The sequence below is a fragment of the Pleurodeles waltl genome, chromosome 5, assembly GCF_031143425.1.
Source record: "Pleurodeles waltl isolate 20211129_DDA chromosome 5, aPleWal1.hap1.20221129, whole genome shotgun sequence".
In the NCBI taxonomy this organism is placed as follows: Eukaryota; Metazoa; Chordata; class Amphibia; order Caudata; family Salamandridae; genus Pleurodeles; species Pleurodeles waltl.
In genome coordinates, this window is record NC_090444.1 from 1,409,242,302 (window position 1) to 1,409,386,480 (window position 144,179).

Below are 144,179 nucleotides of genomic sequence, written 5' to 3' on the forward strand. Positions count from 1 at the left end.
AAAGATGCACCTACGCCCACTTCCATAACAGAAGTTAGAAGCTTCCTAGGAACGGTGAATTACTGCGGGAGATTCATCAAAGACCTGTGAACCATCACACAGCCACTCAGGAATCTGACTAAATTGTCTGTACCCTAGACTTGGGGCTCGGCTGAACAAACCGCATTCGAAGCAATTAAAAATGCTTTGTCCAGTGACACCACCCTAAGGTATTTTGACCCCACGAAAGAGACCAAGGTTGCTGTAGACGCGGGTCCATAAGGACTAAGTGCTGTGCTGTTTCAATAGCAACTATGTGAAATTTGGTCCCCAGTAGCGTATGGCAGCAGGTCCTTGACTGAAAGTGAGCAAAGGTACTCTCAAATAGAAAAGGAAGCAATTGCTGTGCATTGGGGTTCTATCCAGACACCCACGAGCAGCTTCAGATAAGGGGGTGCATGATGCCCAGGAGACGGAAGAATATGTCAAGTACATCTCAGAACGATCAAGGCCACTGCCCATCTCTCTCAGTGAGATAGTCAAATCTACCACCAACGACGAATGTCTTCAAAAGGCACTTTCTTTCGAACCAACCAATGGTATGTACTAAAGAGACAACTGCTGATTCTTGGTGCTGAGTCCCAGCGGATTATTGGAAGTTTGTACAATGTCAGAAACAAACTTACAGTAGATGTAGATGGATGTCTGCTTCGAGGATGCAGGTTGGTTGTCCTGTTGTCTCTCACCGCCAGGGTGGTGCAGCTAGCCACTCATGGACACGAAGGCATGGTCAAGACAAGGAGCCAGTTTAGATCTAAAGTATGGTTTCCTCTCATTGATGAGCAGGTCGAAGACGTGGTGAGGTCTTGTGTGTGGTGTCAAGCCTCTGGTGAGTCGAGCCGCCCTGTCCCAGTTGAAACTGAGCCCAGTCCTGATGCACCGTGGGTGTCAGCCAGCCTTGATTTTGGGAGTCTCCCAGATGGTCGCCACACTATGCTGTCAGCGAGGCCGGATCCTCGGGGTTTGCACCTGTTCTCAATATGTCCACCTCTTGGAAGCTCCAAACTCTACTAGCTATCATAGCACAGAGTTAAAGAATGGCCAAGCGGGGGATGGGGTTTAGGTTGGGAACAGCGGGGAAGGAGACCTGTGGAAGCAAGAGTTAAGAACACAATAGCAAGATCATTCACATTCATCTTCATGAACTTTGTTTTAATTCTTTATGCTCTAATAACATGAGAGATCAATAACTTTTCAATAACGTGACCTTTTTATAATCATATACTATGAACATTGAACTCTCTCAAGTTAATCCTTAGAATAGCAATTACGTCACGACAAGAGTCAATGAGTACATTCGTTCCCAAAGAATTAACTCCTATAGGATTCATGAATGATACTGTAGAATAGGCAAAATGACTAAACTTGTTTTGTCTAGAAAGATCACACTCTGTTTGATCTAATTTCAAGATTCAATTACCCAGAAATTATTGCGCACCTTATTGCCAGACTGCGCATCAAGACTCAAGTGCCTAGAATGATTGTGCGCTCTGCCGATCTGAACTGCAAGGGTTAATTGCCAAGAATGAATCATGCACACTGTTGCCGATTCAACCATCAAGATTCAAATGCCTCGAAATGATCGCGCAATATGCCGATCCGAACTACAAGGTTTAATTGCCAAAAATGAATTGCGCACAATGTTGCCGATTCAACCATCAAGATTCAAATGCCTTGAAATGATCGTGCACTCTGCCGATCTGAACTGCAAGGGTTAATTTCCAAGAATCAATCGCGCACACTGTTGCCGATTCAACCATCAAGATTGAAATGCCTCGAAATGATCACGCACTCTGCCAATCCGAACTGCAAGGGTTAAGTGCCAAGTATAAATCACGCACACTGTAAATCACGAAGCCAAAAACCCAAATGTTTCTAGAAACGGAGTCGGGCGGCCTACCCCAACTTCCATCTTACAGCCCTGCTTGAAGATCAGCAAGATAATGAGGACAGGGCCAGGAAATGTCCAAGTAGGCCTCCGGACCAGGAGCCCAGGAAAATGCTGCTGCTCTGCACCGGGACCTCTGAATAGTGAGCACGTGGAGCTGGGCTGGGTTCCTCAACTAGACCCAAGACCCGCCCACATGTCACACCCAGCCAGGCTGCATGAAAGGCTTGAAAATGAACAATACATTACAAACAGCATTAATGACATTTCAAGGTAAATACCTGCAATGCAAAATTTAATATGCAATATCAACACATAATGCATGAATTATTACATTGCATAAGGTTTGTCATTTTGCATTATGTTGCCCATAGAGCGCGCACTGTCCTGGTGTTGACATATGGTTGTGATTGATGACTTCTCCAAGTACCCTGTGGTAGAAATTATACCTTCTCACACTGCAAAAAATTGTAGCCACTCACGGTCTTATAGCTGAAATAAACACCGACAACAGCCCACCGTTTCATAGTCGGGAAATGGCTGAGTATTTCAAGAACACTGGCGTTCAACATCGTCGGATCACGCCCCGTTGGCCTCAAGCCAATGGAGAAGTAAAGCGTTTTATGAGGTCTCTTAACAAAGTAATCCGTATTGCTCATTCGAGTGGTCAGTCCAGCGACTATGCCATTTATTCTTTTTTACTTAATTATCGCCAGATCCCTCACTCAACTACAAACCGAGCTCCTGGACATGTAGTTTTTGGACGAGCAATACTTGGCTCCATTCCCCATCACAGGTCCTGTGTCCCGCTGACTTTAAACAACGATCAGGTTTTTGAACAACGTTTGGCCACCAACCGTGATGCCAGCTACAAAAGACGTGCTAAACGCTCTGGCCTTCAGGCAGTTGACAAAGTATTGCTGAAAGACACTTCGTCAGGCAGTAAGTTCCGAATACTTTTTGACACAGTTCCGTGGATTGTCGTTCATCAGAATGGATCCTCAGTTGTGGCACAACAGGGGCCTTTTGTTGTTACCCGTAATGTGTCCCTGTTTAAGAAATTGAGTCCTCCGACCATCGGCATGCAAAGTCCAGATTTCTCGATTCTTCATGACGATGATGGGTCCATACAGAGTAATGATGCTCCTGGTGACCCCTGTGTGCCTCACTCAATTGATCCAGGGCTGGTCCCTGCTCTGAATGATGTCACCTGCAGAGATTCAAGTCAAAGCTCTGTCCCGGGGAGGTCAACTGCTACCAGATTTGCACAGCAACCCGACTGCGTAATCATCTTGTAGATGTGTGATATATATATTATTGTGTTATTTGTTTTTCATTTGATTTTTGGAGGAATGTAGTGTTGCGGACCAGTGACGAAACTGGTGCCCGGACACAACCATTAGTGGGGGTTAATGGTGTAGAGGTTTTCCTTCACACCACGTCTTTTTCCCCCTACATTTTTCACATCCACAGTGTGGTTTTGCCCTGCTGTCGTCAGGGCTGGTATAATATAAATGGGCGTGGCTGTGGGGGTTGGGGCTGGCGACGCGGAGCTGTCCAGAGGGTCGTCTCCATATTGTAAGGTGCTGCTACACCCATGCGCGGTTACGGCCCAGAAACAGCAAGCAGTTGTGGCTGTGAGTTATTTATAAGGCATTTATAATGTCGGGAGGTGCCGACATTACAACAGAAAAGACTGACAAGAACAAGATAATCACTGGCGGCATCTTGCAGCTGTCTGTATGTATCCCATGTGCAGATGCCGAAGCTCTTTGTGTGCCAAATAATGCTCCCAAATATTGTGTTCTGTCCACATTTCTTCAATTTTGGAAGGCAGCGTTGAGTCAAATGGAGATGCTTAGTGTGAACAAGTGTAGGAATGTGTGCTAAACGTAACTGGCCTGAAATATCACACTTTAAACTGGATGGACGAATTATGATAAATGCAGAGCTCCACTGCGCCATTTTACTGTTAACCTTGGAGAGGCTGAGACCAGTATGCCTGTCTTCTGAACTGGGCTCCATAGCTCCAGACCTCCAAGGGTTTGCATGTTTAACAGAATGGCCAGTCCAGCCATGCTTTTTCAACTTAAGTATACATGGCCTGACCATGAAACCGAAAGCAGCCCTGGCAAATTGATCAAACCAGCCCCACTCCCCTCGCATTCTTAGGTAATGTCTCTCTTTCCATCCATTCTCACGCTCTCTCTCTTCTCCCTCTTTGATTGCCTTTTCTTTACCTTTCCCCTCTGCCTCCCCCGATCTCTCTTTTGGACCCTCTCTCACCTGCTGCAATTAAACTCGGGAAGCTGAGGAAAGTGTTAGAGGCACCAGGAGGGACCCAGGTTTCAAAACCAGCATCCAAGGTCTCCAGCCTGCAGGGGAAATGCCAGATAAAATAGTAAACCTCTCTGGTCCTGCCAGTGCAAGGACTGCACAAGTGATTGAGCTGAAAGCAGAGAGATTTCCTCACTCCCTCCACCAGAGTGCTGCTAGGTTACCTACCAGTGTCTAAGGGACTCAATCTCTCTTTGTATCCTAGGTGGCTTTTGCCTTTAGTTTAACGAAGTGTAAGGAGCACCATTGAAATGCATGTGCTGGATTGGACACTATGGGGGCTTTCAGTGTATGCAGACATTTTACACTCCAAGTAAGGCCATTGCCATCCTTGATTTTACTGAGAAGGGCTTGGTGAGATGTTTCTACAATACGGCAGCTTAACACAGCAGGAAAGACATCACACTGGTGGGAATAGTCATACCAGAACTCTTTGGAAATGGCCAGTGAATGACTTAGATATAACTATGAATGATATGCTAGCCTAAAATTTGTATGAGACAATGCTAGGTCCACTGTTCCTCTGATCAAACATAGAAAAGGTGAGAGGAAGGAATAACCTCTACTTTAATTGACGAAGACGTTTTCCTCTGTTATCTGTTGGAAGTAGTACATGGAAAGGTGTCATGCTCACTGAACCTGAAGCTCTGCTAAATCTTGCTTCAAGTAATTGCAAGACAACCATCTCTGCAGATCCCCAAGGCTGGGGTTTCTGATACAGTATTCCTGAGGTGCTTGGAGCACAGGGTTTCTGGAGCTATGGATGACTGATGTCCAGGAGGATTACCCCTGGGTAAATGGGCATGCAGTAGGTTACATTTTGAAGACCTTCTATGTGTTGTGCGGTTAATCCCACAACTCTCACAAAAGTGACTCAGTTCTCTGGAATCAGATAAAAAAAACTGAAGCATGCAAATTGGAAAATCTGCAAACGCATCTGAGAGAGACAGTGTGCACCGACCAAAATAAGTGGTGTAACCTCATCTGCACTGGCCTTCAGGAAAGTTGATGCTCTCTTGTGAATAGTCCCATTATCCTGCTGTTATCTAGTGAGCCCTTTGATAAATGTCTATTGGTTGATGTGTGTAGGAAGCTTGTTATCCATGCAGTGACCCAATAAACGGAGTCACTAGGCAGATAGTCCATGGCAATCCATATTGGTATACAGGGGTAAAAATGACAATCCCTAAGGCTCTCTTGTGTGGTAGTGTGGAGAGAAGTTAGGCTTATCAGAGGGTAGGGCTAAGCATTTGCTGAACAAGCAGAGTCAATAACTGAGACACACACTCAAGAAGCAACTCAAGACCAATTGTTAAGAAAACTAGTTACTTTGTTCTATTATTTATAAACACCGGAACATTTGCGGAAATATAAATACTGTTGCAGTTCTTGGAACGAATTGCAAATAAGTAACACATTTGTAGATAAATGCCTTTTTACCCAGTGAGTTCCAGAGAACAATGGCTGCATGGAAGTTCTTACACTCAGATCTCGTGGGTCTCCTGAAGGCAGATAGGTGTTATGGGTGCAAGGTTATTGACAAGACCAGCTCAGATTTACCTGCCCAGGAGCATCCAGGTGGAGTGATGTTGATTGTTTTGGGTTTCTGCGCACAAAACACTTTACATTGAGGGGACCACCTGGAAAACAAATGCAGTGAGGGACTCAGTCCAAAAGATCACAAGTGGGTCTAAGTTGGTGGGCATCCAGAGAGCAAGTGGAAACTGTTGGAAATCATGAACCCGGGTGCCCTGGTGCAGACGATCCTTAGCAGTGATGCTCCTGTGTCACAGCGCACACAAACCTTTGCAGGACATGCAGAAGGAGAGACAAAACAAGGCAACTGGATGACTGTTGTTGGACAATTTGTTATTGGTAAGAGCAGGTAAGTACCTACACTTAGCAATAGGCCACTAACCTCCACTTAGGTCCAGTTAGGTCTCAGTAAATTAAACCTACCTCAACCCTTGGTAGCTTGGCAACAAGCGACAAGGCGTAACTTAGGAGACAAAGCGTAAAGCATTAAAATATCACAAAACAGCATTTAAATAAAATACAGGAAACAGTTTAAAAACCCATAATCAATTTATAAAAATAGGAAATATTTAGCTTTAAAATGACACCAAAACGAATAAAATCGGATAAGGGGAACCGGAGATATGAATTTTTAAAGAATTAATGCTTTCTAGCGCATAGAAACAAAAAGCACCAATCTGGTCATCTGGTCGCACCTCGACCGGGGCAAAGTCAAAGTTTAAGGCCGACCGCGATGGAGCCTGTTCGGCTACAGCCTGTGGGAGGCCTTGGTCAAAAGTTTACCTTAAGACTTAGTCATTTTTCTGGATATTTTCTTCAGTGGAACGAACCTGCCAGTCCAATCCGACCTCCACAACTCTTCCTCGGATACGTGTCATGGGAGCCCTCAGTGGAGATTTTTACCTTTGACTTAGTCATTTTTTCGAGGTGAAAAGCCTTCGACCAGGACAAACCTGAATCTTGATACGACGTCCTTGGAGCCCTCTTCAGATACACTGCCTGGGTGGTCTTGGTCAACTTCCTACTTTCGGACTTAGTCACTTTTTTGGAGATTTTCTTCACCAGGACGAACCTGCAAGTCAGGCCGGGTCGCCGTTGAGGCAAGCCGGCTAGAGTTGCCGCGTGGGACGGTCTCTCTATGGAGCTTTTTTCCAAAAGTTCTCCAAACTTCTGGATCTTCTTCCAGATGTTCTTTTAAGGTTCTTTGAGGTCCACAGTTCACCCGAAGGTTCTAGAAACTCTGAGATGCTCCTGGGGGTTTGGGGGGCAGACTACAACTCCCAGAATGCACCTGGTACATACTCCTTTTTGGCCACTGGGCTGTGGTCAGCTGGTTGGTTTCTCCACGAGTTGGTACAGGGGACTCTGGTTAGCAGGTTTTTACCTGTAGCAAACATGGAGTCCCTCCTTGAACCAGTTGAAGCCAGCAAAAGTCCTTCTTGTGGTGAAGCCCAAGTGTGCAGCTGGTGCAGTCCTCCAGAGTGCAGTGTCCAGGTACAGGCCAGGGGTCCAACAGGGCAGTCCTTCTTCTTCTGTAGTTCTTCCTTGTTGGAATCTGATAGGGATATGGTAGGGAACTGAGGTGTGGGTGCAGGTCTGCCAGTTTTATCCTTGCTCCTGGGTGAAAAACAAGGGGGTCTGGTTCTCCAATCAGGGGTAGGGTCCACCCCCCTGTGATGACCACTTCCTGGGAAGTGTGGCAAAAATCAATCCCAGGAAGAAACATTCCTCAAAAATCCATCATGGCTGAAAGTGATTTTTGGAGGTTACATCTGGCTGAGCCTACCCTCTGGTGTGGCTAAAAATCCTAAACCCTCTCCTAATCTAATCAAGGGGGCACCTAATTGTCTGGGTTTGCAGGATGTGAGGGTGTTGCTGGGTTGCTCCAAATGTCCTTCCCTGCCTTTGAAGACTAGTTTGGCAGCCCTCCCCGTTCCTGCTTCCCCATCTGCTGAGGGGAGATCTCCTCCCCCAGGCACATCTCTTTGTGTTGAGCCAGGCCACTTCACACCTCATCAAGGCAGTCTAGCCAGGCTGCCAGAGGCTTGCTAATCAGAGCACAGCAGCAAAAACACTGCAGGGCTGAAGTTGGCAACTTTTCAGGTAAAGTTTAAAACTCTTTTACCTGAACAAGTTATATAAAATCCAACAACTGGAAGTTGTAGGATTTATTATAACAATTATTTTGATACCAAATTTATGGTAGCTGTAATTTAAGGGGATTTTTAAAATTAAAATAAAGTCTCCTCATTCTAGCCTGTGGAAGCCATTCACTACAATGAGGAAAAACAAATTTGGCTGTTTCTTCTCACCAGGGCAATAAAACTATTTTTATAAGGTCCCTGCTTATAGTTACATGGCACCCAACACTAGGGGCACACAGGGCACACCTTAGGGGTGACTTATAGGTAAAAATGAATTTGCATGTAACTTTAATTTAAAAGCAGCCAGCAAGACAGACCTGCCTTTAAAATGACACTGGGCACCTCGGCAGTGCACCTATTGGTGCACTACCTATGCTAGGGTCCCTAAACCTACATGGCCTACCATATACTAGGGACTTATAGGTAGGTTGACTTAGCCAATTATAATTAGCCTGTATTTTAGGGTAGTGTATCCATAGTAGCTAATGGGCTACTTACGCTTGGGGGTGTCTACACCCCAATATGACCACTTCCTGTGGGGAGTAGGCATTATCCTATCCCAGAAGGCCTCATTCCAACCAAAGCCAAGGTGGTGGAACCCTTCTTCGAGTGTCCACCTCGGGTAGCCCATTTTAGGGGTGTGGTTACACGCCTACTGACTAGCAATGTGGAATGTTTCTATCTTTTTATTTACTTGATAAGTAAATGGTTTGAAAATCACTACTCTTGTTATCATTGCTTTTGGAAATGTATTTTTTATATTCAAATAATTTTTTGCCAAATAGTTTACCCTTCCAGTGATCTTTTTTTTAATGATCTCCTTTAGTACATATTTCCAAGTGTTATCTTTTTAATCTATCTTGGCGCTGGAGTTTAGTTTGTTACATTCTCTGTAGGACTTTTCCCTTATTGCTTAGGTATTTTCAATGTTACTGAGTTACCAAAAGCAAAGTAAGGATAATATTAGGGACAATTATTTACTCTTCTGGGTCATTTTGCTTGGGCTGCATGGGAACAAAGTCAAAGTTCACTTCAAGCCTTTGACCTCTAAAACCATTTCAGGACCTTAATAAAACAAACACAGAACAATCAGTATGGCAGTTTACATGGAAGTTTTTACTCCATCAGGAGGAATTCAGACATGAAATGGTCTAAATAGAACAACATGGTATTTGTTGGTTCATGATAACATTGAATTTCTTAAATAAAGTTTGGATGAGGAGAGGGGATAGATTATGCAATTTGAACTCTACTAGAAAGCACATTTATCTTCAACAGTAAATTGTGTTGCACAAATCTTGTAAATTCCTGCATTCTAGAAAGTTAATGGTAATTATTGTTACTGGGTTTAAGCTCCCCTAATGCACAAGGTGAGAGGTATGTCTACTGATGCAGTTGAAGCCCATAGAGAACTTCATTTTTTAGAATGCCTATCTCCTGTCACTGGATCTGTTTCACTATTTGTAAAAAAATGATTCTTTGTGCCCTCGGGGTTTAAAGTTAGGGTGGTGTCTAGATTGTATCTGCTCCCCTATAGAAGCTAAAATACAAATCATATACCAGCTAGAGGTCAAAGTCAGTCCCACATTGAGCTAGATAGCCTGGTTCGCCATTCTGTACTGTTTTTGTTTTACACAAATTAAGTCTTGAATGTCCACAAAGTCCTGGCGTTACTTGTGGAGCGGACCACAGTAGTATCAGTGGATTGTAAATGCAGATGGCATGTAAAGGCAAGAATAGGCCATATTTGTGCCAAAAGTTGAGGATTTGCACTCCTTTTCTATTTTTTTCATTTCAGAAAAAAATTATCTCTGGTGTCCAGGTGTCCAGGGGCATTTAAGTGTGCATCCAATTTGATTCTGTATTCTACCCGAAAGTCAGTGAAGATGTGATTCCACATCAATAGGTCCATGCACAATCTAGCTGCCTGGTTCTGTAATTTTTATATCATGATTGTGAGAAAGTGCCTCTTTTTGTATGTGCTCCTTAATTTTTCATGAGCTAGTGCTGCTGATTTTCAAAGTCTGCACACTGGGGCACTGTGCCCAGTCTCCATTGTCTGTGCTCTATAATAAAAACATAATAAAATTGGCCAACTTCTAACTGACACATTTAATGTCGCATGAAGGCTGTTAGACTTTTCATCCTTGGCGTGGTCTCCCTTAACTTTTTGCCTCTGTTCCCCAGGTTGTTGATGTGTGCTGGACTCTGATTTTACTGTTTTTGTTACTCTGGGCACTTTACCACTGCTAACCAGTGCTAAAGTGCAAGTGCTCCTGTTTAAATTGTAGGTAAGTGGTTTATCCATGATTGGCATATTTGAATTACTAGTAAGTCCCTAGTAAGGTGCACTAGAGGTGCCAGGGCCTGTAAATCAAATGCTACTAGTGGGCCTGCAGCACTGGTTGTGCCACCCACATAAGTAGCTCTGTAATCATGTCTCAGACCTGCCACTGCAGTGTCTGTATGTGTAATTTTACACTGTAAATTCGACTTGGCAAGTGTACCCACTTGCCAGGCCTAAACCTTCCCTTTTCTTACATGTAAGGCACCCCTAAGGTAGGCCCTAGGTAGCCCCAAGGGCAGGGTGCAGTGTATGGATAAGGTAGGACATATAGTAATGTGGTTTATATGTCCTGACAGTGAAATACTGCCAATTTCGTTTTCACTGTTGCAAGGTCTGTCTCTCTCATAGGATAATATGGGGGCTACCTTTAAATATGATTAAAGTGTAGATTCCCCTAGAGAGTAGATGGACATGTGGAGTTTGGGATCCCTGAACTCACAATTTAAAAATACATCTTTTAGTAAAGTTGATTTTGAGATTGTGCGTTTGGAAATGCCACTTTTAGAAAGTGAGCATTTTCTTGCTTAAACCATTCTGTGACTCTGCCTTGTTTGTGGATTCCCTGTCTGGGTCAGTTTGACAGCTGGGTTGTTTTTCACCTCACACCAGACAGTGACACAAAGGGAGCTGGGGTGTGATCTGCATTTCCTGATTAGCCATCTCTGCTAGGAGGGAGGGGTGGAGTGGTCACTCTCATCTGAAAGGACTGTGCCTGCCTCTGACAATGCTGTCTCCAACCCCCTGGTGTGTGTCTGAGGCCTTGCCTGGGCAAGGCAGGATTTCCCAAGAAGGTGTGAGTCCCCTTTGAAGAAAGGTGACTTCAAAGACTAAAATGGGTATAAGAAGGGCACCCAAACTTACAAACTTTAGAAACACTTCTGGAACCAAGAGGAACCTCTGCCTGGAGAAGAGCTGATAGCTGAGGAAAACGTGCTGCCCTGCCTGTGACTGTGCTTTTTGGAGCTTTCCTGCAGTGCTGCTTCTGCCAGAGTAAGAGGGCAAAGACTGGACTTTGTGTGCCTTCCATCTTGAAGAAGAAATCTCCAAGGGCTTGATGTAGAGCTTGCCTCCTGTTGTTGAAGTCTCAGGGATAGCAAAGACTTCTTCCTGCCAGCACCTGGAGTCTCTGGAGAGACCCCTACTCTGCTCTGTGGTGCCCTTCCAGTTCCTGGGACCCTGAAAGGAGAGGCTGGCAGCCTAAGGACAAAAATACACGCACCGAGCGCCGTGCGGAGAAAAGATCGACGCGAATCCGATCGCGGCTGAGAAAACGACGCGACGCCGGTTCCGCAGCTGAGAAACGACGCCGCAGGAAACGCGACCGAAAAACCGACGCCCGGAGCAGGAGAAACGACGCGCAGCATCGCTGACGGAGGCTGAGAGATCGCACCCTGCGCCGCGGGACTTTCGGATCGTCGTGTGGCTGGCTTTTTCAACACGCACCGCCGTGCCGAGTTGTTTTCGACGCACACAGCCGTGCAGGGTTACTTTCGACGCACACCGCCCGTGCGGGGTTATTTTTGACGCAAACCAGGTACATTTACACGCTAGCAGCGCTAGTGTGTTGTTACAACTACCTAAAGACTCTTTTTATTTTAAACCTTTAAAAAATCATAACTTGACTTGTGTATGTTGGATTTTTGTCGTTTTGGTCTTGTTTTGTCTAGATAAATATTTCCTATTTTTCTAAACTGGTGTTGTGTCATTTTGTAGTGTTTTCATTGAGTTACTGTGTGTGTTGGTACAAATACTTTACGCCCAGCACTCTGAGGTTAAGCCTACTGCTCTGCCAAGCTACCAAGGGGGTAAGCAGGGGTTAGCTGAGGGTGATTCTCTTTTATCCTAACTAGAGTGAGGGTCCTTGCTTGAACAGGGGGTAACCTGACTGTCAACCAGAGACCCCATTTCTAACATTGGTGACCAGCGGTCGGGATTGGACTTGTGTTTGTACTTGACATACAGTAATTAAGTGTACACTACTGTTTTGATCTCAGACCACTACGTGACCACATACTACTAGTCTTGTGATTTTGTTTTGTTTTTGTTTTGTTTTTTACTTGGACTGTTTTTTCTCTGCATTCAGTTTCTTTTTTTCGCTGATCCCGTGATTGACTTTTCTGGAACTTCATTTGAGAACTTGCTTTTCTGTTTTTGGAACTGTGCATATCTTTTTAACCTCTCATCATGTCTCAGTCTGGAGATGCCCTAGCTGAAGCTGCTTTTGACTTGGAGAAATTGGAGAGCTACAAAGTGGCTCAGTTGAAGCAGTTTTGTAGTAATGTTGGCTGTCCCATTAAGAGCTCATCCAAGAAGGATGAGCTGCAAAAGGCGCTGAGGGCCTGGGTGACAGCCAAAGCAGCTGAGGGGCACACAGATGAGGAGCCAGAGGGGGAAGAGGAGTTGCAAGTCACTCACACTGATGTAGTGGGTGGGCCTGCTATGTCTCAGGGGAGAATCTCCAGGGCAGGTAGCAGTGTGTCCTCCAAGAGTCTGACACCTGGAGAGTTACAGGACAGACAGGCAGAGAGGGAGTACCAATTGGAGCTGAAAAAGCTCAGTCTAGAGGTGGAACAGAGGAAGCTGGCCCTTGAGGAAAGGAAGATGAACATGGCTCATGAGCTCAGTTTAAAAGAGATTGATCAGAGGAGTCAGTCCAGTAAGGATGGTGGCAGCAATTCTACAGTGCAGCCTGAGAGAAGGGTACACATCCCAAAAGACCTTGTAAGGGATTATAAGAGGGAGGATGATATCTACTTGTGGTTCAAAGGTTATGAGTCAGCTCTCCACATGAACCTGGTCCCTGAAGCTCATTGGGGGGCAGCCCTGTGGAAGCATTTTGAGGCAGAGGGGAGGGACACACTGACGGCCTTAGGGGATGCTCAGAGTCTCACCTACCCTGCCATGAAGGAGGCCTTACTTACCAGGTATGGTCTCACCCCTGAGCAGTACAAGGAGAAGTTTAGGTCCTACAAGAGAAAGGAATCCCAAACCTGGTTGGAATGTGTTGATTCTTGTTGCAGGTCACTGGATGGTTGGGTGAAGGGCAGTAAGGTAAACACATATGAGGGGCTTTACAATATAATTGCTTGGGAGCACTTGTACAGTTTATGTTTTCCAGAGCTGCGCCAGCACCTCATTGACAGCAAGCTGACTGACCCCAGGAAGCTTGCACAGGAAGCGGACCGCTGGGAGAGCACCAGGGTCCAGAAGAGGTATGGGGGAGACCACGCCAAGGGTGGGCAGGGTCCCTCTCAGAAGAAAGGGGGGGGTAAGGGCAAACAGGATGAGTTCTCTAAAGGGCCCCAAACTGATTCCCAGGGTAAGGATTCCCAACCCCCCAGTGAAAAGAAGTCATGGTTTTCCAAAGGGAAGCCAGTGACAGGTGGTCCCCTACGTAAGTGCTATTCATGTGACCAGGTGGGTCATGTGAGGGGGGACCCCAAATGCCCCAAAAGTACACCGGCACCCACTGGTGCACCGTCCCAGGGTTTGGCCAGTGTAGCGCTTGGGGAGGAGTTGGTTTCAGGTGGGTGGGAACCAGCAGAAATGACCCTTGTCTCACTAGGGGACAGTGAGATGGTCCAGAGAAACCTAGTGCCTGATAACACTAAGAAGTACAGGCAATGGGTGACCATCAATGGACAGAGGGTGGAGGCTCTAAGAGACACAGGAGCCAGTGTGACTACAGTGAGGAGTCACCTGGTGTCTGAAGAGCAGATTGATCCCCGGGTACTTCACCAAGTAGTTGCAGTAGACAATTCTGAGCGCCTCTGCAGAGTGGCGCAGGTTCCCTTTGAATGGGGGGGGGTCTCAGGTTCCTGGAAAGTAGCTGTGAGTCCAACCATGCCTGTTGATTGTTTGCTAGGCAACGACCTGGAAGATTCCCCTTGGAAGGAGGTGGAACACAGGTCTCACTTGGAGATGTTGGGTCTGCCTGGGTGGGTATGCGTATCCACCCGGTCTATGGCAGCCAATCAGGGTAGTCAAGAGCCCCTGGAGCCTGAAACAGTGGCCCAGGGGACCGCCAAGAAGAGGAAAGGCAGGAGGCGCGGGAAACCCGCCCCAGAAGTTCCCACGGTCCGGGAGGAGGCAGAGCCTGAGGGTGATGCCCCGGAACCTACAGGGGAACAGGTGGCTGAACTGGGGGAGGTCCCTGAGCTGTCGCAGTGGCAGCAGGAAGGGGGACCCACCAGGGACGTATTCTGCACAGCGCAGAAGGAGTGCCCTACTCTTGAGGGACTGCGGCAGCAGGCTGCAGCCCAGGCGGCTGGCAAGGCGCCAGGTACTCACCTGATTTATTGGGAGGATGGCCTCCTGTATAGTGAGCCTAAGGTTCCTGAGCCGGGGTCAGCTCGTATGCTGGTGGTACCCCAGGACTTCAGGACCTTCCTACTGGGTTTGGCTCATGATGTGCCTTTGGCAGGACATCTAGGGCAGGACAAGACCTATAAGAGGCTTGTCTCCCACTTTTACTGGCCCTTGATGAACAAGCAGTCGGCTGCTTATTGTAGATCTTGTCAGACTTGTCAGGCAAGTGGCAAGAGTGGGGGGAAATGCAAAGCTCCCCTCCAACCTTTACCGGTAGTCAGTACTCCCTTTGAAAGGGTAGGAATTGACATTGTGGGGCCTCTGGATCCCAAGACAGCCATGGGCAACAGGTTCATCCTGGTCTTGGTGGACCACGCCACACGGTACCCAGAAGCTATTCCTCTAAGGACGGTCACTGCCCCCGTGGTGGGACGTGCCTTGATGGGGGTTTTTACCCGCATGGGGTTCCCCAAGGAGGTCGTATCTGATAGAGGTACAAACTTCATATCCACTTATATGAAGTCTCTGTGGAAGGTGTGTGGGGTAACCTACAAGTTCACCACCCCTTACCACCCCCAAAGTAATGGTCTGGTTGAGAGATTCAACCGCACCTTGAAAGGCATGATTCAGGGCCTGTCAGAGCCCTTGAGGCGTAAGTGGGACGTCCTCTTGCCATGCCTTCTGTTCGCTTACAGGGAGGTGCCTCAAAAGGGACTTGGCTTTAGCCCCTTTGAGCTCATCTATGGCCACCCTGTGAGGGGACCGCTCAGTCTGGTGAAGGAGGCTTTGGAGGAAGCTCCTAGTAAACCACCCCAGGATGTATTTAGCTACATGCTGGCACTAAGAAACCAGACTGCCCGCTTCAGGAGTCTCGCTCAGGAGAACCTGGAAGCAAGCCAGGAGGATATGAAACGGTGGTACGACCAGAATGCCACTCTGGTTGAGTTTCAGCCTGGGCAAAAAGTGTGGGTCATGGCACCAGTGGAGCCTAGGGCTCTCCAAGATAAGTGGACTGGGCCTTTTGAGGTGGTGGAAAGAAAGAGTGAAGTCACCTATCTGGTAGACTTGCAATCCCCCAGGAACCCCTTAAGGGTCCTACATGTCAACCGCCTCAAACCACACTTTGAGCGAACTGAGCTATCCATGCTCCTAGCGACAGATGACGGGGTGGAGGAAGAGAGTGAGCCTCTTCCTGACCTCCTGTCTGCAGGAGAGAAAGATGGGTCTGTGGAGGGAGTGATCCTCTCCCCCTCCCTGACTGAGGAACAGCAGAGGGACTGTCGCCACGTGCTGGGACAGTTCGCATCGCTGTTTTCCCTGATCCCAGGAGTCACACACCTGTGCACACATGATGTGGACACTGGGGACAGTACACCTGTTAAACATAAGGTTTACAGGGTGACTGACAGGGTGAGGGCTTGCATTAAGGAGGAAGTCTCCAAAATGTTAAACCTAAGGGTTATTGAGCACTCCAGCAGTCCTTGGGCCAGCCCAGTGGTCTTGGTCCCAAAGGCTGCTGCTCCTGGTGCCACTCCAGAACTTAGGTTCTGTGTGGACTACCGGGGTCTCAATGCGGTCAGCAAGACTGACGCACACCCCATCCCCCGAGCTGATGAGCTCATTGATCGGTTAGGAGCTGCCAAGTACCTCAGTACGTTTGATTTAACATCTGGGTACTGGCAGATTGCCTTAACTGAAGGGGCAAAGGAGAGGTCAGCATTCTCTACCCCAGATGGGCACTTCCACTTCAATGTGATGCCCTTTGGGATGAAGAATGCCCCTGCCACCTTTCAGAGGTTGGTCAACCAGGTGTTGGCAGGACTGGATGAGTTCAGTGCCGCCTACCTGGATGACATTGCTGTGTTTAGTTCCACATGGGAGGAACACCTGCAACACCTCTGGAGAGTGTTAGAGGCCCTGCAGAAGGCAGGCCTCACTATTAAGGCGAGCAAGTGCCAAATAGGGCAGGGTTCTGTTGTGTACTTAGGACACCAGGTGGGGAGTGGCCAGATGGCACCCCTACAGCCTAAGATTGACACGATTCTGGCTTGGGAGCCTCCCAAGACCCAGACTGAAGTGAGAGCCTTTTTAGGTCTCACAGGATACTACCGGAGGTTTGTTAAGGGATATGGTACCATTGTTACCCCCTTAACTGAGTTGACTTCTAAGAAGCAACCCAAGAAAGTGATCTGGACAGAGGCTTGCCAGAACGCTTTTGATGCCCTGAAGGCTGCCATGTGCACAGCACCTGTGCTGAAGGCACCTGACTACTCCACGGAGTTTGTTGTGCAAACAGACGCCTCAGAGCATGGTATTGGAGCAGTACTCTCACAGCTGAATGAAGAGGGCCTAGATCAACCCGTAGCCTTCATTAGCAGGAGGTTACTACCCAGGGAACGTAGGTGGAGTGCCATAGAACGTGAAGCGTTTGCTGTGGTCTGGGCACTGAAGAAGCTAAGACCCTACTTGTTTGGGACTCACTTCCGAGTTCAGACCGACCACAGACCCCTCAGATGGTTAATGCAGATGAGGGGTGAGAATCCAAAACTGTTGAGGTGGTCCATTTCCCTACAGGGGATGGACTTTACGGTGGAACATCGACCCGGTACAGAGCACGCCAATGCTGATGGTCTGTCCAGGTTCTTCCGCCTTAGTGATGAGAACTCCCATGAGGTTGGGTAGTTGCTCCCCACTTTTAGCTGGGGGGGACACGTGTTAGACTTTTCATCCTTGGCGTGGTCTTCCTTAACTTTTTGCCTCTGTTCCCCAGGTTGTTGATGTGTGCTGGACTCTGATTTTACTGTTTTTGTTACTCTGGGCACTTTACCACTGCTAACCAGTGCTAAAGTGCAAGTGCTCCTGTTTAAATTGTAGGTAAGTGGTTTATCCATGATTGGCATATTTGAATTACTAGTAAGTCCCTAGTAAGGTGCACTAGAGGTGCCAGGGCCTGTAAATCAAATGCTACTAGTGGGCCTGCAGCACTGGTTGTGCCACCCACATAAGTAGCTCTGTAATCATGTCTCAGACCTGCCACTGCAGTGTCTGTATGTGTAATTTTACACTGTAAATTCGACTTGGCAAGTGTGCCCACTTGCCAGGCCTAAACCTTCCCTTTTCTTACATGTAAGGCACCCCTAAGGTAGGCCCTAGGTAGCCCCAAGGGCAGGGTGCAGTGTATGGATAAGGTAGGACATATAGTAATGTGGTTTATATGTCCTGACAGTGAAATACTGCCAATTTCGTTTTCACTGTTGCAAGGTCTGTCTCTCTCATAGGATAATATGGGGGCTACCTTTAAATATGATTAAAGTGTAGATTCCCCTAGAGAGTAGATGGACATGTGGAGTTTGGGATCCCTGAACTCACAATTTAAAAATACATCTTTTAGTAAAGTTGATTTTGAGATTGTGCGTTTGGAAATGCCACTTTTAGAAAGTGAGCATTTTCTTGCTTAAACCATTCTGTGACTCTGCCTTGTTTGTGGATTCCCTGTCTGGGTCAGTTTGACAGCTGGGTTGTTTTTCACCTCACACCAGACAGTGACACAAAGGGAGCTGGGGTGTGATCTGCATTTCCTGATTAGCCATCTCTGCTAGGAGGGAGGGGTGGAGTGGTCACTCTCATCTGAAAGGACTGTGCCTGCCTCTGACAATGCTGTCTCCAACCCCCTGGTGTGTGTCTGAGGCCTTGCCTGGGCAAGGCAGGATTTCCCAAGAAGGTGTGAGTCCCCTTTGAAGAAAGGTGACTTCAAAGACTAAAATGGGTATAAGAAGGGCACCCAAACTTACAAACTTTAGAAACACTTCTGGAACCAAGAGGAACCTCTGCCTGGAGAAGAGCTGATAGCTGAGGAAAACGTGCTGCCCTGCCTGTGACTGTGCTTTGTGGAGCTTTCCTGCAGTGCTGCTTCTGCCAGAGTAAGAGGGCAAAGACTGGACTTTGTGTGCCTTCCATCTTGAAGAAGAAATCTCCAAGGGCTTGATGTAGAGCTTGCCTCCTGTTGTTGAAGTCTCAGGGATAGCAAAGACTTCTTCCTGCCAGCACCTGGAGTCTCTGGAGAGACCCCTACTCTGCTCTGTGGTGCCCTTCCAGTTCCTGGGACCCTGAAAGGAGAGGCTGGCAGCCTAAGGACAAAAATACACGCACCGAGCGCCGTGCGGAGAAAAGATCGACGCGAATCCGATCGCGGCTGAGAAAACGACGCGACGCCGGTTCCGCAGCTGAGAAACGACGCCGCAGGAAACGCGACCGAAAAACCGACGCCCGGAGCAGGAGAAACGACGCGCAGCATCGCTGACGGAGGCTGAGAGATCGCACCCTGCGCCGCGGGACTTTCGGATCGTCGTGTGGCTGGCTTTTTCAACACGCACCGCCGTGCCGAGTTGTTTTCGACGCACACAGCCGTGCAGGGTTACTTTCGACGCACACCGCCCGTGCGGGGTTATTTTTGACGCAAACCAGGTACATTTACACGCTAGCAGCGCTAGTGTGTTGTTACAACTACCTAAAGACTCTTTTTATTTTAAACCTTTAAAAAATCATAACTTGACTTGTGTATGTTGGATTTTTGTCGTTTTGGTCTTGTTTTGTCTAGATAAATATTTCCTATTTTTCTAAACTGGTGTTGTGTCATTTTGTAGTGTTTTCATTGAGTTACTGTGTGTGTTGGTACAAATACTTTACGCCCAGCACTCTGAGGTTAAGCCTACTGCTCTGCCAAGCTACCAAGGGGGTAAGCAGGGGTTAGCTGAGGGTGATTCTCTTTTATCCTAACTAGAGTGAGGGTCCTTGCTTGAACAGGGGGTAACCTGACTGTCAACCAGAGACCCCATTTCTAACAAAGGCCATAATATATGATGCAGGAAATACACAAATGGCATGGTAAAGTTAAATATCACCTTTGGAGTGCAGCACCTGTTGTGAAATACATTAACAAATCACTTCAGGCCTACTTGGGTAGCTTGACTCCTGCAGCTGTTAAACCTGTTGGTAAACCTGTCAAGATAGATCTTTTAAGAGGAGATAACCCTACTTTTAAACATCAAATAAATCACCCCATGTAGGCCTTGGAACCCATAAGGTAAGGTGCCTAGTTATACATTCCAAGTTGGCATAACCATGCAGTGACTAGCTCACAAAATCTATTTTCACTTTTCGGGCTGCCAGCCTTATATGAAAAACGCTAAAGTTCAGATTAAATAATAAATCTTCTAATTTTGGATTGGGTTAATCTACATGGGTGATTGAACCACTCTTATTATTTTTTAAAAATCCAATTCATTGTTGAACTCAGATTGTCTGTAAATATTTAGCAGCTGGACCCTGTCAGTGATGCCCCTTAATGAGCTGTGAATACTGCTTAAAGTGCAGGAACAAATGTAGGCCTTTTGACAGGAAGGCCTATGGGTGAGGAATGTGACTTCCCTGCCATGAAAGGACAGCTGGGGAGGGTCCAGAAACTCTATTAACCTGAAAGTGTAAGGGGAGACCTAAAGACGGAGAGCCTTTTGGTCTGTAAGTCATCTGTCACCAGCTTGGCACCAGGCTAGTGGGAAGAGGAGGTGGTCCCAAACCAGTATGGTGTAGTTGAAGAGGAGGAGCCTGCTCATTTCCCTGAACATACTCCTGGCTGGCACACAAGCTCTCTATGTGGCAAAATGATTCTGCCATGTTAGGTTTGTCTCAGACTCATGCACTGTGGATTAATTTACAATTGGCAAAGTGGATGTGCTGTAAAAGTGAGAAGGCTTGCCAATAAGAACTGTTTTCTGAATGTTTAGGGAGTGTGCAGGAATCATCTCCATCACAGACTAACACAATCTATAGTGCTGTCACCTCACCCACAGCTCATCAGAACACTCTTTAGACAGTCAAATTAAAAGGTAAAATCTTTAACTGGGATAAACCTGCTTCCTTTACTACTAGTGCTCTGTCACAGTGGGCCTGAAATTGTGCCTAGGTCCCAGTCAACCAAAACAGTGACTACTGATTGGCCCTTTACATTTTCCTGGTGCTTTTTTCATTAAATGTTGTAAGAAACTCATCACCAGTTCCCTTTATTGAAAGTTTGTTATTTTGATGTTGTTTTACTCATGAAATGCCCCTCTATTTGTTAAATTGGTTGGCAGGGTTTAATTGTGTTGTTTTTGCTTCGTAAATGTATTATTACTGCTAAATTCTTTACACATTTTTCTATGTTAAGCATGTCGTCTCTGAGCCAGAGCTAGCAGGAGGTTGAACCTAGGTTTAAATTATTGAAACGGTTTTGCCTTAACACAGTTGTGGCCTTATTTCATGTAGTGGACTCTAATTACCACAACTTAGTACTCCATTTCCTTACATTGAAATTAAGATTTTTGAGAGGCCAGTGAATATCACATTTCAGTAGTCCAGGTGAGCCGTCTTGAGGCCTTGTCATCTGCATTCAAAGGTGTAATTAAGGAAAACGTTTTCTTCTAATATTGACAGGTATAGGGTGGCTCCCTTAACATTGACATTGATTTTCGGATGCAGTTGTAGCAATTTGACTTTTCTTGTGTGGTCTCCCATTTTTCCAATTTTATGGATTTGACTTTTGCATTTTTATTTACTGTGTTCACTGTGATACCACCATAGAGTGCCACACTGCATGTGGTTCTTCTAAACATCTTCCTTCATAGTGGCCACATCCAAATGGCTTATTTAACTGTCAAAAATGTCATGGTAAATTTGAGGAAGAAATCCAGTATGTGTTTGGCTCCAGATTATCCTATTCTTTGGATTTGATCTTGGTGTTCTAGTCACTTTCTTCACTGTGACACTGCCATACACTGCTGAGTGGTTATAGATACGATTGCCTTTCCATAGCCAATCCATTTTTGGTTTTGCTAGTAAATTTTGCACAATTTGCAAATCTTCACAACACTTTCCAAAATAAATGAAAATTCACTTCAGCTCCTTCCTGAAAGGTTTTGAATTGATCCAACAAGCAAGCGCTGAGAAAAAGTGGGGTCCCAAACTGCAAAATCTCCATGCATTTTCCATAGAAGTTTTTAAGAAGCACTACCGCAAAAACTGTGAATGGAATTTCACCCAATTTGGCCAGAAACTGGCTCTTGGTTTGCAGATTTTGCTTTTCGTAATTTGGTGTAGATTTGTTCAATAGTTTTTGGCCAACTAAGGCTTTAAAAATATTTGTATATCTGGATATCTGATTCAACGAGTTTCTCAGGATTCACACAGAAGCACCACTTTAAAAAGAGAGCATTCTTATTGACCTGAGAGCTTTATATCCCCTATGTCATCTTGCTCCAGCGATGGAGCTAGTGGCATTTTTGGCCAAACTCCGCAGTCCAAGTGGAGTGCAGAGTGCCAATAACTCTATTAACTCTGCCAGTGTAGCAGAGCTCACAGCCCATCCCTACTTAATATATATGTTTTAGCTGCCTGAAGGGATTTGAATGCAGCCCTGGCTGTAAGTTGTAAGCCAGGCCCTTCAGCCAACCTTATGCCATGCCATGCATGAGTGATGAAAGGCCTCACACAGCATGGGGATGACAGTCTCTGGGTGGGTCGGCAACAGTGCAGGGCCAAAGGTCGTGCACAACATGGGGTTGGCTTTACGCATAGTAATACATCACTGCTTTTTGGTAAAAAACTAACAAAAAAACCAAACTAGGAATTCACTGAAAAAAAACAAAGGTTAAAGCACTTTTTAGTATGTACAAGAAAAAGATATGTTTTTTTTTAAACTTAGCAATTCACTGAAAAAAAACAAAGGTTAAAGAAATGTTATAAATAGATGAATATGTCAGAGACAACATTAACTTTTTCAACAACAAAAAAACCACAGAAATTCACCAGTTAAAGTTAGCAGTGCTAACTATAATTTGTGCCCACACTATGGATGGCTTATGATCTCACATATTACATCACTCATGACATGAGAATATGAGAATTTATGACATCAATGATAGTATCCCAAATGACATCATTTATTACATCACTTTTAAGGCTGTAGGAGGTGGGCTACGTAACCCTCCTTCCCTTTTTTGCAACAATCTGTCCCGGGGGATGGGGTCTCAATGGCCCCTCTCTGCTTTCTAAGAGTTGGTCACAGGGATAGGATCCCGGGGTCCAAATTGACTCAGGGGTGGGGCCCCCACTCACGCTCCTTCCCCAGATATTTAAAAATACTGCAGGCATTCCAGGAGTCCTACATGATTGCAGAAAAAAGTCAGATTTTTTTTTTTTTAATGTTGGGTCCATGGGGACACTCAGAGGGACTAGGTGGGTGGGATATCTTCACCCTGCCCCATTATACATTTTGACATTTTTGAAGATCAGGACAGGATCTATGCCCCTCAGTCCTGTAATAGCTGTCAGCAATAGCTCTCTTCATGCTGCTGACAGCCAGTCAGAGTGCTTGCAAGGCTCCTGTGGGAACAAGACGGGCCAAGGGATAAAGAGCTCCAGGCGCCAAAAAGAACACTATCTTTAGTTTTTGGGGTTCTTGGAAAGATGGAAATAGATGATGTTGGTGGTAGTACATGACTCATAGGAAGTTGAATGGATGTGCTCTATACTACCTCTGCGAGGGAGAGACACAAGGAGGCGATGTCAGATGCAAGGACACAGGTCAGGGCTGGGCCGCAAAGTGAGAGCAGTGCTGAAGTGGCTTGCAAGGCCACACTACAAGCCTGCCGCAAGTCGTGCAAGGCCATAGCTGGCCATGGATCACCAAAGACGCGCCAAGATCCCCTGTGAATGGGCCACAGCCAGGTGGCTTCCCCGTTTCCAACATCGGGCCTCTTAACATCGGGCCTGCAAAAGTTCTGAAAACAACCAACAGAGCAGGAGAAGTGTAGCAGGAGAAGACCCGAGGTGAGGTGCAGGGTGGAGGGTGAGGTGTAGATCTCTGGTATATTGCAAGTTGCACTACACACCTCTTGAACTAACCTTCCCCACCCCTATCTTCCAGACCGTCAAGGCACATTTTTTCACTGTAACTGGGAACCTGTGAATGGTGACTATGACGTCTGAAATCTGGAACTGTAAATTATGGTCAACATCTAGCAGGGTGCTCTGGAGTTTCCAGCGACCTCAGCCCCTTCCGTGGACTTGGGTCAAGGTTCCCACAGTGAGACTAGGGTGGAATGTGGCGGCTGTATGCAGCAATCCCTATGGGTGTGCCCCAAAGCCCAGCAGAAGCAGCCTGACTAGTGCTGGGTGCGGCTTGCAGGGCTCTGGTGAGTCTCGCTCTGACCCTTCCAGACCCTCCCAGCCTGTGCCTTAGTGCTCAGCCTCCTTAAAACCACCAGTTTACTCCTGCTTCCCCCCTGTACCCACTAATAGTGGCCCACTGCCTTATCTTTGCCTCATGGATATACACAACATCATCTTCAATATCATTTCCATCCACCGGTGTCTGACCTGTGGTACTGGGGCCGACACAAGCAGCACCTAAAACACGCAAATCATTGAAAAATGGAGCAAGAAAGCAATCAGCCTCATTAAATACACTAAGCATGTATCCACCAGCTTGGAAAATATCCTGCCTATCTTTCAGTCATTGAAAGATAGGCAATAGCAAGGTGGAAAAGGCACTTCTCCAGCAGATGGACCTTAAGGCCAGTAATAATGAAAGCAGCCCGGGGGTGGCACGCACAGACCCTTCACAGCCCCAAGTGGTTTGGACCTCAAAGCAGCAAACACCCTGAGAATGCTCCAACGGGCCCCCGCTGGCGCAACTGGACAAAGGACTAATCAAAGGACCCATTTATGTGGCAGTTCCTAGCCTGGAACAGCGTTCCACCTTACCGTTAGACAGCAAGCCCAATGAAACTGGGAACAGTGCTAAAATAATAAAACAAAAAGGCACACCAGCACTAAGAACAGTCCTGGAATTCTAAAGGACAGCACCAACAGCACCCTTAGGGCAGACCCCCTCTGTGGTCACTTTAAGTATTAAGAAAACTACTAAGAAACCTTCTCTAACTTCGGCTGAGCAAAGACACAATGGTGTGGTACAGCAGAGAGACGAAACAATCGGAGAAAATTGTATTGACACCTTTCAAGTTCAGTCATACTCTGCCCACAATTTTAACCAGACGGGCTACTCAGGCCTTCAGCAGAGGGCAGCCTCATCAGTGCTTCAAATGGATGAAGATCAGAGCGAGCTGCAGGCATCGATCAATGTAACTCTGACAACTACAATAAATGCTCTGACCTGGCAGTCGGACAAGCTTGAGATGCAATTGGATCTCATATAAGCATTAGCTACATCCATCACTAAGATGGAAGCCAAACACACTGCTTTGGAACAGATGGCTCTGCACTAGCACCAACACAGACCTATCATCTGGGCTTGTCTCCCTATTATTGACAAACTATCCACTGTGCCGTAAGTACTGACTTCTGTGATCTCAGAATGGAAAACAGCTCTGTAAAGCTCAGGCACTGCTAGGCAGCATCTGCATGGCTCCACCAAATCCACCAAACCAGACTTTAGTGACTACATCTTATTCTACTACAGCCCAGGAAGACTGACAATCTCCAAAACTAACTACACATATGCTGTTTTTGCTCCAGCAGGACAAACCACTGAATAATTTTTATAACAGAGTGGATGCCCATATTGAGGCCCATATTAAAGTGCAACAAGCCCCCTTTTGCCTCAATATGGAGGGAAAGATAGAAGTCGAGTGCAGTCCCAAGGATCATGCAAGTAGTGTGGACTCACATTGGTCAAAGGCTTTATCAGAGAGAGCCAAAAAGAGGTTAAAAAAGGCAAAAATTAAATTTGCAAAGGAACAATTGCAAGCCCAGCATGTAAAGGCACATACCTGCGGACCTCAATGAAATTAGCATATATCCTATCTTTAAGAACAGGAAGACTGACAAAAAGCTCTTGGAAAGCCAGAAACTGACCCGGCTATCAGACTATCAGCTTGCACAGAGCACCCTAAACAATCAGCTGCTGGCCCACTCTAGTATACATAACACTGACAACACATGCCTGAAATCTAGTGAGTCTCCAGGACATCTGACTCTAGTAACATTCCCACCGGACCTTAAATGTTTGGACTCTCTTCATTCAGTGATATATGAGTTCCAGCCTGTGCCTCTGTCGGGCTTCAAGAGCCCAAACTCCAAACATTAGCAGTCTCTGCTCCCATTGGGTTGTGCCCTGACAGCACAGATGGGACCACGTTAGTGCAGCCAAAAGTCATTAATTTAAATAACTTGGTAGCTCCGAAAGACCTGGGAAGTAATACTGTACCCGTTAAACTGGCCCTTACACCCCAATATCAGATAGAAGACAGTCACAACTCCTTGAATTGCTCAAATCTTTTACAGCTCTTTGAGGCATTACAAAACGCCGTCAATATAAACTCTGATAACATTTTAGGTGTAGCATTTAAAGTGCTACATGACTACAGTAAACATTGCAAATCAACATTACTGTCTTTTAGCACTTCGGCACTGGCTGACCAGGTATTGGCAAATAAGTCAATCTTGGAGGAATAGGGCATAATGGTTAAGATAGGCCCACCCCAATATGATTTTCCCTTAAAAAACAAAATCCTAAGACCGAAAAGACTGCACCTACAGCATTTTAAAGGGGGTATGGCATCTTAAACCATCTTTGTCGAATAATAATGTGTCCACACATTATGTGTAACACAACAAACTGGGCATGGTTGCCTTCCACTGTCCCCGGCAACGCACAGAAGTATTCCTAGCAGTGGTACCTAGGAGCCGGAGATGAAATGCCAACTGCAAACCGTCTCATGGAATGTGGCTGGCTTAACGAGACTCCTTATAAATGATTCAGCACACCAGTTCCTGAGGGATGCTGACATGCTATGTCTCCAAGAACCTTGGCTAACAAATCCCCTGACAATTCCTTGATTCCATGAAGTGCATCAATCCGCAATAAAAAGAGACATCTTTGGGTGGCCTTTTGGTGGCCTCTCGATATACTTAAATATTGGCTTGGACCTTAAAGTTAAAGTTCCTATTCATGACGTCATGTTACAATCAATTACGATGGAAGGCCTAGTATTGAAATGATGTTGCCTAAAGTCCTTAATAGTTAACCTCTACTTTACTTCATTCGAGCATGGGAGGGCCGTGAGGATGTTGCAGTTAGTTGAAATTCTGAATGCTGTACTTTGCGACCATGCTGGATATAACATCATCATCTGCGGTGACTTTAATCCCATATATTTGGGAACAAGGACCACCAGCCTGTATCCCCAGTATCTCAGCTGCTTGAACAGCTGCTCACCAAACATGGCCTTTCTTTTATCCAACATATCCTTGAAATAAGTTATCCAGCACAAAAGTATTTAAAATCTTTCCGGGGCAAGAGCACGCTTGATTACCTCTTCACCTCAGATGAAGTTATTTAGTGTCTGAAGATCTTTGAAATTCTGCAAACCGATGCCAGTGACCATTTACCCCTCCTCGCAAAGTTGAATATGAATCTAAGCTGCTTGGATACCCAAAAGATACTAGGGGCTTCACTGGTAGACGAAAACTTACAGATAACTAAGCGAATAAAATGGGGGTCAATTGCCTTTAAGAAATGGAAAATCTGGAAAGTCTCTAAGGGTCTCTCTATGTTGTCCTTGAATGGTGAGAACCTACAGAATAAATGGCCAGAATTTATCCAGGAAGTGCGAAAGCCCCTTTTCCTCCTTTCATCGGACCCACGCAAATTGCCTCCCTCAGCGCCCCATAATGGAAAGCAAGCGGAATCTCCGCAGGTTGTGGATTTTAAGTGGCAAAAAAGAGAAACCCTTAAACTAAGTTGGAGCTCTCTTTAAAGTTGCAGGCCCATGCCAAACAACACAAGCAACTGATTTGGTCCTTAAAATGCAAACAGGCAGAAAGAGGGAGTTAAAATATCTCTTCCTTACTAAGTAAACACAATCACACGGACTTAAGGAGGTATATCAAAAACAAGATGAGCCAGGAAGGGCCACAAACTAATATGATCAATGAATACACTTCAAATCAAATCAAATCATTAACATTTATAAAGCGCTTGGATAAATCATATGAACAAATTATACGTAACTGATTCAGCCACCCTGTTGGACCCCTGGGTCAAAACCTACATCCAGGATACAAACTCGGACTTTGAACTAGCTCCTTCTTCCAGGGAAATTTCCACCATCTTGCACAGCATGAGGGCTACGAGTGCTCCAGGCACCAATGGTATTCCAGCACAAGTCTTTAGGGAACACATCGAGCTCTAGTCTTCAACTCTTTCTGTACTCTACTGTTCTTGTTTAGAGACTCAGGACATATGAACCAGCTGGAAAGGGGACAGGCAAGAACCAGCTAATTATCGACTCATTGCCCTGTTGGATATCGAAGCCAAGGGTTTCCACTTGGTTCTCCTAGAAGAGCTGGAAAATTGGGTGGGAGCCCGGAGGATCCTTTTTATTTTGTCAAACAGGGTTTAGGGTGAATTCTGCAACCACAGATAATATAGTGGCTCTTTCCTTTCTAAAACATCAGGCAGCCACTAAGAAGTTGTCCCCTCTTTATGCCTGTTTTGTGGAATATTACACCGCCTTCCACACTGTGGATAGGAACCAGCTATGGAGGAAGCTCCAAGGCTGGGGAATTCCAAACAAACTACTAAGGGCAATAGTCCTACTTTATACATCTACCTGGGTGAGGGTCAAGCTGTCAAGCACCGCTTATAAAGCTTATAAAAGAGTGTTCAAGCTAACACAACGTATAAGGGGGTGCCTGAGAAGGCTAGAACTCTGCCTGGAAGGCTAGAAGTGGAATAATATGTGTGATTACTTGAAATATTATCATAGGATTGATATGGTTCTATCCAATACTTTGAAATCAGCCCTTCGCCCTATTTTTGACACGAAAATGAACCCTTTGTCACAGTATTTATCCACAGCATTTCACTCTCTTCAAATAGATCAAACAGAACTAATCAAGCTGGCGCATTCTCGCAGTACCATTACATCTGTGTTGAAAAGGCAGATAAAAATGATCTCTAAGACATCTGACCTGGCAAAATTAAAATTGAGCAGTACACCTGTGATGAAGGCTGTGACATTATCTTACACCAACAGCTTGCATCACTTGTTAGCACAACCATCTTTGACATGTATGATTGGGAATGCCTACGTGACACAAATCATGGTTGCAAGGTTGTTAGCCCTCAAGATCAAGGAGACAAACCCAAAATGGCACTCCCGTTCCATGATTGTAAATTGCAGGCTTTGCGGATATAAATCTGAGACATTCAATCACCTCTTATTCTGCTCTCCCGGCACTGATGAACGCATGTCACACTTCATTAAAACGATATGGTACAAGAACCTGTAACAAGGCCAGATCACTTGTGTTTACTTAAAAGGAGCCATTTGATCTGGCCAAATTTGGGTAATTTATTTTTCAGCTACAAAAGGATTTAAACAAGAGCACCATGTCTGCCCAGACTTCCTCCCCTTAAAGCATACGAGATTGGTAATGTCTCTTTTGTAATTCTTGCACAGTTTTAAAGGCTTAATTATCACTAAGATGCTTTCTAATGCGTTATTGATATTACACGATTATTCTGGGACGGCTCCTTGTATATTATATCTGGAAATAATTATATTTTACTACAGTGATTTGCACTGCTAATCACTTCTTTTTAGGTATTTGGCCTTTGATCATTAATAATAACTAAATGTTGTATAGATGTTTTTAGAGTATTTTACCAAAAAAAGAGGATGAACAGTTCCAAAATGGAGGTGATTGATTTCAACCCGATTTAGGGAAAGTCAACCGTTCCCTGGGAGTATCCAAACTCAGAAACAAGAGCCCTCACTCACCATTCAAGGACATGCTTCATCATCGGGCTTCGCTCCTCGTCAGGCCGGCACTGCAATGCCTGATGGATTCCTCGAGGGAACTGTTTACCGGAGATCTTTTAAAGTTTATTGCCGGTGGTGAATGCAGTAATGTGGGATTGGTGAGGTAAAATGTTAAAATTGGCTAGAGGGACCATATAATAAAATATTCATTAAGAATAGAGTATTTTAACCTGTTTGTAAAGAAGTATCATGTTGAGCTCCTATTTAGTTGAATATTTGTCCTATGATATTAGGATATAGCCTCTGTAGATCCATTATGTTGGGCATGGGCCCAATCAGGAAAATGCATGTGTTTCACCATTTATATGGATTTGATTTTAATTGTAAAGATTTTTAATAACCATACAATCAACTTGTATTTCTGCTTTTCTACCTCTGTGTCACTCTCCACGTGAAATGTCAGTCATTCATATGCCTTCTTTGAGTAGCCTTAATTTTCCTTTGTCTCCTATGGTGGAGGTCTAGGTTTAATCCATGTCAAGATAATGTGATGGGGGTACTGCAGAAGATGAGGAAGTGTTCTTTCTTTTTCTTGGAGCAGATAGTGAAGTTGATGTGAAGTTGTCTGCATTCTCTCCTGCATCATCCTCCTTTTGAATTGTTACTTTTTAAATCACAATCAAGTATGTTCAATGCAGAACTTTGCAAAATATGGGCGCTGTTTCTATTTATTCTTTGTTTTAATTTTTATTTAATTTGCTGATTGCTAGATGGCCTTGAGTCTGTAGTGGGCTGTGATAGGAGAATGCAGGCAGGTCTACGTGAAATTAAGGGGTGATGGGTATTTTTGGATTGTGTAGCCCTTTTCCATGCATTGTGAATTGTGTCCACACTTGCCATAATACTATGGTATTTTTCTGCATGTGCCTGTTGTTGACTAGTGTCGGAGTGGTTTGGAGTCCTGGCCCAAGTAGCCAGTTTCCTTTGTTCTCAGCCACCTTTTTTCCTATGTCTTGCTCACCATTTTTTCTCTTTGTGGGAGATGATTGATTAATTATTTTTCTTGGATAATATTTGCCTAGTGGTGTATGTGTTTGAGACATTTTTAAAGTATATTTTAATCATTATTCATGGTTTCCATGTGGCTATGGTGTTTTTTAGTTTTAATTTGTTTGAATTGTGTTTACATTATTGTTGCTGCTTTACTATTGGTATATATAAGGAAGGGGCTCCAACATAGGTTGGGTAGCCATGTTCTGCTTTTTTTCCATGCATCCTTTTTTTCTAGCCCTGTGGACAATGACCATTTTATGGAGCCAAAGTATGTTTGATTTGGTGGCCATTTTGACTTTGTTCTCGATGCCTTCTTCTTTGATGGCCATGTGTCAACCACCACTGTGTAGAGCCAGGGTGTGTTTCTGATTAGTAATCATTTAACTCAAAATTCTAAAGCCGTTTACTAGAATTATTGATTGTAATGGCCCTTTTGAAGCCCATATTTTTGTTGTTTTTTCTAATATATTTTCTGTGCCTATTGGTGTGTATGGCTGGTTTTATTACAATTTAGCAAGTTTTTTTTAATTAATTTAATCTTTTTTTTTGTCTGCCTCTCAAAGGCCCTTCTAGAGGCACACAAATTATGTATTATGTATTAATTTATTAATTGCTTTCCCTCTCTCCCCCTGGCTCCCTAAGGGACCCCATAGTGCCTGAAAGACACCAGATATTTCTTTATTTATTCAATTTACATAATATTGTTATAAGCATGACTTTGATGGTGATGATGACATATTTAATGGACAATAATTACCAAGGCTCACTCTCTTGTATATAAATGAATATTGTGCAGGTGCTCGAGAGGCTACTGAGACAGAGAGAAGTCTGTGTATTGCCTAAACCCAGAGTCCATAGACTTCTTTTCTAAGTGCTTTTGTTCGTGCTGTTGACCAAGAGCAGAATTAGAAAATAAATAAGATGGCCTCAAAGAGGCAGCTCCTGCAAAGTAAGCAGCCAGTGAGAAGAAGAAGCCTCAATTTAAACCATCATAATTTTTCTGGCAATATAGCAAACCTGCTGCATTTTCTTTTGAGCAGGAAGGCACTGAAAGGGGGATGACCCCTTAATCAATAATGATGCCAACACCACTTAAACTGAACCAGATGTCTCTTAGTGCTGCAGTGACTGCAGTCACAGCTGAGAGCAATGAATTTAAAACTAAATGTTTCCAGCAGCAAACCAAATCTTGGCGGAAACTCAATACCATCTAGAGTCTGATCTGCCACAAGTAGGCACAGAGCAGGAAGTTGAGATTGCTACAAAGCAGAACGTTGTGGTTGGTCTACGATTGGACACATCAGCTTAGATCAGTACATAGTTAGATGGGTGATTATGTTGCTATACATGTATAGGTTCATTTCATTTATCTATTAAAAAAATGAAAACAATTCCCTTCAACCTTTATCCTATTACATCTCTCTCAGGCTCATCCCAAATCGTTCTACCTGCTATAAACTCCCTAACATCCTTTTCAAACTTCCCATTCTATTTTGTTCAATTCTCCCAACTAACACACACGCATATCCACTACTCTCAGTAACAACTCACATCTTCCTTTTCTAATCCACTTTCTTTGTTCTATCCCTACTCAAAACACTACTAAAAACAAAAGAACTCAAGAGCAGAAACATATTTAAAACAAGTATTTCCACAAGGAAAGAAATGAAGCATAGATTGCTAAACTACTAACTATTTAATTCTAAACTTGAGTTCTGGAGTAGCATGGTACTAGTCACAAAGTGCTTCAAAGGCCCTGTCAGCGGTAAGAAGAGCTATGTAAATGCAAGTTGCAGTTACAATTACAATAAAATTTGCTTAAAAAATAATTTTGCGTTAATTTGTTGTGCAGAGGACCATTTAGGTAAATTTTGAAATTTTGAGCATAAAATGTATCTTAAAATGCATAAAATGTATCTTATATAAAATGTATCTTATATATATATATATACATACATATATATTTATTTATTTATTTTTGGGTTAAGAAGGTAAGAGGTTCATAGAGTGAGGCTACTTCTACATATGGTGCCAACCTCCTTTTCCTGTCCTGAAGACTCTTGTCCCTGCTTTGTTCAGCTCTTGGTCATTCTGGATTTAATAAAGGGCAATACTGCTGGTCCTTTGTTTGCATTCTCTGCTGCATCACTATATGTAGGGTAGCCTTTGAAAAATAGTCTTTTCTTTATACTCAGCGATTTGGAGTCAGCGATTATACTCGTGACTGTCGTTTATACAGGGATTACAGAATCCCAACGATATATTAAAGGAATTAGAGACGGGTTTTTATGAGGGTTTTGCAGAAGCCAATGTATTATAGGGCTATAACTCCCTATGGTTGCGACCCACGCAGATGTTGTAATGGTTTAATCGATTACGCAATCCCATCGAGAAATGTGATACCGACGTAAATCGTGTTAATCGTCCTTAAGTGAAAAATGTTTCCATGTGTGGCACTGATGTACTTCACTCTGGCGAGAGACCGTGTTAAAACTCTGAAATATATGAACTACGTTAAAACATAGCCGGGCGATTTGCACCGAATCAGACAAACGTTTCCTAATTGTTCTTAAGTGGAGAAGCCAGAGGCAAAAGTCAGTCATTAAAATAAACAAAAATTAAAACCTTTAGCATGTTATAACTGATAAAAACTAGATTACTCAAGAGGACAGACATCTTAACTAACCATGCCAGAACCTTAGCGAAGTCCCACCAACCATATTGTATTTGACGTCATCAAAAGAAAGAAAACCTAGCTATATCAGAGCACGGAATTGTGGCTGTTTATCACTGTACGCAATTCTGCCATAATTGTTAAATTCCTGTGTACTTTTTCCATGCAATTTTTACTGCCAGGAAATGAAAACCATCTGCAGCCTTAAGTAGTGTTAGAACATTTTGGCAGTTTTCTCGTCAGAACAAAATATGGGATTGTGCAGGACGCTATTGTGGCAGAAACACTTTTGACAATGAAAGACATTTGAAGATAAACACATTATATACATTCCAAAACAAATGTATAGTGTTTTCCAAAGGCCTTGTCCACAACACAATTTTTGTCAGACATAATATGCCTATAAACGTTTTAAACATAACAAACCCATGAATGATCCCTGCCCAAACCTTTCAAAATGAGACAAACCCAACTATGCTTAAACACGCAATACTAGTCTGTATTGTATTGATGAGGTAACCATGGTCCTGCCAATTATTCCACAGCTTCTGATTGCACAGGGCCTCTCTGATAATTGCACAGCCTTGCAGCAATTGCTATCGTTGGCTCCACGTCCCTCTTGTGTTGTAGTTGCCATGTAAAATATTGTTTCTGTGTACACAACAATAATGAGAAATGCCCTTGGCAGCAGCCTAGAGTATAGATTTCACTACAGAAGTTGGCAATACTAACTGCAGCAATTGAGGTTGTCATAGACGTGTGTAGGTACAGCTTTATGTAATTGCATATCCAGGGAAATAATGAAGTTATGTGCATGCAAGAACGAAAACAGTCAGTATTCGGTTACAACCCAGGTGCACATCCTGGAGTTGTTGCCCAGCAGTAGATCTGTTTACCTAATCAGCCTGGGGTATGGAGCTTGTGAAAGTATATCTTATCTCAGTACGGAACCACTGAAAATAATGTACTGAACTGAAAGAATGAAGTAATCTTTCCCTGTTTCCTCTATGTCCTTACACTCTTCCCATTAGCAAACACATCTGTTTCTGCAGAGTTAATTGGAGCAAATTAAATTTCTTATTGTTGTGCTATTAATTTTCCCTATCACAAAATCCAGAGTAACCTCATGCCAGAAGCAGCTGTACTGTAGGCCGAGTGTCGACCTAGACGTTTCACAAAGATCAACCACTTCAGATCCGAAGGTGTCCAGGTGCATGTAACACTGCATGCCTCATTCAATTCCAGTATGATTCTGAATTGTGCTCACCTGCACTGTTACCCTCTGCGCAAAGCTCTACCAGGCTCTTAACACGTCACTTCTAATGCACAGGAAAAGTGACTCTACTTTTATCACTCTTTCAGCAGAAGGTGCAGAAATCAAGAATACATCATTCAAAGGATCCACCCCAGATCTGTTGAAATTAAGGCACACCATGTTCACATTCTGTTGTTGATCCCACCTTGTAGCATTGAGTGGACTGCATTAATATTCATGGTGGGATTTACATACGCTTCTGTTTTTCTCATGGCAGCTGAACAAATTCTTCAACAAAATTTCTCCTCTACCTTTTTCTACTTCACTGTGTCACTATACGTCTTCCCTCATGATCTGGCACAGGTTTGGCACTACATCTCTTCATCATACACTTCAAAGCACATGTACTATCCTGCAGACTACGTTCTGAAAACTTTGAAGGCACCAGAAGACACACTAATGGGATTGACCTATATTGATTGTGGAATCAAGCATTGTAGTTAAATGATGTCAATGTGCCTCTGTCAGTGATGGCTAGCTTTGTTACTGAGGTGCACACAGCCACTAAACATTTCCTTTACCTGGTGCTCCAGATTGTTTTCTGTTTATTGGACATACCATAAAAGATGCACAGGGTAGCAGAGCTCAATGTATATGATAATGATGCAGTATTAGGAAAGCAATAATGTAGTTTGCATGTTAGCCATTAAACCTTAACAGAATTACTAACCTATTTAAGTATTTCTCTTGATACACAGTATGCTAACAATATGTATGTATCTGTCTGAAACATGTGAGGACTCTTGCACTCTGATGCCTGCATGGACCGGTATCTCACATGCCTGACCAAACTGCAGGTTTTGTACGACCACACATCAGCAGTCTTTCCATACCTGGGTTGTAGGAAAAGTGCCTCTTTTTGTGTGGTCACACCCATTTTTTGTGCACTGATGAGGCTCGTTCTTTGACTCTGCACTAGGACACTACTAACCTGTCCCCAGTCCATGTGCTCTGACCCCTAAACATTTAAAAACATGTTTACACTTCTATTCAGCATACTTAATGAACACGTAAGTCCCTAGTACATGGTACAAAATGTACCTAGTGCTTGTAATTGAAATGTCCCATGTGAATTGCAGCACCTGTTTAACATCCACTTCAGTGACAGTTTAAACATGGCTTCAAGCTTATCATTGTAGCAGGGTGTGGTATTTCAAAAACTGCAATTCAACCTGTTATCCCCTTTTGACAGCTCTAAACCTTCCTTTAAATATTAATGTTAATATGTAACCCCTCAGTAGTCCTCACAGTCCATAACGAAGGGTACATGTTGTACATGTTATTTAAAAGTAGGAAATGTAAAACATTATTATTAAACATGTAATTACAGTTGCTAGCACCTAAAAGCCATTTTCATCATAGCAAGGGTGGCTATTCCATCTAGAAATACTGGGATGCACAATAAAATGTAATAATGCAATCTTAATCTAGAAAATACCAAGATATTTCATTCCTAGTCTCCTTGTTGTTATTAAATGCCCAATTCATTGGTGAAGTTGAATTTTTAATAAATATTAAGGAAAGGACCTTTAGAAATGTACCCTTTTCTTCCTAAAGTCTCTGGATGCTAATGTATATTAGCTTCCAGCTGCAGCTGTCTTTATATTCAAGCCCTAAATTAAGTTGAAACATTTCCCAGAGCAGGGACAAAGGCTTGTGTGTGGTGAGGTGTCAGTGACTAATAACTTAATTAATTTAAAAAATGCATCACCTGTCATAGGCAAACAGGGCCTTTTCTTTGTTTCCACAGTCAGGAAGGCTCTAATCCTAGTGGGGAGGGAGCTACCCCCAGAACTGGTTTGAAGTGATCACAGAGGCATCATTGTTCATTTCCCTGGCCACAACCCTGGGGTGGGCACACAGGCTCTGTACATGAGGCAAAGAATTTCACCATCTTGGTTTTAGGCATAGAGTTGCACTGTAGGATTGTTTTAAGTAGAGTGCACAGGAATTGCTGCAAAAGTGGGTAAATTTCCCATGGAAACCTTTCCCTTATAGGTTACGGAGGGGGCAGGATTCACCCCCACCCACAGGGAGCTAATTTTAAGCATACACATGTGAGCCCTGGGCACTTTTTTCAAAACACTCTGGACTTGTGGAAGAACTGAATGACTGCACCTGCTGTTTCAGACCTGTACTGAGACATGAAGGGCTTGACCTCTCAATTACACCCAAGACAAACAAGCGGGCACCAAGGGACAGTTGGCTGACCTCCTGTTAAGGAAAGAGGGCAAAACAAGCTACAAGAAGCCTTTTACTGAAACGCCCAGCTGACCAGGTCCACCTGGACCTGCACTGGACTTCCCTGGTGGCTGTTGCTGGAGTGAGTGGTGACCTCCAAGTGCTGTTCCCGAGGTCCTGGGACCCTTGACTTCTCCTATCATTTAGAAAAATCATTGTATTTTTGGTTCCAAAGACCTCAGAAAGACTGGTACAAACTTGCAAAGTCTATCCAAGGTGAATTGCCTTACGGAAAAAGTATTCTGCCTTGTGGAGCCCCTTGTCCCTCTAGAGGAATTTGAATTCCAAATAAGTGACTAAGTCAAAATGTAGAAAACGTGACCAGTTGTAGGCACCAAGAGTGTTCACCCATTGAGAAGAATTCCCTCGGTGTGAATTGTGAATTTTTCTGCTTGGATCTTTTCCCATCTAAACCAAGAGGTTCACAGGGGGCTCGTCCAATGCCAATCATACATTGTGGAGCCCTTCTCATATACAGCCTGCTGCCTAGCCTCACTAAAGGACTTTGACTTCTGTTTTATAGATTATGTCCAAAGGTAAAATCTCCAACCTGGATGAACTTTATTTGTGTATCAGACACAAGCAGCATCTCAGTAGGCTCTTAAATTGCACCTGGATCCTTGTCTAGCATGACCAGTTGGCCGCATTGTCAAATAAACCTTTTTGGCAATCTTTCAATTTAAAAGTTTAAAATTTCATAGCTCCTGTTCCCCTTATTGGATTTTTGTTATTTTGGTGTAATCTTTTTTATTAGGTTATTCTCTGTTTTTACAAATGGGAGAGGTACTTTTATCATGGTGGTTTTTTCTACCTTTTTAAATTTTGGGGAACTTCCCAGTGCTTCGCATATTTTCTTAAGTTAAGCCTATGTGCTCTGTGCCATAGTTACCAGGGGATGAGATCAGGTTTAAATTGCTGGAACATTTATTTGACCTAACAAAATCATGATGTTATTACTTTTAGTGGTCTCTCATACTCCAAAATAATAATCCACATTCTCACATCGATCCTATGACCATGTCAGATATACTTACAGTTCCTTACTTCTTATTGAACCTATGAGCATTGAGATTTTTATTAATAAATATTTCATGTAGTCTGTATTTTGAATTTGCATAGAAAATTCATTAACATAGAAAATAATGTGCAATTCGAAAAGGTGCCCACTTGAATGGCCACCACTTGCTATGTAATTTTCCACTAAAAACATATTAATGTTTATTCAGCGATTATATGAATGTGGAAAGTGTAGTAATATGTCATGCTTATGATTAAATGTTATGTATTTGTTTAAATTAAATGTAGGCCTCAAGTTAGCGATGTCTAACACTTAATAATGCACTGCCTCATATTAGAAATGTAATGTCAGAATGAAATATGATCTCATGCTTGCTGAATAATAAAGATGTATTGTGCTAACTGAAGGTTGACCGAATCGTAGTAGCAAAATGTTTTCTCATGAGGAAATGTGTATAGAAACCTGAATGTTCTCAAACTGTTACACATGTTAACTCTAAACATATGAGAAAGCAATGTTCCCAGGAACTAACAATGGATGTACTGATGGAAGGATATTAAAATAGATTCTTGACGAGTCGAACGATAGGCGCAAAAGAAGAGGAGCCAATCATCAACGTGTGAAAGACTGATTAGTTATATCTTATATTTGAAATATAAATTTTATTGGACTAATGGCTATCGCATGATTCTTTGACCAATGACAAGGTGGGACAACTTTAAATTAACCGCCCTGCACTAATGATTGGTGGTCACTGGTCTCTAGACACATGACACTCGTCACCACTCAACAGAGATTCACTCTTTCTATACTTAATTCTGATCTTTAACTTTAATTTTGCTTAGATTTCTGATGCTTTCCTGCCTACTTTAGATATTTCTTTCTAATGGTTCGGAGAGCTTAGAGTCCCCGGATCTGAATCATTACCCCTTTCATGTCCTGTTGCCGATGTTGATCGAACTGATGTCTGCCTCACGAAGATTATCACAGCTTGCTGATCCATAAGGAAAGGTATACAAAATTGCTAACGTCTTTGCTGTTGATTTGTCTTTTGTTTCTAAGTACCAACTGCTGCTTTTAATAGAGCCATAGATGTTTTTCTAAATTTATGTTGACTAAATCTTTTTGCATGAAGCCCAAACATGCTGATGCCAATCTGAAGCTAGTGAGGTTTCTTTCACCCAACTAAATTGCTATTTGATGTTATTCAATTGCTGAATTCAAATGTATGTTATTTCCATTGCACAATTACTCTTGCTGTTGATTTGTAGTTTGGCTTGAGAAGGATTATTTATTAATGCATTAGTTAAGTTGAGATTCTTTAGAAGATTTGATCAGCCAGTGTTGTTTTTCTAATTATATCATGTGGTTTTGAAACTAATTTACGTGATTCTAGCATTGTTAATCTAGGGAAATAAACTTTCGAATTGATACTAAAGGTGTGGTCATTCATGGCCAAATGGGTCATGGTGTGTGAAAATTACTGACTCCAAAGAATTATATTGCTGTTTGATGATATTTATGACATGTACTGACTTAGGGTGTGAACATCTTAAATGAGTCCAAAGGTCCATCAACCCTTTAACGCGTTCCCTTATAAATTAATAATAAAAATCCAAATAGGGTCAGAAGCTCTCACAAACCCTAGAGAAAAACTAAATTGTAATTAAAGAAGTCTGTAAGATCTGTAGTGAATCTGACGGAGGACATGAACTCATTTTAGACTGTGCAAAACAACTTGTTTTCTTACTGATATTTTATAATTCTTCTTCGGTTTACAAAGCCACTATTAAACAGATATTAAAATGAAACAATTTTCTGCTTCCGTTGCAGGCAAGGCAGGGCAGATTATTTCATAACTCCTAATGAAATGCTTTGGGGATGACTGGTCTAATTTGCATACCTGAATATTTGATTTTTATTCAATAACTGAATTGTTTAGCACAAGATGGAGGATTAGTATTAGCATTAGTATGTTTGTATAGTACAGCGTACTTCGGAGGTTGCTTAGCTCTGTCCTGGTTATTGCTTAAGGTCAAGAACAGGTACGAATTAAAAATTGAAGAGAAATGTTTCTAAAGCTTTACATGTTGAAAGAAGGTTTGAGAGGTTACACAGGGACATCAGTAGGGAACATCACAGTTTTGTTGCAGTAACAGAGAAATCACAGTGCCATAGCTTTGAAAAGGGGTCTTAAAAATAAGCAGAAATCTTTTATGTTCTGAGTGCAACACTCTAAGAGGCTTGTACCAGGCAAATATCTTAGTCATGAACTCAGATTTATTGGCATAAATTGTTTTGTGTACAATAGTGAGTGCCTTAAAGGAAATTCTCGTGTGAACTGATAGCTACTGAAGGCGCCTGAGAATTGGAAAACTGGGTTTCAACTGGCAGCAGTGTTTTAAATTAGCTCTTACCCAGGGTAGGAGTTTTGGGGTAGTAAGAAGGACAGCATTACCATAGTCCATTCTTGAGAGAATCAGTGCGTTGACAACCAGAACGTTTAAGTTGTCACAAATATAAGATAAAATTGAGCGTATAGGCTTGAGTTAAATAAAGCATGATTTGGTAACCTGAGACATGTGTGACTTCCATCCCAGGTTGGAGCCATTATGTATTTTCAGATTGTGGACACCAGTGATGGGAGAGTGAGGAGGGCCCATTTCAGAAGGCTATTCCAAGCAGGGTATTTCATGGTTTGGGGGAAGTGAGAAGAACCTCAGTTTTGTGTGAATTCAGCTTAAGGTTACTGAAATCTGCCATAAAAAAACTGAGCATTGTTGCAGGCAGTTTGAGATAGCATAAAGATCAACTGTATATTGTTGGCATACATAAAAACCTTAGGGTTTCTTTGGTGTAATATATGTGCAAACTGACAGATATACATTAAACAACAGGGAGATAAAGTGGATCCCTACGAAACACTGCAGGCAAAAATGTTGGGTTGAAAGTAGTGAATATACATTGTCAGGAATGAAAACACAATACTAATGAGTATTCATTATGTTAAAGCTAAAGCGCTATGGGCATATTTGCAAGGAACTGGCACAGCACGGTGCTGAGCCGAAATTGACAGTGCCACACTGCATAAGCTGTGAAATGCAGGGATGCTCTGTATTTACAAAAATATGGTGCACCCCTGTGTTTCCCCTACTGCTGGTGCTAAGTTTAGCTGCCAATGCATAGTGCAAGGGTGGCTGCGTTGAAGGTAATGCTTTTTTATGTGCAGGAAGGTCTTCCTTCCTGCACATAAACAATCTATAATGGCAATTTGGCACTTCTATGTGTGCTGCATTCTGCAGCACTCATAGAAGTAACAAATTGTCATTATTGAATGCTTGTTTCTATGCAGGAAGGGACCCCTACCTTCACATACATAATAATTGATGGTGGTTTTGCTCTTTATATGTGTGATGCAGACTGCAGCACACATAGAAAAAGCAAAAATGAGGAGATATAAAAGTATTTCTCCCCGTTGCACTATGCTAACGCCACATCAGCTATTCTTGGTACTGCCTGAGATTTTCGATTCCTTGTTAATCTGGGGAAGCATCAAAAGCAATGTCTGTTGCGGTGAAACACTCACAGCAAGACCCATTGCACACAGAAAACTGCTTTGGAGGAGCCCATATTTACAAGGCTGTGTTAAGCCACAAAAAGTGGCTTAGCGCTGCCTTGTATATAAGGCGCAATGTGCAGCACCACCGGAGCATCACAAAAAGTGATGCTCCAGTGGTGCTAGGGGCTTGTAAATATGCCCCTAAGTATACTGACAATTATTCAGATCACAAAAATGATTTCTAATATTCATCCTGGCCCCCTGATATACCTCTGTAAAAAAATTATTGTCTAGAAATTGTTATTTTTGATCTGTGTTTTTGGATCTTTAGAAAAGTAATTTAGCTTGGGTAGACATTGCTGATCTGGGCCAAATTTTTCTGGATGACATTTTTTAAAATGGCAGATGTAAACTTTCAGGAACCATGAGACCAATATTCATTTTATGTCAAAACATAGGTTTTCGGGTTCAAGTGGCAGGGCAACTCTTCCACCATTTTCAAAAATGGCAGCTATATTAGAGAAAGAAGAGATGTATATAGAAATAAAACAAATGTTTTTTAATCCTTTTAGGTATACACCAAACAATGTTTATGATCTGGGTATGAAAAAAACAATGTTTATAACTCCTGTTTTAGACCGATTTTCATAGTTCACTTTATTTGTTTCAACTATTGCTCCTGGTACATTTGCAGAATGTTGAACATTGGAGAATAGCATACCGACAGGGATATCTTTTAGTAGCGGAGGTTTTGCAAGTACATGTATGTGTAAGTTCTCTGGGTAGAGGCTTTAGAAATTTTGTAGGTTTTAGCACCCAATCAATATCGTCCCAACCAGATTCACACATATCTTTCTCTACATATGCATGATCCAAAACATTTACACATCTTTTGATCAATTGGAATGGTCTTTTATTGTGTCCTTGCACAGAATATGACGTCGGTGGAAGGTCATTTAGCAGGACTGATCTCTTGAACTCACTGTACCAAAGATCGTCAGATGTGGCAGTCAGAACTTGTTTTCCACACACACAAAATATTTTTCTTCATCTTTAAAGTCACACTGTTCTTCTGTCTCAGCAAATCCTTTCACAGGCTCAGCAGTTAAAGCTCCAAGCTTTGTTCTAATTTTGCTCATAGTGTCATCGTCTGTAGGAAAATGTGCCTTGATAAGAACACTGGGCATCTCTGGCTCAAGTTTCTTGTATAGAATATGAAGCAGGATTAAGGGGGTCATTTTGAATTTGGGGGTACCAGGACCACCACGTTGGCATAAGCAGTAGTACCGCTAATGAGCCAGAGCTCAAGACCCCAAATTATGACCATGGAGGTCTTCCAAACAGAAGACAGCCAAACCACCGCCAGCACTACCAGTGCAGTCATGCCGCCACGGATGATGGTAGCCACCTTCAGGCCAGTGGACACCATGTTTCCGCCGGACAGATTAAGAGGCTGCACAGTGCCAACATTTCTGCCACGGTCTCACCACTACAAAAACCCTGGCAGAAATCAACTCTAGAAAAGGAGACCCCACCTTCAGGAACACATACCTGTCTGGAGCCACCATGGAACCTGAATTGTACATCCTCGGAATGCCTGCAATGACTCCGGAACCGGCGATGACAACAACAACCGTGAGTACACACACCTACCTGATACTGTATGGAAAACACATAGTACACAAGCACACACAACATACACATCTGGGATGGCAGGTGACGGCGACACACACATGTAACCATACACACATACGCACACACACACACACTCACAGACACACACACACACCCATACTACACACATCACAGCCAACACACCAATACAATACACTCACCAACCCGTGCACTGGCACAGTCACACATAACAATACACAACACCACCGATTCACACAACTACACCAGAACCGTAACAACACTAATGCTTTGTAAAGCTAACACATGACACTAGATGCATACAACAACATGCAACCAACATACACAATTGCACAGCCATATAACGAAGCACACGTCATACCAAGCTAACACAACACACAATGCTTATGAAATACCCATCACCACACAGACACACACAACCACACAAAGGCACACAACGCCAGTACACATGCCAACACAAACAATACACAAATTAACAATATACATGCATGTTCCAAACACAAATATATTCTACACACAATACACAGACTTCACAGCAGGACAAATGGCAGGGCCGGCGACATGCTGCCGAGACACAACAACTAGCACACCCAACACACAAACACACATATCACTCACACACAAACCAAAGCAGGCAAGACCAAAATAGCCATTTGGAAAGAAAGGCAGGACAAGCATGTTATCATCAAACTAACAATTGCTTGGCCCAGATATTATAAATATAAATATGACAATAAATACATAACTATGTTACAAAGAGAAGGCCATTGGCCAGTCCAAAGTGCTCAAGACACAAATGGCACTTCTGTGTGCCCCTACATGACTCCTGACTGCTATATGACATCCACAGGGTAGGGTCATCAAGGGGGCAGGCAGACCGTCATTAACATTGGCCCTAGTCTGCCATAGGCAGCAATATTAACCAATAACAAGTTGCACAGTATTTGTGACTGCCTACCGCCATGACATTATACGTCGGCTGACTTAGGTCCCTTCTAACTGTCCAGTGCAGCAGGACAGGCAGCTGACTTTTTGTGCACATATAATGCATTGATGTGCCAAAATAAGTGCTCCATACACATATTTACCCAAATGGCAGTGTAAGCCTATGTTGTGCCATCATGGCAGTGCAAAGAAGTGTGACATGCATGACAGAGTGAAGTGATGTTGCAGTATATCTGATGATGGGCATGTGTAGATACTTTGAGGCACTATATTGGTATATCTCATAACAATTTTTTGATCAGTGCAGGACAGCTCAGTCTGCCACATATGGTACATGACACATGTTATATGTGTCCTATACGACTTAAATGTACAGCAATGTGCTGCAAGGATGGTATTCAAAGCACTTCAGCATGGCCATATTAGTATATGTCAGCAGTGCTATGCATGTCCTACAGTGTTAGGTGTGTGCTATTTTCACATGTTCTGCTTACATGTGTCGAATGCTTTTCTCAATGTACATTCTCTCCTCTCTACCCAGATATTGTACCATGAAGAGATTGAGACAGCCACCAGTGTACCGTCCACTAGTTGATCTTGCAACCATGGAGGACAGGCATGCCATACAGATCTATCCTCTGAATCGTCAGACCATCATCGATCTACGTACACAGTTGGAGCCTGATCTCTTACCAGCCATACACAATCCCTATTGCATCCCTCCCACAGTACAAGTCCTGTCAGTGCTACATTTTCTTGCCACAGGCTCCTTTCAGAATACAGTAGGCTTGACAGCAGAGATGTCTCAGCCCATGTTCGGTCCTGTGTTGAAGCATGTACTGCGTGCATTGTTGAAATACCTTGACAGCTACATCAGGTTCCCCCACCATGTGGATTTGGCCTATGTAAAGGTGGACTTTTATGATATGGGGAACATCCCTCATGTGAGAGAAGCCATTGATGCCACCCATATAGCCCTGGTTCACCCAGTGCCAATGAACATGTGTATAGGAACAGGAAAAACTACCACTTCATAAATGTTCAGGTGGTGTGTCTGGCAGACCTGTACAAATCACAAGTCACAGTCAAGTATCCAGGATCTGTGTAGGACTCCTGCATTCTGAGGAACAGCAGTGCCCCACACATGGTGACACAACTCCACACAGAAAGGGCCTGGCTCCTTGGTATGTATACATATGAAGGTGTTTCATTGTTATGGCACCTGTCATCACATTGTCCCCTGTCGGTGTATCTGTAATTTCACTGGTCCTACATTTTCTTAACACAGGCGACTTTGTCTATCCTAACCTTCCATGGTTGTTGACACCAGTGAGGTACCCAGGCACAGAAGGCGAACTCGGTTTCAATGAGGCCCAAGGGAGGACGAGGCATGTAATCAAAATACAATTTGGCCTCCTGAAGGCCAGATTCAGGTGCCTGGACCTATCTGGAGGTGCCCTCATCTACTCGCCCCAAAAGGTATGCCAGATAATAGTAGCCTGCTGCGTGCTCCACAATCTAGCCTTGAGATGTCATATCCCATTGCTTGCTGATGAGGGTGAGGCAGCTGGACCAGTGGATGGTAAAGCTGACATGGCAAGTGATGAGGAGGCAGAGGAGGAAGGTGCAGCTGACTCTAGGACTGAGCTCATCAATCAGTACTTCCAGTGACATACAGGTATGATGAGTGTGGGATTGCATGTGTTGTATATCCACATGAATTGCTGACAATAGGCCACCTGAGTTGATTCATCAGTGGGGGTGTAATGTGGTCCTATCCCTGTGTGTGTGTTGGGGGAGCTGAATGATTATATGTAAGGTGCACAGTAAAAGTGTCTCAACTCTAACTAGTGTACTCACTGCAGTGTCCTACATTCACATCTCCAATGTACAGACCAGTATTGAGCTATGTTTGCTGCATTCTCCTGTTCTCATGTCATTCCACCCACTAACTATGGTATTGAAATATGTGCCTCTACCACCTATGGCTTGAGGCATTCATAGTCATTTGCCATTCCTGATTGATTAGAGAATTGAGGGTTGTACATGACAGATGGCAGCTACAGTGATTTGTGAAGTTTAATCTGTGACTGGTGATGTATAGGTAATGTCTGGGGATACCTGCTTTGGAGGTATTCTACACTGGACACTACATTTATGAGCTGCATATGTGCTTTGTATGGCTCCATGCCATCCTGATGGTACTCTCTGTCATTGTCTTTTTGCAGGTTGGAATACTGATTTTACTCTTGTGTGGCCCTGGATTGTTGACTCTCTGACGTCTGTCCTGGGACATATCTGTTGCACAGTGTCTCCTGTTAAGGATGCCTCCCGCTGCCTTCCATTACACTGCCTGTTGGATGTAGGGGGCATAACCAGATCAGATTTAGCAATCATGACATTTGTTGATGTTTTAATGAAGACACATATACAGTAGCTGTGTTCCATAGTGTTTATTGTGCATGTAATGAAATTGTGACTAACAAAATATGGCACAAACAATGTCCAACAGGTGATGACTGAGGTCATGGTAGGTGGAATCATCAGAGTAGATACTACAGTGTCCATGTGCCAGTGGGAAGATGGAGTTATGTCATTAAACATTCAACAGAGTGTATCAGTATCACACAAGGGAGACAATTCAGGTGAGGTTTACTTCCTGGCAGTGGGTTGGTTCTTGGCATCCGCTCCAGACAGATGTATGGATGGGCATTCACGTTTGTGTGGGGCGGGGGTTCTTCAGCTACAGAGGGAGGGGTGTCTGAGGTCTGTGGTTTCCCTGGCAGGGCCTCCATTGCACTAACTGCTGCTGATGCCTCAATTATTAGGTTGCTAGCAGAAAGGGCCTTCTTGTGGGTGGAGGAAGCACATAGGGTGGTGTTGATGTCCCTCAGCACTCCTGCAATGGAGGCCATGGTGGTATTGTGTGCCTGCCACTTCTGTATGACCTCCTCATGGTATTCCCTCTGCAGCCTTTGGTTTTCCCCCAACATGATGATAATCTGGCCCATCCTGTCCTGGAATTGTTGGTATGTTCCCAACACTTGGGAGATGGTTTTCTGGTCAATAGAGTCCCTTTGGGGACCTATCCTCTGGGCCAGAGCTTCCCTCCCACAAACCCTGCCCATCTGCATGTGCCCCTGACATGGTGGTCCCACTCCCAGTGTTTGTGGGACCTTCATTGCCTGGGGTGTGAGGGGTCGACTCGGGTCCCTGTACTGTCAGGCACACAATAGTTTGAACAGTCCTTGGAACACAGATTTGGAGATGAAGAGTTGGCTGTGATGTAGAAACCAAAGGGTTGGTGGGGACTGATGTGGGTGGGGTGAGGCAGGGAATAATAGACTGACCAGGTATCTCAGATGGCCAGGTAGGTCTTCAGTGTCCAGACATCCAGGCGCATTGTCCTCATTGGGCCCTTCAACCTGAGGAGGGGCAGGAGTCTCTAGTATCCTCTTCATGGTGGCACTGGCAGGGGCTCCTGTGGATGGAGTGAGAGACAAAGTTACATATTGAAAGTGTGTTTGGTTATCTCTTTATCATATGCATACAGTGGCTTAGCATGATTCCCAGCAATGCCAAAGACAGATGCTGCACAGCATACCATTGGTGGTAGATAGTGGTCTGTGCATGTGTACCATACTCCATTTAGGTTGGTGTTATTCAGGTGTAGTTACTTTGGCTCTGTGGATGGGTTCTGGTACTCTCTGATAGTTCACAATACTGTTCTGCACTATTAGCTAGTGATTAGTCAGGCTTGCTATTTGTGAGAGGAAATGGCTGGACATTGTAGCATGGTGTCCCAGTGTGAAGATGTGAGCATGCAAGGTTAATTGTTCTGTCTATGCATGTTGTGCATATGCATGGAATCTGCCATCTTACATTCCATACCACGGTGGGTCAATTTCTGGGTTATGGATCATAATTGTAGGGCAATTGGATTAGTCACAGTGCTGTAGCTGTGTTTAGCCTTGTTTGGCATTGTGGTATGCCATTGTATTGCTGTCATTGCCATGTAGTGGTCCTCAGCCGTACGATCTAGTTGGTATGGCTAGTTCAATGGTCATTCATGCAAGAGATGTGATGTGCACATTCCAGGTTTTCATGAAGATGGGCTGGTGTATTGTGGGAGTCATAGTTATGGTATTAGCCAATGCTATATGTGCCTTTGCCAAGGGCTGTGTGGGCAATTGGGCTGGGTGGAAGTGTTGCATGCAGGAGAGGGGCATTAGGCGGAGAGGTCGGAAGTGTAGTGAGACGTACAGTAAATTGGCAAATATTTGGGTGGTGGCGAAGCATGCAGGACACAACAATTGTGTGACATGGAAGTTGTGGGTACTTACCAGAGTTCAGTCCCCCAGGTATTCCAGTCAGGCCCTCGGGATGCAGAATGTCCAAGACCTTCTCCTCCCAAGATGTGAACTGTGGGGTGGAGGGAGGGGCCCACCATCAGTCTTGTGCCCAGCGATTTGGTGCTATGATGCCATGGAACGCACCTTCCCCCTTAGGTCTTTCCCCTCTTCCTGATGTCCTCCGTTGTGCTTGGATGGTTGCCTACTGAGTTGACCCTGTCAACTATTCTCTGCCACAACTTAATTTTTCTGGCTATTGAGGTTTGCTGGACCTGTGCTCCAAACAGTTGCGGCTCTACCCTGATGATTTTATCCACCATGACCCTTAACTCCTCACCTGTGAACCGTGGGTGCTTTTGTGGGGACATGGTTGTGTTGAGGGTGGGGGGGTTGTGTCTGTAAGGGTGCAGTGTAGGGTGATTGATGGAGCATGGGTGGTGCATTGTGAGTGATGGATGCTTGTGGGGTATGTGTGTGTGCTCATTATGTGTGTTTTGTGTTGTTAGCGCAGTTGTGTGATGTGTGCTGAGTGAGATTTGTATATTTGCCTACGGTGCAATGGTGCTATATAAGTGTATTTACATGCTCTCCGTGTATGTGAAAATTGATTTTGTAGCAAAGGATTGTGGGTTATGTGGGGGTATGTTATATACTGCAGTGAGTAGGTGTGTCTGATATGTGTCAGGTTTGGGATATTCAAACTGTCCAATGTGATGTTGTGTTCTGACAGTAGTGGGTTATGTGCACAGCAATTCACACCGGCAATGGTTTTCCAATGTGAAAGAACCACTGTGGTGATTTGTGGCTCCTAATATGGTGGGTGGAATTATGTTGGGCTGGCGGTCCTGATGATGTAACCAACCTCTTACCTGCCCTTCTGTCTCCTGGTGGTGTCGGATTTGTGGCTGTTTTTTGGCAGTCTTCATGGTGTGAGTCTTAATAGAGTGGTCGGATTACGGCCAACACAGTGGTCTTTTGGCAGCCAACACCGCAGCGGTCTTCTGAAAAGACTGCCAAAGTCGTAATGAAACCCTAAAAATCCAGGTAGCATAATTGTTAGACCTGATAGCCTTAGGGTGGTCATCCCCCAACTTTTTGCCTGCCTCCTTCCACTTTTCTGACACTATTTCTGCTGGTTTTAGGACCCGTGGTCAGGACCCCTGACTACTCCACAGAGTTCATTGTGCAGGCAGATGCTTCAGAGCATGGCACAGCGGTGGTTCTAGCACAGCTAAATGAGGAGGGCCTAGACCAACCAGTAGTCTTTATTAGTAGACTATTACCACAGGAACCAAGGTGGAGTGCCATGGAAAGAGAAGCATTTGCTCTGGTCTGGGCACTAAAGAAGCTGAGACCCTACCTGTTCGGGACTCACTTATGGGTTCTGACAGACCACAGGGATGGCTCATGCAGATGAGTAGTGAAAATCCTATACTCTTAAGGTGGTCCATTTCCCTACAGGGGATGGACTTTACGGTGGAACATCGCCCGGGCACTGACCACGCCAATACTGATGGTCTCTCCAGATACTTCCGCCTTAGCGATGAGCGCTCCCAAGTGGTTGGGTAGCTCTCCCCACTTTCAGCTGGGGGGACTCATGTTAGAACTGACAACCTTTTTGCCTGCTTCCCTCCACTTTTCTGACACTGTTTTTGCTGGTTTTAGGACTCCGCACACTTTACCACTGCTTACCAATGATAAAGTGCATATGCTCTCTCCCTTAAACAAGGTAACATTGGTTCATACCCAATTGGCATATTTAATTTACTTGTAAGTCCCTAGTAAAGTGCACTACATGTGCCCATGGTCTGTAAATTAAATGCTGCTAGGGGGCCTGCAGCACTGGTTGTGTTACCCAGATAATTAGCACCTTAATGTCTCAGTCCTGCCATTGCAAGGTCTATATGTGCAGTTTCACTGCCACTTCGACTTGGCCTTGAAAAGTACTTGCCAAGCCTTAATCTCCCCTTTTTCTACATAGAAGTCACCCCCCAGGTAGGCCCTCGGTAACCCATTGGCAAGGTGCTCTGTTGTTAAAAGGCAGGACTTGTAAATGTGTGTTCTACATGTCCTGGTAGAGTAAAACTTCTAAATGTGTTTTTCACTACTGTGGGGCCTGCTCCTTTTCATAGGCTAGCGTTAGGGCTACCCTCATATACTGTTTGAGTGGTAGATTCTGATCAGAAAGGAGTAACCAGATCATATTTAGTATGGCCAGAATGGTAATACAAAGTTCTGCTTATTGGTAAAGTTGGTTATTATTATATTATTATTTTAGAATTGCCACTTTTGGAAAATTAGCATTTTCCTGCACTTAAAATCAATCTGTGCCTTACAGTCTGTCTCAAATCCGCGCTTGGGCTGGGCTGGTTGACAGCTCCATTGTGCATTCCACCCAGACAACCACGAACACAGGACACAGACACATCTGCATACTGAACGGGTCTTCCTGGACTGAGAGGGTGGAAGGTCTGACACTTACATTTCAAAGGGTAGTAGCCTGCCCTCACATAAGGGACTGCCTAACACCCTACTGGGACCCTGGCAGACAGACTTGTACTGAAAGGGGACTTTGTGCACTTCAAAACCACTCTTTGAAGTCTCACCCATTTCAAAGACATTTTTGCATATATAAACTGGGTCTCTGACCCCACCAAACCAGACACTTCTGGACCTGAACTTGCAACCTGTCAAGAGGAACTGCCTGGCTGCTCGAGGAACTCACCTGGACTGCTTTGTTGTGAAGGACTGCTGCCTTGCTGTTGAACTGCTGTCTTGCTGGCCTCTGACTTTGCTAAAAAGTGCCCTCCAAGGGCTTGGATTGAACTTGCCTCCTGTTTCTGAAGTCTCAGAGCCAAAAATACTTCCTCTCTGCAAGGGATCTCCTTGTGCGCTGAAAATCGACACACAGCCTGCCGGAAAAGACACATAGCCTGCACTATTGCAAGAAAATTGCCCCACAGCTGAACCGGAGCAATGCAGCCCAACTTCCCAAGTGAAGAATCGACGCAGCGCCTGCATTGCGACCAGAACTTCGACGCACAGCCCTATGGGATTGACACACAGCCAAGCTACAACTACGCAGCACGACTTCCTGAGTGAAGAATTGAAGCAGCACCTGCTGTGCGACAAACTCCAACGCATCGCCTACTGGATCGATGCAACATCTGTGACTTTGTCCTGCACGCCTGGGGTTTCCACACATTGTCTATGGGCATCAAAAATATCCCTGCATCGCAATGAGGACTCAAGCCTTCGTGCCGGAAATCGGCGCAAAGCCCCTTGCAGTGTGGAAAGAAATGACAAATCGTCTGTCCTCCTCTGTGGTCTCTGTGCGTGTAAGTTTTGATGCAAACCAGTTACTTTGTGCTAACAAGGGACAGTTAAACTTGCAAAAGTGATATTTCAAATTGTGCTTATTGAACCTTTATAATTTTTACCTTATTTTAACCATATAAATATCATATATTTTTCTCAACCTGTATGATCTATTTTTGTCGTCTTTTCACTGTGTTACTGATTGGTTTATTGCACAAATATTTTACACATTGCATTCTAAGTTCAGCCTGACTGCTCAGTGCAAAGCTACCAGAGGGTGGGCACAGGATAATTTGGATTGTGTGTGACTTACCCTGACTAGGATAGTGGTCCCCCTTTGGACAAAGGACCTCTGCCAACTAGAGACTCCATTTCTAACAACAATAATAAGATCTTTGTTATTTGACAGCACAATGACTCGATTGGGACCATTTCGAACAGCCTACTCAACATGTGGCACAACACGAAGGTCAGCTTCCTCCAATTTCCTGTTAAGTTCTTAAAGGATATGGCCCATACCTTTTGAATATATCTCTGCAGGCACCAACTCCTCATTGACAATCATTCCACTTGCAATAATTGGAATTTCAGTGTTCACTGAAGCAGCAGCAAAGTTTTGGCTAGTTAACATCTCCAAGTTAATTTTGTTCAATGTTGAAGACCAGAATGTATCAAGTTGCACAGATATAAGTGTTGAATTTTTGATGCAGGCAAGATTACTTGTTTCACTTGTAGACATTTGTCTGATTCTCTCATATTCTTTGACAGATAGTTCAAGATCACTGTCAAAGACAATGTGCAGTTCTTCCAAGGTGCATACTGGCTTTGCTATCTATAGAACAGTCTGAACAACCTCTCCAAAGTTTTGCATGGATGAAATATTGACCATTCATAATTGTGACATACAGTCTACAACAGTAACAGCAGTTTTCAATGAGGATACCTTTTTAAATTGCAATTCTTCAGCTGAAAGTTTTTTCAAGCTCTTGTACGAGTTTGTGCTTCACTGTTTGGTTGCAGCATCTCAATCAAATAACGTGTTTGTTGGAAGAGGAATATGCAACAGAATGTCCTTGATAAATTCTCCCCTTTCTTATGCTACATCCACCTCTCTATTTGCTTGTGAAAGTTGTTTTTTTGTAACCTGTTTTGTAGTGGCTGGTTGGACGAACTCTTACCATGGCAATTAAAGCTTGGAAGTTTAGCTTTAGTGATTATGTCAAACAGCTTTTTCTCTATCAATACAAATTTCTCCTGCTTCAGTTCTGTGTATAGTTTTGATCATGTTCCAGGACATCTAGTAGAATATCGTTATTCACATATTGTTTGGTCAGGACGTTGTGTAGTCACGCAGGCTCAGTCATTTCAAAGGGGCTTCCTTGCTGCTGCATGAAATGAAGAAGGCTGTTAACATGTTTATCAAACCATTCCCATCAGTTTTACAATGGTCAATTAATTTTGACTTTGTCATCTCTCTGAAAACATTCCAAATATAAAGGGATACATAGTAAACTAGCTACCATTGAGCAACATATTCACTTTTATGTATCTGACCAACAATTCTTTTCTGTGATCTTTGGATCATCTATTCCAGTTTCATATCTGGAGCCATAGCATTGAACCTTCCCTCTTTGTCTTTGATGGAAAGTGGATTATTGGTAAGGGCAGGTAAGAACCTATACTTAGCAATAGGCCACTAACCTCCTCTAGGTCCAGTTAGGTCTCAATAAATTAACTGCAGCTCAACCCTTAGTAGCTTGGAAATGAGCAACAAGGCTTAACTTAAGAGACACACTGTGTAACGCATTAAATTATCACAAAACAGTAATGAAATAAAACACAGGAAACAGTTTAAACATCTAAAACAAATTTATAAAAAGATCAAATATTTTTATCTTAAATTTGACACCAAAGTGATTAAAAACGGAGACATGAATACATCTTTTAAAAATCTTATTTAGTGCAAAGAAACTAAAAGCACCAATCTGGACATTTGGTCGCACTCGACCCTGGAAAAGTAAAACTTTGAGGCTGACGGCGATGGAGCCCTGCTCAACTACAGCGAGAGGGAGGCCTCAGTCGAAAGTTTACCTTCGGGCTTTGACTTTTTCTTGAAGATTTTCTAAATCTGGACGAAGTCGCAGATTGGATCCGACCTCCCTGGAGCCCTCTTCGAATACGCATCGCAGGAGACTTCAGTGAAGAATTCTACCTTCTGAACTAGTTGATTTTATAACACTGAAATCTTCGTCCTGGCCGAACTCGAAATTGGATCTGACTTCCCTGGAGCCCTCCTTGGAAATGATGTACAGGAAGCCTCAGTCAACTTTTTTAGTTCTGACTTTGTCATTTTTTTTTAGCTTTTTCCCCTCCAACGTCAGGCGACCCTCCATAGCATGTGATTTGCCTTTTCGGGAGCCCCCAGAGGAATACTGGAAGTCTGGGACTCCGGAGCTTTTCATCATGATGAACTTGCAAGTCAGGCTGGGTTGTGGCCGATGTAAGCTAGTTTGACTTGCAACATTGGGTTGGTCCCTTTATGACGCTTTTTACAAAACGTTCTCCAATCTTCTCCAAACTTGTGGATCTTCTAGAAGGTCACTGAAGGTCCTTTAGGAGTCCACAACTCTCCACAAGGCTCCAGAAGCTCTGAATTGCTCCTTGAGGGGTAGGACACAAACTCCCAGAATGCACCTGGCTCAAACCTAAAAATGACCACTGGACAGTGGTGAGCTGGTCAGTTTCTTCAGGCTTTGATGCAGGGGACTTTGGTTACCTATTCACTACCTGTAGCAAAAGGGAATGTCTTCTTCAACCAGTGGAAGCCAGGCAAAATCCTTTTTGTGGTGAAGCCCAAGTGTGCACCTGGTGCAGTCCGTCAGAGTGTAGTGTCCAGGTGCAGGTTAGGAGTCCAGAAGGGCTCTTCTTGTCTTTGTTCCTGATAGAGATCTAAAGTGTGGGTGCAGCTCTGCTATATTTATCCTTGCTCCTGGGGTGGAAAATCCTGGTAAGCCCATCTGTATTGGCATGGGAAGTTCCAGGTCTATGCTCCATTGTGAAGTCCATCCCTGTAGGAAAATGGGCCACCTTAACAGTTTTTGGTTCTCCCCCTCATCTGCATGAGCCATCTGAGAGGTCTGTGGTCAGTCTGAACATGGAAGTGAGTGCCAAACAGGTATGGCCTCAACTTCTTCAGGGACCAGACCACAGCAAATGCCTCCCTCTCAATGGCACTCCATTTTGTCTCACTGGGGAGTAGTTGCCTGCTGATGAAGGCAACTGGCTGATTCGGGCCCTCTTCATTGACCTGTGTGAACACTGCCCCAATCCTTGTGTCTAAAACATCTGTTTGCACTATGAACTCTTTGCTACAGTCAGAGGCCAGTAACACCAGTGCTGAACACATACCCTCCTTCAGAGTGTCAAAGTCTTTCTGACACTCTGGGGTCCAAATGACCTTTTTGTGCTGCTTTTTTGAGGTGAGTTCTGTCAGGGGGACCACAATGGTACCATGAATCCAAACAAACCTCCTGTAATACTCAGTCAGGCCAAGAAAGGCCCTGACCTGAGTGTGGGTTTTAGGAGCCTCCCAATCCAGGATGGTCTGGATCTTGGGCTGGAGAGGTTGTACATGGCCTCCACCTATAAGGTGGCCCTGGTACACAATAAACTCTGCCCTATCTGCCATTTGCTTGCCTTGAAAGTCAGGCCTGCCTGCCTGAAGCAGAGTCTGAAGCACTTCCCTCAGGTGGACTAGGTGATCCTCCCAGGAAGGAACTGAATACAGTTATATCATCCAGATAAGCTGTACTGAAAGATTCCAACCCAGACAAGACTCTGTTCACCAACCTTTGGAAGGTGGCAGCAGCATTTTTCAAACCAACGGGCATCACTTTGACCTGAAAGTGGCCCTATGGGGTGGAAAATACTGACCTCTACTTCTGGACTTAAGGCAAATTGAACAGTCTCCTGGAGTCAAGTCAAATGTACTCAGGAACTTAGCACCCCCCCCACCTATCAATGAGCTTGTCAGCTGTTGGTATGGGGTGAGCATCAGTCTTAGTAAGTGCATTTAAACCTCTGTAGTCTACACAGAATCTTAACTAGAGGACTCAATTACCTTCAACTCCAACATCTTAGCTACCTCAGCTTTGATGTTGGCCTAGACCTGGTCTGACAACCTGTACAACTTGTTTTTGACAGGTAAGCTGTCACCAGTGTCAATGTCGAGCCACACTAATTGGTGAGTTCAAGGGTGAGAGAGAACAGTCCAGCAAACAGCTCCAATACCTGTCTGCAGTCTTTCTGCTTTTGGGCTGTCAACTTGGGAGAGAGTACTACTCCATCCACTGGCCCAACTTGTGTTTTATTGGATAGGGGGTCTGGCAGAGGTTTACTCTCCTCCTCCTTTCCCGCATATGTGACCCTAAGCATAGTCATCTTCTAGGTCCTGGTGGGGTCTTAGTCTGTTAACATGTAGTATCCTGTGAGGATTTCTAGGGGTGCCAAGATCCACCAGGTAGGTGACCTCATCCAAAATTGGATAGGACCCTCTCCACTCGGTCTGAAGTGTCCTAGGAGCCAAAGGCTTCAAAACCCACACCAGCTGACCTTAGTGATATTCAGGCATCTTAGCAGTCTGGTTATGCCAGAGCTTCATTAGCTCATTGCTGGCCTCCAGGTTGCTGCTTGCCTCTTTCACGTACTCAGCCATGCATGACTGCAGGCCCAGCACATAATCAAGCACATTCTGCTTGGACACTTCAAGAGGCTCCACCCAAGACCCTCTCACCGAACACAATGGGCCTCTTACAGGGTGCTGAAACAGTAACTCGAAGGGGATGAATCCAACTCCCTTTTGGGGCACCTCCCTGTCTGCAAACAGCAGGCATGGGAGGAGAACATCCCATCTCCTCCTGAGTTTGTCATACAAACTCATGATCATGTCCTTCAGGGTCTTTTTAAAGCTCTCCACCAGACCATTGGTCTGGTGGTGACAGGGGGGTGGTGAACGTATATGCAACACCACACTCATCCCACATTGCTTTCAGATAGGCAGATATAATGTTTGTGCTCCTACTGAGATCACCTCCTTTGGGAATCCTACTCTGGTGAACACACCAAGCAGGGCCCTACCCATTGTGGGAGCAGTGACTGTCCTGAGGGGTATTGGCTCTGGATACCTGGTGGTACGGTCCACTATCATCAAAATGTATCTGTTACTTGAGGCAGTCTAGGGGGACCAACAATGTCAATCCCCACCCTGTAAAAGGGAGTCCCAAACACAGGCAGTGGTATTAAGTGAGAATTTGGCTTGCTCCCTGTCTTGCCACTGTCTTGTCAGGTGACACAGGAGCTGCAAAACTCCTTTTCTGACATATGAGGCCATCCTGTTCTAGATCTTAGTCTGCTCCAAATGTCCTCCTATGGGAATGTAATAGGTTATTTAGGAGGAATTCTCTCTTCTTTTGAGGGACCACCACTCTTCTGGTTGCCCCTTGTTTGGGGTTCCTTGCCTCAGTGTAGAGTAACCCATCCTCCCAATAAACCTTGTGGGACCCATTGACATCCCCTTGTTCTTGCCAGGAGGCAGTCTGCCTCAGGCCCTCAAGAGTGGTACACTCTCTTTGTCCCTGGCACCACTCTTCTCTGGTGGGCCCACCTGCCCATTGCAATTCTGACAAGTCAGGCAGAGCTTGCAGGGGAGGGGTCCCTCCCTCAGAGGTCATATCCTCCCCCCACAGATTGGTCTCCTCCTGAACCTCTGTACTTCTTGAGGCTGGCAAGCCAGACCTGGTTTCCTGAACGGCGGTGCGGTACTGGTGGTGGAAAACGCCAAGACCCATCACCTCCTGGACAGGTAAGTGGACAGGTAAGTGGACTGTCCAAAAGGGGTGGGTGGTGTGTGCATGTGTGTGTAGGTGTAGTGGTATGGGTGTACATGAGTGCATGTGTGTATGTATGTGTGCGTGGAGGGTGTGTGTGTCTGAATGGAAGCAGAGGGGAGGGGTGTGTGTCGGGGTGTGATTGAGTGGGGTTTGTGTGGATGCATGCGTGTGAGCGAGTGGGGATGTATGTCAGGGAGTGTGTTGGTGAGTGGAGGTATATGTCAGGGAGTATGTTTGTGAATGGGGGTGTATGTCAGGGAGTGTTTTGGTGAGTGTGTGTGTGTGCATGAATGTGTTGATGAGTGAGGGTGTGTGTATGAAGATGTGTTGATGAGTGGGTGTGTGTGTCTGCAAGTGTGTGGATGGGTGGGTGGTGTTTGCAGGTGTGTGGACGTGTTGGGAGGTGCATGTGCTGGTGTCAGGAATGGGGATTCCTAACATTGGTTGTGTTACTGCCAGGGTTTTCGTGGCAAGGTGACCGCTGCGGAAGCCCTGGTGGTTTACCAAGTCATAATACTGCCAGTGGTCTTATGGCTGCCGCCAGGCAAGAGGTGCTCACCTCTGACCTGGAGGTCTGCCCATCCTGGGGGTACTGGCAGCGTTGTGGCTGTTTGGCTTCGGCCAAACCACTAGACGCGTAATGCAGCTGTCTTTACCACAAGTGTGGTGGTCTTCAGGCTACCACACTCATAATGATGGCCTAAATCTCTTTGGCAAGGTGTCACCAACATAAGAATAAATTACTTGTTTACCATTTAAGGAGAAAAGTATATATCTAAATGTAAACTCGCCCTGAAGCAGCTACAGAAACACTAAACGTGCATACAAAGCACAGTAGTTTAAAACAAAAAAAACAACTTAGCACATACACTTGCGTATTCTCATGTCTATATTGAATTCACTGCAAAAGTGATGCTATAAGGAGAATTAAATTTAGAGAATGTTAAGGCTTAATGTGAACAATTGGTTAAAAGATTTTTTAGAAGTTATTTATTGATCCGGCCCCCTCTCCCCAAGACCTTCCCAACCCTATCCCACGGAGCCACTATTTAAGGGGAGTGGAGCCATTCAGGCCCCCTCTCTGAACCTTCGATGGCCCTGGGGACCCTATCCCCTGGGGCCAGCTCACATGTGGTGTTCCAGGGACTTCTCCCCTGGGGCATAGCAGTTTACTGGCTAACACAGGTGTGGGCAGAGAAACCTGTGTTTGCTTCCACCTGCTGGGAGCATTTTCAAAATTCTTGCCACGCAGAAGTAACCATAACGTCTTCTCCCAGCTGGTGGGGCTTTTTAAAATGCTCCTACCGGTTGGGAGCAGACTTTTAGTCTGTTTCCATGCCTGCCCTGATGTAGGCAGGGGAACATACCAAGAGAATGCTCCTGCCTGGAGGGAACAGCATAAGTAGCTGCTCCCTGTGGGCTGGAGTAATGTTGGCTTCCACAGCCCCAGGGCCTCCCTCATGGTCTCATATGTTGTGGATGGCTGGTGCTGTGGGTGAGCACCAGGACACCCACCTTTAAACAGCTAATTGGGCCCAGCAGGATGGGGACTTTAGAAATTATTTAGACATTGGTCCCTGACTTCCACAAGTTATTCAGTGGGTGCACTGAGGTCAAAATGTTAAGAACCACTGATCTAATACACATGGGGATCATCATTTCATATGGTTTTCTCTCCATCAGGTACTGTGAGTATGCTGGACATCAAGGCCAGACAGGCGGATTCCAGCAGTAATGGAGGCAGCATACCCAGAGTACCTGAAGGAGAGAAAAGCATTCACATTCCTAAGGATTTGGTGCCCAGTTATACAGTGAGAGATGACATAGACAAATGGTTTTCTGCCTATGAAGTTGCACTGAAGGTTCACAACATGCCTAAAGAGCACCGAGGAGAGTTCTGTGAAAACACGTGCCTACTATGGACAGCTTGTCTCTGTGGCAAACCCCTCACAGTAACCAAACCCACCTTAAGAACTGAAGTTGATGTGAGCAGAAAAATAGGCATTGTAAACAGTGCTTACTCTATGGAGACAGTTTATCCTACACCACATTGTTTATAGACAGTGAAAATATCCCACAGAGTCGTAAAATGAATCTGAACATTGTACACTGTATGCAACACTCGTCAAAAACAACACTATTCACTTAAAATAATTGAGTTCTGAAGGTGCTAAAGATTATACTACATGCAGTCTTCATACCGCAGTGAAAACTTTACAGATAGGCCATCTTCTGAAGTAAAACAAGCATATATAGTTAGGTTAGTATGTTATGTAGAAATTGTCATGGTGAGATGATTTTGTGTGGTAACTCCAGGCTGCTTGCAATCCTTAAGTACCTACTATCCATAATCTAAACCCTATTGGAAACTTTTTCAGCAGAATAAAAAAAACAATTGTGTGGAACATACTTGACACACATCGTCAGCTATTATTTGCACACAGAGTTACTCTTCAGTACAAAGGGCTAGATTTAAAAGGTCCTTTCACCACTGGAACGTCACTTTTAGTGACACTCCGGTGGTGCCAAGCACTGTGTCTTATTTACTTTTTGTGGCTCAAAGCCACCTTGTAAATACAGCTCCTCCACACACAGCACTTTGAGTGGAAGGGGCATGCAATGGGTGTTGCTGTTGGTGTGCAACAGCAACACCCATTGCATTTTGATGCTGCCCCACATTTCTGAGTTTTCATAAACCTGAGGTGGCACCAAAATCAAACGTTGTAGTACATAAAGTGCATTCCTGCATTTTAAAAATAACGGAGTATGGCGCTGCCATCATTTTCTTTTAAATCTGGGCCAAAGATTTATATTGTTTTCAATCTCTCTACACACCTATGACGCCAGCACATTGTTTTTGTAAACACTTGTACCCATTTGCTGGACACAGATTGTACAAAATTAGGTAAAAAAGTAATATAGTAGCTATCCACCACTCTGTAAACTACTGTATAAAACAAAGGCACTCATTGGATGATGTCATCAGAGAAGTCATTAGCAATGTAATCAATGCTGTCATTTTGAGATGTCATATCATGAAGATGTCATGAGTGATGTAATATGTGAGGCCATAAGCAGTGCATGGCGGGGTGCAAGTTAACTGGTACATATTTGTGTTTTTTTTAATTTCAAAACATTAATGTTGTGACTTAAATGTCCTTCTACCTATAACATTACTTTAAGCTTTGTTTTTTCAGTGAATATATAAGAGCTAGCGATAGTATTCTTGATGTTGGCATTACTTACAGAAAGGCCTCATCTCTAACTGACATATTACTAGTACAGAGTCAAAGAAAAATAGGAGGTCCAAGTTAATGCAAAGAAAAGGTTTTGTGAAATATGGCAACTGTAAGGACTGAGAAAATACCGATGATTTAACTGAATATGTGTTGCTTACTGTAAAGAAAAGAACTACTAAGAATGTTTTAACATGCACCTTGGACTATTGTGTCTATGTAATGTTGGTCTCAAATATGTGGACAGTACAATCTTCCAACAAAAAATATATTTTTTCCTCTCAACTTTTTTTATTCTGGGGTTGCTTAAAAGGGTGCCTTTGTGTAGTAATATTTTTTTATTAGGGAAATCATCCAACTATTCAGTTCCTACCAGGATGATATGCAACTCATCCACCCCATAGTTACACACTTGTATTAATCATTATTTTTGTTTAACATGTGTGTGATTCCATACATAAGGAGGAGTAGTGCTATGTACCAAGCAATAAACATGAGAGAGGGGCTATGAAGAGATGAGGGGCACTCTTAGGGGGTGGTAGTGAGGAAATCCATAGAAAAGAAAGTCATTGTGGGGTGTCTACAAAGATTTCTGCATGGGGACCATCAACACTGTTTTTTAAACAAAGATAACCTAGTGATCCCGGCTTTGTATGGAGTACCAAAATGCATAAAAACATAGAAGATCCCCTTCCGTCCAATTGTCTCCTCTATTAATACGATGACAGAACCCCTGTCAAAATATGTTGACACATTCCTATGTCCTTTGGCAAAATCTTTTCAATTGTATATGAGAGACACTGGTGATATTATTGATAAGATTGAGATTGTACCATATAATGAGAGAAAAAAGATCCTGTTAACGTTAGATATTGAATCACTATGGTGGCCATTATGACTTTGCCAGACAGCTGACCGCCATGCCGGAAATGACAGTAGTACCGTCGCCAGGCCAGCGGTAATGACCGCCAAATAATGACCATGGCGGGGATCCCTCCCAAAGACAGCAAACGTACTACCCCAACTGCAGTGCGGTATGACCACTGAATACGGTGGTAGCTCTCTCCAGGCAGGCGGAAGACAAGGATCAGCCCACCATATTATGACATAGCAGACTGCCAGGACTTCTGGGGCATTAGCAACACCACCAAAAGCCATCATACAAAAGGAGACACTCACCTCCAGGGGCACAGAGGAGTACGCGGCCGCCATGGAACCAGAACTGGATGTCTTCCCGATGCTGTACCACACCTTGGCCATCCAGGAGCGCCAACGCCAATGAAGATGATGATGGTGAGTACAGCTGCCTAGCACACAGTGGAGGGAGGGGAAAGACACACACAAAACACACACCGTACACACACACAACACATGCAGAACAATCTGCAGAGTAAACAACAGCAACATCAGCCAGAAGTAAAGAAAGCCAGGACACATTCCTTAGGTCTATCTGTATCTGTATCTGTATTTCGCTGGACCTGCACCCACAACCACTGAGGCAACTATGTACAAAGGGCCATAGGCCAGTCCAATATCAGCCATTAGCCACAGGGCAATGTCCAAGGCCCAACTTGACTCCTGACAGCTCAGTCATTCCACTGGGTAGAGGCATCATGGAGATGGTAGGCAGGAACATCAGGGGGTGGGGTATGGGGTTACTTCTTGGGAGGGGGGTCCTTTAGCTTGGGTTTGGGAGGGGGGTCCTTGCCCTTCTGTCTTGGGGGTGAAGGAGTGACCTTGGGACGGGGGCCCAGAGTGCCACCCTTCTTCACCTAAGTTGCAGGAGTACACTTAGCTGGAGTCACAGGAGTCGATTTGGAGCTGGAGGTACTGGGCTGGTAGGGGAGGCTTTTCTCTTACAGGCAGGGCAGGGGGTGGGGGAGGGAAGAGGTCAAGGCGGGAAAGGAAAAGCTTTTTAGGGCCAATGGAGCAGAGTGTGGGAGGAGGTATGGCAGTTGAGGTAGAGAGAGTGGGTGTCGGAGGAGGTGTGCTGGACTTAGGGGCAGGGGCATGGGCAGTGTGTGTGTTTGAGGTGGATGGCTGTTGGGGGTTATAGTGGGAGCGTTTGTGTGTCTTTGGAGGGGGCAGACAGGGTGGGGAGGACAAACTGGAAGTGCTGATGTGACTGTGAGGGAGGATGAGGAGGGGGAGACAGTGGAGGCAGTGGCTAGTGTTGTGTGTGCAACTGTGTGTTGGCTGTGTGTGTGCTTGTGGAGTCAAGTATGGTGCCTGTGTTTGTCTGTGCAAGTCCTGTCTGTTGTTTTCGTTGCATGCTTCTCAGAATGTGTGCGTGGGATGGGTTGGGGGGAGGAGACAGGGACTGGGAAGAGGTAGTTGGAGGGGGGATGGAAAAAACAGGGACCCTGGCTGCCGTCAGAGAGGAGGCCAGAACCTGAAATGATCTCTGTAGGTCTGCCAAGCCACCGTGAATGCCCTCCAGGAAAGCATTGCATTCCTGCATCTGGGATGCCAGCCCCTGGATGCATTCACAAAGGCTGACTGCCCTACAGAGATAGATCTCAGGAGGTCAATAGCCTCCTCACTTAGGGCAGCAGGGCTGAGTTAGTTGTATCAGCTCCAGTCTCCCCCGTGGTGCATGTAGGAGGCTGGCCTGGCTTATAGTGGGTACCTGATGGTACGTACACCTTGTGCCAGGTCCAGTTATCCCTTATTACTAGATTAGTAGTGTTCTAGCAGCTTAGGCTGATAGAGGTAGCTATAGCAGAGCAGCTTAGGCTGAACTAGGAGACATGCAAAGCTCCTACTATACCACTTGTATCATATAGCGCTATATCATAAGAATCACAATACTCAGAGTTGCTAAAAATAAAGGTACTTTTTTTTGTAACAATGTGCCAAAAATATCTCAGAGGATATACTCCCTTAAGAGGTAAGTAAAATACACAAAATATACACACAAACCAAAATCAGGTAAGTAAACAGTTAGAAAAGTAGTGCAAACACTGTAGAGTACAATAGGATGCAATAGGCCTGGGGGCAACACAAACCATATACTAAGAAAGTGGAATGCGAACCGCTTAGGGACCCCAGGCCTAGTATAATGTGTAGAGGGTCGCTGGGAGTGTAAGAAAACACTAAGGGTGTCCAGGATACCCCACCCCAAGACCCTGAAAAGTAGAAGTAAAGTTACCCTACTTTGCCAGAAACACACCAAAGTTGTGATAGGAGATTCTGCAAAGAGAACAACTGACTGCAAAGCACTGAAGATGGATTCCTGGACCTGAGGACCTGCAAAGGAAGGGGACCAAGTCCAAGAGTCACGAAAGTGTCCAGGGGGGGCAGAAGCCCACTAAACCCCAGATGAAGGTACAAAATGGCTGCCTCCGGGTGGAAGAAGCTGAAGATTCTGCAACAACAGAAGATGCCAGGAACTTCTCCTTTGCACAGAAGATGTCCCACGGTGTGCAGGAGGATGCAGAGTTGTTTCCACACAGAAAGACCGCAAACAAGCCTTGCTAAATGCAAAGGTCGCAATTGAAAAAAATGGGTGATGCCGGGGCCCAGGAAGGACCTGTAGGTCGCCCCTTGGAGGTGGAGGCAGAGGGGGCACTCTGCAGCACAGCGAGCCCACACAGAAGCAGGCAGCACCCGCAGAAGCACCTGAACAGGCATTCAAGAAATCTGAGCACGGTGGTTGTCTCAACACTACAAAGGAGGGTCCCACGAATTCGGTGGTCAACTCAGCGAGTTGAGCAATGCAGGATGAAGTGCTGGGGACCTGGGTTATGCTGTGCATGAAGGATTCCTTGCAAAAGTGCACAGAAGCCCTAGCAGCTGCAGTTCACGCAGTACACAGGATTACTGTCTGGCGTGGGAAGGCAAGGACTTACCTCCACCAAATTTGGACAGATGGACCACTGAACTGTCGGGGTCACTTGGATCCAGTTCCCTTATTCCATGGACCCCGCTCGTCAAGATGAGAGGGGACCCAGAGGACCGGTGAAGCAGAAGTTTGGTGCCTGCATTAGCAGGGGGAAGATTCTGTTGACCCACAGGAGATTTCTTCTTGGCTTCCAGTGCAGGGTGAAGACAGACAGCCCCCAGAGCATCCACCACCAGGAAACAGTCGAGAAAGCCGGCAGGATTAGGTGCTACAATGTTGCTGGTAGTCTTCTTGCTACTTTGTGGTGGTTTTGCAGATGTCCTGGAGCAGTCAGCGCTCGATCCATGACAGAAGTCAAAGAGAGAAGTGCAGAGGAACTCTGGTGAGCTCTTGCATTTGTTTTCTGAAGAGAAACCCACAGGAGAGACCCTAAATAGCCCTCAGAGGAGGATTGGCTACCTAACCAGGTAATAGCCTATTAGGAGAGGTCTCTGACTTCAACTGCTGGCACTGGCCACTCAGAGATCTCCATTGTGCCCTCACACCTCTGAATTCAAAATGGCAGAGGTCTGGGACACACTGGAGGAACTCTTGGCACCACCCCTGGGGTGGTAATGGACAGGAGAGTGGTCACTCCCCTTTCCTTTGTCCAGTTTCACACCAGAGCAGGGGCTGGAGGCTCCTCGAACCGGTGTAGACTGGCTTATGCAAGGAGGGCACCATCTGTGCCCTTCAAAGCATTTCCAGAGGCTGGGGGAGGCTACTCCTCCCCAGCCCTTAACACCTATTTTCAAAGGAAGAGGGTGTAACACCCTCTCTCAGAGGAAATCCTTTGTTCTGCCTTCCTGGGACTGGGCTGCCCAGACCCCAGGAGGGCAGAAACCTGTCTGAGGGTTGGCAGCAGCGGTAGCTGCAGAGGAAACCCCAGAAAGCTAGTTTGGCAGTACCTGGGGTCCATGCTGGAGCCCCGGGGATGCATGGGATTGGCACCCCAATACCAGCATGGTATTGGGGGGACAATTCCATGATCTTAGACATGATACATGGCCATGTTCGGAGTTACCATTGTGAAGTTACACATAGGTATTGACCTATATGTAGTTCACACGTGTAATGGTGTCCCCGCACTCACAAAGTCCGGGGAAATTGCCCTGAACAATGTGGGGGCACCTTGGCTAGTGCCAGGGTGCCCTCACACTTAGTAACTTTGCACCTAACCTTCACTAAGTGAGGGTTAGACATATAGGTGACTTATAAGTTACTTAAGTGCAGTGTAAAATGGCTGTGAAATAACGTGGACGCTATTTCACTCAGGCTGCAGTGGCAGTCCTGTGTAAGAATTGTCTGAGCTCCCTATTGGTGGCAAAAGAAATGCTGCAGCCCATAGGGATCTCCTGGAACCCCAATACACTGGGTACCTAGGTACCATATACTAGGGAATTATAAGGGTGTTCCAGTGTGCCAATCAGAATTGGTAAAAATGGTCACTAGCCTGCAGTGACAATTTTAAAGAGAGGGAGAGCATAAGCACTGAAGTTTTGGTTAGCAAAGCCTCAGTGACAGTTAGGCACTACACATGGAACACATTCAGGCCACAAACTATGAGCACTGGGGTCCTGGCTAGCAGGATCCCAGTGAGACAGGCAAAAACAAACTAACACACAAGTAAAAATGGGGGTAACATGCCAGGCAATATGGTACTTTCCTACAGTGCTCCCCTCGCCCTCCGTCCCACTGGTCCCCTCTTCAATCGGTGGACTCTGCCTCCTGGGTCCAGTGGGCTGCAGCTCCCTCAATCACCGGTGCCCTTGCTCCATGCACACATGGACAGGATGGCAAAAGTAGAGGGCGGAAAGAAAGGGAGTGCAGGGTCAATCACAGTACCAAAAGCACAGACGGCATACACATTACAATCACTCCCTGGGGCTAAGAATGGGCGGAATGGACCACAGTGAAAATCATTGCCTAGGTACTACAGCAGTTAGGACCCCAAACACTACCATCTGAACACCTACTGGGACAAACAAAGTCCTGTCTGTCATAGCAAGCTAGCTACCTTGTATTATCATATGTGCATACCACACTACATAGCTAGGTAGGACGAAGCAGGAATGTCTAAATCAGCATTTTGGGGCATCAACTGACTATAACCGTGCACCCAAATCCCAAATTGCCAGGCAACAAATAATGAATACCACACACACTGTGCTCACCCCCTTGTGGCTGCTGCGCTGACCTCAAGCACCCATCCAATTCATGATTGGCCACCTTCATTATGAGGGCCAGTAGGGGGTCAGGCTCTGATGGACACCCATCCCTCGTTGTGAGGCTGTCCCCAGATGGGCCTCCGTGGTCTTCTGGGCCCAGCGTCTCAGGTTCTCCCACTGTTTCCTGCAGTGGGTGCTCCACCGGCTATGGACCCCCACGGTCCGCATGTCCTTGGCGATTGTACGTCACAACCCCTTCTTCTGATGGGTGCTGACCTGCAGAGAAAACACAGCAGAAGGACACCATGAACCACACAATCCAGCCTGTCACACAAACGGCTTACCTACTGCATTTGCCCCTCATCAAGCACACACATGACCCACATGCTCTGCATTCACATTGCCTGCAGCCATACCCCCCAAATGACACACTGCTAGCACACACATATATCTACATGCCACCATGTCGCATGCAACGTTCCCATGATGTACTCACCTGTTAGTCTGGAGGCTCATATAGGGGTAGTACCCTATGTACGATCCTCTCCAACTCCTCTGACGTAAATGCTGGTGCCGTTTCCCCTGTTGCACGGGCCATGGCAGGTTCCAAACACAGGTCATAGTAGCACATGCAGTGGAGATGACGTTGAGTGGAAAGTCAGGAATCAATTCGAGTAGTAGGGAGAAAATGGTGGTCACGGCTGGCGCTGATCATCATTGGTTCCTGAACTCCATAGAACCCCATGTTAGCCAATGTAACGCCTAACGCCGGCAGCGTGAGGTCACTTCCACCTGTCCCTGCATACAGGACAGTCAGTTGCCATTGCCTACTACTAGTACTCATGTATTGAATTAAAATGTGTGTCATTGGTATCGACTGTACACACCTAGACAATTCTAGTGTCCTACATACATACTTGCTCTGTGTACTCTGTTGTTGGCTGTCCATAGGTCACACTCATTTTACTTTTGGCTCACTTAGATGCCAACCACTGTGAAGGAACAGGAGAAGGCAAGCACCCATGTACAGACCCCTTGTGGACTTGGCTACACTGGAGGACAGGAACATCATACTCACCTATTGTCTGAACAGGGCCACAATCACTGAGCTGTGTGCACAATTGGAGCCTGATCTGCTACCTGCTGTCTGTTGCACCACAGTAATTACCCCTCTTGTGCAGGCACTCTCATTTCTCCATTTTCTGGCAACTAATTATTTCCAGGTGACTGTGGGCTTGGCTGCAGGAATGTCACAGCAAATGTTTTCGATTGTGCTAGGAAGGGTTTTGGTTGCCTTGTTCAAACACATGTGCAGCTACATCGCATTCCCCCAGGTTGACGATTTGTCCGCTGTGAAGGCTGGATTCTACGCTATGGGACACATGCCACATGTGATCAGGGCCATTGATGGGACCCATATTGCCTTAGTCCCTCCCAGACCAAATGAACAGGTGTACAGGGATAGGAAGAGTTTCTACTCTCTCAATGTCCAGATGGTGTGCCTTGCCTACCAGTGTTTCCCCCATGTCACTGCCAAGTATCCTGGATCTGTGCATGATGCCTTTGTCTTGAAGAATAGTAGTGTCCTACAAGTAATAGCACGGCTACAGAGGCACAGAGTGTGGCTTACATGTGAGCTTGAGTCCCCACCCAATGTATGTCAGTGGATGCCTACTGGAGTCATACCCCATGGCTAATGTGTGTCCCTCACTTCTTCCAGGTGACTCCGGCTACCTAAACCTGGCCTGGCTGTTGACCCCTGTAAGGAATCCAAGAACAGGGGTTGAGAGTAGGTACAATGATGCTCATGGGCGTACCAGGAGGATTGTTGAAAGGACCTTCGGTCTCCTGAAGGCCAGGCTCAGGTGCCTCCATTTGACAGGTGAATCCCTATGCTACTCCCCTGAGAAAGTATGCAAGATTGTGGTGGCCTACTGCATGCTGCACAATTTGGACATTGGCCCCCATGTGCCCTTTCTGCAGGAAGAGGGGGTGACAATGCACCTATGGCAGCAGTGGACACTGAGGACAGTGAGGACGAGGAGGATGAGGAGGAGGAGATGGACAACAGGACACATATCATTCAGCAGTACTTCCAATGACACTCAGGTAAGACTGTTGATATATACATGCTTCCTTTTAAGGGATGTGCTGCGTGGTTGTAGTATTATGCCACTCACTGCCTTTGCATCCCAATTGATTGTCACATATGCCTTCCCCTTTTGCAGATGTTGTTGTGGGTACAACAATGTACTGATGTGATGACTACAGACTGCTGATACATATTTGTTGGATGGATTCACACATTACAGGACATTTGCACAGGTTCATGCAGTTCAATACAGTTCAATACATTGCACATTTCTTTCTGATAAAACACTATTACTCAAGTTGTGTTTAAGGGTGTTTATTTGTATAACAAAAAAACAATGGAAAGTGCAATTGAGTGAGGTGATCGTTGGGAAAAGTACAGTGTAGTGGTCAAGTCTGTTTGTAGCACAGGTCCAGTGTCCATGGGGCCATAGGAAGAGGAGCAATGGCAGTCCAAAGTGAACTAGATGAAACAGGGGAACACAAGGGGGTCATTCTGGAGGGGCTCATTTCCTGGTGGTGGCCTTGGTCTTGGCAACTGTCTCTGGTGTCTGAATTGATCACAGGGAACGTTTGCAGGGTGGTTCACCTTCTGCAGGGGGAGGGGTGCTGGTGGCCTGTGAGTCCTGTGGCAGGGACTCCAGTCCACTAGCTACAGCAGATGTGGAGGGTTGGTTAGTACACCAGCTAGTGGTAGGGGTCCGCTGGTGTGCTGCGTACTCCTGCATGATGTTTGCCATGTCAACAGGCACCCCTGCAATGGAGGCCATGGTGGTATTCAAGGCCTGCAATTGTTGCATGACCTCTTGGTGGTGTTCCCTCTGCAGTCGCTGGGTTTCCTGCATGATGTTGAGCACCTGACCCACTCTGTATTGGGATTGTTAGTGTGTCCCCACGACATTTGTGAATGCCTCCTGGGCAGTTGGTTCCCTGGGCCTGTCCTCCCCCTGGCACACAGCTGTCCTCCGACTGCCCCCGGCCCCCTGTGCCTGTGTCCCCTGAACAGTGTGCCCACTCCCACTTACACCAGCACCCTCATCATCTTGGCTGTGTGGATTCAGATCCCTGTACAGGTGGGCACACTACTGTTTGACATATCCTGGGGACAGAGGTATGGGGTGTTGACTGGCTGCTGTGGTGTTTGAGCCTGAGGGGGGTCCCTGTGGTGGACTGGGTGTGGGATGTGGTAGACAACTGACTGGTGGTCCCAGATGAGCCAGAGAGTTCATCCAGATTGAGACCTCCAGAGATGCTGTCATCACTGAGGCCATCTTCTGGTGGGAGCCACGGCACCTCCTTGCCGCTGACATTGGCTGGGTCACCTGTCGGGATGAAACTAATGTGTTAAGGTAAATGTCTGTGACATCTTCAGCATTGCCACTGATAATGGTGTTGTCCTCCCACCATTGGTAGTGTATGGTGATGTATTGTGGGATCGGTAGTTCTCCATGCTGTCCATGCATTGGTGGTGGGTGTGCATGCAGAGCTGGGAGGGATGTGTTTGCAGTGGGTATGGCATGCAGGGGTTGACATTTAGGTGTGGTAATTGGGGTAGTGCACTGTGTGGGATGGAGTGAGGTGAAGGGAGTAAGGGTGAGGGGATGAGATGGCATGCAGGTATGGGGTGGGGGTAGGCTTTTAATGGTGACTCACCTGTGTCCAGTCCTCCAGTTACTCCAATGAGTCCCTTATGATGTAGTATTGCCAAGACTTACTCTGCCCATGCTGTCAGCTGTGGGGGAGGAGGTGATGGTCCACTGCCAGTCTTCCTGATGGTGAGCTGGTGGCTTGTTGCAATGGAATGCACCTTCACCCATAGGTCATTCTACCACTTCTGAATGTCATCCCTTGTGCGTGGATGTTGTCCCACGGTGTTCAGCCTGTCCACGATTCTCCGCCATAGCTCCATCTTCCTGGCAATGGATATCTGCTGTACCGGTGCTCCAAACAGCTGTGGCTATACCCTGACTATTTCCTCCACCATCACCCGCAACTCATCATCAGAGAAATGGGGGTGCCTCTGTGGGGACATGAGTGCTGTGTGGTGTGTGTGTTGTGCAGAGGCTGTGAGTGATGTGCTGGGGTGTGTGGTATACGGTGTGCGACAAATGTATAGGTAGTTGTGGTATGTGTGTGCAGTAGACTCTGGGATTGGCGTGGCAAGGTGTAGCAGTCAATGCATGTTTGCAAAGGTTTGTGAGTGTTGTGGGAGTGTGTTTTATAGTGCTGTTGGTGGGTTTGTGGGGTGGGTGTATTTCTGCCAGGATTGTTTTTTTGGTTCTAACCAATATAGGCGGTCATTCTGACTCTGGCGGGTGGCGGTTGCCGCCCGCCAAGTGGGAACCACCATTTGGCCGCTATGCGGTCAAAAGACCGCTGCCGGCATTCCAACCTTCCCGCTGGGCCGGCGGGCGCTAACCGTGTTAGCGCCCGCCGGCCCAGCAGGAAGGAGGCCTGCAACACAGAAGTCGGCTCCGAATGGAGCCGGCGGTGTTGCGGGCGTGTGACGGGTGCAGTTGCACCCGTCGCGCTTTTCACTGTCTACTAAGCAGACAGTGAAAAGCTTCATGGGGCCCTGTTAGGGGGCCCCTGCACACCCGTTCCTGCCAGCCTCTTCCTGGCGGTGAAAACCGCCAGAAACAGGTTGGCGGGAAGGGGGTCAGAATCCCCAGGGCAGCGCTGCTTGAAGCGCTGCCCTGGCGGATTCGCCCAGCCAGGGGAAAAACGGTGGGAAACCGCTGGCCCCGGTTTTCTGACCGCGGCTTTACCGCCGCGGTCAGAATGGGCTTGGAAGCACCGCCAGCCTGTTGGCGGTGCTTCCGTCATTCGTGACCCTGGCGGTCAAAGACCGCCAGGGTCAGAATGACCCCCATAGTCTTGTGTTGTTTTGGGGTGGCCATTTCCGCCTTGGCAGTGCACACTGCTGTTGAATGTCCGCTGTGGTGATTTGTGGGTCATTATTTGTAGGGTTCTGCTTTAATGGCGTAATGGTATGGGTGCTGGTTCTGACAGTTTATCGCATTCGTTGGGTCTGGCAGATTTTTTGTTGTGGCAGGTTTCTGTCGGTTTTGTGTGTGTATGTCATAATTTGGCAGATGGATGTTCACCTTTGCAGCGGTATGTTGGAGGCAGTCACCAAGGCGGTATTCAGTATTTACCGCCAATGTCATAATGACCACCTATTTGTCAACATACCCTAAGGGGAAGCATTGGATGTGGTGAAAAAAGTGTTGGTGAGAAAGTGTTGGAAAGAATACCTGGGGAGAGACCAAATGAGTGCATCCTAGAATGTCTGGAGATTGACGGGTTTAATAGTTTTTTTAGTTTAATGGTGATATTTATCAACAAATCAAAGAGACCAGCAAAGGGGCATCTTTTGCACTAAGTATAGCGAATATATACATAGGTGCTTATGAAGAACAGCACAATTTTATTGAAGTAGTGCCATTCTATGAAAATGTGAAGAGCTAGGTAAGGTTTAAAGTCAATATATTATTCATACAGACTTGAGAGAAGGAGCAGCTTCATTAATTCATCTTATGCCTGAACTCAAGTTGCAAGAACCTTACATTTACAGAGAAAATCAGTAGGCAGAAGGTAGAGTTCCTGGACATTAGGATCATAGGTGGGGAGGGCCATGTGGAAGTGGCACTGTATAGAAACCCAGCAGCCAGAAATACTTTTCTTTAGTTTGGGAGTTTTCATCCCAATTCTCAGAAAGACTCTGTCCCCTTTGGGGAATTTTTGAGGATAAGGAGAAACTGTACCATAATGGAAGACTATGGGGGTCATTCCGACCCTGGCAGTCCATGACCGCCATGGCGGAGGGTGGCGGAAGCACCGCCAACAGGCTGGCGGTGCTTCCTGGGCTATTCTGACCCCGGCTTTTCCTCGTTGCAGGGGCTTTCCCGCTGGGCCGGCGGACGGCCTTTTGGCGGTCGCCCGCCGGCCAACAGGGAAAGTTGGAATGACCGCTGCGGTCTTTTGACCGCAGTGCGGTCATTCGGCGGTAACCGCGGTCAGAAATACCGCCTATATTCGTAATGGAGAAGAGGCTAAAAAAACACTTGTCCAGAGTCAATACCCCAGGCCATTGATTAGTTAAGCCTTCAAGATAGCAAAACATTACCATCAAGAGGCTTTTCTCAGTGGCCACAGTAAAGACAAAGGCAAGGAAGATAGACGTGTGTGTGTCACTAATCAACCCAACAACCATCTTAAAGTAAAAAGGATGTTTTAGAAACATTGGAACATCTTTAACACAAGCAATGGTGATCATAAGCTAAAGAAATTAATTTAAGCCTTTAGAAGAAATGCCAACTTAAGGGATAAATTGGTACATGCCATGTTGAGACAGAATGAGGGCGCACGACAAGGTAAAGTCATAGGTTACATACCGATTAAGGGCAATCATTGTTGCAGTACATGCCATGTCTGTCAGTCAACTATTATGAGGGAGAAGTAGGAATATAACAGATTTCCAATTTGCTTCCAGGATATGACCAACTGCGGAAGTCATAATATCATCTATTTAATCCTATGCCCCTGACGTTGAGGATATGTTGGAGAAACTTGCAGATAATTTAGAATCCAGTTTGGGGAACACAAGTCAGCTATAAAAACAAAGAAGACGCAAGCCCCACTAGTCCAACACAGTATTGAAGCTAAACACACAAATGTGAACTGAAATGGCTCATATTGGAAAAGGTTAAAAGGATAAATGGAGGCCGGGCTGCCCAAGATAAAATTAAGAAGAGAGAGAGAAATATTTTGGATTTTCTCCCTAGGTATGAGTGTACATGGTCTGGATGAAGAAATTACATGAATAGGTACATGAACAGGGATTGTTTCTTTCTACTCTTCTTGATAAGTTCAGACCTGGACAAACAAGTGCAGTATATGTCAATTATACTTTTTCCCCTCCGCCTTATGCAGCCGATAAGGTGAACTCAAAGAGATTCACTGACATATTAGGTGGGATATAGAGCTTATGGGTAGCAGGAAGTGACCATAGCGAGGCAGCTCCTCCATGAAGCCAGAGGAGCGTTGCTCCCCGTCAGCAGCAGCAGCTGCAAAAGCTTTGAAAGAAAAGGATAATATACTATGTTTATTATCATTTTCTTTGAAATGGGCGGTGCCACGGGGGTGACGAGTATGAGGAGTGCATGTGTGTTTGGCTGGTCATCCTAGGCTGGCCAAACACACATGCGCACAGGGCTCTCTCCAGCCCATGGGCTGAAGAGAGCCTGCACAGGCTCCCAGTCTGCCTGGAACACCCTGTGAAGTTTCAGGATTGACGGAGGGCAAGCTGGGAGCCTGTGCCATCACCAAGACTGGAGAGGAGCTGCGTGCGAAGTGGAGTTTAGGTAAGTGTATTTCTTTTTTACTTTTTATTAATATTTTCTAGCCGCCTGTACCCCCCGCGTGCCACCCGCCCAGCCCCCGCGGCTGGACCACAGGCTAGCTCCCTCTTTTGGCAACAATAGTATGAACATCGAGGTGACCCCTTATAACTAGTGCTAATCAGTATTGTTGGAGCATTCTGGAAATGCAGAAACCCCATCTGTGAATTATTTGAAATAGAGGCTAGTGGATTATATCCCTTATTCATTATGTTATCATTCTTCCTTTATAAGGTGCTTGGGATGATTACTTGCATTTTTACATTGAACTTATCCATGTGGTTCTTTCTATTTTTTCAGTTTTATTGAAATATAGGTTTACTGTGGTACCCATGGGTTACTATTTACTGTTGCTTTGAAGAGAGGGAGTGAGGTGAGATTGGGATGCCATTTACTCTCTTCTCAAATATTAGATATGGATATTAGTCTTCTAGGACTCTCTTTTAAATATGGTGCATGTGTTTAACCAGGCTGTGGGGACTGACTACAGGCTAATTATTTTCTTTCTCAATGATAGAGTTGAACTTCATGATGACTTATCTATGACAAGTGATTTGTAGATAATTTAATGATCAAACATGAAAATATAGCAATTAACGGTGTGAGTGCTATAGATAGAGGATAGCATACTATATTCTATGCGGTCACTCAAATCCAATAGGGCGCTTGTGGTGAGCAGCTGGATACCGTTCTATTCATGGCTTTGTCAGCACGGGAATGCGACATACAAATCGTAGGAGCGTAACTCAGTTGTGGAGGAGGAGGAGAAATTACGCCCACATGCATTTGAAACAGCAGCCATAATGGATGACGAGAAGTAACAAGGTAAGTTGTGGGGCAGCAAGTTAATATCTGTATCCATTCAGATGTATTTGAAGCCTGTAGAGAAGGATAATAGGAGTCCTTAAGAAGGCCCATTTTAGCAAATGGCCATATTTGTGTATTTGTCATTTTGGAGAGAATTATGATTTTTGTTCTTCTTGGTAGATCTAATTGCATTGTGTATGGCTGAGGGGAAGACCAGTGTTTTATGGATGGTGAACATTGAAAGGCAAGTTGTGACACAGAATATGGCTAGCGAGGTAAACCCATGTGTGTGTGTCCCGTCAATTTTTTATACAATCAAATGGGGTTTGAACTTACAGCTTACTACACTAATAGAAAGGGTCTGTGTACTATTTGTAACTGATACAGTTCTGTGATAGTGCTCAGTCCATAAAGTTATGAGCATCTATGATTTTTGTTTCCTTGTAGGTCCCTCTCAGCATAAAACAGTAAACAAAAACAAGTAAGAATAGTGGACAAGGGACCCGAACTATTACACTACCTGCATTTTTGAAGTATTGGAAAGGGGTGCAACAAAGAAAACATTATTAGCCTAGAGGGTCTGCTTTAGCAATGTACCAATTTGAATTACTTAGGGCCGTATTTACAAGACCTTTGTGCCACCGTTGCGTTCATTTTTTTACACAGTAGTGGCACTAAGCAGTGCTTTACACTGCTCCACATTTACAAATTGACGCATTGAGCCCAATGTATTTGTAAAGCCTTGCATCACATTATACCTGTACAAGGTATAATTTATGCAAGGTAGGTGCTCCCAGGCAAAAAGCCACGCAGAACTGATACACAAGGGTACATATTGAGTTGATATCCTTAGCTTGATTTTTGGGAACAACACAAGTACAAAAAACAACTGTATAAATGATTACTGACCACAATTTAAGCACTAGCATGCTCTGACAAAAAGAGAGGATGCATTAAAGGTAAAAAATACAGGGGGCGTGGCTGGGCCGGGCAAGATGGCGGCCGCTTAACACATCGGCTCCCGAGGGGCGCATTAATTATCCGCAAAAACGAACCCCATCCCTTGGCCATCCTTCGGAGTGCCAATCATCGGGGTCACTGGAACAGAGAATAGTCGGCGGAAGGGATTCCCGTTCATCAGGACCCCTCAGGAGGTGAGCTGTGGGGCGTCTCAGCTGGGGCCCGGGACGAAACTGGAGCCGGGGGCTCGAGTGCCGATCTCTCCGGTGACGCCACGGAGTCAAAGGGGAGCGGAGCCGGCCGCGCAGCCCCATTTGATGGGGGAAGGAGGCACGTAGCGCCGGGTGGAGGCGCAGAGGGCGCGGTCAGCCCTTATGAGCTGGGGGAGCGGTGCTACGCTCTGACGGAGAGGTGGAGGTGGTCAGTGCTGGGCCTGCGAGACCCAGATTTTTCGCCAGTGAGGAAGGTCAGAGGCCCTCCAACACCCCGGGCCCTCCTGACTCCCACGAGTGCCGGGGTGAGAAGAGTCGGGCACCCGGGAAGAGCCACCTATGAATCCGACTTCACCGTGAGGCCTAGACTCAGCAACAAATTGAGAACAGCAGATGGAGCACACCAACGAGACACTGGAGAAGACATTAGGCTCTCTGCAAAGATAATAGGGGCCCAGTGGACAATGAGTTTGTCGAGTGCGAAGCGGTGCGGGGCCTAGCGCTACACCTGGTGCCAATTCTTGGAAGAGGTCATATCTGGGCCTGGAGGGCCTCAACAAAGGGACAGTGCAAACACGTTTTGTATGAACCCCTCGGGAGGAGAGCTGCGGAACGTCGCAGCTGGGACCCAGGAGGAAAATGGAGCCGGGGCTCGAGTGCTGGTCTCCCTGGGGATGGTGAGGAGACGCTGCGCTGCAGAAATGAGGAGGGGCAGCACCGGCTGCGCGGCCCCCTAGATAGGGGGAGAGGGCGCACCGCCCCGAGCGGAGGAGCGGCAGATGCAGTTGGGACCTGCGGACTGGGGGTGCGACGTGCTGTGCTCCGCCCGAGCGGTGGAGGCAGAGTCCTGCCCGGGCGGACCGTGCGAACGACGCTGGGCCTGCCGGACCCGAACTTTTCTCTGGCGAAGAAGAGCAGAGGCCCCCAAACATCTCGGACCCTGTTAGATCCCTCGAGCACCGAGGTAAGAGGAACTAGACACCCGGGAGGGGCCCTCTATAAATCCAACTTTACTGCGAGGCCTAGACTCAGATACAAGTTAAGAACAGTTGGAGGGGCACACCGACAAGCCATTGGGGAAGACATTAGTCTCTATGCCAGGTTAGGGGGTGCCCCGTTGCCGACGAGTTCATCGAGTGCGAAGCAAAGTTGGGCCTAAGGCTACACCTGGCGTCAATTCCCGATGTGGCATGCACGTTGGGACAGTGCAAACTCAAGAACATGCTTTGCATTAACAACTGGGGTAACCAGCGGAGGATTTACCGGGCACCACCGCGCTAGTAAAATAACCTGAACTGAAGGCAATGGATATAGAGATAGAAGGGTCCGACGGGGGTGCGGCTCTGGCCTCAAGCACTGTTAAGATCGGACATTACACTGAAACAAAAAGACCTAGAAGCCTCGGTACTGAGCCTCACGGACAGAGTGATGCGCTTGGAGCGCAGAGCAGAAGACGCGGAAGGAAGGAATCGAAGGAACAATGTAAGAGTGGTAGGGCTCCCAGAGGGAGCAGAAGGCACAATTATGCTAGAAGTTCTTGAGGAATGGCTGCGCACCGTGGTAGCACTGGGACAATTGACACCATTCTAAACGTTGGAGAGGGCACACCGAGTCCCCTCCAGACCCCTGGCGCCAGGAAGACCGCCCCACGCAGTGGTCACCAGGTTGCTCCACTACAAAGATAGAGACATTCTACTCCAGAGAGCCAGAGAGGCGGGACCATTTAAGGTGGCGAATGGAGAATTAACTCTTTTTCCAGATTTTACCATGGACGTCCAATGTAGGAAAGCGTCATTCATTGCGTTGAAGAGAGCCCTCAGAAAGGAAGGGATCCAATACTCCCTCCTTTTTCCAGCAGAGATTCTCGTCTACTCAGTTAGACTGGCGACAACTATATTCACTTTGATGACAAAGTTGCACTGTTGCACTGGTTATTTGGGCTACCTACAGTTTCGGAGGCGCCCTGGGGAGGGGGAGTTGGGATTTTCAATTTTAAGTTTTGATGGCACCTGGGGACAACAGATTAAAACAGAGCAACCAAGAATAACGGATGAGGGATATGGAGTACCAGGGGTGGTAGGTTAGGCCGACCCTCTTTGATGCTTTTAAATGTCCGACTATAGTTTTCTAACATGGAACATCAGAGGGATGGGGTCACCAGCTAAAAGATACAGAATACTATCTTATCTAAAGAGGAGAGGCATACATGTAGCGATGTTACAGGAAACCCACCTGACAGCAGCTGAAGTGGAAAAGCTTAGGCGTAGATGGAGAGGGCAGGTGTTCGCTACTAAATACTCCGCATATGCGAGGGGGGCACTGGTTTGGGTGCGGGCAGGTGTCCCCTTTGAGGTGGTTTCTACTGACAATGATCAGTAGGGTAGGTTTGTATTGGTGGAAGGGAAACTCCATGGGACCCCATTGGTGCTGGGAAGTATTTACGCCGCCAATCAGGACCAGATTCCCTTTATGCAGCGCTTGTTGAGCCGTCTCACACGTCAGCAGCACGGCAAGTTATTGCTGGGGGGGACTTCAGTAGCATAACGAACATAGACTTGGACCGCTCCATCCCGCCATTACCCGGAGCCGCGGTCCATAAAGTAGCCCAAAAACTAAGGGAATGGATGCATGACTGGGGACTGATTGACTGGCGCGAACAGCACCCAGAGGGCAGGGATTACTCATATTATTCAGGGCTACACCACATATACACCAGGATTGACAGAGTGGTGTGCTCAGCTGCCCTAGCACGGGGAATGACCCACTCTGAATACTTGGGACGCACAATATCTGACCACAATCCCCTATTACTCAACTGGAGAGTCGCGGAGGATAGGCCCCCCATACCGTTATGGAGATTAACACCTGCCGCACTTGAAGACCAAGCATACAGGGAAGCGCTATGTTCATTCCTGACAGACCACATTAAAATTAATAAAGGATCAGCCACTACTAGACATATAGAGTGGGAAACACTTAAAGTAGCGACAAGAGGTTACTGCATAGGGCAAACGGTGGGGATTAAACGCACCCTAGAGCGCGAACTAACCAAACTAGAGGCAACCACACATGAGGCAGAAAAGGCAGGAAGCCAAGGCACGCCGAACCAGGAAGAATATATGCAGGCAAGGAGGACCCACTCCCAGGTAGAAGAACAGCTCAGGTGCCACTGCACACAGAAATATTTAACATCGATACAAACTGAAGAGGGTAGGGCAGGTAAGCTGTAAGCCTGGCTGGTAAGACCGGGAGGGGAGGGATCCCCCATCGTGAGCATTCGGGATATGAAAGGCGAGCATAGATTCAGACCAGGCCCTATAAACGACACCTTAAGGGACTATTATACATACTTGTACCGGAGCCCCAACCAGATAGAGGAAGGGCGACTAGATCAATTTCTACGACCGCTCCCACTGACTGTACTGGCGCATGAAGGGAGGGACGAGCTGGGGGGACCGGTGGCAATAGAAGAGGTTAGGGAGGCTATCAGACAGCTGGCCCCTGGGAAGACACCTGGCACAGATGGTCTCCCAATGGATTTTTACAAAAAATACACAACACTGTTGGCGCCCCAGCTGGTAGAACTATATGCGGAAGCGCTGCACGCCGGACGACTGCCGGACTCTCTCAGAGAGGAACTGGCGGTGCCCCTACCCAAATTGAAATCAGACGAGGCATCAGTCACTGATTTTCGCCCGCTATTCATGCTGAATAGCGATTTAAAAATCCTCAGCAAAGTCCTGGCTAATCGATTGCTCCAGCATATATCAAGGCTAATCCACGCGGACCAGAATGGGTTTGTCCCAAACCGTAGTTCGTCACTGAACCTCAGACGCCTCTTTGCCATACTGCAGATGGCAATTACGGAGAGACCCCCAACTGTGCGCTAATAGCTATCGACTTTGAGAAGGCTTTTGACTCAGTCAGATGGGACTATTTACGAACAGTGATGCTTAGGATGGGGCTAGGGGAAGATTGGGTAAGATGGGTGGACCTGTTATATACATCTCCACTGGCACGAGTAAGAACTGGAAAGATGATCTCAGAACTCTATCCAATACATAGAGGCACCAGGCAAGGTTGTCCATTGTCACCATTATTATTTGCCCTGGCTATTGAACCCTTGGCGGCACAATTTCGGGTGGAAGGAGCGGGCAGGGGGGTAGAATGGGGACAAACTGAGCACATAATCTCACTTTATGCCGACGATGTCCTGATTTATCTTAGGGACGGGGAGATGGGACTGCCCTGGGCACTACAAATATTGGACTGCTTCAGGAATATGTCGGGCTTCGACTTAACAGGAGCAAAACGTTTGTCTTCCTCATCACAGCAGGGTTGGCACGTCCATCCTCATGCCCTCCGGATATGGTGTGGGCTCCACAAACCATCAAATATTTGGGGGTACAGGTGTACCACGATGTTAAAGATCGTCGAGATGGGAACCTGGGAAGGGCACTCTCTTCTTTTTGGGCCTCAGTTAGGTTCTGGCTGACGTTGAAACTACCGATAATGGCCAGGATATCACTATCTAAGATGGTCATGTTGCCCCGCCTCCTTTACTACTTTGTTAACCTCCCAGTGACGATCCCGGCATCGTGGTTCAGGGAGTTGAATACCTTGCTCAGGGAACTGGTATGGGACGGAGGTCGAAGGCGCACAGCGCTAGCAATACTCTGCAGGCCAACTCTAGAGGGTGGACTTGATGTCCCAGACTTTGATCCTACTACTTGGCGTGGCAGTTACTGTGGGTCACCAGGTGGATGGCAGGAGGAAGCCGACTGGACAGATGTGTCACGAGCGGCGAAATGAGCTGAGATGACATCATAGCACAGATGACACACCGGAAGGTGGAACCACAGAAAAAAAGTAGAATGACGGAGGTGGCACTGGTCTGCTGGAGGAGATGCACATGAAGGGTGGGTGTAGGACCGGCTTACTCGCCTGGAATACCATTATCAGTACTCCTGTTGGAATCGAAGGGCGGGGACCGGAAGGGAACCGGACTAGGCACATGGGCGAAAGCAGGAGTAGAGACAATTGGGGACCTCTTTAGCAACGGGGTTTTGAGGACATTCACGGATTTGATGGAAAATAGGGGGGTACCGAGTGGACAGTTTCTCCTGTACCAGAGACTAACACATGATTTAATGAAGCGCTGGAACATGGTAAACGCGGAACCGGCCACACACCAAGTACTGCACCTAGTGCTAACAGCAGGAGATGACGCTCACTTAATAACGAAGTTATACAAGACACAGGTTGAAAGAGTACTGGACCCACTACAACCTCAAAGGGAGAGATGGGAGAGGGCCTCGGGTAGGGATCTCACGGACTCTGAATGGCGGAAGGGAATAGCATACCTGCGGGGCGTATCAAGGAACACACGACTAAGATATACCCAATTCAACTACTTACATAGGACGTACCTTACCCCACATAGATTGACTTTAATATACGGAGGAACTCCCAAGGTATGCCCTAAATGTAAAGAGGTGGACGCTGACTTTGACCACATGGTGTGGCACTGCCCTGACATTCAGAGGGGCTGGGGAGCGGGGGTATCCGAACTGAAAGAGTTGCTCGAGATCGAGGTGACCCGGACGCCAGCTGTGTGCCTCCTAGGCCTGAAAACAGGATTAATAGTGGGGAAGATAAAGGAACGCTTCCTGGATCTGGCACTGGTACTATTTAGAAAATTAATAGCACTTGGTTGGGGGTCACCTAGGAGCCCCTCTCTGAGTGAATGGAGACGCAACGGGCTGAAATGGGCCAGAGCCGAGCTACAAGCCCTTAAACGTGAAGAAGTGCGGGGCATGCGATTAACACTCATTGCTCTGACATGGGAAGAAATATTGATGAAGTGGGAACAAATAGTCAAGGGAGAGGAAGGAGCGGAGAAGGCGACAGCGGACAAATGAGACCTGATAAAGAGAAACCGAGGACAAGTATTATGGGTTGGGACATTCGAGTAGAGAGGGAAGGACAGGCCCACGACAGATGGGTGAGACATAATAAGAAATCAGACCGAGATATAGGCCCCCTCAGACCCCTAACCAATCGGGCCCGGGGAGTAACACGACACACCGGGGAGACCCCAGACATGCACAGAGAGGCAACACAGGGATGTAGACGGTAGGGAGAACCGGGCATCGCCCCTGGCACGAGCCTGCCCCACATCCTACAGTAACTATCCTTAGCAAGCTCCCACGTGCGCCATCATGTTAATAGGTTGTTAAGAGTTTGATTAAGATAAATGGAAGGAGAGGGAGGGATAGCATATTACAAGACAGAGGTTTCTGGAGAAGCTACACTCAAGCACATGACAGAGAAAGTGTAACAAAGAAACACACTCATAGAGACAAGGTAACATAGATAAGATAAATGGCAAATACAAACGTGCACTGTAGAAGCAAGTAACGTTGGGGAATGATACGACAAGAAACTGTTGAGTCATATTATTGTTTGTATTTAACCCATGATAAAATGTGAATAAAAATATTTTATTAAAGAAACTACAAAGCGATACAGTGGAATGCAGCATATAGATTTGTCTTTTAGAAATAAACCCAAATTCTGAAAAGCTTCAACCTTCCCATTCATTTAAAAAATGAAAATTTTTGTTTGTGAATTACAGAAAATATTTCATAATTTGTGTATTTGTTTGATGCCTATTTGTTTCAGTAGTTTTGTGGTTTTTTTTAAGTTCACACTCTAGAAGTTATTTAGAAAGGGGTATCGGCCTTTCACTCGTGATTCAGTGGGAGTCCACAGAAGTAAAAAGGTTAAGAAACACTGATCTAATGCACATAGGAATTGTCATCATCATCATTTCATCTTTATTCGATTGTTTGAAAAATTCACAAAAAAACAGTACATGCATCAAACTACTTAAAAACAATAACCATTACATCATAAAAACAATCTACAAAATAAAGTGTGTGGCTTCCAAATATGAAACAGGGCAACAAGGCCTATAGCTCAACAATCCAGGATCTACAAAACCATGTTTTTGAGAACAAAATGCATACAATGAGCCCAACAATAATTTAAGCAGCACTGGCACAGCACTACGTAGCATGCCAGAGGGTGCTGCTTCTTTCTGCTTTGGGTGGATTTTCTACTTGATCAGCAGCTTTCTCAACGCAAGTGCCATGACCAACTGCATTGAGAAATCTTGCTGGGAGGCTTTCTAGCGCCCAAAAATCACACTAGGGGACACAAATTCTCACTCACACTTGCCACCTTAACACGGGCGAGCTGCACATGAGAAAAAACTATGCCATGTGGCTGTTGGCAGAGGTTTACTGGAACTCCATGCTCCAAGCAGAACAGGGATTGGGCAAAACTCTATAAACTCCGCCGACAGATTGGAAGTTTTCACCAACCCCTAATAAATACCTGTGTTGGATATCCTACAGCATTACATCTACGCAAACACCCAAATCCTTCAAGGATCCTGTACACTGATCCATATTTCACATAGAGTGGAGATGCTTGTGGATCCATCGCTCAGCATAGGGTGCATTGGTTCCGCTGAGAAAACAATTTAGGCTTACTTTCAAGGTTCCAGTACAGGGGGTGGCACTGTTTAGCAGGGTAGACTCATAGATGGCAGAGTCCAGGTGCAGAAGCGGGCTAGTTGGAAGTCTCCTATGCAGGGGGCAGTAGGCAACAGGTCACCCCAGCAAAGCAGGAGTCCAGAAGAGAGCAGTCTAGCTGAGTGGCAGTCCTTCAGCAGCATAGCAGTCTTTCTTCCTGGCAGAACATCCACAGGTCCAGAAGTGTACTGAAGTGGTTGTGTCTGAGGTTGTGTCTGAGGTTCAATACTTATACCCTTTCACTTCTTTTACCCAGTGGTGATTTTAAAGTGGGTGCGACTTCAAAAGCAGGTCTTTGAAGTGCATAGAGGGTCTGCCCTTCTTGCCCTTTCTCCAGGCTCAACACGGGGGGTATGCAGCCTTTTGTGTGGTGTCAGGGACCAGCATGTTCAGGTTTAAGTGATGCTGGGTCCTGCTCTTCTCTCTCATCCTGCCTGGATGGCTCATCAAGTCACACCAAAGCTCCCATTGTGTCTGGCTGTGTAGGGAGAAAACTCAAATCCCAGCTGTCACCAACCCCAGACGTGATGATGGTCAGGCACTAGGCACTAAGGTGGTCATTACAACCCTGGCGGACGGTGTTAAAGCGGCGGTAAGACCACCAACAGGCCGGCGGAAAAGATTTTGCAATTACGACTGTGGGGGAAACCGCCAACAAAGACAGCCACTTTAACACTCCGTCCGCCACGGCAGTACAAACAAAGAGCGCAGTGGTCACCGGCAACAGACAGGCGGGAGACAATGTACCGCCCACACTATTATGACAGGCCAATCCGCCACCTTTTCCGGGGCGGATTCAACGTGGATAAAAACATGGCGGTAACAGGCATTTTGAAGGGAAACGCTCACCTCTACACACTCCACGAGGAAGGAGGGCACCATGGATCCGAACTTCATATTCTCCAAGCGCTAGTCTTCCTGCTCTTCTACGAGGAGCACCAACGGCGAAGAGCACGGTGAGTACTGCACCTACGACATGGGGGGGAGGCAAAAAACAGGGACACACACACTCAGCACCCCAACCCCCACCACGACCCTCACCCACTACAACACACACACCAATGCTTATCTATACATTACAGTAACACCACCCAAAACCCCCGGAAGAATGCAAAGACAAAAGGAAATTAGTGTAACTATTGTAATATACCAAAAGTCAGTAATCAAAAATATGCATATATATATATATATATATATATATATATATATATATATATATATATACTATAAACAAAATATGCACCACGATTATTATTGCAGGTTTTGCATCATTCATAGTCCGTGGACTACTGTGCCCAAAATGCATGGGCGAGGCCCATACAAGATACCCAAACATGACGGAGAGAACACTGCTGGGGCATCAGATAGAAATACAACAGGCATCTCAGGGGGAAGGAAAGGGGGGGCACCTCAGCCGGATGAGTGCACGACGCCAGATCCACGAGGGGGCTCCATGCCCATTGATGTATCCTGGGGAGTGCAAAGCCACAGTCTCTCAAGTCTCTACAGTGGTTGGTTTGCCCACTGTACCATCATGGGAAGTGCAAAGCCACAGTCTCTCAAGTCTCTACAGTGGTTGGTTTGCCCACTGTACCATCCTGGGGAGTGCAAAGCCACAGTCTCTCAAGTCTCTACAGTGGTTGGTTTGCCCACCGTACCATCCTGGGGAGTGCAAAGCCACAGTCTCTCAAGTCTCTACAGTGGGTGGGTTGCCCACCGTTCCATCCTGGGGAGTGCAAAGCCACAGTCTCTCAAGTCTCTACAGTGGGTGGGTTGCCCACCGTTCCATCCTGGGGAGTGCAAAGCCACAGTCTCTCAAGTCTCTACAGTGGGTGGTTTGCCCAGTGTTACATCCTGGGGAGTGCAAAGCCACAGTCTCTCAAGTCTCTACAGTGGGTTGGTTGCCCACTGTTCCATCCTGGGGAGTGCAAAGCCACAGTCTCTCAAGTCTCTACAGTGGGTGGTTTGCCCACTGTTCCATCCTGGGGAGTGCAAAGCCACAGTCTCTCAAGTCTCTACAGTGGGTGGGTTGCCCACAGTTCCATCCTGGGGAGTGCAAAGCCACAGTATCACAAGTACATAACAGCCTCCACTGGTTCTGGAGGGGGACTGGTGCCCAGAGTGCTTCATCCTGCCAAGGACAGAGGGAGTGGATGCATGTCTCCACTGGTTCTGGAGGGGGACTGGTGCCCAGAGTGCAGCACTCACCCCGTGACGGTCCCAGATGCATCACTGCCCCTGCCGCAAATGGACTAGCGGTGATTTCCATGGCGGTCTTTGCCCTGTTCAGCGGTGCTTGAGTTGCCAGTTTCTGACATGTTCAGCGGTGCTTGCCCTGTTCAGCGGTGCTTGCCCTGTTCAGCGGTGCTGGCCATGGCGGTCTTTGCCCTGTTCAGCGCTGCTTGTCCTGTTCAGCGGTGCTTGCCCTGTTCAGCGGTCCTTGGCCTGTTCAGCGGTGCTGGCCATGGCGGTCTTTGCACTGTTCAGCGGTGCTTGCCTTGTTCAGCGGTGCTTGCCCTGTTCAGCGGTCCTTGGCCTGTTCAGCGGTGCTGGCCATGGCGGTCTTTGCCCTGTTCAGCGGTGCTTGCCCTGTTCAGCGGTGCTGGCCATGGCGGTCTTTGCCCTGTTCAGCAGTGCTTGCCCTGTTCAGCGGTGCTTGCCCTGTTCAGCGGTCCTTGGCCTGTTCAGCGGTGCTGGCCATGGCGGTCTTTGCCCTGTTCAGCGGTGCTGGCCATGGCGGTCTTTGCCCTGTTCAGCGGTGCTTGCCCTGTTCAGCGGTCCTTGGCCTGTTCAGCAGTGCTGGCCATGGCGGTCTTTGCCCTGTTCAGCGGTGCTTGCCCTGTTCAGCGGTGCTGGCCATGGCGGTCTTTGCCCTGTTCAGCGGTGCTTGCCCTGTTCAGCGGTCCTTGGCCTATTCAGCAGTGCTGGCCATGGCGGTCTTTGCCCTGTTCAGCGGTGCTTGAGTTGCCAGTTTCTGACCTGTTCAGCGGTGCTTGCCCTGTTCAGCAGTGCTTGCCCTGTTCAGCGGTGCTTGCCATGGCGGTCCGTCATTGCCCAGCTGGGCTGTGGCTGGCGGTCCTTCATGGGTCAACTGGGCTGTGGCTTGCGGGGCCCTCCTGGGCAGTGACGATGGGGCTGGCGGTGGCCTGTTCCTGGGCAGTGACGATGGGGCTGGCGGGGGCCTCTTCCTGGGCAGTGACGATAGGGCTGGTGGTAGCCTCTTCCTGGGCAGTGACGATGGGGCTGGCGGTGGCCTCTTCCTGGGCAGTGACGATGGGGCTGGCGGTGACCTACTGGGCAGTGACGATGGGGCTGGCGGTCTTCTCCGCCGTGCTGCTCCTCCCAGACTTTGCAGGTTTCTTCTGCCCCTTCCTCACCTTGGGAGGAGTCACAGCTGAGTCCACACTCCCCCAGGACCCCTGTGAGCGGCTTGGCTGGCTGGAGTCTTCCCCCTCTCCCGCCGGGCACTGCCCAACTTCTGGTGCTTCACAGGGGGGAGGACTAGCTGTGCTGTGGCTCCGTGCCACACTGGCTGCCCTGGTGGCCGGTGCACTCCACATACCTGTAACAACAGGCACCACTGGTCCCGGAGATTTTTTGGCTGAGGTGCTAGTACGGGACCTATGAGTTGGACGGGGGGGGGTGGGAAATAGGCTAAGGGTGGACAGGAAAAGTTGTTTGGACACACTGGGACGGGTAGCTGGAGGGGGTTTGGCGAGTGGAGGAAGAGGTGGTGGTTGTAGGAGGTGTAAATTTTGTGGATTTGGGTGCAGGTGCATGCGCTGGAGGCTGTCGTGAGGTGGATGGCTGTTGGGTGGGTGTGCGCCTGTGTTTGTGTATCTTCGGAGGGGGTGTCACAGACACACTGGGAGAGGACACAGGGGACGTGTAAATGGTAGTGGGGTGGTGAGTGCACGTGAGCGGGGTGTGGTGGTGGGTGTGCTGGTGCGGGACGTAGTGGCTGTAGTGGTAGTGCATGCTGGTGTGTGTGTAGATGAGACTGGGAGGGAGGAGGGAGACGAGGAGGAGGGGGACACAGTGGTGGCAGTGGATGTTGGTGTGTCTGTATGTGTGTGATGCTTGCGTGAGTGCCTGTGGGATGTGTGGTGCTTATGTTTGCCTGAGCTTCCCTTGTGTGGTGAGGTGTGTGCAGGCTGGTCTGATGGTGTGCTTGGGATAGGCAGAGGTACAGGGGATTGGGTCTGGGTGGAGGAATTTGGAGGGGGCAGGCTAGACACAGGGACAATGGCTGCCATCAGTGCTAAGGCCAGAGTCTGAACGGTTCGATGAAGGGCAGCCTGACCAGAATGAATGCCCTCCAGGAATTCATTTGTGTGTTGCAACTCCCTTTCTACACCCTGGATGGCATTCAAAATGGTAGACTGCCCAACATTGAGGGACCTGAGGAGGTCAATGGCCTCCTCACTGAGGGCAGCAGAGGTGACAGGGGCAGGGGCTGAGGTGCCAGGGGCGAAGGTGATGCCCACCCTCCTGGGTGAGCGGGCATGGGGCGAAGGCTGAGGGGCTGCTGGGAGGGCGGTGCTGGTAGGGGGGGTGGCGGCTGTACCTGTTGAAGTGGGGGGCACAGATGTTGCTGCCACCACAAGGGAGTCCGTAGTGTGGACCTCCATGCCCATGTGGGATGCAGCTCCCTCGTGCTCCGGTGCCACTGTACCTCTTCCTGATGATGCTAATGCACACAAAAACAGGGAGACCACAAAAAGGGGGGGGGGGAACAGAAGAAAGACAGGTTGAGTGCATGGCTTACCGCTACGGTTGGGGGACAATACAGACACAGCAGCCCCCTGCACTACGTCGCGCTGTTGGGCTCTACAGTGCTATTCCTGGGAAATGGCCTACAAGGCTATGGACGACATCTGCACACATAGATGACACAGGTGCATGAATAGCTGTACTTGGCACTCTACAGAGGTGGGGTAGGGGGCCACAGGGCCATGCCTTACGAATGGGCTTAGCCTACGGAACTTGCCCTGGCCTAAGGGAACCCACAGCCCTCCTCCCCAGCTCAGACACCTTCACTGCGCGCAAAGTCAGCGGAATGATAGTGTACTCACCCCCTTGTGTGTGCTGTGATGCCCTCAAGCGCCCATCCAACTCAGGGTAGGCCACCGCCAGGATCCGGAAGATCAGGGGGGTCATGGTTCGACGGGCACCCCTCCCACGTTGGGAGGCCATCCCAAGCTGAGCCTCCGCCGTTTTCTTGCTCCAGCGGCGAATGTCCTCCCATCTTTTACGGCAGTGGGTGCTCCGTCTGTGGTGGACCCCCAGGGTCCGGACGTCCTTGGCGATGGCACGCCAAATATCCTTCATCTGGGGGGCGCTGACCTACATGAAATGTACAGGGGAAGAAGAGAAGTCATTACCAACTGCACCGTCAAAGTGAGGGGCCCACATCCCTACCCTTGCCATGTGGCACATGCATTCACAGTCCATGCACACAGAACTCTGCCCCCTTCCTTCTTACAACCAGCCCTCTCCACACAGGCATAGCCCATACAACATGCTCCTTGTGTACTTACCTGTTGGTCTGGAGGACCGTAGAGTAGCGTGTACTGGGGGAGGACCCCATCGACGAGCTTCTCCAACTCCTCTGTAGTGAAGGCATGGGCCCTTTCCCCAGACGCACGAGCCATTGTCTCTTCCAGACCGAGGTCACAGCAGCACTTGCAGTCTAGGTCCTCTCCTGTCAAAGATCAGGTATGGAGTGATTAAACAGTTAGAAAATGGCGGTCACGTCCGCGGCGGTGTGTAACATCACTGCTGGCGTACATCGTCATTGGCTCCTGGGACCCATAGGGTCCAACGTTAACCAATACAGCTTTGCGCCGTGGTCTTCGACCGCCTACCGTGACGGTGTACAACGCCAGCGCAGTTACCTCACATCCCATTGTCCCACTTTACAGGTCAGGCATCCGCCATTTCAGGGGCCCACATGGCCTAATTACCAACTGCGTCACACATACCTAGGCCTACTCTCACAACACACATACAGGCCAGATTTTGTGTATGAATGGTGTTCGGTGTAGACTGTGGGTACATACCTCTGAGTTGTTTGACTCTGTGCTCACTGTTGTCCTTCATAGGCATCGTCCGCTGGGACATGTGAGGAGATGGCGGAATCCTCTGGTGAACCGACCGCTGGTGGACCTGTCGACAATGGAGGAAAGAAGTTTGATCATCACCTGCAGGTTTGACGTGCCACAATCCAGGAACTGTGTACCCAGTTGGAGCCAGACCTGATGTCAGCAATCCGCCATCCCACTGGAATCCCCCATCAAGTGCAGATGCTATCAGTGCTCCATTTCCTTGCAAGTGGGTCTTTTCAAACAACTGTGGCCATGGCATCAGGGATGTCCCAGCCTATGTTTTCCAACGTGTTGTCCAGAGTGTTGTCTGCCCTGCTGAAACACATGCGGAGCTACATCATTTTCCCTCAGGTGGAGGACTTGCTTACAGTGAAAGGTGACTTCTATGGCATGGGACATATCCCCAACATCATAGGTTCCATTGATGGGACCCATGTAGCTTTGATCCCCCCCCCACAGGAGTGAACAAGTGTACAGGAACCGGAAGAGTTATCATTTCATGAATGTACAGATGGTATGTTTGGCAGACCAGTACATCTCCCATGTGAATGCCATGATCCCTGGCTCAGTGCATGACGCCTACATCCTGCGGAATAGCAGCATCCCTTATATGATGGGTCAACTCCAGAGGCACCGGGTGTGGCTTTTAGGGGACTCTGGTTACCCCAACCTGTCATGGCTACTGACCCCAGTGAGGAATCCCAGGACCAGGGCAGAGGAACGCTACAATGAGGCCCATGGGCGGACTAGGAGGGTGATCGAACACACCTTCAGCCTCCTGAAGGCCAGGTTTAGTTGCCTCCATATCATATGACAGGTGGATCCCTATTCTACTCACCAAAGAAGGTGTGTCAGATCATCGTGGCCTGCTGTATGCTTCACAACTTGGCTTTGCAACGACAGGTGCCTTTTCTGCAGGAGGATGGTCCAGATGGCGGTGTTGTGGCAGCTGTGGAGCCTGTGGACAGTGATGAGTAGGAAGCAGAGGAAGAATACATTGACAACAGGGACTCAGTCATCCAGCAATATTTCCAGTGAAACACAGGTGAGAATACATTCCTGCCTACTACAAGTACTTTTACACTTTTACCTCTATCCTGTCTGTCGATTTCACCCAGTGTATGGTCACTGAGTTGTCACTTTCCCTTACGGTTTCACAGGTGTGGTTTCCTACGTGTGTCATCTGCTTACATTCCTCATGGACTAGAGCTGTGTGACATAGGTATGTTGACATTGCAATTTCCAGGAAAATGTGTCACTGTAATTGCAAATACACTATTTCAAAATCACAGACAGACTCCAGATCTTTTGGTGCTTTAGGTGTGTTTATTTACATACAAAATATTGGTAGGGGAAGTTAAATGGTGAGGGTTGATAGCGGAGGAGTGTCCATGGCAGAGTTCAGTCTATTTGTCTCATAGGTGCATTGCCCATATGGGCATAGGAAGTGGAGCTGGGGCAGTTCCAATATGGACAGGGTGACAAAGTGGGACAGTGGGTTGACAATCAGGGTGGTCTCATTTCTTGGCGGGGGTCTTGGCATCGTGCTCTGTCTTGTTCCTGGATCTCAGGGACCGCTTGCGGGGGGGTTCTCCATCTGCAGGGGGTGGGGTGCTGGTGTGGTGGTCCTGTGGCGGTGCCTCCTGTTCACTAGCGCCGGCGGAGGTGGTGGGCAGTTCATCGTCCATGCTAGTGCAGGGGCCCCTTGTAGTGCCACAGTGTCCCTCCTGGTGTTGTGTATTTCCTTCAGCACCCCTACGATGGTTCCCAGGGCGGAGCTGATGGTTCTGAGTTCCTCCCTGAAGCCCAAATACTGTTCCTCCTGCATGCGCTGGGTCTCCTGAAACTTGGCCAGGACCGTTGCCATCATCTCCTGGGAGTGGTGGTATGCTCCCATGATGGAGGAGAGGGCCTCGTGGAGAGTGGGTTCCCTTGGCCTGTCCGTCCCCTGTCGCACAGCAGCCCTCCCAGTTCCCCTGTGTTCCTTGGCCTCCGTCCCCTGGACCGTGTGCCCACTGCCACTGCCCCCAGGTCCCTGTTGTTGTTGGGGTGGTGGGTTATCCTGGGTTCCCTGTAGTGGTGGACACACAGCTGATTGACGTGTCCTGGGGACGGAGGTATGGGCCCGCTGGGTGGGTGCTGTGCTGGTGTTACCAGAGGGTGGAAGGTCTGTGGTGGCCTGTGCCTGTGTAAGGGGAACCAACTGTCCCGAGGCAACCGATGGTCCGGGCTGGTCACCTGGATCCAGTTGGACAGAGCTGCTGTCATCACTGTGGGCCTCTTCTGTGGGTGGGGTGGAGATGTCTGGACCCTCCTGTCTGGTGACGTTGGGTAGTGGTCCTGCAGGGGTGTAAAAGCATGATTATTGCATCTGTGTGTGTCATGGTGTGCAATGGGTGGGTGACCGTGTACCCCAGTGCTGGCATTCCTGTGTGGAGGCTTGTGTGATGATGGTTTAGGGGGGTGTTTGCGTATGTGCAGTGGGCATGCTTTAGTGATGGGTGTCCATGCGTTGGTGTTGCATGCAGGGCTTGGGATGTGTGGTTTGTGATATTAGTACATTTGTGAGGAGTTGGAGTGATAGGGGAGGGGGCGAGGGTGGGGGTCTCTGATAGCATGCAGGTAGGGTGGGGGATATGGTAGTTAAAGGTTTGACTTACCAGAGTCCATTCCTCCACCGACTCCTGCGAGGCCGTCAGGGTGCAGAATGGCCAAAACCTGCTCCTCCCATGTTGTTATTTGTGGGGGAGGAGGTGGGGTCCGCCGCCAGTCCGCTGTACTGCCAGGTGGTGTCTGGAGACCACGGAACGCACCTCCCCCCGTAGGTTGTTCCACCTCTTCCTGATGTCGTCCCAATTTCTTGGGTGTTGTCCTACTGCGTTGACCCTGTCGACTATTCTTCGCCATAGCTCCATCTTCCTGGCAATGGAGGTGTGCTGCACCTGTGCTCCAAATAGCTGTGGCTCTACCCAGACGATTTCCTCCACCATGACCCTGACTCTTCCTCCGAGAACCTGGGGTGTCTTTGCCGTGCCATGGGGTGGTGTAGGTGATGTGTGGGATGGTGTGTGTGGTGATTAGTGTGGTGATATGTAGTGGTGTGTGGTGTTTTGTGCGTGGAAGATATGTGGGTGATGGTGTTGAGTGCCTGTGGATGGTAGTTTGTGGATGCTGGTGTCTCTCTCTGGCTTTCTCTCTGTGATTTTTGTAGTAGGGGTTTGTGGGTGATGTGGGTGTGTGTTTTATATTGTAATGGGTGTGTGGGAGTGGTGTGTGTATGATATCAGGTGTGTGTATTTTGAATTGTCCAATGTGGCTGTGTTTTGTAAGAGTGTGCGTATTTTGAGCGCGGCGGTGTGTACCGCCAATGGAATACCGCGGTTGAAAGACCGCCGCATGGATTCGTGTGTCGTGATAGTGTGGGCGTATTTCTGTTGGTGTGGCGGTGGTGGATTTGTTTTCTCCAGTTTATCACTGACCTTTGGTGAGGCGGACTTGTGTGGGTGTCTGACTTTTGTCGGATTCTGAGATGTGGGTCGTAATAGCTGTGGCCGAATTCCGCGGCCGCGGCGGTATGTTGGTGGGCTTCTGCACGGCGGTAAGCGGCTTTTACCACCAATGTTGTAATGACCCACTAAATGGCTAAAGTAAGAAAATTCCAACTTTCTAAAAGTGCCATTTTCTGAATTGCAATTTAAAGTCCGACTTCACCAGAAGTGTGGATTTTAAAATGTGATTCCAGAGACACCAAACGTGAAAAGTATATCTCTTCACAATTGGGGATTATACTTATAAAAGATAATCAGGTAGTGAAAATGTTATCCTACTGGAGAGATAGGCCTTGCAGTAGTGAAAAATGACTTTGGAAATGTTTCACTGCCAGGACACGTAACACTTAAAAGAACATGTCTTACCTTTTAGTTGCTTTGCACTCTGCCCTCTGGGTTGTCCAGGGCCAACCTTAGGAGGTGACCTATATATCAAAAGGGAAGATTTGGGGCTGGCAAAAGGCTTATTTTGCCAGCTTGAAATGACAGTTTGAAACTGCAGAGACAGTCTCTGCAATGGTAGGGCTGAGACATGTTTAAGGGGGCTACATAAATGGGTGGCAGAGTCAGTTTTGCAGGCCTACTACTAATATTTAATTTACAGGCCCTGAGTACACATAATGCTATTTTACTAGGGACTTATAAGTAAATTAAATATGCCAATTAGGGGATAAGCCAATATCGCCATGTTTGAGGGAGAGTGCACACGCACGTTAGCACTGGTTAGCAGTGGTAACGTGCACGTAGTCCTAATACCAGCAAAAATTATGTCAGAAAAGTGGAGAAGGTAGGCAAAATGTTTGGGGGAAAACAATATTAAGGCTGTTGGGTCTAAAACTACCTAAAACATGACTTTATTGTTTTTTCATTGACTTTATTTCAATGTAAGTGAAGATTGTATAACCATATCTAACTAAAACAGTGCCTTGCTTTTATTCAGTGAATTTCTGAGTTTTTTTAAATGAAAAGTACTTACTGTAATGTCACTTTAAACTTTGTTTTTCCAGTGAATTTTTTTGACTTTTTTTTTTTATCATATTCAGCCAACCTGGTGAGGCTGTCAACCCCTACTGCACATGGCCTGAATTGTGTGCAGTTGGAGGTTCACTGTAAAGACTGCGCCCAACTCAATTCAGGAGGCCAGCTCATGCTGTGCACTGCCTATATCTGTTCATAGTGGTAGGTGGGTGCAGGGCCTTTCCCATCTCCCCAGGTGTAACCAATATCACGCTGTGCATAGCTATAGGTCATGCACATTGGGAGTTTGAATGTATAGCTTGGCCACCTGCCCGACTTTGTTCCCAACTGTCCAACATATGGCAAAACCGCAGCTACACACAGACCTCACTTTGGCTCTGTCCAGCTGGGGGATGGTTACAGGGCCTGGTATCCAGCTCGACATGCCATCTCAGATTGGACCCAGCTTAGGCAAATCAGTCTTGGTCCTTCTCCAATGGAACATTTCAGCCAGAACTGACAAGGCAGGACCTGTGCAACCAGAACATAAGCAACCCAAGACTAGTTTCTCTCTTTAGGTGGGTGTACCTTGATTCCAGTGGTACAGAACCCATGCCTGGGCATACTCATCACACTTGAGGCATTGCACTAAACTAAACAAAACATTAATGGGTGGAATCCTTAAATGAATCTCAGCCATTTGTAATTATTTGTGCTGCATCCCAGGCCATCATTTTTTTGCCCACCAATCGACCTCAGATTAGATCCAGCCATATGCAAATTACTTTTGGTCCTGCTCCAAAAGGAACAAAGCCTGTAAGCCTATCACATCAGCTCCTTACTGAACCAGAACACAAGCAATCCAAGACAAGTTTTGTTCGGCTCCCATAGGTGGCCCTGCCCCAAAGATTACCAACCAACATTTGATTTATAATAATAAAATAATGAAGATCACTCTTTGTAAAGGTCTAACTTTCCTCCAAACTCGGTGTAATTCTGTTCAGGCATTTTTTCTGTGTCTGGGACAGGAGTGTGCTATGGATATTAACAGGAAATTTCAATGTTTTGAGACCTAACTTTTTCTTGGTCCCTGCTTGATATATTGCCCACAATCTTTCCAGGTAGAAGCTGAATTAGATGAACTTTTTTGGAAGGTTTTGTCCATATTTGCATATATATTGGCTACTGATGGTAGCCAGTAAGTAGTTATATTTAGGACCATGCTTCAATTTGAAAAGTGTTTTTTGACTTGCCTATATCTCTGACACCGTTTGATGGGTCTTCGCAAAATTTTCCAAAAAGTGTTCCAGTAATTCTTGTTGTGCATGGAAAGTTTCGGGGTGTTCCACCAAGCAGGGGCCTAGAAAAATGGATGTCAAAAAAGTGTGTTTCCCATGTCAAGTCTCATAGGAGTTTTGAACATGACTACAGCCCAAACCGCTGTATGGAATAACACCAAATTTGGCAGAAAGCTAGATTTTGCAACAGAGACTGTGCTTTTCATTCTTTGATGTAAATCTGTTCAGAAGTTTTCCAGATATTTAAGGGGAAAATAAATTTGTATATTAGGGCTGCAGTTCCTTTCGGAAAGTTTTCACAAATCTTGCAGCAAATTTGCATATGCACGTGCCAACAGGAATGCTGTGATTGGCTGGTCACAACGTGAGCAGAAAGTTGCAGCCACCATTTTAGATAATGGGACACTGTCCCAAGGCTGAAAATTGAAATCAATAGTGGTTTAGGCAGTCAGTGTTGAGGTGCCCAGACCCTATGTTTGACATTTAGGTATCTTTGAGGGACCAAATATGTAGAGAAACAGGTATTTTCCCCACACATGATATTCTTGAATTTTTTGCAACCATCAGCATGGCCCCCAAGTCACAGACTCATTCGGATGCTAATACATTCAATCATAGACACACCCAGTTACCCATGCACCCACTTGCACACTGACTCAGAGACTCATGCCCACTCACACACTCACTCAGACACTCATGCACCCAGAGCCACTCAGACCATAATGCACCCACTGACAGATCCAAACAGACCCTTTTGCTCCCACTCACAGACCCACACACACACTCACACGCCCACACACAGACTCACTAAGAGATCATGCAACCACTCACAGTCCCTCTCAGACATTCATGCATTCCCTCACAGACCAACTCAGACACTCACACACCCATTAACAGACCAACTCAAACACTCATGCACCAAATCATAGACCAACTCAGAAAATGATGCACCTACTAACAGACCCACTCAGATAGTCGTGTATCCCTCGCAGACCTACTCAAAGCATCATGCATCCACTCACACATCCACTCAGAGACTCATGCACCCACTGACAGACCCTCTGAGGTACTCATGCACCCACTCACAGATCCACTCAGAGACTTATACAAGCAGAATTGAGTGGTTATAGGGGTTGGCTGCAGGGCCTGGCCAGAGGCCAGACCCTGCATCCTATCCCCAGCCATGCACGGCCAAAGAACATGCATGACATGAGGTTGGGTAGTTATAGCAAGGCCCGGTTGCTGGCCAGGCCCTGTGGCCAACGCTCACCATGCACAGCCAAAGGCTGTACACGGTGGTGGTTGGATTATCATATAGTAATTAATATTACTTTGCAATAAAAAAAAGAACATAGAAATTCACTTAAAAAGCCAAAGGTTAAAGGGATGTTGTAGTTAGGTTCTGAATTTATTTATAGAACATCATAGAAATTCAGCAGTTATATTTAGAGTTATTATATTTAGAGTTATTTCAAATAACTACACCTTGCTCCCTAAGGTAACTATAACTCACGCCCTTCATTATGCATGCATGAATCACAACGTACTTTCACTTACTGCTCTCAGCTCTGGAACCCTGCATAGAAATAAAATATGTCCATTCTCTTAATGGAGTCTGAAGCTTTCAAAAATCCATTATCCACTTCACAGAGTCTCACATGCCTTGCACCATTAGCCTTACTAATTTCTAAATCACTAGCCTTAGCTACTCTATTGGGATAAATGCACTTATGCAGCCATCGCACTGCTGTGGTTTACGTCCTATGACATGATAACCACCAGGGCTGGACTGGGAACCTAAAGCAGCCCTAGTATATGTTGTCTGACGAGCCCTAGTTGGGTGCTCGGTGAGCGAGCATGAACACTAAGTGGGGTTTGGGGGGGTTCTCCTACCCCATGAAAATGTAGGAAAAATTGCAAAAACTGCCCGTTCTGCAACCTGTTTTTCATTATATATATAATTGTATTAATTTTTTAAGCATAGTAAATGATGACCTTACAGTACACCAGGAAACAGAAATCTTTAGTGGGGCTCTTCAATAATTCAATTAATCAATAAATCATAAAGAAGGGAAGGCTCCTATGTAGTTCACAGAGTTGCTTAGCTCGTGTCATAATAAAGTCCGGCTTCAACAATCAGACGTAAGTGGGGGTAGATAAAATTGATGGAAGGCCTCCCCCCACTTTGTCTTATTTTTACCAATGTCTCAGTTGGCTGCCACTGTTTTCGTTAAATATCTCGGGGGAACGATATCTCATATAGCTTTTCATTTTAAACATAGGATTTTATCCGGCGTTGTATTCATTTTACATTAAAAAAAAAAAGATTGTTCTGTTGTCTCATTATTAATACTCATAGCACCAGTATGTTCCTTTCTTAAAATCTGTATATAGAAGAAAAACTCACTAACCACTTCACCTAAAGCTAAAGAACTTTAATTGCCTTTTTGCACTAAAATTGTTCTGTTAAATGTTTATGTGGAAGGAAAGTTTTCTGGTTTTAATTAACTAATAAACTTGTGTTTTACTACTAAAAAAAATAAATCAGTATTTGTATAGGGCAGCACTGTCACACCATGAACAAGAATATGATCACATCTTCACTAAACAAACAAGCACTTCGTGAATGCCTTGGGGTAGGCTGAAGGACATGCGTGGCAGTGATTGAATTAACGTACAATAAGTGTTGGATTAACATATAGTGATTAAAATTACTTTACGCTAAAAAAAACATAGAACTTCACTGAAGGTTACATGGACATTATAATTATAAAATACAATTTAAAAAAAATAGAAATTCACCTGAAAAACCAAAGTTTACAGGGACGTTATAGTTAGGCTTACATTCTAAAGATACAAAACATTAGAAAATCAGCTGTTATGGTGAGCATTAGTTCAAGTAACTATAACTCGTGCCCTAAGGTAACTATAACTTGCACGCTCGCCATGCACTGCTAATTACCACAGAAATTACAGTACTCAGGACATCTTTTATAACATCATTGATAATATCTCTGTAACATTTGCAGTAACATTGTTGATCAGAAAACTGCATGCTAGGGGTGAGAGTTATAGTTACCTTAGGGCATGAGTTATAGTTTCTTGAAATAACTCTATAACAGATGAATTTCTATTGCTTTGTATGTTTAACCCCTTCGCTGCAAGGCCCTTTCCCCTCCTGTGCCGAGCCTTTTTTGGGCTATTTAGGCCCTCATACCTTTTTGTCTACATAAGCTATCCACGCCAAATTTGCGTCCTTTTTTTCAAACATTCTAGGGATTCTAGGGGTACCCAGGGATTGTGGATTCCCCTGGAGGAGAGCAAGAAATTAGCCAAAATACAGCAAACATTTTTTTTTTTTTTTAAATGGAAAAAACGGGCTGCAGAAAAAGGCTTGTGTTTTTTCCCCTGAAAATGGTATCAACAAAGGGTTTGCAATGCTAAAATCACCATCTTCCCAGCTTACAGTAACAGGCAGACTTGAATCAGAAAACCCCATTTTTCAACACAATGTTGGCATTTTACTGGGACATACCCCATTTTCTCCATCTTGTGTGCTTTCAGCCTCCTTTCAGTTAGTGACCGAAATAGGTGTGAAACCAATGCTAAACATTCTGAAAAGTAGACAAAATTATGAATTCAGCAAGGGGTCATTAGTGTAGATCCTACAAGGGTTTCCTACAGAAAATAACAGCTGAAATAAAAAAATATTGAAATTGAGGTAAAAAAAACAGCAATTGTTATCCATGTTTTACTCTGTATTTTTTTCCTGCGATGTCAGATTTTTTAAAGCAATATGCCGTTACTTCTGCTGGACTCTTCTGGTTGTGGGGATATATAGGGCTTGCAGGTTTATTAAGAACCCTAGGTACCCAGAGCCAATAAATGAGCTGCACCGTTGCAATGGGTTTTCATTGTAGACCGGGTAAACAGCAATTCATTTGCTGAAATATAAAGAGTGAAAAATAGGTATCAAGAAAACCTTTGTATTTCCAAAATGGGCACAAGGTAAGTTGTTGAGAAGCAGTGGTTATTTGCACATCTCTGAATTCTGGGGTGCCCATACCAGCATGTGAATTACAGGGCATTTCTCAAATAGACGTCTTTTTTACACACTGTCTTACATTTGGAAGGACAAAAATATAGAGAAAGACAAGGGGCAATAACACTTGTTTTGGTATTCTGTATTCCCCCAAGTCTCCCGATAAAAATGGTACCTCACTTGTGTGGGTAGGCCTAATGCTCGCTACAGGAAAAGCAGCAAGGACACATCACATTTTTACATTGATTTTTTGCAAAGTGCCTATCTGTAGATTTTGGCCTCTAGCTCAGCCGGCATCTAGGGAAACCTACCAAACCTGTGCATTTTTTAAAACTAGACACTTAGGGGAATCCAGGGTGGGGTGACTTGTGGGGCTCCTGCCAGGTTCTGTTACCCAGAATCCTTTGCAAACCTAAAAAATTGGCCCAAAAATACTTTTTCCTCACATTTCAGTGACAGAAAGTTCTGGAATCTGAGAAGGGCCAAAAATGTCCTTCCACCCAGCATTTCCCCAAGTCTCCCGATACAAATGGTACCTCACTTGTGTGGGTAGGCCTAGTGCCCACGAAAGGAAATGCCCCAAAACACTATCTGGACACCTCAAAATTATCAAATACAAAACGACCTGTGTTTGCAGGGTGCACCTGCGTTTTTGGTCCTGGGCTCAGCAGCCATCTAGGGAAACCTACCAAACCCAGACATTTCTGAAAACTAGACATCTGAGGGAGTCCATGGAGGTGTGACATGCGTGGATACCCCACATTTCTGTGTGGGATCACTCACAGGGACAAAGTTCCTACCACCCAACATTCCCCTCAGTCCCCAGGTAAAAATGATACCTCACTTGTGTAGGTTGACCAAGTGCCTGTGACAGGGAACAGCCACAAACATGTCGAAATTGAGGGGGAACCAAAACGGGTCCAAAAGGGCAGTTTGAAAAAAAAACATTTTTAGGCTAACAAGTGCAGCAGAATTTTCATCGGTCTTGATGAGACAATGCTGGGTTGTAGAAATGTTGTTCATACCTGCAGATTCCGGAAGGTTCCATCACAAAAATGTATGAAAAATGTATGATTTCCAGCAAAGTTGGAGGTTTGCAGGGCATTATGGTAAGAAAATGGTACGGGGTGCATGGGAAGCACACCACCCTGGAATCAACCAGATGTTTAGTTTTCAGATGTGTCTAGGTCTTGTGGATTTTGCTACATGGCAGCATCCCAAAATCAGCCCTTACCCTTCCAAGTGGGACGATTTTGAGACTTAGCCAAGCTCTCATGGCCCAAATGTAAAACCAAAACCCAAAATAATCAAATGTCCCCTTGCTTGCCATGGGATAAGATGCTGGGGGAGAGCTGAAAGACTGTTACCCCTTCAGTTGGGGTGGGAGCATAACCAGACCCATACTGGTTGGTAGCCACCACCACACTTTTTTTTTTTTATTCCCTGGTATCTAGTAGACTTTCGGGTGTGGATCGGGGGTAATTGCCCCATCTGCCGGCTGGCCCCCCCAATTATTTGGGGTGGGGGTATGGCATACCCCCACCCTCTTATTTAAAAAAAAAAATCTTCCCTGGTGGGCTTTCTGCCCCTCTTGGTGGCAGATAGACCTTCCAAAAATAGGCCGATATGGCCAACAGTAATGTGCCCCCATGGGGAGCTACCATTGCCCAAGGGGCTGCCCCCCAAACAAAACACACCAGTCCCTGGTGCCTAAGGGGTTTCTGCCCCCACGGGGCAGATCAGCCTAATAGAAATAGGCTGATCTGCCCCTAAGGGGAGCAGAAATAGCCTAAAATAAATTTGCCCCCCCAAGGGGAGCGACCCTTGCCTAAGGGGTCTCTACCCTTGTGTGAAATTGGTACAAAAAAATCCTCAGTGCCTAGTGGTTTCTACCTGCCTTGGGGGCAGATCGCCCTAATAAAAATAGGCCGATCTGCCACTAATGGGGGGGCAGAAGTGGGCTAAAATAAATTTGCCCCCCAGGGAAATGACCCTTGCCTAAAGGGTCTCCCCTCTTGCATGAAAGTGACGCAAAAAATAAACAAATCCCTGGTGTCTAGTGGTTTCTGCCCCTCTTGGGGGCAGATTGGCCTAACAAAAATAGGTTGATCTGCCCCCAAGGGGGGCAGAAATGGCCTAAATACAATTTGCCCCCCAGGGGAGCGAACCTTATCTAAGCGGCCGCTCCCCATACATAAAAACATAAAGTAAACAAAAAGAAATATCCCTGGGGTCTAGGGATTTCTGTCCCCCCCAGGGGGGTAGATCGGCCTAATTATAATAGGCGTATCTGCCCCCATGGGGGAAGAAAGGCCTAAAATAATTTGTCCACCTGGGGAGCGTCCCTTGCCCAAGGGGGTGCTCCCCTTATGCACAAGTATAAAAAAAACTTCCCTGGTGTCTAGTGGTTTCTGCCCCCCCTTAGGGGCAAATTGGCCTAATAAAAATAGGCCACTCTGCCCCCAATGGGGCAGAAATGGCCTAAATACAATTTGCCCCACAGGGGAGTGACTCTTGCCTAAGGGGTCGCCCCCCATACATAAAAACATAAAGTAAATAAAATATATATTAATATCCCTGGTGGCTAGAGGTTTCTGTCCCCCCTGGCGGCAGATCGGCCTAATTATAATAGGCCGATCTGTCCCCGGGAGGGGCAGAAAAGGCCTAAAAATATTTTTCCCCCCTGGGGAGTGGCCTTTGCCCAAAAGGCCACTCCCCTTATACGTAAGTATGTAAAAAAAAAAATCACTCGTGTCTAGTGGTTTCTGCCCAGGGGGAGCAGAAATGCCCTAAAAATATTTTGGCTTCCCCGGGGAGCGACCCTTGCCTAAGGGGTCGCTCCCCACATATCAAAAATAAATAAACAAAAAAATATTATCCCTAGTGTCTAGGGGGGCAGGGGCAGATCAGCCTGAAAATAATTTGGCCCTCTGGGGAGAGACCCTTGCCAAAGGGGCTGCTCCCCTTATGAATAAGTCTGAAAATAAAATCCCTGGTGTCTAGTGGGCATTTCTGCTGCCCGATCGCATCGTGATTGGGCAGTAGAAATGCTTACAGGGACATGAAAGGAAAGGTCTTTCCTTTCCTTTGATACCTCTGCCTGCCCCCTCCTGCCAAGCGGAAGAGAAATGCTGATCATTTCTCTTCAGCATCGCTCTATAAGTATACTTCTAGTGGGATGGGAGGTGACCATCAAACGTCACTGGGGGGCGAAAAGTGGGGTCGGGTGGAAGGGGAAACGATTCCCCTTCCAGCCCAGCCATGTGGGGGTGGAGGGGAAGCCCACGGAGGGAGTGCTATCACTCCCTCTGAGCTCTGGTGCCGGGACGTAATGGTTACGTCCTTGGCACAAGAGAACTGTGCCGCAGGACGTAACCATTACGTCCCCGGCACAGAACCAGTTAAAATGTGAGTATAACAATAACGTCCCTGTAATATAACCTTTGTCTTTTTAAATGAATTTCTATGTTTATTTATTCTATTTCCTACCTATAAAGTCCCTGTAACCTTTAATGAAATATATATATTTACCTTCTCCCTTTACATTATTATAAACTGTGCACCTCCATACACAGTGTATTCTAATTATAGACATAATATAATAGTGGCATGGTGTACAGTGGAATTGCTTACAGAAAAAAAAGTACTGAGTGTATTTGAGTGTAGTGATGTACAGTGGAGTGGTGTAGGCTGGAGTGGCGAAGAGTGCAGTTAAATACAGAGGAATAGCATGCAATGGAGTTGCGAACCATGCAGTGGCGTGGAGTGTGGTAGAGTGGAATGGCATACAGTGGAATAGTGTATAGTGGAGTGGCATAGAGTGGAGTGACATAGGGTAGAGTGGTGTAGTGGATTATTTGGATTGGTAGAGTGGATAATTGCATAGGGTAGAGTGGCATAGAGTGAAGTGGTGCAGAATAGAATGGTGTAGAGTGGACATGCATTGGGCTGAGTGAGGTAAAGTGTAGTGGTGTACAGTGGAATAGTGTGGAGTGGAATGGCATTGAGTGGAGTGGCATACAGTGGAGTGGTGTACAGCGGTGTGATGTAGAGTGGTATACCATAGACTGTGGTGCTCTAGAGTGGAAGGTAGTAGAGTGCAGTTGGGTAGACAGTTGTGGTATACAGTGTTATAGCGTACACAGGAGTGGGGTAGAGTAGAGTGGCAAAGAGAGGACTAGAGTACAGTGGAGTGGTATGTAGTGGCATGGAGTACAGTGGAACGAAGTACAGTGGAGTGGCGTACAGTGAAATAGTTAGACTGAAGTGGTGTGGAGTGAAGTGGCACATACCGTAGAGTGTTCGAGAGTGGAATTGGGCTGAGTGTAGTGGGATGGACTATTGTGGTGTGCAGGGTAGTAGAGAAATATGGAGTGGTGTAGAGTGGAGTGTTGTAGAGTGGAGTAGCATAAAATGGAATAGCGTATGGAGTAGTGACATAAAGTGGTAAGGCACAGAGTAGAGTGGTATACGGTAGAGAAGAATACAGTAAAGAGGTGTAGAGTGGAATAGTGTTGAGTGTAGAGACGTACAGTGTAGGGATGTAGAGTGGAGGGCTATACAGGGAAATTACAGAGTAGGGTGGCATATAATGGAATGCCATACAGTGGAATAGCATAGGGTACAGTAGCGTAGAGTGGAGTTGCTTAGAGTAAAGTGGCATAGAGTGCAGTGGTGTAGAATGGAGTGGTGTACAGTGTAGCATACAATGGATTGTCGTAGAGTGGAGTGGCATATTGTAATTGTAATTGCATTTATATAGCACTTACTACCCCAGATGAGGCACTGAAGGACTTTATGGCGAGTAGCATGCCAATCCTGAATCAAAGGTTGCTGGCTAATCCAGTAGTTAAATGTTAGTTATTGGCCTTAGTGATGTGCTCTAAAAAAACATTGCATGCATTTACTCCAGTTACTTGTAATAAATTATATTAATATCAGTTAGGTGTGATCATTAATGCGGGCTATGTGATTTCAGGTGAATGGTTGGGGGAAATTAGGTAATGTTAGGTTGCAGCGATAGAGTTTTAAGGCAGGAGAGGATGTAATCTATTAAAGGAGGTGTCTGTCTTTTGCAGAGTTACAGTAGGAAAGAATAAAGCAGACAGGCATGACTGTGAGGAAGCTATACTCAGAAACAGAAAGCGTGCAGAAGATGGAAGATAAGAATGTCACTCTGAAGAAAGAAAGTAGACGAATCAAGCTTAAAGGAACTAAGTCAATGTTAGTTTTTTCATGCAGGGTTTTAAGAGTATAGGGAAAGGCGGATTCCTGAGATAGCAAGCAATCTAAGCATGCAAACTGTAGAAAGAAAGCAGAAGATGTAAGCTCTAAAAAGAAAACATTATGCAAAATGCCCCATATCAGGGGCAGACAGCTTGAAACATGTAAGCTTGAGTGAACACAGTACGTAAACATTGAGGAGCATATTTATAAAAATGTCACACACTGTAGGTCAGCAAGTCACCTTGTTGCACTGCACTGCATGAGAGGGAAGGGACAGGAATGCTCCATATTTAAAAGAATATGGCACATTTCTACCTGGGTCCCTGTGCTGGTGCCGTTTTGGCTGCCTAGTGCCAATGCAGGCACCTTTTCACAATGGTGCAAGGGCGCCTCTGTTGTAAGGATTGGTTCTTTGCAGGAAAGAGTACCTTCCTGCACAAAAACAATCCCCTGAGGCATTTTATCTTTCTTTGTGTGCTGCAGAATACAGCACACAAAGGAAGAGGAAGTAACAAGCAGAAAGAACAATATTTCTCATTATGCATCAGCTGGGAAGGTGTAGTATTTTGGCGCATTCCCAGGTGTACAACTTTTGGTAAATCTGAATGGGATGTTCCCTGGGAACATCCATGGAGTTACCATTTTATGCCTCCCTGAGGCAGAGTAACACAATGCAGTGATTTGTTCTGCCTTGCATTGCTCTGGATTTATCAAGCCATTCAGGGTTACAGAAGGTGGCCCTGTGCAGCTTGATAAATCACATTTTGGGCTTGTGTCACACATGCACCACATTGTGTGGTGAAAGACTAACACAACCCCAGTTATAAATATGCCCCTGAATCTCTAGCCTGCTGTGTGCCACCTTCTGACTGACCTTTTAGACATAGGGCTTGATTACAACCTTGGTGGGGGGGATTACTTGGTTACTCTGTCCCAAATTTGACGGATATCTCACCTGGCATATTATAAGTTCCATTATATCCTATGGAACTTGTAACACAGAGGTCAGGGTCATCCGTCACATTTGGGACGGAGTAATCCCATCTGCCAAAATTGTAATCTGGCCCAAAGTCTGGAGCAAGCCAACCTTGGTACAGGGTCTGTCTGCTGTGCAATGCCAAAGTACATTATATAGGCCTTCTTTGAAATAGGGACATATCTTCATATTCTTTGCTTCTTGGATATAAGGCCCTACTTCAGATATCCAATAATCAAAGGCATTCTTAGTCACACACCTGAGCAGCCATATGTACCTTAACTCTCACTACTTCACATATCACAAGTTAGAGTTTGGCAGATAACACAGCACTTCAACAGGTCAAATCTGCCAAATTGTATCACTTAAAAATGCCAGATAATTATCTTGCATTAGACTTCACAATCTGCATGTGATTCCCAGTTTCAAGGACATGCTTGTAAGTGGGAAACATCTATTGGTCCGGTACATTCTGATCCAACCAAGTGAAACTTTGCCAGGTCTGAGAAATATTGGCCCAATCACTGGACCATTCATATGGTGGATTCATTATTTCAGCTATTCCTTGGTTTTTTTCAATGAATTTTAATTTGTCTTTGTCTTCCTTCAGGCAACATTTCTTTTTCACTGATTTGCTGATTTGAAATTGTTACTGGTCTCTTTAACCATTTGCTTAGCTCAGCATGATAACCTTGCTAAATTAAGGCATAGGCATCTTTTGAATAGGGAAATCACTTGCTTTTGGAATTTTATGGCTAGTCTTATGATTGAGACACAACAGAAAACAAGTGCATCCATTGGCAAATTCTCTAAACATACAGAGGCTAACTGATAACGTTCATTAAATAATAATTCACTCCAGCGAACCTACGCTGCTTTTAAAAGCACAATTATTAATCCCTTACAAATCTCTGCAAAATATTTACAAAACATTGTTAGACCTGGCATCCTTGGTGTAGTCTCCCCTAACTTTTTGCCTCTACTTCCTAGGTTGTTGCTGTGTGCTGGACTGTGTTTTTGCTGTTTTTGTTACTCTGGGCACTTTACCACTGCTGACCAGTGCTACAATGCAAGAGCTCCCTATGTGAAATTGTATATGTAATTAGTTTTTCTATGATTGTCATATATGATTTACTAGTTAGCCCCTAGTAAAGTGGGGCAAATTGGCCTAATAAAAATAAAGTGCACTAGAGGTGCCTAGGGCCTGTAAATCAAAGTGGGCCTGCAGCACTGATTGTGCTACGTACATGAGTAGCTCTGAAAACCTGGCTCAGACCTGCCACTGCAGTGTCAGTGTGTGCGGTTTATAAACTGCTAATTCGACTTGGCAAGTGTACCCTCTTGCCAAGCCCAAACCTTCCTTTTTTATTCATATGATGAACCCCTAAGGTGGGCACTATGTAGCCCCATGGGCAAGGTGCTGTGCATGTGAAAGGTAGGACATATGCTGGTGTGGTTTAACAGTGAAATACTGCCAAATTCGTTTTTCACTGTTGCAAGGCCTATCTTTCTCATAGGTTAACATGGGGGCTGCCTTTAAATAACCTTTAAGTGCAGTGTCCCTTTAATTAAGTTTGGTGTTTCTGAACTCACAATGTAAAAATACAACTTTTGGTAAAGTTGGTTTTTAAATTGTCAGTTTGAAAATGCCCATTTTTAGAAAGTGGGCATTTTTGTGCTTAAACTATTCTGTGACTCTACCTGCTTGTATATTCCTTGTCCGGGCTGTTTGTGAATCTCCACTAGACAGTGACACAAAGGGAGTAGGGGTGTAGCCTGCATATCCTGATGGGCCATCTGGTCTAGAGTGGAGGGAGGAGTTATCATTACACCTGAAAGGGCTGTGCCAGCCCTCACACAAAGCAGTTTTTAACCCCCTGGTGTGTGTCTGGAGCCAGGACTGGGCAAGGTAATATCCTGTAAACAACAGAGACTTTTCTTTGAAGTTTGGCATCTTCAAAGGCAGAAAGGGGTAGAAGTATTGGACCCCAAACCCCAGACCTTAGATTACTACAAGAGGAACCTCTGCCAGGAGTAAAGCTGAAGGAGAAGTGCTACCCCTGCCTGTGACTGTGCTTTGTTGGGTTAACCTGCAGTTGCTGCTTCTGCCTGAGAAAGGGGACAAAGACTTGGCTTTGTGGTATATTTCTGCTTGTGAGATGTCTCCAAGGGCTTGGACTGTGCTTGCCACCTGTTCTGAAGTCTCAGGGCCATCAAAGACTTCCCCTTCCAGCACCTGGACTCTCTGCTGAGACTCTTGCCCTGCCAAGTGGAGCCTAATCCAGTCCCTGGGACCTTGAAAGCAGATGCTGGTGAAAAACCAAAACAAAAACAAGTGTACCGACTTCGGACGACTCCGGACTGATGCCGCTGACGGTTCCTGTGATGCCACCTGCAACTGAAACCATGGTCCTCGCTGGAGTGCGACGACCCCAGAGCCTGACGCCCCCGCAGCCTCGCTGAAATCCATGCCTCCGTGAAGTCCCAAAGTGCCCTGTCACCGACATCCGTGACACCTGACTTCTTTGCACCATGCCATGACCACCGGAGGTCGGATGTCTTTGAAAGGTTAAATGTTCATGTATTCTGATATCTGCCTGACCTAGGCAAAATATTTGTGAAAGTAAATTGCCATTTTGTGACACTTTCACACAGTTTATTGGCAAGAAACACTTTTTGATTGATAGACTGTGATGTTTACAAATTCTGATAGCATCTCATGTATGTACCAAAATGCCATAAGGTGCTATTTTTGGTCATATCCTTTTTAACCTATTTGTAAATGAGCATGAGATTGGTATAAGGTGTAAATTGTTAATTGATGGATACTATACAAGATCTATGATTGAAACGGCAATAAACAAAAACTTTTTCATCTTAAAATGTTTTGACACCAAGACGGACCTAGCTTCTGTTAAGGATATGCAAGTCTAAGTTAAATTACATATGGCATCTGCTAGAAAGACCCACGTGCGGTAAATGGGAAACACAAGAACATATGAAACTGACAAAATACAAGAATTAAGGCCTGATTTGGATCTTGGCAAATGAGAACGGTGATGGATATCTCGTCCAACAAAATATAAATCCCATAGGATATAATGGGATTTTTGTTTCGGCAGAGGTGAAATCTGTTACTGTTATGATAGAGTAATTTGTCTGCCAAGGTCTGGCAGAGGGGTTATTCCATCACAAAGGTGACAGATATTTCATCCACCATATTAAAAGTTCCATAGGCTATAATGTAAGTGTAAAATGGAAGACAGGATTTCTATCACGTTTGTGATGAAGTAACACCCCCGCAAACTCGAAGTCAAGCCCTTAGCCTTTTCACGTGGTCAAACTAAAGCCCAACGTTGTTTTATTTTAATGAATGGTGACTATTAGAAGAAAAATTATATTCGCAAGCTACTCATACCTCCAACATCCTGAATGTCCTATTGCCTATAGCACTGGACCCACCACTAAACTGCTTGTGCACTCTTTTCCTTGCAGTGGCGCAGAGGCAGATAAAGTTGTTGTGACATGATCAATTATTATAGATAACCATGAATCTCTCCGAACAAAGTCAGTCACTATTCCCGACATGCTGAACGCCTCACTAACCTTAGCGATTGCCTCTGTTGCTTGGAACACAGCGAAGGTCCATGCGCTTTTCAAGAAGCATTACTCAAAGCTAACGAGTTTTTCATTTTACATTCCAATTCCCTTCTCGGACACTTATCTAAACTAGGGGAGAAAGCCGCCATCTGCCTGTTTAAAAACTATGCAGAATCAAATAATCTTAATGAAAATGGCAGGCTTTAGGCCAGGCATGTGCATTAAAACAGATGAGATATCATTAGCAGATAATTTTTGAATGATAGTAGGCAACTTTAGTGCTAGCCCAGCATTCTACGTGATCTTTCTGCTGCTTTCAAAACCACACTTCTCAGTGTCGGAATTAAAGTTCGTGCTCTTGCATGAGAAGAGCCTTTCGTTAACAAACTCCATCTGTTCCACTTAGCTTAAACAAGTCCTTTCAAAATAAGAAAAAAAAACTCCTCTTTCTGTCGTCTTTTACTTATCTACTGCATGAATACAATCCAAATGATACATACCTATTTCGCTCTCTAGAACACAGGTAATACTAACACTATGTGGAAGGACAATGAAAAATTGAAGAACAAAAATGATCTTGGCCCCTACACCTGCAGAGGAACCTTGACACCTGCTTGATTCCGATCATAAATTTGACAGACAACTATGCCACATCTAAATCTTGTTTTACGCCTTTTGATGCTTTAACATCCTCCCATTCTTTTCATTTTCTCACCATATAAGTTTAACAAATGCATTTGTTTGGGCGCAGAAAGATTATGCTAGTGAAAATAAAATTGGCAGCAACCACTGACCACCACCCAGCACCAAAGCTAATTTATACAGCAATATTAACAGCTCAAGAATACTTACTAGTTTGTTGCTGCTCTTGTTTGGTTGTGTTTTTTTTAAATGTGGTCTACTTGCTTGTTGGTTTGGAGTGCTGTTGACTTTGGGTCACTTGAGCCTGTTAAACAGAAAGCTTCTTATTGACAGATAGTGTAGTGGCGTACATTAGAATGGTGCAGTGTAATATGTAAACAGAGGAATAGCGTACAGTGAAGTGCTGTACACTGAACTGATGTATAGTGGGGTGGCACAGAGTGGAATAGCATAGTGTAATATCATAGACTAGAGTTACGTACAGTGAAATAGCATACAGTGGAGTAGCGTAGAGTGGAGGAGTATATAGTGGAGTGGTGTACACTGGAATGTCTTAGAAGAGAGTGGTGTAGAGCATAATATTATACAGTGGAATGGTGTAGAGTGTAGTGGCATAGAGTGGGGTAGAGTGGAGTGGTAAATAGTGGATTAGTATCGAGTGGAGTGGCGTATTCTGGAGTGATGTATAGTGGAGAGGCGTAGAGTGCAATAGTGTAGAAAGGATTGGCATTGAAGTGGTACAGAGTGGATTGTGATGATTGAAACATGTAGCTTGAAAGTGGGTGAACGTATCAAGATGTAATGTGGCAGGATTATACATTGTGAGGTGTAAATGGTACATTTTGGGAGTATTTGTAAATAGTAAATACTTACTTATATCTTGTGCCACAGTATAACATAGTTAGTTTGCAGTATACCATTGTACATGCAGATAAGAAGGCAGTATGCGATTGGGTAATGGCTGTGTTTGCCAAAAATAAAAGCCAGCCATGTCGTTTTCTGTACATTTTCACTGCATTATGCATTTTGCTGTGTTCTGGGGTAGGGCCTTATACAAAGGTAAGTATTAGGTTTACTGTTGTATCTTACCTATTACCACTTTATGAAAGTGATAATAGAAAAATGTATTTATAATTTTCCACATATTTTGTGAGGATTTAAATATGTAAAAAATTGAAAATGGTACAGTGTGTTTGTAAGTTTTTAATATTATTTTATTTTTTAAGTACAATAGTATCCCGTACATTTTTTTTTAAAATAAGAAGAAACTCATAAATACTTTCCTTTCCTATTACCACTGTGTACCTTACCACTGCTAAACAGTGCTAAAGTGCTTGTGCTCAGTCCCCTAAACATCATTTGATTGGCATATACCCGATTGGCATACTTAATTTGCATGTAAGTCCCTTGTACAGTGTTATACCACATACCCAAGGCCTGTAACGCTAGCAGTGAGCCTGCAACACTTATTGTGACACCCACTTAAGTAGCTCTTTAAAATATGTCCGATGCCTGCCATTGCAGTCTGAAGGTAGTGTTCCACTGCCATGTCGTCTTGGCAATTAAAACCTCTTGCCAAGGCTTAAATTCCCCATTTATTAAATATGTCACCCCTACAATAGGCCCCAGGTCGCCTAAATGACACGGTGCTGTGTAGTTAAATGATAGGACATGTACTTTTAAGTTTTAAATGTCCTAGTAGTCAAAAACTCCCAAATGTGTTCTTCTTTACAGTGAGGCCTACCCCTCCCTTATGTTAACATTGGTGATTCCTTATTATAATTATTAAGCTGTAATTCCTAAACCAGAGGTGGCCGATATGTCATGTTTGGTATCTATGAACTTGTAATGATAAACCCTCTAATGGTAAAGTCAGATTTATCATTACAAAATTGAAAAAGCCACTTTTAGAAGGTTGGCATTTTCCTGCCCTTAGCACTCTCTGTCTGTAGCCTGCCTTAGGTCACATGATGTCAAACACTAACCTGTTTGTCCCATGGTGACACAAGGTTGACCAAGCTACTTGTTCCTAATTCCACCTAAACGTTGCATGCCTCCCACTTTAATACATATGATCTGCACCGCAACATCCCAGGAGAAAGGGGATGGATGAGAGAAGGAGAAAGACACTGGAGTCAGAGTACTGAATCCAGACGCCTAGTGATGGTTCTTAAAGATCCCGTCTTTCCAATGATAAATTACACATTTGTCAAATAACTAATATCTCATAACCCATGTATACTCTACTGTTAAACTATTATGTGTAAGCTAGATGTATCTGTTGGGTGTCACCTTATCTGCTTTTAATGGTTCTCCCCCTCTCTAGGAATTTTCTAAAACAAATTGAATTACCTGTAATTAAATAAGAGCTGTACACCTCCTATACTGTCATAACTACTCCCACTGTGACCGCCAGAATACTTCTAGTCACCTCAATTAAGCCTTCCTAGATGTTCCTTGACATTCAGTGGGTTTCTTGCATGTTTCACCTTGATGAGATTTCCCAAGATTTGACTCTCTCGACTCATAGACATTTACATAAGCAACAATAATAAGATCAAACTCTCAGGGAATTAGATTCTCCAGATATTCATGGGTTAATCATTGTTCTGTGCTAGTATTGCGAGGAACGCAATTCAGTGTTTAAATCATACTGAAAACATAAGGTTAATATCAAGGATTATGGGTCACTTTGTATTACTATGAAAACATAGGGTTAATCAATGGCATTCAACTTCATGAACAACCGGCTTATCACTGTTATATCGCAGCAAAATTGAGAGCATGACAAAGAGAAGCTTCAACTGCGTTTAATCGCCAAACACAGAATGATTTGCATCACCAGCAACAATTTGAAATAATGCAAATGCTACTTTAAATTCAGAGATAATAACAGTATTCACAGTACATCATATCACTATCAACAACAGTAATGTCACATTAAGCTCAGTGATAATAAACGTATTCACAGTATATCGTTTTCATAATAATTGTTCAATAGAAACTCCTTTCTGTGGTATAATGCAAGAAGCTACAATAAGCATTATAGCATGACAAGTGGCGAGCATCCCAATGACCTTAAAACCCCAAAAAGTGCCCTTTTAGGCGCATTGCATCATATCAAGTTGCAAGTATCAAGTTTTAGCAATAAATGTTCCTAAATCGTGCACAGCGTGTTACTTCCTTTTTAAGGGTTAATTCCCTCAGTCTCTTCTTCCAGAAGCAGCCTCCAAGATGATGGACAGAACAGACTTGAAGATCAAAAGCAGAGGAGCAGAGATTTGTTCTCTGCAGCCAGTGACCTTTACAGCAAGCAATTCACTCAGGCCGGTTGTGGTTTAAATACCTGCTGCATCAAGCCACAACCAGTCTGAGTTATAGGGAGCCACACCCAGCCTGAGTCAAAGGGATGCTGGAGGCTTGTGTAACATGTATTCCCAAACAAGCATTGGTCTCTAACAAGCATTAGTTCCAACAAGCATTGATCTCTAACAAACAGTGGTCTCTGTAAACAAGCACTGGTCCCTGCAAAGGCAAATGATCAACTCAGAAGTTTTTTACTGGGGAATATCTGGGTTTTCAGGCCTGACAGTGCCCCCTCCCAAGGCCCTCCCAGTTGGTTTCGGTTTGTCGGGATATCGATGTTGGAACTGACAAACCAATCAGGGACCATGTACATGTTCTGCCGGTTCTTATGAATGATCTTCTGGCCCATAACCTTTCCAGTCCAATAAATAATAAAGTTTGTTACTTATTCGGTTAGAGTCTAGTGCGGCCCTGACCTCATACTCCGGTTGATTATCCACTAGGACTTGAAGAGGCCTTTTTGGGCAACGCATAGAGTTTGCTACCAGGTTTAATGAAGAGACGGGAAACACTGGATGAATTGGTAGAGCAGTGGGGAGTTCTAGTTTCACTGCCACCTTGCTAATCCTTTTGATGATGGTAATAGGACCAACAAGCCTTTGATGAAACTTTCGTCCACCTTTCAAATTTGAGTGCTAAGTTGATAATCAAACCTTTTGTCCTTCTTCATACTTTGGTCCCTGGCATCTTTTTTTGTCTGCATATATTTTGTATGTTTGCTTTGCTAATTTTCGATTGTTTTGCACATTTTTTTGAATGCCACTCAATTGTAAAAAGTCTTGTACCACAGGAGTGGTTAACTGAGGTACTGCACTCAATTCCAGCATTTAAGGGTAGTGTCCATAAGTACATAAAAAAATTGAATATTTAGTGGATACATGGATTACACTGTGATACGCAAATGTGACTGTCCCATAAGCACTCAGCCCATCCACTTCTGACCATAGGAGATAATAATGTAAATATTGTTCAATACACTGGTTAACTCTTTCAGTTTGTCTGTCTGATTGTGAATGATGACTTGATGACAGGTGGACATCCATATCCAATTGCTCACAAAGACATTTCCAAAATGTGGCCACAAATTGTGTTCCTCATTCGGACACAACTACCTAAGTAAGTCCATGTAAATGGTTTATTGATTGTAGGAATATGTGGGCTAATTGTATAGCTGCAGGTAAGGCTTTTAGAGGAATAAAGTGTGCCATCTTCGTCAAATGATCTACCACAACTGGATCGGTGGTGAACCCAGCTTGAGATTTTGGTAATTCTACTACGAAGTCTAAAGTTACTGTGTGCCATGGTGCAGGTGGTATAGGTAAGGGTTGCAAAAGACCAGTGGGGGCTTGATCAGAATTCTTCTCTTGGGCACAGGTCACACATTTGCTACAAAGGTCTTTGCTTTTTTGGATATGGATGGCCACCAAAAGTGTCACTGAAGGATTTCTAAAGTCTTTTTCTCTCCTGGGTGACCAGCATGTTTCTAACAAGCTTTGTCTTGCAGTGTTTTTGTGGGTAGATATAACTTTTGTGCTACATACTTTAATCCCCCACAGCTAGTAATGTCATTAGTTTGGTGTTGCAGAGTCTCTATGGCTACCGTTCATCTTGCTCTCATTGCACTTCTTGCAAGAAGTCAGAATCAAGGTTAGTGGCCCCAACTATCTTGCCTGATTAAATAATAAATGGCAGCTCTTCCAATTGTTCACTAATGGTGTGAGCTAGTCCAGAAAGTGCATCGGTTTTTTTCATTCTTACAACCTGGTTGGAACTAGATAAGGAAGTCATAGTCATAAAAAAATTAGGGCCATATCAACTGTTGCATAGACAAAGCAAGTGTGGACTTACGGAATTGTGAGCTCCTGTAATATGTTAAAATGGTGATGGTGTGTAAACCTCCTAAGAAATAATGGTGGTCATTACAACCCTGGCGGACGGTGTTAGAGCGGCGGTAAGACCGCCAACAGGCCGGCAGAAAAAAATGGAATTACGACCGTGGCGGAAACCGCCAACAAAGACAGCCACTTTACCTCTCCGACCACCACGCGGTACAAACAAACAGCTTGTCGGTCACCGCCAACAGACAGGTGGAAGACAATGTACCGCCCACAGTATCACAACCTACCAATCCGCCACTTTTTCTGGGGCGGATTCACCGTGAACAAAAACACGGCGGAAACACGACTTCGAAGGGAAAACGCTCACATCTACTCACCCCACGAGGAATCCTGACGCCATGAAACCCGAGCTCTACATCCTGCCAGCCCTTATCTTCTTGCTCCTCTACCAGGAGCACGAACGCCGGCGGTGAAGACCACGGTGAGTACTGCACCTACGACACAAGGGAGGGGGGAGGGAAAAAACAGGAACACACACACGCAACCCGCAACACCCTCAGCCCCACCCTCACCCACAACAACACACACACTAATACAGCAAGATACATAACAGTTACACCTCCCAACCTCCCCGGGAAGAATGCAAGGACAAAAGGAAATGAGTGTAACCATTGTAATATATTAAAATCCAGTACGCAAAAATGTATATGTACACTATAAACAAAATATACACCAAGAATAGTAGTCCAGGTAGTGCTCCATTGAAGTCCGTGGAACACTGGGCCCACACTCAATCCCCGACCATGACGGAGAGAACACTGCAGGGGCATCAGATAGCAATAAAACAGGCACCTCAGGGGGAAGGGAAAGGGGGGGCACCTCAGCCGGTTGAGTGCGCGACGCCAAATCCACGAGGGGGCCACATGCCATCCTGGGGAGTGCAAAGCCACAGTCTCTCAAGTCTCTACAGTGGGTGGTTTGCCCACTGTTCCATCCCGGGGAGTGCAAAGCCACAGTCTCTCAAATCTCTACAGTGGGTGGGTTGCCCACTGTTCCATCCTGGGGAGTGCAAAGCCACAGTCTCTCAAGTCTCTACAGTGGGTGGTTTGCCCACTGTTCCATCCTGGGGAGTGCAAAGCCACAGTCTCTCAAGTGGATAACAGTCTCCACTGGTTCTGAAGGGGGCTTTGTGCCCAGAGTGCTTCATCCTGCCAAGGACAGAGGTAGTGGATGTGATACTCCACTGGTTCTGGAGGGGGCTTTGTGCCCAGAGTGCTTCATCCTGCCAAGGACAGAGGTAGTGGATGTGATACTCCACTGGTTCTGGAGGGGGCTTTGTGCCCAGAGTGCTTCATCCTGCCAAGGACTGAGGTAGTGGATGTGATACTCCACTGGTTCTGGAGGGGGCTTGGTGCTCAGAGTGCTTCATCCTGCCAAGGACTGAGGTAGTGGATGTGATACTCCACTGGTTTAGGAGGGGGCTTGGTGCCCAGAGTGTTGCATCCTGCCAAGGACTGATGTAGTGGATATGATACCCCACTGGTTCTGCAGGGGGCTTTGTGCCCAGAGTGCTTCATCCTGCTCGTGATGGACTCAGTAGCGTCAGTGCCCTTTGTGCTCACGGGCCAGCGGTGCTTGTTGCGGCGGTTTCATAGGCAGCGGTGCTTGTTGCGGCGGTGCCCTGTTCAGCGGTGCTTGTGGCGGCGGTGTCCTGTTCAGCTGTGCTTGTGGCTGCGGTGCCCTGTTCAGCGGAGCTTGTGGTGGCGGTGACCTGTTCAGCGGTGCTTGTTGCAGCAGTGTCATTGGCAGCAGTGCTTGTTGCGGCGGGGCCCTGTTCAGCGGTGCTTGTGGCGGCGGTGCCCTGTTCATCGGTGCTTGTGGCGGCGGTGCCCTGTTCAGCGGTGCTTGTGGTGGCGGTGACATGTTCAGCGGTGCTTGTGCGGCGGTGCCCTGTTCAGCAGTGCTTGTGGCATCGGTGTTCTGTTCAGCGGTGCTTGTGGCGACGGTGCCCTGTTCAGCGGTGCTTGTGGCGGCGGTGCCCTGTTCAGCGGTGCTTGTGGCAGAGGGGTCCTTTGCAGTGACTCAACTGCTGACGGTCATGTCTGGCCCAGCGGGGCTGGTGCTGGTGGTCCTGTCCTGGGCAGCAGAGCTGGTGCTGTCGGTGGCCTCCTGGGCAGCAGGGATGATGGCGGTGGCCTCCTAGGCAGCGGAGCTGGTGGTGGCCTCCTGGGCATCTGGGCAGGTGGCGGTGGCCTCCTGGGCAGCGGGGATGATGGCGGTGGTCTCCTGGGCAGCGGGGCTGGTGGTGGCCTCCTGGGCATCTGGGCAGGTGGCGGTGGCCTCCAGGGCAGCGGGATGATGGCTGTCTTCTCCGCTGTGCTGCTCTTTCCAGACTTGCTGACTTTCTTGTGGGCCTTCCCCACCTTGGAAGGTGTCGCAGCTGACTCCACACTCCCACCTGTACCCCTGGGAGCGGCTTTAGTGGCTGGAGTCTTCCCCTCTCCCGCCGGGCACTGACCAACTTTTGATGCTTGACAGGTGGGGGACTGTCCGTGCTGTGGCTCCGTGCAACACTGGCTGCCCTGGTGGCCGGTGCACTCCAGATTCCGGTGACTACAGGCACCACTGGTCCCAGAGATGTTGTGGCTGAGGTGCTAGGTTGGGACCTTGAGAATCTGGCCCTAGGAGACGGATGGGGTGGGGGAGGTGAGGGAAAGAGGTCAAGGTTGGCCAGGAAAAGTTTCTTGGGAACACTGGGATGGGTAGCTGGAGGGGTTTTTGGAGTGGAGGAAAAGGTTGTGGTTGTAGGAGGTGTTAGTTTGGTGACTTTGGGTGAAGGTGCATGTGCTGGAGGCTGTCGTGAGGTGGATGGCTGTTGGGTGGGTGTGTTCCTGCGTTTGTGTATCTTGGGAGGGGGAGTCTCAGACACACTGGGAGAGGACACAGGGGACATGTGAATGGTAGTGGGGGTGGTGACTGCACGTGAGCGGGGTGTGGTGGTGTGTGTGCTGGTGATGGAAGTAGTGGCTGTAGATGTAGTGCATGCAGGTGTGAGTGAAGACGAGACTGGAGGGAGGAGGGAGACGAGGAGGAGGGGGACACAGTGGAGGCAGTGGATGTTGGTGTGTCTGCATGTGTGTGAAGCTTGCATGAGTGCCTGTGGGATGTGTGGTGCTTATGTTTGCCTGAGCTTCCCTTGTGTGTTGAGGTGTGTGCATGCTGGTCTGAAGGTGTGCTTGGGATAGGCTGAGGTAGAGGGGATTGCGTCTGGGTGGAGGAAGTTGGAGGGGGGAGGCTAGACACAGGGACAATGTCTGCCATCAGTGCTGAGGCCAGAGTCTGAAAAGCTCGCTGAAGGGCCGCCTGACCAGAATGAATGCCCTCCAGGAATGTATTTATTTGTTGCAACTGCCTTTCTACACTCTGGATGGCATTCAAAATGGTAGACTGCCCAACAGTGAGGGACCTGAGGAGGTCAATGGCCTCCTCACTGAGGACAGCAGGGGTGACTGGGGCAGGGCCTGAGGTGCCTGGGGCGAAGGTGATGCCCACCCTCCTGGGTAAGCGGGCATGGGGCAAAGGCTGAGGGGCTGCTGGGAGGGCAGTGTAGGTAGGGGGGGTGGTGGCTGTACCTGTAGATGCGGGAGACACAGATGTTGCCGCCACCACAAGGGAGCTCCCATCAGAGGACGAGTCCGTGTCACTGTCCCTGCCGTGGAGCTCCCCTCGCCCTCCGTCCCACTGGTGAACTCTGAGTCCGTTGTTTCGCCCTCCAGGGCCATGTGGGATGCAGCTCCCTCCTGCTCCGGTGCCACTGCTCCTCCGCCTGATGATGCTAATGCACACAAGAACAGGGAGACCACAAAAAGGGGGGGACGACAGAAGAAAGACATGTTGAGTGCATACATTACCCCTGCACTATGCCGTGCACTTTGGCTCCACTGTTCAATCCCTGGGACATGGTCTACAAGGTTAGGGCCGACATCTGCGCACATGGATGACACAGGAGCCTGTCTAGGTGAACTCGGCACTGTACACAGGTGGGGTGGGGTGCCACAGGGTCTGCCAGAACAAGGGGACCTAACTAGCACACTCGCCCTGGCCTAGGGAAACCCACAGCCCACCTCCCCCACCCAGACACCTCCACTGCACGAAAATCAGCAGAATGAGAGTGTACTCACTCCCTTGTGGCTGCTGTGATGCCCTCAAGTGCCCATCCAACTACGGGTACGCCACCGCCAGGATCCTGAACATCAGGGGGGTCATGGTGCAACGGGCACCCCTCCCACGTTGGGAGGCCATTCCCAGCTGGGCCTTCGCCGTCTTCTTGCTCCAGCGGCGAATGTTCTCCCATCTCTTACGGCAGTGGGTGCTCCGTCTGTGGTGGACCCCCAGGATCCGGACTTCCTTGGCGATGGCACACCAAATATCCTTTTTCTGGTGGGCGCTGACCTACATGAATTGTACATGGGGAAAAGAAAAGTTATTACCAACTGCACCGTCACAGTCATTGGCCCCCATCCCTACCCTTGCCATGTGGCACATGCACTCCCCGTTGTTTCATGCACGCCTCAATCTCCCCCCCTCCATCTTTCATCCACCCCACTACACACTGGCATAGCCCATACAGCATGCTCCCAGTGTACTTACCTGTTTGTCTGGAGGACCGTAGAGTAGCAGGTACTAGGGGAGGACCCCATCCACGAGTTTCTCCAACTCCTCTGATGTGAAGGCAGGGGCCCTTTCCCCAGACGCATGAGCCATTGTCTCTTCCAGACCGAGGTCACAGCAGCGCTTGCAGGGTAGGTCGCTCCTGTCGAAGATCAGGTATCGAGTGATTGAACAGATAGAAAATGGCGGTCACGTCCGCGGCGGTGCGTACCGTCACCGCCGGCGTACATCGTCATTGGCTCCTGGGACCCATAGGGCCCAATGTTAACCATTGCAGAATTGCGCCGCGGTCTTCGAGCGCCTACCGCGACGGTGTTCAACGCCAGCGCAGTTACATCACATCCCATTGTCCCACTTTACAGGTCAGGCATCCGCCATTTTTAACAGCGTCACACATACCTAGGCCTTGCCTCAACATTCATACAGGCCAAATTTCGGATTATGATTCGTGTTCTGTGTAAGATGTGGGTACGTACCTCTGAGTTGGTTGACAATGGAGGAAAAACATGTGATCATCACCTACAGGCATGATCGTGCCACAATCCTGGAACTGTGTGCCCAGTTGGAGCCAGACCTGATGTCAGCTATTCGCCATCCCACAGGAATCCCCCCTCAAGTGCAGGTGCTGTCAGTACTCCATTTCCTTGCAAGTGGGTAATTTCAAACAACAGTGGCCATTGCATCAGGGATGTCCCAGCCTAAGTTTTCCAACGTGTTGTCCAGAGTGTTGTCTGCCCTGCTGAAACACATGCGGAGCTACATCGTTTTCCCCTCAGGTGGAGGATTTGCCTACAGTGAAAGGTGACTTCCATGCCCTGGGACATATCCCCAACATCATAGGTGCCATTGATGGGACACATGTGGCTTTGGTACCCCCCGCAGGAGTGAACAGGTGTACAGAAACCGGAAGAGTTATCATTCCATGAACGTGCAGATGGTGTGTTTGGCAGACGAGTACATCTCCCATGTGAATGCCAAATTCCCTGGCTCAGTGCATGACGCTTACATCCTGCGGATTAGCAGCATCCCTTATGTGATGGGTCAACTCCAGAGGCACCGTGTGTGGCTATTAGGTGAGCACCTGGAAGCAAGTCAGTGGGAATGGTTGTCTGGGTCTGGGGATATCCCTACAGGTTAGTGTGTGTCTAACAGTTGTCCCTCGCCATTTGCAGGTGACTCTGGTTACCCCAACCTGTCATGGCTACTGACCCCAGTGAGGAATCCCAGGACAAGGGCAGAGGAACGCTACAATGAGGCCCATGGGCGAATTCGGCGGATAATAGAGCGGACCTTCAGCCTCCTGAAGGCCAGGTTCAGTTGCCTCCATATGACAGGTGGATCCCTATTCTACTCACCAAAGAAGGTGTGCCAGATCATCATGGCCTGCTGTATGCTTCACACTTAGCTTTGCGACGACAGGTGCCTTTTCTGCAGGAGGATGGTCCAGATGGCTGTGTTGTTGCAGCTGTGGAGCCTGTGGACAGTGAAGACGAGGAAGCAGAAGAAGAGGACATCGACAACAGGACCTCTGTGATCCTGCAATACTTCCAGTGAGACACAGGTAAGAATACAAACCTGCCTACTACATGTACTTTAACACTACTACCTCTCTACTGTCTATCGTTTTCACCCAGAGTATGGTCGCTGAGTTGTCACTTTCACCTTACGATTTCACAGATGTTGGTCCTGCTGTGTTTCCTCATGAACTAGAGCTGTGTGACATAGGTATGTTGACATTACATTTGAAAGATCATTTTGACACTGTAATTGCTAATACACTATTTCAAAATCACAGACTGACTCCAGATTGTTTTGTGCTTAAAGGGTGTTTATTTAAGTGCTCAATATTGGAAGGGGTTGTAAAATGGTGAGGGGTGACGGTGGAGGAATGTCCATGGCAGAGTCCAGTCTATTTGTCGCACAGGTACATTGCACAAATGAGCATAGGAAGTGGAGCTGGGGCAGTTTGAGGATGGACAGGGTGACAAAAGGGACAAAAGGATGACAATCAGGGTGGTCTCATTTCTTGGCGGGGGTCTTGGCATTGTTCTCTGTCTTTGTCCTGGATCTCAGGGACCATTTGCGGGGTGGTTCTCACTCTGCAGGGGGTGGGGTGCTGGTGTGGTGGTCCTGTGGCGGGGCGTCCTGTCCACTAGCGCCGGCGGAGGTGGTGGGCAGCTCATCGTCCATGCTAGTGTCAGGGGCCCCTTGTTGTGCCACAGTGTCCCTCCTGGTGTTGAGTAGTTCCTTCAGCACCCTACGATGGTGCCCAGGGTGGAATTTATGGATCTGAGTTCCTCCCTGAAGCCCAAATACTGTTCCTCCTGCAGGCGCTGGGTCTCCTGAAACTTGGCCAGTACCATTGCCATCGTCTCCTGGGAGTGGTGAGTGGGTTCCCTTGGCCTGTCCTCTCCCTGTCGCACAGCAGCCCTCCCAGTTCCCCTGTTTCCCTGGGCCTCTGTCCCCTGAACGGTGTGCCCACTACCACTGCCCCCAGGTCCCTGTTGTTGTTGGGGTGGTGGGTTAGCCTGGGTTCCCTGTAGAGGTGGACACACTGCTGCATGATGTGTCCTAGGGACAGAGGTATGGGCCTGCTGGGTGGGTGCTGTGCTGGTGTTTCCAGAGGGGGGAAGCTCTCTGGTGGCCTGTGACTGTGTGAGGGGAACCGACTGCCACGAGGTCTCCGATGGGCTGGGCTGGTCATCTAGATCCAGTTGGACAGAGGTGCTGTCATCACTGTGGGCCTCTTCTGTTGGTGTGGACATGTGTGGACCCTCCTGTCCGGTGACGCTTGATAGGGGTCCTGCAGGGGTATAAATGGATGTTTATTACATCTGTGTGTGCTATGGTGTGCAATAGGTGGGTGACCATGTACCCCAGTGCTTGCATTCCTGTGTGGGACCTTGTGTGATCGTGGTTTAGGGGGGGTTATGGGTATGTGCAGTGGTCATGCATTGGTGATGGCTGTCCATGCTTTGTTGTTGCATGCAGGGCTTGGTGTTGGGATGTGTGGTTTGTGATATTGGGACATTTGTGAGGAGTTCGAGTGATGGGGGTGAGGGTGGGTATGGGATAGCATGCAGGTAGGGTGGGGGATGTAATAGTTAAGATTTGGCTTACCAGAGTCCATTCCTCCATCTACTCCTGCGAGGCCCTCAGGATGCACAATCACCAAGACTTGCTCCTCCCAAGTTGTTAGTTGTGGGGGAGTAGGTGGGGGTCCGCCCCCAGTCCGCTGAACCGCAAGGTGGTGTCTTGAGACCACGGAACTCACCTTCCCCCGTAGGTCGTTCCACCTCTTCCTGATGTCATCCCTATTTCTTGGGTGCTGTCCCACTGCGTTGACCCTGTCCACTATTCTTCGCCATAGCTCCATCTTCCTAGCTATGGAGGTGTGCTGCACATGTGCTCCGAATAGCTGTGGCTCTACCCGGACGATTTCCTCCACCATGACCCTGAGCTCCTCCTCAGAGAACCTGAGGTGTATTTGCCGTGCCATGGGGTGGTGAGGGTGATGTGGGGGGTGGTGTGTGTTGTGATGTGTTGGGTGATTTTTAGTGGTGTGTTGTGTGAGGTGCGTGGAAGTTCTGTGGGTGATGGTATTGTGTGCCTGTGGATGCTTGGTAGTTGTTTGTGGTGTCTCTCTCTGGCCTTCTCTCAGTGATTCTGGTCGTAGGGGTTTGTGGGTGATGTGGGTGTGTATTTTATATTGTATTGGGTGTGTGGGAGTGGTGTGTGTATGTGTATCAGGTGTGTGTATTTCGAATTGTCCAATGTGGCTGTGTTTTGTAAGAGTGTGTGTATTTTGAGTGCGGCGGTGTGTACTGCAAATGGAATACCGCAGTTGAAAGACCGCTGCGTGGTTTCGTGTGTCGTGATAATGTGGGCGTATTTCTGTTGGCGTGACGGTGGAGGTTTTGTTTTCGCCAGTTTATCACTGACCTTTGGCGTGGTGGACTTGTGTGGGTGTCTGAATTTTGGCGGATTCCGAGCTGTGGGTCATAATAGCTGTGGCGGATTTCCGCGGCCGCGGCTCTGTGTTGGCGGTCTTCTGCACAGCGGTAAGCGGCTTTTACCACCAATGTTGTAATGAGGGCCAATGTCTCCATTCTTTTAAGGCCCGTTTTATTGCCAGTAATTCTCAGTCTGCTACTGAGTAGTTACTTTCAGCTGGGTTCAATTTGTGGGAGAAGTAAGCCACTGGACGAAGCTTGCCAGTTCCAGGGTTGCTTTGAGACAAGACCCCACCCACCACTACTTAAGAAGCATTCGCTTATTTTACAAATGTTTGCGTAGGATCAGGGTGTCATGAAATGGGGGCGGTACTAAACTTGCGTTTCAATTGATGAAAAGCCTTATCTGCCTCTTCTCCTCACTGAAACTTTATTCCTTTACGAAGTATCTTCATAATGGGAGCTAGAATGGTGGAAATGTGATCAAAAAAACTTCTATAGAAGGTGGCAAATCCTAGGGTGCTTTGTACTTCTTTGACACTTTGTGGAGCCTTCCACTGAGCGATGGCTTCAACCTTTCTAGGGTCCATGTTTACCCTGTTTGAAGTTAAGATATACCCAAGGAATTCTACTTCTTGAACATGGAAACTAGACATTTCTAGTTTTGTGAAGAGATGATTTTGTCATAAGGCTTGTAAACTGGCCTTGACATGAGCCACATGTTCTTTGTAGGAGTCGGAATAGATCAAAAGTTGTCAATATAGACAAAAGCACACTGATCAATAAACTCATGTAGTGCCTTGTTGATGAAATATGGGAATGCAGCAGCGGCACTGCTGAGTCTGAAAGGAATGACGAGGTACTCATATAACCCAAATTTGGTACAGAAAGCTGTTTTCCACTCGTCACCTTCCTGGACTCTCACAAGATACTATGCCCCTCGCAAATCCAATTTTTTGCATATGCGTGCACTTTTGACCTGATCTATAAGAGTTGAAATCAAAGGTAACGGATATCTGTTTTTGCTTGTAATCTTGTTTAGGGCTCTATAATCAATGCAAGCCCTAAGTTCCCCTTCCTTCTCGGGAATTGAAAATAGTGACGATGAAGCTAGGGACCTAAAGGGTCCAAGAATTGGCTCAAATGCAAATTTTCCCTTTCGGTTCGAACATAAATTCTACTACAAGAAATTTGTGAACATGGTTGTAAATCTATCCAACAGTCAAAGGGGCGATGCAGTGGCATTAAAGTGGCCTTCACTTTATCGAAGACATCTGCAAATCTTGGTATACCGAAGGAGGCACATGTTCACCATTTTCTGCATTACCTACGCTTAAAGCAATACCTTTATCTGGTAGTGCCTCTGCCCAACAGTGGTCTTTACAGAACTGAGACTGTAAGGTAACACTTTGTGTAACCCAGTTTATGGTAGGATTATGTTTAGCCATGGAATTCCTAATATTACTTTGAATTGAGGGGCACATATCATATAACATTTTGTGATTTCACAATGATTGAAGTACAAGCACATTGTTAGCTCACAGGCAGGTTTGGTAATGGGGCCTCGGGACAAAGGGCTACCATAAGTAGTTTTAAACATTGGTCTCTGAAAACAAGCATTAGTCTCTATAAACAAGCATTGGTCGTTACAAAGGCAAATGATCAACTCCGAATATTTTTTTTACTGGGGCATATTTAGGTTTGCAGGCCCGACACATGGATTGGTGAAGCTGACAGTTGAGGATCCTTAAGTTCATCTCCGAATTCTCCCCAGGGAGTCACACAACAGTGGGATTAGCAGAGCCTGAATGGACCATTAACTGACTTCATGGGGGGGGACTAAGCACAACGCCACAGGGACATAACAGGATCCCACCATCTTTAACCCGTTCCTGGACCCAGCCTGATTGTGTCTTCACCCCCAAGAGGCCTCCATCCACTCCTGTACCCTTGGTTGTGGTGCTAAAGGTGCCCAAGTGACTATTTTCTAAAACTGAGCCTTAAACTTTTAAAATTCATAAATTCTGTTATACTAATTGAATTTTGATGGTTTCAGTGTCAAATAGTTAAAATGATGCTATTTTTCTAAATTGGTTTCAGATTGTAATTGAGTTGTGTTGTCACTGTATTGCTGCTTGTGTGCTGTATACATACTTAACACATTGCCTCTTAGTTTAGCATGACTGTTGTTTTTGTGCCAAGCTACCCAGGGTTAAGCACAGGTTAATTTAGTGAGTTTTTGTGGTTCACCTTGCACAGGATTGTGGCTGTTGCTTGACCAGGTCTCACACCCCAATCAACCAACAATCCAATTTCTCACTCTAGTTAAAACTACAGAGTGGCTAGCGTCACCCTATAATGTGTTTTGTGTCTGTGTGTTAGGTGTCACATTTATTGATTTCAGCTTGGCTTGGATGGTATTTTAGTAATAAAGTGCCTGAATTGGCAAAAACCTTTTGTCATTTTTCTGTTCAACCTGAATGGAACTAGGCTAATCCTTTGCTTAAAGATAATGTTGCATAAATGGCAAAAAAGCTTTGTCACTTTTCTAGCTCAGCGTGTATGGCACTGTGCTGATCTTATACTTAAAAACTGATAGAAATATAGAAATGTTAAGTGAGCAGTTTTAAGGTGTCTGTGGTGTTGTACAGTGTTCCATATAAAGAAGATGCTCTCTGCCTGAAACTTTGGAACTACCCAGGGTTCCATGTTTCCTGTTTGGCATAATTTAGGGGGCTCTCTAAACCTGAAAGAGTATTACATTCACTTATGCTGCATGCTCCTTTGTGACTGGTCAAATCTAAAACTCTCTAATGAGCTTAAATAAGATAGGAACACATGTGGAATTCACTTGTACTCATCCCAGGTTGGCTTCGATAGTATTTTACCAATAAAAAAGTGTAATACTGCTCCTGGAGTGGTAAAAGGCTTTTATCATTTTTCAGCTCCGCAATAATGTTAAAAGGCTTTGTTACTTTTCTAGCTGGGAGTGGATGCAACTGTACTAATCCTCTGCTTAAAACTTCTTCTAGAAAAACACCCATTTAAGTTGAGCAGTGTTAGAGTGATTGTGGTATCGAAAAGTGCCTCATAAACATTTTTTAGTTAAAGCCTGTGAGTCATTTCTGTATAGTGTACTGTTTAATGGGTAACACGAATCTCTTGTATTCATTTTACAAAGATTCGTTGTCTGCTAACTGATGTCTGCTATGAAGTGTAAACAAATCATACATTTTTCAGAATGTTTGATGAACGTCTAGTTAGAAAATTGGCAGAGGTAATTTTGTTTGCTTCCGAATGACAAAACCAATGAATCCATTTAAAAGCTGCAAGAAAACAAAACAATTCAAATCATCGTTCTCATTCGGCATCCCACTGCATTTGAGAAATTGGGGTGCAAACTAGTACCACTTTTTCCAATGCAAATCTCGTGAGTATTATCTGCAGAGATATGCATGAGGCAACAGACTGGCAATGGAGAAAATTTTGTAATTTAATGTGCTATAAAACCACAAGTACACATAATTCTTCAATCTAATTTTAGAAACTCGACATGGGGTACTAAAAGATGAGGATTTTATCAAGGAATAAAATCAAGATAAGTGACAAAGGCATGTTTCCTGTGAGGTGTTTACACCATTGAAACTCGGGTAACTCAAAATAAGCCCACAAATATTTTTGTCAAAGCATGTCATCATGCAAGCTTGAGCATTGATGCAAAGTGGCCCAAGTAAATGTGTGGAACCTTCAACATTTTGGCTTTTTTGATGGTGAGAACTTTTAGTGCATTTTATTACTTATAGGTTTACTTTTACCTTTATATGTATGGATTTGAAATACCAGCATCCACAATTAATTCAGGATAAAACTCATGACTGGTTGGAGGTGTCTCACATGACAGTTGACTATCTTGGCCATTATGTACTTACACCTGCGAATGTGTCTCAGATGCATGTGTGTGTGTGTGTGTGTGTGTGTGTGAACATCTGTGTTTGGGCTAATGTATCTGGGCACTTCTGAGTGTTTTCAGTACCCATGTGTGCCTGTATGTGTGTTGACTGTGTGCCCATGTGTTGTCTGTGTGTATGGGTGCCAGTAGGAATGTGTCACGCCTGTATGTAGATGCCTATAAGTGACCTTTCTTTGTAAATATGTGCCTTTTTAGGGTCGAGCACACGCAAACGCTGTGGTCCCTGTTGTAATCTCTCTGTGGGATTTTAACCACACCCATCAGTTTGCTTGGTTCGTGGGATTGACTTTTAAAATTTGCTTGATTTCATTAGTGAAAGACATGCATACATCATGCCTTTTCTGGTGTTTAGCCCTCCTCTACTGCACCGGTAAACTACTGAAAACATATGAGGCCCTGTGTTTTCCAAATGGCTTCTGCACTATTTCATTTTATTTCCTATGCAGTGTGATCTCGCTGGGCAGTAGTCAAGTGCTTTGCATGACATCGACCCTGTTACATGGATAATTCTTCTTGTGCCGGTAACATGGATAATTAAAGACTTGCCGACACGTTTCACTGTGAGTGAACTTCTGTTTCCTTTTCTGTGTCTCCTTCACGCTCATGGCGACCGTCGGCTTGCATATGTGAAATTCTTTAACTTTTCATCATCAGTTTATGTGGCAAGAAAAGTCCGGTAAGGAGTTTACAATGCTAATAGGTCTAACTCAAGCAAATGCAAGACCCATTACATTGCAAATGCTTGTTGTATACTGCTTTGTGTCTGCATGAAAGCTTGCACTGAATTGTTCTGTTCCCCAACGTGCATACATCTCTGAATGTTAAATGCTTTTGAACTCAAATTCTACACAACAGCTAACCCTGTTAGTTTTGCTTATTTTTTTTAATTTTTTTTTTTTTAAATAACTGAGTTCATTATAAGAGCTGCAGTCTGGTTTACTGCATGAAAAGTTATGCAGTTTTAGGTAGACAGAGTGCATAACCTACACTGTAGACTAAGCTACTTAGCAATTATTTTGCTGTTAGCTTTGACCAGTTACAATGTGATTGCGCATTCCACTTCAGTACTGGGTTGATATTTAATGGGGCAAAACATCTGTTAAAATACATAACTTATGCCTTTTTGTAGGACCTCTGCATTTTAAAGCACTTTAAAATACAGATGCTGAAATGTTTCATTGTTGTAGTAACTTGTTTATCCACTTTGCCTCTGAGCTCATCAGGCAAAGAGCCAGTGGCGGCCGACACAAATTAAAAGTGGTGGGGAGGATGGAGGGGGCACATGGGAGCACTTGGGGGGGGGGTCATAAAAACATTTACCTGGTGCTGCTGGCCAGCCCTCGCTTCTCTGTTTCTTGGTCTCAGAAGTCGATGGGACAGCATCAGAGACTCCCTGTGCAATCCTTACGCAGCTCACATGCTATTACCAAGCATGTGAGCACCACCGGGAATTGGCCTGAGCAGGCTGGTTTACCGCTAGCTCGGGCACAGGGAGCCTTTGCTGTTTCTCCAACCCGGCTGTGCAATACAGCTGGGTTGGGGAAACCTAAATGCGCATGTCTGTTTGGCCTAGACCAGACGGCCAAACTGACTTACTCCATTGGCGTAATGAACATTGAGGCCACCCTTGCAAAGTACCTGGACCCAGTCAGTGGCCTGCCATCGGTGCACAGTGTACTGTGCTAATGGCCCCCTTGGACCACAGGGGTTGTGGGGGCCTTTCTTACACATCTGACTTGCTCACTTAAGTGAACACCACTTCTCCACTCCTCCTCCCATGGCCTGGCCCTGCTCCTCCCTGCACATGCTGGCTCAGCCAGCAGCAGAAAAATAAAACGATAATAAAATATCTTTTTATTTTTCTGCTGCTGGTCCTGAGCCATTGAGGCTCCACTACAAAAAGACCAAGCCTGGAATTCTTACTGAAGGTGATGGCACACTGAGTGGGAATATGTTGGTGCTGAGGTTGCACATTTCTGTTGCCAGCTCCAAAGTGCCATAGGAAAGGTGACCAGGTGTACTGTTTCAAATGTAAATATCATTCTGTAAAGTCGCTCACCAAACAACGCATTTAATGCTGGGAAGTTTGAAGGTATTGTGCATTTTAGCTAGTACAAAGCACAGAAACAGAGTATTGCTAACATTGAATCTCACTAAGTGTTCATGATCACTATGGGAGATCCATAGGGCAGCTGATTTTTGGGCCAAGTATTTTAGGCCTGTGCACTAGAATTTTACCTGTTTAAATGATAATGCTCGACACTTTATAGGCTGTACCTCGAAGGAAAGTGTATAGGCTTGAAAGCACAAGCTTTTCACTCAATAGAAGGTTGATTTAAAGAGATATTTGCATATAATTCCATTTGTATATGCAAAACATTTTATCTGTACTTTATTTGTCCATGTCCCAGTTGTCTATATAGTTTACCATGCTACTCTTTTGCATGTTTTTGGCAACTATTTCTGTCTAGGATCAGAGTGTGGTTCGCATTTTAATCTACCTCATGAATATTAATTGAAGTAGGTCACAAATTGCGACCCACTACAATTAACTGGCTTCACAGGGATGGTGGCCAGCTGGGGTCAACAGCAGGGGCAGCTCCTCCGCAATGGCAGAGGAACATCGCCAGCAGCAGAAAAATAAAACAATAATTGAGTATTGTTTTATTTTTCTTCTGCTGGCTCAGCCAGCAGGTGCAGGGAGGGGCAGTGCTGGAGCATGAGAGGTGGGAGGACGGATGAGTAATTGGGTGCACTAAGTGCGCATGCGTGTTTGGATGGCCTAAGAGGGCCATCCAAACATACATGTGCACCTAGGATATTCCAGCTTGGCTGTGTACACAGCAGGGCTGGAGAAACTACACAGGCCCCAGGGTTGTGTCTGAGCAGCAGTCACTGCCACTCAGACCAATCACGAAGCTGCTTACATTCTATGTTTAGCATGTTACTAGCACCAGAATTGCTAGGGAGCCACAGGAAAAGAGGACGATGCGAGGAGGCAGGAAAGATGGTGGCGGCGACGAACTGTAAGTTTTTTTTTTCATTTTCTGCCAGGCCCGTCCCTCCTCTTGATATCTGCTGCAGCCTCCACTGGTCAACAGACTTTCATTTCTGGGATTGCTTTTAAATAAACAATTTTTCTTTTAAATGAAAAGGAAAGCAGGATGTGTTAAATAAATAACAGATTTACAAACATTATTTAAGATTAGCATGTGGTCCTTAGGACCATAACCCTTTCTTACAAATAGTTTTTTGTCAACAGTCAAAATGGGGACGGGGTCACACAATGACCACGTTCCATTTGGGAATGGATTTCCACTACTTTTGTGTAGTGGGTAAAATATTAATGTTTAGCTACCAGATTTCTGTTTGCAAAACATTAATACATCACATTCCAAATCACTGTTTGAAAGGAGCAGCCAATTCAAGCTCCTTGCAAATACCAATTTGGTATGTAGTTTTAAACCAAAACTGTGTTTCAGTAACGTGTCATCAGATCGCGAGGTGAAGGCCTTTTTGTGATCATGCCCTTTGCGACCGCTAAAGACCTTAGCACATCTGGCCCTTGATTACTTAGGGAGTATTATGTCTTTATAACATTTATAAGACTTTATTTCATTTATAAAAAAATGCTTAGTAATTCTGATATTACATTTACAATGTTTGTTGTTGTGAAGTGATTTATTGTAGTCTGCAGTACCCAGGTGTCAATTGTCAATACATTCAATATCTTGATTTGCTCAAGCGATGCAGGGAGAACAGCCTAAGAACAACATCCGATCCAACGGAATGCAAGCATTTGCAGTATTCAGTAGTATATGATTTAGTATGTTCTTAAGGATTGGGGTATAACAAGGCTGCTGGTGGAAAGGCAATGTCATTCCCCAGTCACTATGAACAGGGAACAGCCTTCACCTCCTTGAGGATGCTGGACAGCTACAACTACATAGGAGAGTCACCAACTCTTACTTCTAGAGGTGTTAGAGGTGTTTAGCAGAATAGGGGGAGCAAAGGGGATCAAAAGGGACAAAGCACAGATGGAAGTCTCTGGCATCTCATGTGGGCAGTGGTACAGTGTAGTGTGCCACAACAGCTGTTGTACAGTGTTTTAACCGCTACGGTGCATGGTACGAGCTGGTCTCATCCTCGCACATGGTTCCCGTGTGCCTGGGACGAGACCAGCTTGTCCTGCACCGGGCCAATGGGGGGAGCGCTAGCACTTCCCCCATGGGCCTCCATCCCACATCCCCCATTCGGGTATGGAAGGGGAATCGCTTCCCTCCACTTCGACCCCCCCCCTCGGCAATCTGATGACGTCAGTACGCTCACAGTGCACCAATGTCATCAAATGCTGCCAGGGACACACTGGAAGCCATTTTCTTTCAGTGCATTAGGAGAGAGGACGCAGCAAAGGTGAGTCCTTATCCTGTGGGTTGTTGGGAGTGCAAAACCAACACAGGGGGAAAGGAAAGACTTTTTCCTTTCCCAATGTGCCTGTTTTGGCTGGATTCCTGCTCCATGATAGCGGGCAAGGCCAGCGATTGTCGAGCAGGAATCTATCCACTAGGTGTCTAGGAATCTACCCAGTAGACACCAGGGATTCTTTTCTGTTTATTTTGGGAAGGGACCCCTTAGGCAAGAGTTGCTCCCCTGGGGGCATAATTATATCTGTGTTTCAACCCCTCCTGGGGACAGATCGGCCATTTTTTGCTGCCCCCAGGGGGAGTCGAAACCCACTAGACACCGGGGATTCTGTTTCAAATAATGTTTTAGGGCAGCAACCCCTTAGGCAAGGGTGGCTGTCTGGGGCAATGTTTTATTATATGTTTTGGCCCCCTTTGGCAATGGTCACCCCCCCAAAGGGGGCACAGAACTGTTGCCTATTTCTGCCCCCCTTGGGGGCAGATCAGCCTACTTTTTTAGGCCCGTCTGCCACCAAGGGGGGCAGAATCCAGTTAGGCACCAGGGATCTTGTGTGTGTGTTTTGTGTGGGGGCGGCCCTTTTTGGCAAGGGTCGCCCCCCCCAAAGGGGACAGATTACGGATGGCCATTTATGCCCCCCCTTGGAGGCAGATTGGCCTATTTCTTTTAGGCTCATCTGCCCCCAAGGTGCAGAAGCCACCAAGACGCCTTGGATTTATTTTTATTGTGTTCCCCTTTGTTTTTTTGTGCTGGGGCACAGAACTGTTGGCCATTTCTGCCTCCCTTGGGGGCAGATCGGCCTACTTTTTTAGGCCCATGTGCAGAATCCACTTAGGCACCAGGGATTGTGTGTGTGTGTGTGTTTTGTGTGGGGGATGGCCCTTTTGGCAAGGGTCACCCCCAAAAGGGGGCACATTACTGATGGCCATTAATTCGCCTAATTTTTTTAGGCCCTCTGCCCCCAAGGGGGGCAGAATCCACTAAGGCATCAGGGGAAATTTGTAAATTCTTGGTGGCCGGGTGTTTGTCAACTGGTGAAGTATTTGTATTTGTGATCATAGCAGTTTACTTCTTCTTATTGTTCTAGTTCAAAGCTTTTGCTTCCTTTGCTGTGGATCCTTGTGGTTTTGGCAGTAGTCAACCTGCGGTTTGCGAAGTTGCATGTAAGGTAATTAAAAGCAATTTACTCCAAAGGAGTATTGTTGACATGCATGAATGACATGTTTGTAGATGGTGTACTAAATGCAGGATTGTGTCTGAAATTGTCCTTAGATTTTTGCAAAATTATATTTGTGTTGTCTTATGTATAATTTGCTTTTCTTTTTTTCTTTTTAATGGGATATCATTGGTGATTGCTGTGTCTATTCAGAATAGTTGCTGGTGAGTCTAGCATTTCAGGCAAGTGAGTGGTATAGTTTTTTAGTACATAACACTTTGTGATAAAGCCACACTTTGTTTATTACTTGTTTTAGACAGTGCTGGTTGTTGTTGGCAATCCATTTGTTATTAGAAAGGATCATGCCCAGCCACAGAGTGACTGCTTCATCAGGTTGTTGGGATGCTTTTTGAATCATCTTCTGACCATGATTATGAGACTGACTCTGCATCTGAGGCAGAGGAGGAAGTCAGAGAGTCTGGCAGTGAGTTTGTCTGAGAGGAATCTTCTGATGAGGAGGCAGTCTGAGTGCAGATGAAGGGCCTGTTTTAGAGGAGGACACTGATGTGCCAATAGTGCAACAGCCTGGGCCTGAAAGGTTTCCCTTTGGAAGAACTGACAAACATGGAGCAGCCACAGTTGCCTGCCTTTGCTAGTCTCCCAGGGTGTGGAGTAAATCTGGAAAATGTTATGCCTGTCAATTTCTTTGAGTTGTTTATAGACAATGTATTTTTGGAAGAGATTGTTGAACAGACTAACTTGTATGTGGAGCAGTATTTGAGGGACAATGCTGCCAGACTTAGGCCTCAGTCTAGAGCGACCCAGTGGGTTTCCACAAATCTGGAAGAGATGAAAAAGTTATTGGGTTTGCCTTTTTCCATGGGGTTGATGAGGAAGCCGTCACTGGCTTCATATTGGTCTACTAGTCCCTTGATGGCTATGGCTATATTTCCTACACCCATGACTCCTAATCATATTTGCTTCTTCGGATGCTGCATTTTGTTGACAATGCTTTAACCTTGCCACAAGATTACCCTAACTGTGACCGTCTTTTTAAGGTTAGGCATGTCCTTGATCATTTTGTAGATCGGTTTTCAGAGGTGTATGTTCCTGGCAAAGAAATAAGTGTGGACGAGTCTTTGGTCCTGTTCAAGGGGCGTTTGGTTTTTAAGCAGAACATTCCTAGCAGGGGGAACAGTATGGAATCAAATTGTACATGCTGTCAGAAAGTAGTACAGGATACATGTATAATTTCCGGGTCTGCACTTGTAGGATTCCAGTATTAACCCCACTAGTTGTCTCCCCACTTTTGGAGCAAGAAAATTGTGTGGGAACTTGGTAGACGACTGTTTACACCATTTGTACGTAGATAATTTCTACACTGGAGTGCAGTTGTTCAAGGAGTTGTTCAGAGTGGACACTGTTGCTTGTGGCACAATCAGTTCTAAATGGAAAAGCTAACCAAGGGAGCTTGTCTATAAAAAACTTGAGATGGGACAGTGCAGTGCCTGCGGAATGATGAGCTGCTAGCTCTGAAATTTTCAGACAGGAGGGATGTGTACATGCTAACTACCATTGATGATGAGAGTACTTCCCCTGTGACTGTTTGGGGTCAGGTTGCCGAAGTGCGCAAACCTGTGTGCATTTTGTACTACAATAAGCACATGAGTGGTGTTGATAGAGTAGATCAGAGGTTGGAACCATACACTGCTCTTTGCAAGTGTTACATGTGGTATAAAAAGTTGGCCATCCATTTCTTTCATTTGGCAACTTTTAGGGGGTCATTCCGACCCTGGCGGTCGGTGATAAAGCGGCGGCCAACCCGCCAACAGGCAGGCGGTCAAAAAAAAGGAATTCTGACCCTGGCGGGAACCGCCAACACAGCCCGCTACTTTAACACTCCGACCGCCACGGCGGGACAGACAAACAGCGCGGCGGTCACCGCCAACAGGCAGGCGACAGACAATGTACCGCCCACCATATCACATCCCACCAATCCGCCACCTTTTCCGGGGCGGGAGCCCCGCTGATAAAAACACGGCGGAAACAGACTACGAACGGGAAAACGCTCACCTATACACACTCCACGAGGAAGGAGGACAGCATGGAACCCGAATTACACATCCTACCAGCTATTGTCTACCTGCTCATCAACCAGGAGTACGAACGACGGCGCAGACGACAACGGTGAGTACTGCACATACGACACAGGCGAGTGGGGAGGAGGAAAGCTTACGGGCACACACATGCGCCATACACCCACCCCCCCACCACAAATACCTACACCCCAATGCCGAGCAACAAGTCAGAGTGACACCACACAAACCCCCCGGAATAATGAAAAGACACAATTAAAATGATCTATAAAATATATGTATAAATAGCTCCATTGAAGGTATGGGAAATATGCCATGTAAAAGATACAAAAATAAGGAATGAACATATTCAACAATATATACATAGGCAAAAAGTCCTGCACATTCCGTCAAAGTTCCATAGTCCGTGGGCCAATGTGCACAAACACATGGACAAAGCCCACACAGGAGACCAGATACCATTGGAGAGAACACTGCAGGGGCATCAGATGATAAAACTACATGCACCTCAGGGGGAAGGGAAGGAGGGGCACCTCAGCCACATGAGTCCACGACGCCAGATCCACGAGGGGCCTTCATGCCCACTGTCCCATCCTGGGGAGTGCAAAGCCACAGTCTCACAAGTCCCTACAGTGGGTGGCTTGCCCACTGTACCATCCTGGGGAGTGCAAAGCCACAGTCTCACAAGTCCCTACAGTGGGTGGCTTGCCCACTGTACCATCCTGGGGAGTGCAAAGCCACAGTCTCTCAAGACCCTACAGTGGGTGGCTTGCCACTGTACCATCCTGGGGAGTGCAAAGCCACAGTCTCTCAAGTCTCTACAGTGGGTGGCTTGCCCACTGGACCATCCTGGGAAGTGCCAAGCCACAGTCCATCAGATGGATTACCGACTTCACTGTTAATGGAGGAGGCATGGTGCCCAGAGTGCTTCCTGAAGCCCTGCTCGACACAGAACCGGCACTGTCAATGGGCCAGGGGTGCTTGAGATGAAGGGCCCAGCGGAGCGGTGCTTGAGATGAAGGGCCCAGCGGAGCGGTGCTTGAGACGGCGGGGCCCAGCGGAGCGATGCTTGACAGGAAGGGCCCAGCGGAGCGGCGCTTGACAGGAAGGGCCCAGCGGAGCGGTGCTTGAGATGAAGGGCCCAGCGGAGCGGTGCTTGACAGGAAGGGCCCAGCGGAGCGGTGCTTGAGATGGCGGGGCCCAGCGGAGCGATTCTTGACAGGAAGGGCCCAGCGGAGCGGTGCTTGAGATGAAGGGCCCAGCGGAGCGGTGCTCGACAGGAAGGGCCCAGCGGAGCGGTGCTTGACAGGAAGGGACCAGCGGAGCGGTGCTTGAGATGAAGGGCCCAGCGGAGCGGTGCTTGAGATGAAGGGCCCAGCGGAGCGGTGCTTGAGATGAAGGGCCCAGCGGAGCGGTGCTCGACAGGAAGGGCCCAGCGGAGCGGTGCTCGACAGGAAGGGCCCAGCGGAGCGGTGCTCGAGATGAAGGGCCCAGCGGAGCGGTGCTTGAGATGAAGGGCCCAGCGGAGCGGTGCTTGAGATGAAGGGCCCAGCGGAGCGGTGCTTGAGATGAAGGGCCCAGCGGAGCAGTGCTCGAGATGAAGGGCCCAGCGGAGCGGTGCTCGACAGGAAGGGCCCAGCGGAGCGGTGCTTGAGATGAAGGGCCCAGCGGAGCGGTGCTTGAGATGAAGGGCCCAGCAGAGCGGTGCTTGAGATGAAGGGCACAGCGGAGCGGTGCTCGACAGGAAGGGCCCAGCGGAGCGGTGCTTGACAGGAAGGGCCCAGCGGAGCGGCGCTTGACAGGAAGGGCCTGGCGGAGCGGTGCTTGAGATGAAGGGCCCAGCGGAGCAATGCTTGAGATGAAGGGCCCAGCGGAGCGGTGCTTGAGATGAAGGGCCCAGCGGAGCGGTGTTGAGATGAAGGGCCCAGCGGAGCGGTGCTCGACAGGAAGGGCCCAGCGGAGCGGTGCTTGACAGGAAGGGCCCAGTGGAGCGTTGCTTGAGACGGCGGGGCCCAGTGGAGCGGTGCTTGACAGGAAGGGCCCAGCGGAGCGGTGCCTTAGATGAAGGGCCCAGCGGAGCGGTGCTTGAGATGAAGGGCCCAGCAAAGCGGTGCTTGAGACGGCGGGGCCCAGCGGAGGGGTGCTTGACAGGAAGGGCCCAGCGGAGCGGTGCTTGACAGGAAGGGCCCAGCGGAGCGTTGCTTGAGACGGCGGGGCCCAGTGGAGCGGTGCTTGACAGGAAGGGCCCAGCGGAGCGGTGCTTGACAGGAAGGGCCCAGCGGAGCGGTGCTTGAGATGAAGGGCCCAGCGGAGCGGTGCTCGACAGGAAGGGCCCAGCGGAGCGGTGCTTGAGATGAAGGGCCCAGCGGAGCTGTGCTTGAGATGAAGGGCCCAGCGGAGCGGTGCTTGAGATGAAGGGCCCAGCGGAGCGGTGCTTGAGATGAAGGGCCCAGCGGAGCGGTGCTCGACAGGAAGGACCCAGCGGAGCGGTGCTTGACAGGAAGGGCCCAGCGGAGCAGCGCTTGACAGGAAGGGCCCAGCGGAGCGGTGCTTGAGATGAAGGGCCCAGCGGAGCGGTGCTTGAGATGAAGGGCCCAGCGGAGCGGTGCTCGACAGGAAGGGCCCAGCGGAGCGGTGCTTGACAGGAAGGGCCCAGCGGAGCGGCACTTGACAGGAAGGGCCCAGCGGAGCGGTGCCTGAGATGAAGGGCCCAGCGGAGCGGTGCTTGAGATGAAGGGCCCAGCGGAGCAGTGCTTGAGACGGCGGGGCCCAGCGGAGCGGTGCTTGACAGGAAGGGCCCAGCGGAGCGGTGCTTGAGATGAAGGGCCCAGCGGAGCGGTGCTTGAGATGAAGGGCCCAGCGGAGCGGTGCTTGAGACGGAGGGGCCCAGCGGAGCGGTGCTTGACAGGAAGGGCCCAGCGGAGCGGCGCTTGACAGGAAGGGCCCAGCGGAGCGGTGCTTGAGATGAAGGGCCCAGCGGAGCGGTGCTTGACAGGAAGGGCCCAGCGGAGCTGTGCTTGAAATGAAGGGCCCAGCGGAGCGGTGCTTGAGATGAAGGGCCCAGCGGAGCGGCGCTTGACAGGAAGGACCCAGCGGAGAGGTGCTTGACAGGAAGGGCCCAGCGGAGCGGTGCTTGACAGGAAGGGCCCAGCGAAGCGGTGCCTGAGATGAAGGGCCCAGCGGAGCGGTGCTTGAGATGAAGGGCCCAGCGGAGCGGTGCTTGAGACGGCGGGGCCCAGCGGAGCGGTGCTTGACAGGAAGGGCCCAGCGGAGCGGTGCTTGAGATGAAGGGTCCAGCGGAGCGGTGCTTGAGACGGCGGGGCCCAGCAGAGCAGTGCTTGACAGGAAGGGCCCAGCGGAGCGGTGCTTGAGATGAAGGGCCCAGCGGAGCGGTGCTTGAGATGAAGGGCCCAGCGGAGCGGTGCTCGACAGGAAGGGCCCAGCGGAGCGGTGCTTGACAGGAAGGGCCCAGCGGAGCGGCACTTGACAGGAAGGGCCCAGCGGAGCGGTGCCTGAGATGAAGGGCCCAGCGGAGCGGTGCTTGAGATGAAGGGCCCAGCGGAGCAGTGCTTGAGACGGCGGGGCCCAGCGGAGCGGTGCTTGACAGGAAGGGCCCAGCAGAGCGGTGCTTGAGATGAAGGGCCCAGCGGAGCGGTGCTTGAGATGAAGGGCCCAGCGGAGCGGTGCTTGAGACGGAGGGGCCCAGCGGAGCGGTGCTTGACAGGAAGGGCCCAGCGGAGCGGCGCTTGACAGGAAGGGCCCAGCGGAGCGGTGCTTGAGATGAAGGGCCCAGCGGAGCGGTGCTTGACAGGAAGGGCCCAGCGGAGCTGTGCTTGAAATGAAGGGCCCAGCGGAGCGGTGCTTGAGATGAAGGGCCCAGCGGAGCGGCGCTTGACAGGAAGGAACCAGCGGAGAGGTGCTTGACAGGAAGGGCCCAGCGGAGCGGTGCTTGACAGGAAGGGCCCAGCGAAGCGGTGCCTGAGATGAAGGGCCCAGCGGAGCGGTGCTTGAGATGAAGGGCCCAGCGGAGCGGTGCTTGAGACGGCGGGGCCCAGCGGAGCGGTGCTTGACAGGAAGGGCCCAGCGGAGCGGTGCTTGAGATGAAGGGTCCAGCGGAGCGGTGCTTGAGACGGCGGGGCCCAGCAGAGCAGTGCTTGACAGGAAGGGCCCAGCGGAGCGGTGCTTGAGATGAAGGGCCCAGCGGAGCGGTGCTTGAGATGAAGGGCCCAGCGGAGCGGTGCTTGAGATGAAGGGCCCAGCGGAGCGGTGCTTGACAGGAAGGGCCCAGCGGAGCGGTGCTTGAGATGAAGGGCCCAGCGGAGCGGTGCTTGAGATGAAGGGCCCAGCGGAGCGGTGCTTGAGATGAAGGGCCCAGCGGAGCGGTGCCTGAGATGAAGGGCCCAGCAGAGCGGTGCTTGAGATGAAGGGCCCAGCGGAGCGGTGCTCGACAGGAAGGGCCCAGCGGAGCGGTGCTTGACAGGAAGGGCCCAGCGGAGCGGCGCTTGACAGGAAGGGCCCAGCAGAGCGGTGCTTGAGATGAAGGGCCCAGCGGAGCGGTGCTTGAGATGAAGGGCCCAGCGGAGCGGTGCTCGACAGGAAGGGCCCAGCGGAGCGGTGCTTGACAGGAAGGGCCCAGCGGAGCGGCGCTTGACAGGAAGGGCCCAGCGGAGCGGTGCCTGAGATGAAGGGCCCAGCGGAGCGGTGCTTGAGATGAAGGGCCCAGCGGAGCAGTGCTTGAGACGGCGGGGCCCAGCGGAGCGGTGCTTGACAGGAAGGGCCCAGCGGAGCTTCGCTTGACAGGATGGGCCCAGCGGAGCCTGAGATGAAGGGCCCAGCGGAGCAGTGCTTGAGATGAAGGGCCCAGCGGAGCAGTGCTTGAGACGGCGGGGCCCAGCGGAGCGGTGCTTGACAGGAAGGGCCCAGCGGAGCGGTGCTTGACAGGAAGGGCCCAGCGGAGCGGTGCTTGAGATGAAGGGCCCAGCGGAGCGGTGTTTGAGACGGCGGGGCCCAGCGGAGCGGTGCTTGACAGGAAGGGCCCAGCGGAGCGGCGCTTGACAGGAAGGGCCCAGCGGAGCGGTGCTTGAGATGAAGGGCCCAGCGGAGCGGTGCTTGACAGGAAGGGCCCAGCGGAGCGGTGCTTGAAATGAAGGGCCCAACGGAGCGGTGCTTGAGATGAAGGGCCCAGCGGAGCGGTGCTTGAGATGAAGGGCCCAGCGGAGCGGCGCTTGACAGGAAGGGCCCAGCGGAGCGGTGCTTGACAGGAAGGGCCCAGCGGAGCGGTGCTTGACAGGAAGGGCCCAGCGGAGCGGTGCCTGAGATGAAGGGCCCAGCGGAGCGGTGCTTGAGATGGCGGGCCCAGCGGAGCGGTGCTTGACAGGAAGGGACCAGCGGAGCGGTGCTTGACAGGAAGGGCCCAGCGGAGCGGTGCTTGAGATGAAGGGCCCAGCGGAGTGGTGCTTGACAGGAAGGGCCCAGCAGAGAGGCGCTTGACAGGAAGGGCCCAGCGGATCGGTGCTTGAGATGAAGGGCCCAGCGGAGCGGTGCTTGAGATGAAGGGCCCAGCGGAGCGGTGCTCGACAGGAAGGGCCCAGCGGAGCGGTGCTTGACAGGAAGGGCCCAGCGGAGCGGCGCTTGACAGGAAGGGCCCAGCGGAGCGGTGCCTGAGATGAAGGGCCCAGCGGAGCGGTGCTTGAGATGAAGGGCCCAGCGGAGCAGTGCTTGAGACAGCGGGGCCCAGCGGAGCGGTGCTTGAGAGGAAGGGCCCAGCGGAGTGGTGCTTGACAGGAAGGGCCCAGCGGAGCGGTGCTTGAGATGAAGGGCCCAGCGGAGCGGTGCTTGAGACGGCGGGGCCTAGCGGAGCGGTGCTTGACAGGAAGGGCCCAGCGGAGCGGCGCTTGACAGGAAGGGCCCAGCGGAGCGGTGCTTGAGATGAAGGGCCCAGCGGAGCGGTGCTTGAGATCAAGGGCCCAGCGGAGCGGTGCTTGAGATGAAGGGCCCAGCGGAGCGGTGCTCGACAGGAAGGGCCCAGCGGAGCGGTGCTTGACAGGAAGGGCCCAGCGGAGCGGTGCTCGACAGGAAGGGCCCAGCGGAGCGGTGCTTGACAGGAAGGGCCCAGCGGAGCGGCGCTTGACAGGAAGGGCCCAGCGGAGCGGTGCCTGAGATGAAGGGCCCAGCGGAGCGGTGCTTGAGATGAAGGGCCCAGCGGAGCAGTGCTTGAGACGGCGGGGCCCAGCGGAGCGGTGCTTGAGAGGAAGGGCCCAGCGGAGCGGTGCTTGAGATGAAGGGCCCAGCGGAGCGGTGCTTGAGATGAAGGGCCCAGCGGAGCGGTGCTTGAGACGGAGGGGCCCAGCGGAGCGGTGCTTGACAGGAAGGGCCCAGCGGAGCGGCGCTTGACAGGAAGGGCCCAGCGGAGCGGTGCTTGAGATGAAGGGCCCAGCGGAGCGGTGCTTGACAGGAAGGGCCCAGCGGAGCGGTGCTTGAAATGAAGGGCCCAGCGGAGCGGTGCTTGAGATGAAGGGCCCAGCGGAGCGGCGCTTGACAGGAAGGACCCAGCGGAGAGGTGCTTGACAGGAAGGGCCCAGCGGAGCGGTGCTTGACAGGAAGGGCCCAGCGAAGCGGTGCCTGAGATGAAGGGCCCAGCGGAGCGGTGCTTGAGATGAAGGGCCCAGCGGAGCGGTGCTTGAGACGGCGGGGCCCAGCGGAGCGGTGCTTGATAGGAAGGGCCCAGCGGAGCGGTGCTTGAGATGAAGGGCCCAGCGGAGCGGTGCTTGAGACGGCGGGGCCCAGCAGAGCAGTGCTTGACAGGAAGGGCCCAGCGGAGCGGTGCTTGAGATGAAGGGCCCAGCGGAGCGGTGCTTGAGATGAAGGGCCCAGCGGAGCGGTGCTTGAGATGAAGGGCCCAGCGGAGCGGTGCTTGACAGGAAGGGCCCAGCGGAGCGGTGCTTGAGATGAAGGGCCCAGCGGAGCAGTGCTTGAGATGAAGGGCCCAGCGGAGCGGTGCTTGAGATGAAGGGCCCAGCGGAGCGGTGCCTGAGATGAAGGGCCCAGCAGAGCGGTGCTTGAGATGAAGGGCCCAGCGGAGCGGTGCTCGACAGGAAGGGCCCAGCGGAGCGGTGCTTGACAGGAAGGGCCCAGCGGAGCGGCGCTTGACAGGAAGGGCCCGGCAGAGCGGTGCTTGAGATGAAGGGCCCAGCGGAGCGGTGCTTGAGATGAAGGGCCCAGCGGAGCGGTGCTCGACAGGAAGGGCCCAGCGGAGCGGTGATTGACAGGAAGGGCCCAGCGGAGCGGCGCTTGACAGGAAGGGCCCAGCGGAGCGGTGCCTGAGATGAAGGGCCCAGCGGAGCGGTGCTTGAGATGAAGGGCCCAGCGGAGCAGTGCTTGAGACGGCGGGGCCCAGCGGAGCGGTGCTTGACAGGAAGGGCCCAGCGGAGCTTCGCTTGACAGGAAGGGCCCAGCGGAGCCTGAGATGAAGGGCCCAGCGGAGCAGTGCTTGAGATGAAGGGCCCAGCGGAGCAGTGCTTGAGACGGCGGGGCCCAGCGGAGCGGTGCTTGACAGGAAGGGCCCAGCGGAGCGGTGCTTGAGATGAAGGGCCCAGCGGAGCGGTGTTTGAGACGGCGGGGCCCAGCGGAGCGGTGCTTGACAGGAAGGGCCCAGCGGAGCGGCGCTTGACAGGAAGGGCCCAGCGGAGCGGTGCTTGAGATGAAGGGCCCAGCGGAGCGGTGGTTGACAGGAAGGGCCCAGCGGAGCGGTGCTTGAAATGAAGGGCCCAACGGAGCGGTGCTTGAGATGAAGGGCCCAGCGGAGCGGTGCTTGAGATGAAGGGCCCAGCGGAGCGGCGCTTGACAGGAAGGGCCCAGCGGAGCGGTGCTTGACAGGAAGGGCCCAGCGGAGCGGTGCTTGACAGGAAGGGCCCAGCGGAGCGGTGCCTGAGATGAAGGGCCCAGCGGAGCGGTGCTTGAGATGGCGGGCCCAGCGGAGCGGTGCTTGACAGGAAGGGCCCAGCGGAGCGGTGCTTGAGATGAAGGGCCCAGCGGAGCGGTGCTTGAGATGAAGGGCACAGCGGAGCGGTGCTTGAGATGAAGGGCCCAGCGGAGCGGTGCTTGAGATGAAGGGCCCAGCGGAGTGGTGCTTGACAGGAAGGGCCCAGCAGAGCGGCGCTTGACAGGAAGGGCCCAGCGGATCGGTGCTTGAGATGAAGGGCCCAGCGGAGCGGTGCTTGAGATGAAGGGCCCAGCGGAGCGGTGCTCGACAGGAAGGGCCCAGCGGAGCGGTGCTTGACAGGAAGGGCCCAGCGGAGCGGCGCTTGACAGGAAGGGCCCAGCGGAGCGGTGCCTGAGATGAAGGGCCCAGCGGAGCGGTGCTTGAGATGAAGGGCCCAGCGGAGCAGTGCTTGAGACGGCGGGGCCCAGCGGAGCGGTGCTTGAGAGGAAGGGCCCAGCGGAGTGGTGCTTGACAGGAAGGGCCCAGCGGAGCGGTGCTTGAGATGAAGGGCCCAGCGGAGCGGTGCTTGA